The sequence below is a fragment of the Vidua macroura genome, chromosome 2, assembly GCF_024509145.1.
Source record: "Vidua macroura isolate BioBank_ID:100142 chromosome 2, ASM2450914v1, whole genome shotgun sequence".
NCBI lineage: Eukaryota > Metazoa > Chordata > Aves > Passeriformes > Viduidae > Vidua > Vidua macroura.
The window spans coordinates 377,445-499,340 of NC_071572.1; the positions used below are offsets into that span (position 1 = coordinate 377,445).

At 58.4% G+C, this 121,896-nt stretch overlaps 8 protein-coding genes across 14 annotated transcripts in view; 2 read left to right on the forward strand and 6 right to left on the reverse strand.

Annotated features, from left to right (window-relative positions):
* LOC128822441 (olfactory receptor 51E2-like) overlaps positions 1 to 3,590 on the reverse strand; it is a 3,941-nt gene extending 351 nt beyond the window's left edge. The window contains exon 1 of the mRNA XM_054004149.1: positions 1 to 3,590. This exon is cut by the window's left edge and continues 351 nt beyond it. Coding sequence (XP_053860124.1) covers positions 2,300 to 3,250 — 951 coding nt within the window. The 5' untranslated portion in view covers positions 3,251 to 3,590 and the 3' untranslated portion in view covers positions 1 to 2,299.
* A 3,456-nt stretch (positions 3,591 to 7,046) lies between these two features.
* LOC128822424 (olfactory receptor 51G2-like) lies at positions 7,047 to 8,422 on the reverse strand. The gene has a single exon (XM_054004127.1). The coding sequence runs from the start codon at positions 8,188 to 8,190 to the stop codon at positions 7,216 to 7,218; it is 975 nt and encodes a 324-aa protein (XP_053860102.1). The 5' UTR covers positions 8,191 to 8,422; the 3' UTR covers positions 7,047 to 7,215.
* Positions 8,423 to 29,486: 21,064 nt separating this feature from the next.
* Positions 29,487 to 30,513, forward strand: LOC128804355 (olfactory receptor 52I2-like). The gene has a single exon (XM_053972023.1). It carries the CDS (start codon positions 29,575 to 29,577, stop codon positions 30,511 to 30,513), a length of 939 nt encoding a protein of 312 aa, XP_053827998.1. The 5' UTR covers positions 29,487 to 29,574.
* A 15,647-nt stretch (positions 30,514 to 46,160) lies between these two features.
* On the reverse strand, positions 46,161 to 48,973 carry LOC128822445 (uncharacterized). The gene is made up of 2 exons (XM_054004162.1): positions 48,734 to 48,973; positions 46,161 to 48,591 (listed from the first exon to the last, which is right to left on the reverse strand). Exons 1-2 carry the CDS (start codon positions 48,836 to 48,838, stop codon positions 47,860 to 47,862), a joined length of 837 nt encoding a protein of 278 aa, XP_053860137.1. The 5' UTR covers positions 48,839 to 48,973; the 3' UTR covers positions 46,161 to 47,859.
* Positions 48,974 to 49,922: 949 nt separating this feature from the next.
* Positions 49,923 to 52,517, reverse strand: CHRNA10 (cholinergic receptor nicotinic alpha 10 subunit). Its single transcript, XM_054004049.1, has 5 exons — positions 52,446 to 52,517; positions 52,042 to 52,187; positions 51,590 to 51,744; positions 50,809 to 51,341; positions 49,923 to 50,674 (listed from the first exon to the last, which is right to left on the reverse strand). Exons 1-5 carry the CDS (start codon positions 52,504 to 52,506, stop codon positions 50,190 to 50,192), a joined length of 1,380 nt encoding a protein of 459 aa, XP_053860024.1. The 5' UTR covers positions 52,507 to 52,517; the 3' UTR covers positions 49,923 to 50,189.
* A 1,199-nt stretch (positions 52,518 to 53,716) lies between these two features.
* NUP98 (nucleoporin 98 and 96 precursor) lies at positions 53,717 to 92,435 on the reverse strand. 6 transcript variants are annotated; one of them, XM_054003785.1, is made up of 34 exons: positions 92,331 to 92,435; positions 91,038 to 91,184; positions 88,878 to 88,981; positions 88,382 to 88,483; positions 88,029 to 88,208; positions 87,219 to 87,358; positions 85,621 to 85,728; positions 84,854 to 85,037; positions 83,837 to 84,000; positions 82,950 to 83,087; positions 82,299 to 82,386; positions 79,880 to 79,972; positions 79,384 to 79,524; positions 78,354 to 78,487; positions 77,448 to 77,635; positions 76,463 to 76,579; positions 75,137 to 75,441; positions 74,274 to 74,387; positions 73,418 to 73,556; positions 73,003 to 73,180; positions 71,110 to 71,274; positions 67,670 to 67,846; positions 66,531 to 66,681; positions 65,252 to 65,672; positions 64,234 to 64,463; positions 63,682 to 63,951; positions 61,813 to 61,970; positions 60,831 to 60,974; positions 59,466 to 59,608; positions 58,726 to 58,947; positions 55,925 to 56,166; positions 55,264 to 55,418; positions 54,773 to 54,884; positions 53,717 to 54,188 (listed from the first exon to the last, which is right to left on the reverse strand). In XM_054003785.1, the coding sequence occupies exons 3-34, from the start codon at positions 88,948 to 88,950 to the stop codon at positions 53,977 to 53,979; spliced, it is 5,388 nt and encodes a 1,795-aa protein (XP_053859760.1). In that variant the 5' UTR covers positions 88,951 to 88,981; positions 91,038 to 91,184; positions 92,331 to 92,435; the 3' UTR covers positions 53,717 to 53,976. The 6 variants fall into 6 exon arrangements, with proteins under 6 accessions (XP_053859760.1, XP_053859768.1, XP_053859778.1 ...); XM_054003793.1 differs by lacking the exon at positions 92,331 to 92,435 and adding an exon at positions 91,917 to 92,016; XM_054003803.1 differs by lacking the exon at positions 91,038 to 91,184.
* Positions 92,436 to 92,862: 427 nt separating this feature from the next.
* Positions 92,863 to 111,014, forward strand: PGAP2 (post-GPI attachment to proteins 2). Of its 2 annotated transcripts, none has more exons than XM_054004173.1 (6): positions 92,863 to 92,950; positions 96,151 to 96,324; positions 97,425 to 97,677; positions 100,354 to 100,460; positions 109,107 to 109,215; positions 109,694 to 111,014. In XM_054004173.1, exons 2-6 carry the CDS (start codon positions 96,160 to 96,162, stop codon positions 109,822 to 109,824), a joined length of 765 nt encoding a protein of 254 aa, XP_053860148.1. In that variant the 5' UTR covers positions 92,863 to 92,950; positions 96,151 to 96,159; the 3' UTR covers positions 109,825 to 111,014. The 2 variants fall into 2 exon arrangements, with proteins under 2 accessions (XP_053860148.1, XP_053860157.1); XM_054004182.1 differs by having other exon boundaries at positions 100,354 to 100,448.
* Positions 111,015 to 112,907: 1,893 nt separating this feature from the next.
* RHOG (ras homolog family member G) lies at positions 112,908 to 120,617 on the reverse strand. The gene is made up of 2 exons (XM_054004191.1): positions 120,538 to 120,617; positions 112,908 to 114,156 (listed from the first exon to the last, which is right to left on the reverse strand). Exon 2 carries the CDS (start codon positions 114,124 to 114,126, stop codon positions 113,551 to 113,553), a length of 576 nt encoding a protein of 191 aa, XP_053860166.1. The 5' UTR covers positions 114,127 to 114,156; positions 120,538 to 120,617; the 3' UTR covers positions 112,908 to 113,550.
* Positions 120,618 to 121,896: the final 1,279 nt, after the last annotated feature.

Sequence of the window (121,896 nt, forward strand, 5' to 3'; positions counted from 1 at the left end):
CAGGAGAGGTGACCTGGGCCCTCAGCACTGGACATTCCAGGAGGGAAGTGGCAAAGACAAGTGCCATGTTCAGCATGTTCTGTTCCCCAGCAAAGCAACACTCCATGACTAAACTTTGGAGAACAAGATGTGAGTTTTTATCTGCACCCAGGAGAAATCAATCCATCATGCCTTCCTGCTCCGAGCCTCTATTAGCTCTCTGAGAAATAAATGAGTAGGAAATACAATACAGCATTCCAGAGTAGTTCATTCATTTTTCTCTATTATTTTTTTTTTTATCAGCACAAGAGGAAAAAACAGGAGCATATGGGGAATGAGCAGGAGCCATTTCTCGGTGCCATGGCCACCTGAAAAGGGTTTAGACCCATAATGCCTCTGAAAAATTCATTCACATTTCCCAAATCACATTAGACAGGTACAGATTGTTTTCATTTTTACAAAATTTTTTTTTTACCCTTCTAAGCTCTATTAAACCAGAATATGCCAAAAATGACAGGAGACAGAATTGCCTTGAAGTCCCAGATGAGAACCATTTGTAACTCGCCTAAATGAAAGAATTTATTTTGAAATAAATTGAGGTTGAATTTAGCAGAAAAAGGTTATACCAAGACTGAAGCTGTACCAGCACAGACTACAAAAATGAGGCTTGTTTCACTCCCAGCATTCATTGGAACTGGGAAGAAACTGCACCAAACTCCACCAAACACTGCAGCACTGGGGGCCCCCGCCCACAACAGAGCCCTTGGTGACATCTCCCATCTAAAGTCACGGACAAGAGCCCCTGAGCTCTGGGACCTGCTCTGTCCTAGAGAGTCAGTCTGTGAGGAGCGGCTGAGGGAGCTGGGAAGGGGCTGGAGAATCCCTGAGGGAGCTGGGAAGGGGCTGAGCCTGGAGCAAAGGAGGCTCAGGGGGGACCTTGTGGCTCTGCACAGCTCCTGCCAGGAGGGGACAGCCGGGACAGGGCTCAGAAAAAGGGACAGGAGGAGAGGGAACGGCCTCAGGCTGGGCCAGGGCAGGCTCAGCTTGGCCAGCAGCAGGAATTTCCCCATGGAAAGGCTGCTCAGGCCTTGGCAGGGGCTGCCCAGGGAGCTTTGCAGTGCCCATCCCTGCAGGTGTCCCCTGGAGGTGGCACTCAGAGCTCTGGGCTGGGGACAAGGTGGGCACGGGGCACAGCTGGCACTGCCAGGGCTGGGAGGGCTTTTCCAGCCCCAGGGATTTGGGATTCTGGGATCCTAATGGAGACACTGGGGTTTGAGAGCACCTGTGCCTCCTGATGCAGTGCAGATCAGGCCAGTGCTGCTGCTGCTCCCCCAGAAAGGCCTGGGCAGGGCCTTTGTGCCACCCTGGGGCAGCAAAACCCACGGTGACCAAACGGGAGCTCAGCCCCGGCTCCGCTGGCTGAGGGATCTCTGTGTCTGCTGCAGTGGGAACATCCCCGATTCCCCCTCGAGTGTGAAACCACAACTCGTGGTAACGAGAACACTGAGAGGGGTTCCCCTCAATCCTTGCTCGTCTCTCCAAGGCGTGCCAGAGGATGGTGTCAGACTCTGCTCAGTGGTGCTGGTGGCAGGACGTTTTAGGAATTCCCAGTGTGGCTTGGAAATGAGACTTCCTTCAGCTTGGAGTCATCACTGACATTTATAACTTGCTTGTTTTTTTCCCTTGAGATGTTTTCATTTTCTTGAATACAATTACAAATTTAAATGATTTTTACAATTGCTACCAGTAACTCTGAGTCTGAAGTTTTTACACAGCATCTGCTCTGAGGAGGTTGAGGGGTCTTGACAGAGTGCACAGCAGGTCAGAACAAGACCACAGAGGGGGATGTTCTTTCTCTGAAATGCATTTCTGCATCTGTAATGTCACTTTGGACAGGTGTCCTGTAATTATTTTACTTAAAGAATGATGCTACATGCAAATTTTCTGGCAAAACTTCTGGAATGTGTCTGTGAAACCAATGAATTAACTAAATCATCCCAAACCAGCCGGCATTTTCTCTGCTCTGCCACTGTTAGAGGTGAGACGGGAACCAAGACGTGCAATGCTGGGACATCTGTGTAAGTTTGCTGAGTCACTTTTCCCTTCTTGTGGAACCTGCCAGGTTGGGCTTGGATTTAGATCACTGCAGTCATTTCTCTCTGAGTTTGGTGAGGGCAAACACTCTCTGGGGGAGTGTACAATCAGCTTTTGCCTGGTGGCAGCGCCTCAGAGCACACGGAGAGGACAGTCCGGCACCAAAGGCTCTGAGTGTAAAACAAGGTGAGCCAGAGTGAGGACACGGGGCAGCGCCCAGCTCAGGTCACCGGGGAGCTCTGTCGGTGACGTGAATCAAGCTCAGGATCCTCCTCTGGATCTGCTTGGTCCTCACCCCGTAGATGATAGGGTTGAGCACGGCGGGCACCAGGATGTAGATGTTGCCCATGATGATGTGGACCAGCGGAGCCAGGTCCTTCCCAAACCTGTGCACCACAGACAGCCCAATCAGGGGCACGTAGAAGGCCAGCACCACGCAGATGTGGGTGATGCAGGTGCTGAACACCTTGAGCCGCTCCCTCCAGGCCGCGAGGCGCAGGACGGCCTTCAGGATGAGCAGGTAGGAGAGGCAGATGAGCACGGCGTCCAGCCCCATGACCAGCAGGATGGCGGTGAGCCCGTACACCACGCTGGGGGTGGTGTTGGCGCAGGCCAGGTTCATCACGTCCTGGTGCAGGCAGAAGGAGTGGGACAGCACGCGGGAGCCGCAGAAGGGCAGGGGCAGGAGGAGCAGGGGCAGCGGCAGGAAGAAGAGCACTCCTCTGGCCACGGCCAGCAGCCCGATCTTGGCCGTGGCACCGTTGGTGAGGATGGCGGCGTGCCGCAGCGGGTGGCAGATGGCCACGTAGCGGTCCACGGCCATGGCCAGCAGCACGGTGGACTCGACGGCCGAGAGCGTGTGGATGAGGAACATCTGGAGCAGGCAGGCGGCGAAGCTGATCTCCCTGCTGCCGAACCAGTAGAAGCAGAGGATGCGCGGCACGGTGGCCGTGGCCAGCGCCAGGTCGATGGCGGCCAGCATGCAGAGGAAGAAGTACATGGGCGCGTGCAGGCTGGGCTCGGCGCGCACCACCAGCAGCACGGCGCCGTTGCCCAGCACCGCCAGCACGTAGGCCGAGCACAGCGGGATGGCCATCCAGGACTGCGCCGCCTCCAGCCCCGGCAGGCTGGCCAGGATGAAGGACGGGCTGAGCTCAGAGCTGTTGGAGAAGGGCATGGCCCGCGGCGCCAGGGCCACTCATGCTACGCCCGGGCGCTTCCTGCTGCAGGAGAAACACAAACTTTTTACCAGCCCTTTCCCATGGCTTGGGATCCCACAGGGCCATTCCTGGCATTCTCAGAGCTGCCACGCTGATGCAGAGAGCTCCTCTCCCGGTTTTTTACCCCGTTATGGCTCTGTGCAACAACATATGCAGTGACAAAATGCTGACATTTCAGTTCGAACGGGAATTGCCTGAATTCTCTAAAAGGCAGAACACCATAAAATCAACCTTTTGAATAGTAAACCCATCAGCTGAACTTGTTTGCTTTTCTTTCTAAAGGACAAAATTAAAAATTATAACAAAAAACCCGGCAGATTTTTAGTGCTCTCTCAGAATACTTCAGTGCTGCTTGATTTTTTCCATATGTGCTGTGGTGTCCTGTCAGAAATGTGCTCAGTGAGGCTGAAGCTGGCAGCGCTGCCTCCCATGACCCAGCCCTCCCCAGAGCAGCTCACAGGCGCAGGCAGACATGGATCTTTCAAATTTTTTTTCACATACAAATTGTATTTTCATCCTATGACATGTATGGAAAAAAACAGAATATCTGTAGAAAAAAACCAATCAGATTATTCACCTTATTCTGTACCTGTAGATTTTCCAGGAGCGCTGTGATCCAAGGGAAATGGCCTGAAGATAAATAAAAGGCTTTGCTTTAGGTACCTTTCTATTTTCAGGCACCAAGCCAGTACCTGTGCTGAAATAAACCCACCATCCCTCCTGCCCTGGATGGGCAGCACAAGGTCAAGCTCAACCTGAGCTTTCTGGTTATTGCTTTCATGCCCAGTCTGTGCAAATCAACAATGCAAAGTGGCTTTATGGCAAGCTCTGCAGGTTACTAATGGAGTTATTTTATAAGTAATGTTGGGTTGTGAAACATGGGGTTTTTATTGCACATCTGTGCTGAAGGCCTAAAATAGCATCAGGCTTTATTCTCCCGATCTGGGGCTTTTCCATCTCAGATGTATAACAAGTAGGACTCACATTGTAGCTTTTTATACCCGATTTACACACAGTGTGGGAGGACTCTTGCTGTCACTGTGCCCAAAATCTATTCCAGGGATGTCAGCCAAGCGCTTGAATTAAGACACAAAAGGAATGAACAAGGAGCCTCAGTAATCACCAACAGGTACTGAGGCACCTCAGCTGCCAGCCCTGATGGGATTACCTGAGTCTCACGGGAAAGTTCCTGCCCTCCTGATCATTTCCCTGAGGGAATGGGGCTGTGAGACAGCCCTGTGAAACAACCCCCGATGCTTCAGTTCACTCCAATTCTCTGGCACTGGTACATGTAGGCAGGTTTTCATAAGTGGCTCAGGATTTGGGGTTGCCGGTGGGCAGGGCGGGTGCTGAGAGGGCCTGGATTTCTGCACAAGTGGAAACTGGATCCGTGTCTTTGAAACACCAGTAAATGCAGATTTATTTTCCTAGGGGGACCCAAGCAGCACCCCCAGCAGTAAATCACAGAATCACTGAGGTTGGAAATCCAGGATCATTGAGTCCAACCTTTGACCCTGCCTCATCAAAGAACCATGGAATGGTTTGGGTTGGGAGGAACCTTGGAGCTCATCCCATCCCACCCCTGCCATGGCAGGGACACCTCCCACTGTGCCAGGCTGCTCCAGCCCCAGTGTCCAAGCTGGCCTTGGGCACTGCCAGGGATCCAGGGGCAGCCCCAGCTGCTCTGGCAATTCCATCCCAGCCCCTGCCCACCCTGCCAGGGAACAATTCCCAATTCCCAATCTCCCATCCAGCCCTGCCCTCTGGCACTGGGAGCCATTCCCTGGCTCCTGTCCCTCCAGGCCTTGTCCCCAGTCCCTCTGCAGCTCTCCTGGAGCCCCTTCAGGCCCTGCCAGGGGCTCTGAGCTCTCCCTGGAGCTTCTCTTCTCCAGGCTGAACGACCCCATCTCTCCCATATTTCTTCTCCTTCTTTCTCCTTCTCTGCCTTCTCTCTCTTTCCCTTCCCCTTCCTCTCCCCTCCAACCTTTATCTTTCCCTCTTTCATTCCCCCTCCACCCTGCTCTCCAGCTGTGCTGACAGATGTGCTGATAAATCCCCCCACTTTGCCCTCCAAGTCCCCCACAAGCATTTTCTTACTGTGGCAGAGGCTCCTCAGGCTTTTTGTTTCAGAGCCGTTTTGGGGAAGAGCTGCAGCCAGGAAACACGGACATCCAGGGGTGAACTCTGGAAGTTTTCAGAATGGGAACAGACTCAGAATCTTCTCAGAACTCTCAATCATCAATTTCAGAATCCCGTGTGAGGATGCTGCAAGCCAGGCATCTCCACAGCAAAGCTCTTTTCTCCTGGCTGTTCCTCTCTTCTGTAAATTTTTCCTGCAAGCTCCGGTTTAGACCAGAAGTATTTGAGCAGAGCTCTCCCCTTCCCCAGTGGCAGTGGGAGCTGCTCCCCAGGCTGAGCCCCTGGGTGCTGTTGGTGTCTCACCCTGGGCAAGGGACCCTGGGACACAGCGAGATAATGAGCACAACACAGAGCAAGCAGTGGCCTGGGAATCCTCCCCTTAGGAATCCTCCCTGCCCTCTTTCTGCTTTTTTATGGAGCTGTTTCCGCTCCATTATTTTTTTCTCTCAATTTTTTTCTCTCCAGCTACTGCACATGTGGAGCAGAATAGAAAGTCTGATCTGGGCTGATGAAGTGCTCAGTATCAGGCAAGACCAGGACAGTTCAGGGCTGGGATCCTGTCCCGGTGCCTTTGCTGCCTCATCCCTCCAAAGTAAACACTGACTGTTGCTCCTTCTCCACCGTGCTCAAGACTGGCCAAAGTGTGGTTTGAGATCAACAGAACTACAGCTCTGCCATTTGGAGGAGTGAAATATTCACAACTGGACGTGGCTCTCGGTGCTCTGGTGTGAGTGACAAGGTGGGCAATCAGTCACAGGTCTGGGAGGGCTTTTCCAACCCTAGTGGCTCTGTGATTCTGTTCTGTGATTTTGAGACATTTTATTCTGTCTGTGGGAGCCAGGAGAACCATGAAACTTTCTGCCTGCCTGGCTCACACCCAGCCTCCAGCAGAGCAAGGAGGTGCTGGGACATGCTGTCATCTCCCACCTCTGGATGCCCCTGGGGATCTCCTCCCATCCTGCTGAGGGGCACAGCCAGCACCAGCAGCGCTCAGATGGAAGGCAGCAGCACGAGTGTCAGGAAGTTCAGCCATTCCTACAATGTTTTTGATCTCCCCTCTTTTTTTGCAAGAGAGCTTCCAGCCCCACCAGACCCCCAAGCCCACCCAGAGACACACCTGGCTCATCCAGTCCTGCTCATCTGCGGCACACCCTGAAGATTTTAGGCAGCTCCAGCCTAATCTTTCTGCATCATATAGACAGAAAAAAAGGCCTCCTCAAATCTTATGACCTTTCACAGCAAATAGATGGATTTTATTGCAGATGCTGCACATACATGACATTCAAGGCAGAACAATGACTGGGACATTAACTAGACTTGGCAAGCTGGTAAGACTCAAAGATTCCAAAAGCAGTGCACAAGCAGCTGTTTTGTCACTGGGGATGGACACGGCACTCCAGACAATTGGATGATGGCTGAGCATGATTTTCAAGGGCTGAGAGTGCTCTGGGCCCCTCAACAAGGCCTAATGAGAAATGCTCTGTGCAGGAAGGGAGGAAAGCACCAGGCTAGGACATAACATGAAAGCTCACAGCTCTGGGATGAGGGACGGCATCCCATGGATCTGCACTTCTTTCCTCTGGCAATGACCTGCATGGATGGAGCACCAAGAGAGCATCCACCAGCTCTGACTGGGAAACCAGGCCAAGAGCTCTGACCAAGGAACCAGTCCCAGAGGTCTGACAGAGAGCCCAGGCCCAGAGGTCTGACAGAGAGCCCAGGCCCAGAGGTCTGACAGAGAGCCCAGTCCACCAGCACTTTCTGGCAGAACTGGTGGAGGAAACTACCAGTCAGAGCCACGCTTCCTGCACAGGGCCCTGAGCAAAGCCTCCCGGATGTGGGTGGATTTTATGCTGTAGATAACGGGGTTGAGAGCGGGGGGAATGATGAGGTAGGTGTAGGCCACCAAGGTGTTAACGAGGGGAGGAACGTTCTTCCCAAAGCGATGGATCATGGACAGTCCGATCATGGGGATGAAGAACACGAGGACAGCACAGATGTGGGAGACACAGGTGTTGAGAGCCTTCAGACACTCCTCCTTGGTGGTGAGGCTGACCACGGTTCTGATGATGAGGATGTAGGACAGCACGATGAAGATGAAGTCCATCCCCACCGTGGACAAGAGAATGATCATCCCGTAGAAGACATTGACCTTGATATCTGTGCAGGCCAGGTTCATGATGTCAGGATGGAAGCAGAAGGAGTGGGACAGCTCCGTCTTGCCGCAGTAGGTCAGTCTCTTGAGCAGGAAGGGAATGGGGAGCAGCGAGACCATGCCCCTCAGCACAATGGCCAGGCCTATCTTGAGGACGGTGCTCTTGGTCAGGATGGCCGGGTGTCTCAGCGGGTGGGAGATGGCGATGAAGCGGTCAAAGGCCATGGCCAGCAGCACGGAGGACTCGATGAAGGACAGGATGTGGATGAAATACATCTGAGCGAGGCAGGCGTCGAAGCCGATCCTGCGCACGTCGAACCAAAAGAGGCCCAGGGTGGTGGGCAGGGTGCAGAGAGCCAGGCCCAGGTCGGTGACTGCCAGCATGGACAGGAAGTAGTACATGGGCTCGTGAAGGCTGGGGGTCCTCCTGATGATGAACAGGATCACGCAGTTCCCCAAGAGAGCAGTAAGGTAGAGGGCACAGAAAGGGATGGAGATCCAGGGGTGAAGGGCTTCCAGGCCCGGGATGCCCATCATGAGGAAAGCTGAAGGCTGATGGAAGGAGCCATTGAATTCCCACGGGGTGTGTGAGTCATGCTCCATCCCAGCTCAGCTCTCACATGGCCTAGACCTAAAACAAACCAACAACACAAACTCCACGTAGCTGGACTCTGCGCTGAACAGAGGAGCTGCACATCCCTCCACCTCCCCACCAGCCCTGCAGGGATGCCTGTGCTGTTTGGGAACAGTGCCACATACAGCTACACTCCTGCTCACCCATTAAACCCTAAACTGAAGGAAAAGGATGGACAGTTTTTGTTGAAAAAGAGGAGAAAAAAAAAAAACAACTTGAAATGCTTTAGAATGAAAAGAAAAACATTCCACCATTTCACAGTTGTCCCCAAATTCCAGAGTTTGAGATGCTCTGTGGAGTGAGCAAACGCCTTTTCTGTGCTCATCCCAACCATGACCAAGCTGCTAAGCCAAGGCTGCTTTTTTATGCCAGCTGGAGATCAAAAGACGTGAAAATTGTGAAAGTTTAACCCTGACACTTCTTATTTAGGAAATCAACACTGGAAACAAATCCAAAATTTGTTGGCACTGGCACTGGCACAGGCTGCCCAGAGAAGCTGTGGCTACCCCATCCCTGCGAGTGTTTAACACCAGACTGGAGCAGCCTGGACCAGTGGGAGGTGTCCCTGCCCGTGGAGCTGTGGGAACAGGAGGGTCTTTAAGGCCTCTCCCTGCCTGGGATTCCATGATTTCCAACAGAGCAGAGAGTCAGCCACCAGACCCTCTCAGCTCAGAAGATGGGTCCTGGGGCAAGGTGGGTTTTCAGTGGTACTCACACGCAACTTTTCACAACCTTTACTGCCAGGTGGAAGGGAATAACTGAGCAAAACCCCACGTGGACACAGGCGCTGCGTGGTGCCTGGGACACCTGTTGAGAACAGGCAAGCACAAGGCAAAGCACAAGGCAAAGCACAAGATGTTCCAGGCTCAGAGCCCTGGGGAGGGTCCTGGGAAAGGCCCTGGGGATGAACTGGAGGGGAGGGGGCACACGGGATACGGTGGGTGTTTTACACCAGGATCCAGAGGAGAGGGCAGGGAGGCCTTGGCAGAGATCCGGCAGTGTCTGCTCCAGTTCAGCAGGATGTCAGTGGGACAGGTGGGTGGAGAACGCCCTGGAATAAGAGATCCAGGAAAGAGGCTTGCTCAGCCCCGAGAAGAGAAGTTTTGAAGGGATCTTCCTCCAAGGAGGCATCAAGGAGGCTGGAGCGGGATCTTCACAGCTGAGTGTGGAAGAAGGATGGGAGGCAGCAGGTGGAAGATGAAATGAGGGAGGTTTAGACTGAATTAAATGAGAAATGTTTCCCCATCAAGCATTGGAGTAGGTTGCCCAGAGGCTGCACATCTCCACGCACAGAAGTTTTCAGGACCCGACTGGCAAAGCCGTGAGAAGTCCCAGCTGGCCCTGCATGAGGCAGGTGCTGGACCAGAGATCTTCAGAAGTCTCTCCAACATGAATTTTCCAATGAACCTCCGAGCCTTGGCACAATCCAGTTTCCTACATTTCCTGTGACAATGCTGGACAGGCTGACAGGGTCCCTGAGCCCCTCAGTGACAGAGTCACCTGCTCTGGCTGGGGGAAAGCAGCAAATGTGCAAGACGAGCTAATTCATGCAAAAAAATATTTGTGACTTCAGTCTTCCTTCACCTTCCACAGGATACAGAACTCAGGCCACAGTGGGTCTGCATTATCAGCCAGAGGGTTTGCTGTAACACAGCTCATCTTTGAATAACAGACAATTCTTCCATGACGTATTTTTTAGGGTCCTAATACAATTTTCTTCATTAGATTCTCAGCTTGAGAGTCTAATGTGACAATAAATCCTGAAGCTTAGCAAGGACAAACATCTTCCTGCTCTGGGGCAAAAGCAGCACATACCTGATGGGACCTGGGGAAAACCCCAAATCATTTGATTTCCTCCAGGCGGGGCAGAGCCACGTGTGCCAGGTGCTGAAGGGTGCTCAGCCCTTCCTCAGGAGAGCCTGGGCAGCACGGGGGGGGCTTGGCTGTGCCTGGGCAGCTGCTGCATCCCCCGATGGTTCCACAGAGCCCACAGGTACCTCTGGTCCTCGCTGCTGGCTCAGAGCTCCCCAAAGGTAAGAGTTGCCCCTTTCTGCCAATGCAACAACATCTGGAGGGCGGGCAGGGCCTGGCACAGGGTGCCCAGAGCAGCTGGGGCTGCCCCTGGATCCCTGGCAGTGCCCAAGGCCAGGCTGGACACTGGGTGGCACTGAATGAGCTTTAAGGTCCCTTTCTACCCAGGCCTATCTATTTAACTTTCTACCTATCTATTTCTTTAACTTTCTACCTATCTATTAACCCTTTCTACCCAGATCTATCTGTTCCACGATTCTGCTGCCTGAGCAGTGAATTCAATCTGCTGACTCCTGCAACTCAGTCACGTCTGGGGCCTGGGTTAAAAACCTAAAGAATCTGAGTGTGTGCAGGCCTGTGTCCCTGAGTGCAGCTTCTGGCAGGCATCCAGAGCTTGCAGAGACACTGAGCTTCAACAGCTCTCCAGGAATACGGAGGTGGACAAAGAGACTGTTAGAGCACCAAGGAGAGAGGGGACTGGTGAGAACTCCCTGGGTCTGTAGGAGATGCTTCACTTATAAGAAAACCTTCCCTCAAACCTGACTTTGTCCAACACCAGCAACTCCCACCACTGTGTAGAAGTCACTCAGAAACAGGATCTATTCACTCTGCTCCCTCCTGAGCTGCTCTGCTTTGTTATGTGCCCCAACACGTTACAGATGCAGATTCCACCCTCAGACGGTTTTACCCCTCCATGTTCTGTGTGTGTGTCTGTAAGGGATGTGTATAAATATACACACATGTAATGTGTCAAATGTGTAAACAACCAGGCAGGCATGTTTATGTGCATTTCTATGTGTGTAGGTAACACAGCTCAACTTACAGCAGCCACGTGTCTGTCACAGAATCACAGAGCCACAAAACCAGGGCAGAAAAGATCTCCTGGCTGTCTGTCATGGGATGGCAATTGCAACTTTCTTGTGCAGCCAGGCCCTGAGGAGGAAGCAAACCTCCCATTCCTGGAGGATGCCAAGTTAAAGATTGGTGGCAGCCCTGCGAGGTGGCTGCTGAGCCACGGAGAGGGTGTCTCCTGCCCGGTGCCCGAGGTGCTCCTGCTCCCCAGGAGCAGCCCAGCCTGCCTGGCAGAAGAGGCCAGGCACCAGAACCCTCATGCAGGACATGGTGTCGTTCCTTCTCATGCCTTTAAAGCCACTTCCTGATTTTTGCCCGTGTCTGACTTTGATGTTCACCAGTAGCTCCAAATTCTGGTGTTACTGTCAGCGAGGGCGGGAGCAGGGCCTTGGGAGCTGGGGCTGGGCCGGGTGAGGCTCAGACATCTGCTTCTTCCCAAAGAGGAGCCCTTGCTGTTTTCACAGCAGCATTGCTGCCTACCCAACAACCAAGTGAGGGCTCAGCGAAGGGAGCAGGATCAGCAGGGCACTGCTGACATTGGAGACTGGGACAGGGACCATGGCCAGGGCCATTCCCACGGCTGAGACGGGCCCCCAGGAGTGGGAGAGCAGCTGGATCTCACACCAAGCCCATCGACACCACCGATGGCTCCACACGGGATGCCAACAGCCCCCTCCCTCCACACATCCCACCCACGGCCACCACGGAGCCACGGGGACCACCCGAGTGGCACTGGGGCCACGGGGACCACCCGTGTCACTGTGCCACCAAAGGGGCTCAGGGAGCAGCGCTGGGCACAGCTCCCACCCGTGTCACTGTGCCACCAAAGGGGCTCAGGGAGCAGCGCTGGGCACAGCTCCCACCCGTGTCACTGTGCCACCAAAGGGGCTCAGGAGCAGCACTGGGCACAGCTCCCACCCGTGTCACTGTGCCACCAAAGGGGCTCAGGGAGCAGCGCTGGGCACAGCTCCCACCCGTGTCACTGTGCCACCAAAGGGGCTCAGGAGCTGCCTGCACTTACCGAGGGTGCCAGGGGCTCCTGGGCCAGCGCAGGCTCAGCCGTGTCGAGGAGCAGAGGGAGATGCCATGTCCATGTCCATGTCCGTGCCCGTGCCCGTGCCCGTGCCCGTGCCCGTGCCCGTGCCCGTGCCCGTGCCCGCAGGGCAGCCCTTATAACGCTGACCCTGCCCAATCACCCGAGCCGTGAGCCCCGGCTCCCGTGCGCAAACAGCAGGAGGAGTGTGTGCAGTAAATGAGCATTTCCATTTATGCTGCTCTCCCAGCAGGCAGGATTTTCTCCTGATAGTTTATTGGTGACATGTTTATGGCTCCTGGTGATTTATGGCTGGCAGTGCTGCAGCCACAGTGCTGGCAATACACGTAATTTTTATTGGGAGGGTAAATCTGTAGTGGAAGTCATAAATTTTGCAAGAGAAGTGCTTTCAGCATTGCTCCAAGGGAATGACAGAGGGGAAGTTCTGGCTGTCTCCCCTTGACCGGTGAGACACAAAATGTTTAATTAAAATCATAATATGTTGCACAATAAAAACACACTGGATGTCACAAAGGCAAACACAGCCCCAGGTGTCCCCTCGGGCGGCCCAGGAGCTGTCTGTGTCAAGATGTCTTGTGGCAATAAGTTTATCTTTGCCCCCCAGCTGTGGGGTGGAAACTGAATTTAACCACTATTTCTGCGCCTGAACCAGGCCAGGGAGAGCAAATGGGTTTGTCTCACGTGAGGTGTCTGTAGAAAATGCAGCCTCTGGCCCTAAAAGACACTTCTGCAGCTGTAAACCCATCTGTGCTGGGGCACTGCCCTCCATGGACACCAGGAAATTCACAGAATGCCAGGATCACTGAGATTGGAGACGTGTCCAATACCACTGAGTCCAGCCTGTGCCCAAACCCCACCTTGTCCCCAGCCCAGGGCACCGAGTGCCACGTCCAGGCCTCCCCTGGACCCCTCCAGGGATGGGCTCTTGTAAAGGTTTGCACATGGGAGGACAGGAGGAGAGGGAACGGCCTCAGGCTGGGCCAGGGCAGGCTCAGCTTGGCCAGCAGCAGGAATTTCCCCATGGAAAGGCTGCTCAGGCCTTGGCAGGGGCTGCCCAGGGAGCTTTGCAGTGCCCATCCCCGCAGGTGTCCCCTGGAGGTGGCACTCAGAGCTCTGGGCTGGGGACAAGGTGGGCACGGGGCACAGCTGGCACTGCATGGGCTGGGAGGGCTTTTCCAGCCCCGGGGATTTGGGATTCTGGGATTCCATGACCAAGCCTGCAGCCCTTTTCCTTCCCTCCTCGCCCTCCCTTCCCACACTCCTCTCAGCACTGACCCCCTGAACTCTGCCCTGCAGAGTCAGTTTATGGCTCTGGCTCATCCTCAAAGCACAAACACTTCCAGCACAGGCTGCCGGTGCCAAGGGCAGGCTGTGCCCACCCCGGCTGGGCCCCTGGGAAAGCTCCTGCTATTTTCTTAAAGATGGGAAAATAGATGGAAGCTGTTCACACCCTCCCCACTCACAGCAGTGCCCACGTGTCTGGGAAAGGGAGTTAAGCAGAAAACCAGCAAGAGTGGCTCGGTGGGAGCACGGCAGGGAGACATCCCTGTGGGAAGCTTGGTGTGGGCAACTCTTGAGGCACAAAGCAGAGGAATTGTAAGATTTGGAGCATATGGGGTACGATAAACAATCTCACACTGTAAAACAGGGTGATTGAAGGAAGTTGTGGCTGCCCCATCCCTGGAAGGGTTCAAGGCCAGGCTGGAGCATCCTGCTCTAGTGAAAGGTGTTCCTGCCCATGGCAGGGGGTGAAACAGGATGGCCTTTAAGGTTCCTCTCCAACCAAACCACTCTGGAGTTCTCTTCTACTGAGTAAACTGAAGAATCCTCCATCTTGCCATCCTTGCCATGAAGAATGGCTATTAATGGCCATTTAGGAAGGTCATTTTCAGCTTATCATTCCCCTGGCACATGTCCCAGCATCTGGCAATCAATTCAGAGGTTTCCTGAGCAGGAGGCAGCACCTCAGCCACCGTGTTTCATAGAAAACAAAAAATCTCTCACCCATGGACCTGTCTGATCATTTTGCACATCCTTTGGGATCCCACCACATCCAGCAGTGATGAGTTCCATAATTCCACTATAAGCTCATTTTAAAAACTACTTCTTTACTTGATCAAAATCATAGAAAGGTTTGTGCTGGCAGTGACTTCAAATACCAATTTATGAATATTCTTTAATATATCTTTAATATCCTGACATTTTCAGGGCGTGTTCTCCCCTTCCTGGTTTACGTAGTGTGAGTGAAGCTGAATAATTACTCATATGGATCATATCCTCCCCATTTTTTATCTTACAGACATTTCCTGTATTCCTTTATTGTCTCTGCTCAGGGCTGAAAATTCCTTTTCTGACAATCTCAATTTCTACAGGAGCTTCCTTAGAGTGGTCAGGCTGATAGACCGAAATGTTGTAGGCTCCATTCAACCAAATCTTCTCCTTCCCACTCCCTTTCCCCTTTCCCATTTCCCCTTTCCCCTTTCCCCTTTCCCCTTTCCCTTCCCCTTCTCTTGCCTTCCCGTTTCCTCACTCTGCACAGCTCCTGCCAGGAGGGGACAGCCGGGGGGGTCGGGCTCTGCTCCAGGGAACAGGGACAGGAGGAGAGGGAACGGCCTCAGGCTGGGCCAGGGCAGGCTCAGCTTGGCCAGCAGCAGGAATTTCCCCATGGAAAGGCTGCTCAGGCCTTGGCAGGGGCTGCCCAGGGAGCTTTGCAGTGCCCATCCCTGCAGGTGTCCCCTGGAGGTGGCACTCAGAGCTCTGGGCTGGGGACAAGGTGGGCACGGGGCACAGCTGGGACTGCCTGGGCTGGGAGGGCTTTTCCAGCCCCGGGGATTTGGGGATTCTGGGATTCATCATCCGATGAACAACATCTTATGACCTTTGCACTGACCATGGAAGGAATAACAGAGGGAGATGCTCCCACTCCTTTTTCACACCTGCACGGCTGCAGCTCCTGCAGAGGTGAGGGTGTGGGGGCAGCTCCAGGAGAGAAATGGTGACTTTAACTGGAATCAGCACAAGCCCCAGTAAAGCCAAGGGGAATCAGCCAATTTCCTGTGCTGCCATGAGCGACGCACGGGAGCCCCGTGGCCCCCACACCCCTCCTGCCAAGTGAATGAGCTCTGCAGGGGCAAACATTGACACAGCTAATGCCTGGCTTGGTCCATCAGGGAAATAACCCACGGGGGCTCAGAAAACGCCCAGGGCACAGGGAGTGGGGCTGTACAGGCAGCAGACTCCACTTTTAGTGCACGGGATGGAAAATCAAACAGTCCCAGAGACATCTGCAAACAGCGGGTTCTGCTTGCCCGTATTGAAGGGAGAGGGCAGAGAGGTTCAGAGGCACAGCCCGAGTGTCCCTGGCTGGAAACAGGCTCAGAGCAGGCACGGCCCAAACCTCTGCCAGGCTGAGAGGTGCACATGAAAGAGGTCCAGAGCTCTCAGACATGGTCCAGAGGAGGGACACGAGGATGGGGAAGGTCTGGAGGGGCCCCCCGAGGTCCCTGGCTCAGCTCAGCCTGGAGCAGCCTGAGGTCAGAGCTCCCCGGGGCTGCAGCTCCTCCCGAGGGGCAGCGCAGGGACAGCTCCGATCTCTGCTCTGGGACAGGGACAGCAGCCAGGGAGCGCCTGGGGCTGGGCCAGGGCACCTCAGGCTGGAGAGCAGGGAAAGGCTCTTCTTCCCCAGAGCCTGCTGGCACTGCCCAGGCTCCCCAGGGAATGGGCACGGCCCCGAGGCTGCCAGAGCTCCAGGAGCCTTTGGACAGCGCTGCCAGGGGTGCCCAGGCTGGGCTTGGTGGGGGTCTGGGCAGGGCAGGGCTGGCACTGGATGGTCCCTGTGGGTCCTTTCCCTCAGGATATTCTGGGATTCTGAATAACAACTGGGATGCAATAAATGTACCCTGATGGGGAAAGAATGCCAGGCAAAGCTGTGAGACTCCTGCTGCTGGGTGGTCCCCAGGGCAGCAGTGCCCAGCCCCCAGAGCCAGCACCACGCTGGGGACTCTTGGACAAACGAGAGTCATTCCTGAGGGGAACGTTCCTCCCAGTCCTCCTCCAGCTCCCCATCCACAGCACAGCTCACCAGGAATGGCTGGCAGGGAGAGGGCACAGCATTACCTGTGGGGAGACCACTGCTCTGCCAAAGCAACCAGAAAGTGTCACTGAAAAGCCCACTTTGATTTCTGGAGCATTCCCAGCTGCCCAAAGCGGGCCAGATGGATCCAGGTGCTTGCCAGGGGCAGGGACAGCTATGGTCTGCTCTGCAGGAGGATTTCCTTCCTAGAAAGAATTCATTTCAGGGTTTCCAGGTTGCCTGGCCACATCCGGATCAAGGAGGCAGGGTTGAGGTGCATGAGTGGCGTATGAATTTCACATTTTTCTTCACCTTGTTTCACAAAGCTTAAAGATACCAAAATTCCAGAATACAGAATCATAGAATCCCAGGCCAGTTTGGGTTGAGAGGGGCCTTAAAGCTCACCCTGTTCCACCCCTGCCATGGGCAGGGACACCTTCCACCAGACCAGGTTGCTCCAAGGCCTTTCCAGCCTGGCCTGGAACACTTCCAGGGATGTAATTCTGAAAAGGTTTAGAAGAGTCCGTGTTTTGATCTCCTCAACAGATATTATGTTCTGCAGTTTGAAGTAGTTTCATTCTCATAAGGCCAAATGTGTCCATTCTCCTTTATCACTCTGTTTTAATGGGATTTTTGGAAAATATTGCAGCAGGCATCTCACTAACAACACAAGGAAATGAGGGCAGAGCTGTGAGGAGAGGCGGTAACAAAATTATTCTGCAATTCTGCAATGATTTCTTCAAAATAAATCACTAGAATGCCATCAAACTGGTCAAAATTCAATCTAGCAGAACATTATCAGATGATTCTGCTTCCAGAAGGGACGGGAGAAAGATCCAGGGGAATTTAAAACCAGTACACGAGCAGCTGTGATGCTGAGTGATCTCAGAACCTGTGCTGCTCATGGAGAGATGGCTTTGTGCTGTTGTCACAGGCCAGCTGCACCTCTCGGGGGACCTTGTGGCTCTGCACAGCTCCTGCCAGGAGGGGACAGCCGGGGGGGTCGGGCTCTGCTCCAGGGAACAGGGACAGGAGGAGAGGGAATGGCCAGCAGCAGGAATTTCCCCATGGAAAGGGTGCCCAGCCCTGGAACAGCTGCCCAGGGCAAAAGCTGAGGGTTTGTCTCGGCATGACCTAAAAAGCTACAAACACTTCCCACGGTCTCACCCCCCAGGGAAAGTGGAGATGAAGTGTTTGGGATCTGGGATGTGTGGCTGGCGTTGGGATTTGGTTTGAAGCTTCCTTGTTTGCACTGACAGAGCATCTCAGCTCACCTTAGAGCAGGTGAGCTCCACAGCTTCAGGGGCCACGTCAAGCCATCACCTCCTGCCATGGAACCTTGGTCTTCACAGCTAGCCCCAAATCTGGGACACTCAGTACAGATCTGGGGAGACTCAAAGCTGCATTTTGGGAGGTTTCTCTCATCATTTGAGAAGCCCTGTATCCCTTTATAGTGTCCCACGTCGTGTACTTGAAACATCCAGCTCCTGCTGGCCTCACTGACGGCCTGCTGCATTCTCAGGCTGAGATCAGTGTATGGAATCTGTTTACCCGGGGCAAGGGCTGCTGTGTCTGGTGGTGAGGATATGGAGGCGTAAACAGAGGATTCTGTGTGCTCAGACCAGGTCATAACATCAGCCTGTGTCCAATTCCCAGATACAGCAAACTTCCCCAATGAACGTGTGACCTCCCTCAGCATCACACCATGCATGCTGGGTTACAAGGAAGGGCCCTGGACTTTCACAGACACTGAAATCCCAAAATACAGAGGCAGAGGAGTTCAGTGGCTGATCCTAAAACAATAAAGAGAACAAATATCTCAGTGGAATGCATCAGAGGATCCCAGATCAGACTCTGTGTCAGAGTCAGGCTCTTTAACTCCTTTAACTCCTTAGGACCCATTTTTTTGTCTTGCAGAACAGATGAAGTTCTACTGGTAAAAACGTTGTGCTGCTGCAGACACTTCTCCCTTCCTGGGAAGAAAAACTCTTTCAAATCCATCAACACCAGCCCAGCTGAATCTCTGGGGGGGCTGTGTGGGGTCAGCTGATACCAAAGGAATGTCGGACAAGGGACTGAACTGTGAGGTTGGTACAAAACACAAATGATGATCAGAATAAGAATGAAGTGAGGCAGTGTCATTTATTCATCATCACAAAGAGGTTTGGGTTGGGAAGGGACCCTAAAGCCCACCCAGTGCCACCCTGCCACGGCAGGGACACCTCCCACTGTGCCAGGCTGCTCCAGCCCCAGTGTCCAACCTGGCCTTGGGCACTGCCAGGGATCCAGGGGCAGCCCCAGCTGCTCTGGCAATTCCATCCCAGCCCCTGCCCACCCTGCCAGGGAACAATTCCCAATTCCCAATCTCCCATCCCAGCCCTGCCCTCTGGCACTGGGAGCCATTCCCTGGCTCCTGTCCCTCCAGGCCTTGTCCCCAGTCCCTCTGCAGCTCTCCTGGAGCCCCTTCAGGCCCTGCCAGGGGCTCTGAGCTCTCCCTGGAGCTTCTCCTCTCCAGGTGAGCCCCCCCAGCTCTCCCAGCCTGGCTCCAGAGGGGCTCCAGCCCTGGAGCAGCTCCGTGGCCTCCTCTGGACTTGCTCCAGCCCCTCCATGTCCCTGTTTTGGGGCCCCAGAACAGGACATACTCCAGGAGGGCTCTCCTGAGATCAGGGAAGAGGGGCAGATCGCCCTGCTGGCCCTGCTGCCCTCACTGTGGCCCAGGACACGGGCCATGCCCTGTGCTCCCCCGGGGCTCTCCCTCACTCCCACCCTGCCAGCTGCCCCCCAGCCTGCCTGCTCTCCAGCTGGTCCCTGCTCCCAGCCACTCTCTGCCTCCCTTTAATCATTGACAGCCCCACGAGCCTTCCCAGCACTGGCTGTTTGCTCTGCTCTGTTTGACTTTCCACAGCAGCGCCCACAGCAATAATGGACAGAACAATTTTTCTACAAGTGCTTTCCAGCTGTCACTGCCTTTCCCCACCTGCATTTCCTCAGCCCGGGACCTGCACACTGTATTTGCCATCCCCAAATTCCATTTTGCCAGCAAACAGTCTGAGCTGCCAACATCCCCTTCACAGCAGCACCAGCACACGGGGCTCAGCCCAGGAGCTCCAGGATGCTCACAGGGATGTGAAACTTCTGCTCTGCAGCCAGGCTGGGAGAGCTGGGGGGGCTCACCTGGAGAGGAGAAGCTCCAGGGAGAGCTCAGAGCCCCTGGCAGGGCCTGAAGGGGCTCCAGGAGAGCTGTAGAGGGACTGGGGACAAGGCCTGGAGGGACAGGAGCCAGGGAATGGCTTCAAAGTAGGATTTGATGGGATATTGGGAAGCAATTCTTCCCTGGGAAGGTGGGCAGGGACTGGGATGGAATTGCCAGAGCAGCTGGGGCTGCCCCTGGATCCCTGGCAGTGCCCAAGGCCAGGTTGGACACTGGGGCTGGAGCAGCCTGGCACAATGGGAGGTGTCCCTGCCATGGCAGGGTGGCACTGGGTGGCTTTGTGGTCCCTTCCAGCCCAAATTCCAATTCCAAATCCAGAATTCCAGTCTGGGATTCTGTGGTTTCCCTTTGTCTTTCACCTCCTTGTGCACTCAGCAGCTGGGATAAGGAGCAGGCTGAGCTGAGATGTTCCAGAGGAGGAGACCAGCCCTGGGGAAGACTCAAGGAAAGGGCCTGGCAGGACCCTGCAGACAGGACAAAGCCACCAGGAATTTCCTTGCAGGGAGGATAATTTTGCACAATTCCAGGCGTGGTTAACCAGGAGGGGTTGCCCTGGGATGGGGTGGAGCTCCTCAGTGACCACTGGATGCTCTGAGAGGGGCAGCTCAGCAGCCCAGGTATGAAACATGTCACTTATGCATCCTGAGTGCACCTGGGGGAGCGGGGCCATGCACAGCCTGCCCCACTCATCACAGGGTGATTTTGGGTGGCACTGCACACCCAGGGCTCCCTGGAGCTCCGTTCAGAGCAGCCTGTCCTCACTGGGAGCATAACCTGGGCGCTGGGCCAGATTTTCCTGATGTTCCCAAAAGGCTTATGGGCTGAGCAGATGATATCACGAATCAGGAAAAACAACTCGGTCCCCTGCAGACCCTTCAAGGAGGCCGCAGTCACATTTCTGGGTTTGTGTTCCAGGTGACTCAGATTTCTGGGTTTGTGGCCACAGGCCACCAGTTCTTGTCTCCGTAACTGCAAAGACGTGACTCACTCTGGTTGTGCAGTGAAAGCTGAGGAGTCCAGAGGGTCACACAACTCTGGGAACTGACAGTTCCATAGCCTGGACTGAACAGGGACATTGCAAATAAAAACACAAGTCTGGGAACACTGTCTGTACTTCTGCAGAGACCAAATCCCCTGTGGGCAGTGAATCCCGGTGAAAGCCTGCTCCCAGCAGCCTGGTCTCTGCTGTGCCTGCAGGGAGGGCAGCTTTGCCACAGGGCCACACCAGCTCTGCCCTCTCACTGCCCTTCCCAAAATGGGAGAGGGATGATGTGCATTGTCAGGACCCATCCCTCGGTGGAGAGGAGCTGTGCCACGGAGAGGTGACAGGGATGGGAAGGAAGACAAGGAATTTCTTCCAGGAGGGGGTATTGCCCATGAGCAAGCAGTCTGGAGAGGAACAGCAGGAGGCAACTGGCAGTGGGGAATGGCCCTACTGCCCTAGGGAGACCAGGGAATGGGGCTGGCTGCCCCCATGGCAGCAGCCTTGGCCACGCTGGCTCCTGGGGGATGAGGCACCCGGCAGGGGAGGGGAGGGAGGAAGGAGGAAAAGGAAAAGGCAGGGAAGAGTCCACGATGAACTGAGTGCGGTGGGACCACAAGAGATAACATCTCCCTCAGAGAGGAGATGCAGCCCCATTAAGTGTGAGTCTGTGCTGATTCCTTCCCCTTGGTTTCAGTTTGCAGAGTGGTTGATGTTTTAGGGAGCTTTATCGGCAAGACCAGCAGGTCAATTATCCAAAGCAGCCCCAAGGGAAGGAAAATGCCATCTGTACTTCTCAGCTCCAACAAGATTAAATGCAAAGGAAGAAATTCAGAGGCTCAAATAAGAGAAAACCTGAATCCCAGAATCCCAGGATCCCTGAGGCTGGAAACCCAGCCCATGCAGTCCCACCTTATCCCCAGCCCAGAGCTCTGAGTGCCACCTCCAGGGGACACCTGCAGGGATGGGCACTGCAAAGCTCCCTGGGCAGCCCCTGCCAAGGCCTGAGCAGCCTTTCCATGGGGAAATTCCTGCTGCTGGCCAAGCTGAGCCTGCCCTGGCCCAGCCTGAGGCCGTTCCCTCTCCTCCTGTCCCTGTTCCCTGGAGCACAGCCCGACCCCCCCGGCTGTCCCCTCCTGGCAGGAGCTGTGCAGAGCCACAAGGTCCCCCCTGAGCCTCCTTTGCTCCAGGCTCAGCCCCTTCCCAGCTCCCTCAGGAATTCTCCAGCCCCTTCCCAGCTCCCTTCCCTGCCCTGGACACGCTCCAGCCCCGCCAGGTCTCTCATTCTCTGAGGGACACTGCAGATGAAATGATGTTCCACCTGCCCTGGGGCTGTTAGAGAACTCCCCAGCAGATCCCAGTCTCTCTGTAAGGGTGCTGCAGCCTCCCAGCCGGGCAGGAGCTGGGGAAGGTGTGGGGCTCTGATCAGCTGGGAATTGACACTTTTTGCACAACTGAGGAGCACAGATTGATTAAAATTTGTCTCAGACTCCTCATAGAATCCCAGGACGGTTTGGGTGGGAAGGGACCTCAAATCCCACCCAGTGCCACCCCTGCCATGGCAGGTTCACCTTCCACTGTGCCAGGCTGCTCCCAGCCCCAGTGTCCAACCTGGCCTTGGAAATTCCAGATATCCAGGGGCAGCCAACACCTACTCATGAACCACTTGAGAGAAAGAGGGGAATTTGTAATTATTGCCCCAGGTGGACTTTTAGGGTCCCTTTTCATCAGAATCAGCACAGAAAGGTTTGAAGGGACCATAAAGATCGCCCAGCTCCACCCCCTGCCCCACCCCACCTGTGGATATGACATCAAAAGGAATATTTAGCAAAGCAATTTGCTCCCAGCACTTTCCTTACCCGCTGTTTGTTGCTTCTGCCAGAGACTTCTGTAAATTCTGCTTTGGATCAAGCCCTCACGGAAACTGCCCTTTCAGAGGAGCAAGATCCCTGTTTCCTTCGGGCAACCCAGCTGTACTTACCCAGGTGCCAGCAGAGGACAGGAGGGGACCAGGGCCAGCCCTGGCTGCTCACAGGGCTGGGAAGCTGCATTTAAGCAGCCACAAACCCTGCAGGGCTCCCCCAGGGGCTCACAGCTCACGCCTTTGTCCTCCAGGCTGCGAGCACCACAGGAATGCCTACAAGCTTTTCCTTGTCTTCTCTGAATAAACAGCACTGTGCAAAAACGGGAGGAGAGAGAGATTTGGGGCAGTGGAGGGAGAAAAAAAGTAGCAAAAATGATGTAGACAGTAAATTCACAGGTTTTCACCCTGCTCTGTGCAAATTTTGCATTTGGGAGGTGAAGTGATCCAGCCCTGGTGCCTTCATCCCCTGGCTGCCCCGTGCAGCTCCCTGATTTATACCAAGGGAGATTTTATATCTGTGTATTTGCACGTGGGTCTATATCACATTTAGAGAGAGAGAGATACAGAGAGAGAGGGGGGAACTACACACCAGGAAACAAGAGCAAAATCCCCAAAAGGCTTCTAAAGGAAGAGCCCAGACCAAGAAAGCAGTCACAGGACTCATAGAACCATCACGGAATCACAGAATGGTTTGGGTGGGAAGGCACCTCAAAGCTCATTTCCTTCCTCCCCGCCTCCCATGGCTCACACCTCCTGATTCATAATCACAAATGGTATTTTGATTTTTTTTTTTTTTTAATAATGTGATGAGTTTCACACAGAGATGGTGAGTGATGGGGAACAGAGCTGGAGGGTGGTGTGGAGGGTGGGGTGATGTTCCCATTGGCTCTGGGGGAGCCTCCAGCTGCCCGTTCCACACCTTTGAGAGGGCACAGCCCAGGGCTCTGAGTGTTCCAGGGCCTGAAGGGGCTCCAGGAGAGCTGCAGAGGGACTGGGGACAAGGCCTGGAGGGACAGGAGCCAGGGAATGGCTCCCAGTGCCAGAGGGCAGGGCTGGATGGGGTACTGGGAGGTCCTGCCATGGCAGGGGTGGCACTGGGTGAGCTTTGAGGTTCCAAACCATTTTGTGATCCTATGATAAAACCAGGACAAGAGCAAACAGCCTCAGGCTGGGCCAGGGCAGGCTCAGCTTGGCCAGCAGCAGGAATTTCCCCATGGAAAGGCTGCTCAGGCCTTGGCAGGGGCTGCCCAGGCAGCTTTGCAGTGCCCATCCCTGCAGGTGTCCCCTGGAGGTGGCACTCAGAGCTCTGGGCTGGGGACAAGGTGGGCACGGGGCACAGCTGGCACTGCCTGGGCTGGGAGGGCTTTTCCAGCCCCAGGGATTTGGGATTCTGAGGGAGAGCAGCTCCAGCTCATGGGGAAGAACACAAACATGAGAACACTAATTTTTTAATCTGTCTTTTCAGTTGTGCTTGTCCTTCTATGACTTCGGCATAATTTCTGTTGCCCGAATTAGTTATTGATGTGTGGGGCTGCCGCAGAGCTGATTCACAGATCAAACACAAATCAGCAGCTCTGAGACATGCTGAAGATAATGAAATCCATAATATTTCCACTGATTTAATGTACCTACCTCCTTTATTTCCCCCAAGTCTTAGAACAAGAAACCACAGAACTGGAATATTTATCAATCTGTACTGATACAAAAGGTGGTTCCTCACGAGGCACAAGAGCAAGTCTGGCCTATTTTACTGTTGAATGCCTGATCCAGCTCTTGCCAGCCCAGCAGGTAGGAAATCCCCACACCCAGGTGGCCCCTGCCACCCTGAGGGTCACAGGGTTTTGTAGGGTCTGTGTTTGCTTCCCCCAAGGTGTCCTCAGCAGCTCTTTCTCCAGCACAGAGCCCACGGCCAAGGAAGAAAAAATACAAATATAATATTTAAATATATATAAATTATATAAATAGTCATTTTTCACACCTGTGGGAGGTTCCCAATTTAGTTGTGCAGGAACTGAGCTTTGCACATACAGGAAAGGACGGAATTGGGTTGTTTTGAAACCTCCCTATACCCAGAGTACTGGATATGAGGGGTCATGGGGGAATTTGAGATGCTGAGAGATGAAGTGATAAACTGGACAGTCAAATTCAGTGTGGGTTCATTCCTGCGGGGGTGTACCTGCTCGGGTGGGGCCCTTCAGGGGTGCAGACCCTTCGGGGATGTACCTGCTCTGTTTGATATTTTCTGCCCTTTATGATAAATACATTTACACAAAGGCTCCACAGCTCCCCACCCCTGGCAGTGTCCCAGGCCAGGTTGGACACTGGGGCTGGAGCAGCCTGGCACAGTGGGAGGGGTCCCTGCCATGGCAGGGGTGGCACTGGGTGGGCTCTGAGGTCCTTCCCAACCCAAACCAGTGTGGGGTTCCATGATTTTGTGATGGGTCAGTTCCTGATCCGTGCGGAACCACCCGTGCCTGGCACAGGCCAGCCCAGAGCTCCCTCCTGGGCACCCTGCACCCCCCATTGCCAAAACCCACCCCAAAACACCTCCCCACAAACATCTCGAGCTGCTGTTTGCAAATACGATTTTGCTGTGTGAATAATGAGTTAATTTGTTCCTAATTCAGGAAATGAAGATCTTAATTGGGTTTGCGCTAGAACTTTCTGCCTCCACAAAGCGTTATTGACTTTCTTCTTCCAAAAATAAATTTCCAAATTATAGGCAGTGATTAAATGCAAGAGAAAGATGACACAATGGTTAATTGCAGATGAATGCTTTGTGCTGTCTGAGTGTCACTCAGGGATGTGCTGCAAGGGAAGGAGCATGTCCCAGCTCCGTGTTCCTGACAGGCTTTGAGTGCCCCACAACCCCATCAGCTGCTGGGCTGCTGCAGCCCTTCCCTGCACCCTTTCCTGCAGCCCCGGTGCATGGGTTTGCTGCAGGATGAGCAGCCATAAATCACAGTTCTATGTGCTGAGAGCCAGCCTGGGGAGAGCTGAGGAGCCCCTTCCCATCCCCAAACCTTCCCAGTGGGGTCCCAACAGGAACTTCTGCCTTGAACATTTAAATGGGAGTCAGGATTCTTTCTGTATCTGCTTGGTCCTCATGCCACAGGTGATGGGGGTGGGCACAGCAGGCACCAGGATGTGGATGTTGCCCGTGGTGATGTGGAGAGGTGGAGCCAGGACCTTCCCAATCCCGTGCAGAGTGCCAGACTCTGGAATCATAAGGCTGGAAAAGCCCTCCCAGCCCAGGCAGTGCCAGCTGTGCCCCGTGCCCACCTTGTCCCCAGCCCAGAGCTCTGAGTGCCACCTCCAGGAACACCTCCCACTGTGCCAGGCTGCTCCAGCCCCAGTGTCCAACCTGGCCTTGGGCACTGCCAGGAATCCAGGGGCAGCCCCAGCTGCTCTGGCAATTCCATCCCAGCCCCTGCCCACCCTGCCAGGGAACAATTCCCAATTCCCAATCTCCCATCCAGCCCTGCCCTCTGGCACTGGGAGCCATTCCCTGGCTCCTGTCCCTCCAGGCCTTGTCCCCAGTCCCTCTGCAGCTCTCCTGGAGCCCCTTCAGGCCCTGCCAGGGGCTCTGAGCTCTCCCTGGAGCTTCTCCTCTCCAGGTGAGCCCCCCCAGCTCTCCCATCTCGGCTCCAGAGGGGCTCCAGCCCTGGAGCAGCTCTGGGGCCTCCTCTGGACTGGCTCCAGCACTTCCATGTCCAGCCAGGGTTAAAATATTCCCCTGTATGGGCCAGCATCTGTTTGGCATCTTGGTGCTGGGACACATCACCCCCGCAGTGGGAGTAGTGTGTTTGTTTATCATTTCTCTTCCTGGCAATTCCCAGGCAGCAGCTTCTCCCCCGTGATGATTCAGTCCCTCAAGTCCCAGCAGTGATTAGGGACACCAGCTTCCTCAAGACACTTAAATATTTCCATGCAGGTCTTTTGCAGGTGGAGGCGTTGCCTGTGGGACAGAAGCAGCACCTGCAGATGTGGCAGCAGCAGGCAGGATCACGTCACACATCATCCCGGGTATGTATTTTTTACTTTTAACCTGGCGTTGGGGCAGTCTTTTTATGTGCAAAGGCACGCTCTGAGCCGAGCTCGAACTTTAGCCAGATCAAGGTGGAATATGGAAGAATCCACCCAGAAAAGCTGCTGGGCAGCAGTGCCAATACATCTAAGTGGGCTTTGGCTCTGATGGAGGTAATGAGCTGCTTCATCACCTCCAGGCATCCCAGATTTAGTGAATTTTGTGGTCAAGACCTGCCAGTCACACACCTGCAACCACCATTGGCTGCCTCATTTAGGTTAATTACAACAGTGCTGATTACCTGGCTCTTCCTTGGTTAAACCCACCTCAAACAAGCTGCAGGCACGCAGGTGTGACATCTGCCAGTCCTGTCACCTGGGCTGACCTGCAATTCCCAGCTCTGGTCCATCCCTTGTGCTTGCACACACCCAGGAACGGCAAACAGGACTGGGAGGAGAATGGATGGTTGGGAAAAGTCCTGAGCTGTGGTGAGACACAGGCTTGTAGCAAGGAATAAATGCTGGGATGGGCGATTTGGGGTGAGTTCAGAGTTTCAGCACTGGGGAGCCCGAACCCACCTGCCTGCACCTTCCTGCCAGGGAGCTGTGGAGAGCCAGAAGGGCCCCCCGAGCCTGAAGGAGCAGCTGCTCCAGGTAGGATGCTTCACACAGGGCTGGGACCTGGTACTGGACACCTCTGTGTGTGCATGGCCCTGGGGAGAGTCAGTTTAGATGGGATATTGGGCAGGAATTGTTCCCTGGCAGGGTGCTGAGGGGCACAGGCTGCCCCTGGATCCCTGGCAGTGCCCAAGGCCAGGTTGGACACTGGGGCTGGAGCAGCCTGGCACAGTGGGAGGTGTCCCTGCCATGGCAGGGTAGCTCTGGGTGGGATTTGGGGACCCTCCAAGCCCAAACCAGTCTGGGATTCTGTGATAAGGAAATTAGGCTGGAGCAGTACTGTGAACCTGAAGGACCCAGTAAAGCTGAGCCTGGCTGAGCAGCATTATTTAATAACCTGGAGGGCTTTGTTACTGAGGATGAAGTGCAGAAACTGCTGCCAGAGGATCAAGTACCTCAGAGAGGGAGGAGGGAGGGAGGAGCTGTTTTTTCCCAAGCTCAGGATTACAGGATCTCAGACGTGTTTGCCCTTTCCAAACAAACAATTCCGGCACGAGACGTGTTTCCTGCTGGAGTGGCTTGTGCCAGCTGCCAGCGGGGTCACAGCTGCCAGGCTGGAAACAGAGTCCTCTGAGCAATAAACCATCATCAACACCATCGTCCGGGCAGCGTTGTCACAATATTGGCTTTGCAGTGCTCGGCCTCACATGGCCAGTGACGATGGCTGAGCCAGGCAGAAAAACCTCTTGGTTTGTGTCCCTGAGTGGAGCCAGGCAGAAAAACCTCTTGGTTTGTATCCCTGAGTGGAGCCAGGCAGAAAAACCTCTTGGTTCGTGTCCCTGAGTGGAGCCAGGCAGAAAAACCTCTTGGTTTGTGTCATGGTGAGGACTCAAAGTGACTTAGAGGAGAGATTAAACTGTTTTGGGGTCAAGGAAGTCAAATGCCTGGAAAGCCGAGGGGATGAGGTCAGGCCCTTTGGAATTTTGGCTAAACCAGAGGATACAAGTGCCTGAGAAAATTGCATCCCATTCCCAAACTGCCAGCAGCCCGGTTTAACCCTTCCATGCCTGTGTTCCCTGTAAAACAGGACAAGTCACAGCATTTCCTGCTTGTGCCAAGGGCTGGAGGGGAGGCAGGGGACACAACACTGGTTTTCCTCTCACACAGGGACAGGGACCCCGTGGTGGGATGCCCATCCAGAGAGGTTTGGGGCTCCAGCAGGACCAGCCCCGTGGCTGACAGTGCTGTTTCACTCAGGGCTCCAGGCCAGGGAAAGCCTCAGCCCGTGTGCAGGAGCATCAGCTGTCCCAGCAAAAATCCCCTGGGCAGCGCCTGCTGATGGTGCACAGCACATCCCGTTGCCCAAGGTGGGGGTCACACGGGACACCCAGCCCAGAACACGGTGTGGTTTCCACCTGCACAGGTGTGTGGGTGAGCAGAGTCCTGCTGAGCTCGTCCCCCAAGTGCTCTGGGTCTCCTTCTCCCACCTTAGGTTCTTACCCTGATGGAAAATAAACGTGCTCGACCCTGAGTTTGTAACAGCCAGGCTGTGGAGGAGAGGGATGGAGGGAGGCAGCAGCCAGGGGCCAGCCTGGGATGGGATGGGAGATAACTCCCACGTGTTTGGGCCAAGAGCATGTGAGTTTGTGCCTTGCCAGGGACAGCTTGCTGTGTACTGGAACGCTCCTGGTGGATGATCCTCCAGGCAATATCTCCCGGTGAATCTGGTGTGTCAGCACTGCCTGGTCTTTGCTGCTTTCTGGGGAGAAGCAGCAGGAAAATGTCCAGCACAAATGGAGGTGTGGATCCTGCCCACCACACTCAGACTCTTCTTGTCCCTCCAGAACTGTTTGCTGGAGTTTCTATGTTACCTTCAAGCTTCTCCCATCTGAATAAACCCTCGGAAATTGGTGTTTTCTTCTGCCTGCCTGCCTTTGCAGGCTTCTGCCATGGGCAGATGACAGAAGGCAGAGCAGCAAAGGGGAATTTCATGATCACGTTTAATGTCCCAGAGCACTGTTTTGCTCTACAAATTTGGAGGAATTTCCTGTGCTGGCCCCGTTGAGGGAAGCCAGGGCTGGAAGCTGACCTTGCTCTCCTTGTTCTCTCCTCTTGCAGCTCATTTCAGGATGTCAGCTGAGCCCTGGCAAGCAACCAACAAAGGAATAAGCCCTTCACAAGCAACAGACTAAAAGTGCCACCATCCCTGGTGGCACAACCTGAAACATGAACTTCTTCCCCTCATAGGAACTTCCTAGCCACAACAACCCCATTTATTCTGCATTTCTGATCCATTTTCTCTAGCTGGTGATCACAGAATCCACTATTTTCTGGGGCTGGAAAAGCCCTCCCAGCCCAGGCAGTGCCAGCTGTGCCCCGTGCCCACCTTGTCCCCAGCCCAGAGCTCTGAGTGCCACCTCCAGGGGACACCTGCAGGGATGGGCACTGCAAAGCTCCCTGGGCAGCCCCTGCCAAGGCCTGAGCAGCCTTTCCATGAAGAAAGGATGATAAGCTGTTTCACACATCATAATAACGATGTGGATTCCTGATCTGGCTCTTGCACTGATGCAGAGCCCCCATCTTATCCCCCTGGTACCTCAAAATTTGGTGTATATTTTCAAACACAAATGAAGGTTCTCCTGAATGGCTTCTGATTCCTTCAACAGGAGCTCCTCCTCCTTCATCCTGGTGGGTGTCCCTGGCCTGGAAGCTTTCTCCACCTGCCTGGGCATCCTTTTCTGCTCGGCCTACGTCCTTGCCATGGTAGGAAACGGGGCGGTTTTGCTGGTCCTGGGGCTGGACAAGACCCTGCAGGCCCCCACCCATTGCTTCCTGGCCATGCTGGCGGCCACCGACGTGGTCATGGTGACGTCCGTCGTGCCCAAGATGCTGGGCGTGTTCTGGCTGGGCTCTGCTGAGATTGGCTCCACGGCCTGCTTTGTGCAGATGTTCCTGGTTCACTCCGCGACGGCTGAGGAGTCGGGGGTGCTGCTGGCCATGGCCGTCGACCGCTACGTTGCCATCTGCCACCCTCTCAGGTACCACGGGCTCCTGAACGGCCGGCGCGTGTCCCAGATCGGCCTGGCCGTGGTGCTGAGGGCTGTCCTCTGCATGGTGCCCCTGACGGGGCTGCTGACGTCCGTGCCCTACTGCGGCTCCCGCCTGGTGCCCCACTCCTACTGCGAGCACGTGGCCGTGGCCAGCCTGGCCTGCGCCGGCCCCGGGGCCAGCGGCCTCTACAGCGTGGCCGTGTCCTCCCTGCTGGTGGGGATGGACGTGGCTTTCATTGCCGCGTCCTACGGGCTGATCCTGAGAGCCGTCCTGGGGAAGGAGTCCCTCGGGAAGGCCCTGAGCACCTGCGGGTGCCACCTGTGCGTGGTGCTGCTGTTCTACGTGCCCGGGATCGCGTCCATCTACTGCCAGCGGTTCCCTGGCGCCGTGCCCGCGCCCGCGCGGGTCCTGCTGGCCGACCTGTACGTGGCCGTGCCCGCCGCGCTCAACCCGCTGGTGTACGGCGTGAGGAGCGGGCAGATCCGCCGGGCCCTGCTCACAACGCTCTTGCCCAGGAAGGCCTGTGCCTGATGCAGGAGCCCGTGCTCCTCATCCCTGCAAGGGCAGCCCTGGCTGCTGTCCCAGGGAGAGCACCTGGGAGCAGGCAGGAGGGAGGCCTCGTCAGCTCCAGTGAGCCCCTGCTCCGTGACCACAGTTATCTGGGACGGGGAGCAAGAGCACACAGCAGGTCCTCCTTCCCTTCCTCCTCCCCAGGTGATAGGGAGCAGCAAGAACCCAGCTTGAGTTTAGAGATGTTCCCAGGGCCAGGGACAGCCCTGTGATAAGCTCAGGACTGCAGGTGCACCTGTGTCAACACACAGATCCCGATCCAACTGGAGAGATTTCCTCTGTGTTGTCCTCTTTAGTCCCCCTGGACCTTCCCCGAGGTTCTCCTCTCTGAGCCCCTCTTGCATAAGAGGCTGAGAGGATCGTGGCTCGTGGCTGAGCCCTGAGCAGCTTTTCCAGGTTTCTGGGTGTTGATGGAAACTGAGCACGCCCAAACCTGCGCTCTCCAAAGTGCTCTGTCCCTGCAGAGTCACAGTCACCAAGGGTGGGAGACCCCAGCTGGGAGAGAGGTGGAGGAGGAGCAGAGGGTGAGGCTGGGGGCTGAACCCACGGGGTGCTCTGGCACTGGCACAGGCTGCCCAGGGAAGTGGTGGAATTACCATTCCTGGAAGTTCAAACAGTGTGTGGACGTGGCATGTGGGGACGTGTTAGTGGTGGGCTTGGCAGAGCTGGAGGAATGGCTGGATTTGATGGTCTGAGGGGGTTTTTCCAAACCTAATGACTGTGATTAATGCAAGGAATCTGAAGGAAATCATCAGACAAAGAGGAAACTTTGCTGTTTCCTCTGCAGTAAAGCTGTGGGACAAGTCCCATCCTGCCCAGACACATCTGGGGCAGAGCTCCACAGGGTCACCCCCAAAGTCATGGCAATGAAAGAGCTGGGTGCAGCAAAATTCTTTCCTCTGACCTCCTCTGGGTGTCTTGGAGCAACCTGGTGATGTCCAAGAGCTACTACGATGCAACAGCCCTGCCCAGAACAGTTGGGGCTGCCCCTGGATCCCTGGCAGTGCCCAAGGCCAGGTTGGACACTGGGGCTGGAGCAGCCTGGCACAGTGGGAGGTGTCCCTGCCATGGTAGGGTGGCACTGGGTGGGCTCTGAGGTCCCTCCCAACCCAAACCAGGCTGTTCTGTGGTTTTGTGGTGGTTCTGACAGCTTCATTTTGAGGTCTCTGGATCATCTGGTTCTGGTACTTCCCAGGAGCATCCCTGTGGCAGCTCCTCCCTCACCTGAGGGCAGCGGGCAGAGCAGCTCTCCCAGGTACCTGGCGGAGAAACCTTTCACTGGGCAGAAAATGGAATCAGGCTTGTTTGGCAGCAGCTGCTTCCTGCAGCCCGCTGATTGCCCTAATTTAATTTGATTCCTAGCCTTTCATTCTCTATTGACTGAATCACCTGTTAAGTTCCTGGGCTTTCCGCTGGGCTCTGACGTCAGGTGCCAATTGCGGCCCATCCCATCAGTGTCCCTGCTCCCCAGGGATCATCCCGGGAAGTGCCCGCAGCCCCAGCCTGCCGGGGCTCCTGGACGTTGGGCAGGACCCACCAAAGACCTCTGGAGATGCTTTTCCTGTCATGTCAGTGATCCAAGCCAGCGGCTGTTTGTGCTTTATTTTAGCAGAGGGTGTTTAGCATCGTTTAAAGCTGCCAGTCAAATAAATGACATTAAGAAATAAAGTTCTCTGATTGTCTTTCTCTCAGGGAGGCTGGGACCTCCCTGCTCCATGCAGAGGACAGATGCCTTTGTCTGCTTTTATCTGACTTCACTTAACAGCTTCCAACTCTTATCAGGTCACAGAACCCTGACAATGTGCAAAAAAAGACTCAGTAAGAGAGATATGGAACTGGTGAGGGGAGATGAGGAAGTGCAGTGCTCTGGGCCCTCCGTTGGTGCTGATTTTATATCTTGTAGTTTCTCAAGGGCTGTGCCATAAGGGTTCTCTGGCCAGAAGAAGGCAGGAGAAGGATGTCACGGCCAGGAGGAGCAGACAGACAGAGTTAAAGAGGAGGACAAGCAGGAGGTTATAACCCTGAGGGGGATCAGCACCTGTGTGCCAGTCAATGGATGGATATTCTCCCCCACCTCTGCACGCCCTGACTAACCTGGACCCTCCAATTGCTGCCAGACCCACAAACCTGGACAGACCAATTTCTTCCAGGCCCACAAACCTGGACAGACCAATTTCTTCCAGGCCCACAAACCTGGACAGTCCAATTTCTTCCAGGCAAGCATAATTTAGCAAATCCCTTGAGGTCGAGAGGGGAAAAATTTGGTGTAACTGGAGGGGGTTTGACAGGACCCGCTCTGCACGGTTTGGCCTTCAGTCCCACACATGGTGAGGGTGGAGCAGGGGTAGAACCATTTTAACTGGGCTCTCCATGGCTGGCACTTCCAGCCAGAGCTGCCAGTGGTGCCCGTGTGCCCCAGGGTCAGGCCCCAGCAGCGAGCACCACTTCCCTGGCTGCAGTTTCTGTCACCCAGTTTCACCCAGACATGGTGCAGCTCCTGCACGACCCAAAGGAACGTCAGGTGAACCTGTGTGACCTGGACATGGCCAGTCCTCTCTCTGAGCAGGAGGGAGGACTTGCTTGAGCTCTGCCACAGAAATGCTTCTGAAGGTTGGGCAGGGGCCAAAGAGCCCAGGGACCTTGGTGGCCTCAGCAGGTCTGGCTTAAGGTTGGACCTGATGTTTTAAAGAATTAAAATTTAAAGAATTTAACCTAAAATTTAAATTTAAAGAATTTAACCTAAAGAATTCTGTGATTCTGGGATTATGCCCTGTTTCTGCCCACTGAAAGTGGCAATAGTGGCAAGAAGCCACAGCAGGGCAGGACACCGTGGTGCCAGCCTGTGACAGACATGGACATGGCAAGGGCTGCAGAAGAGGAGTCTGAGGGGAGACCTCGCTGGAGTCTTCAACATCGTCCTGAGGGGCAGCCAGCTCCGATCTCTGCTCTGGGACAGGGACAGCAGCCAGGGAGCGCCTGGGGCTGGGCCAGGGCACCTCAGGCTGGAGAGCAGGGAAAGGCTCTTCTTCCCCAGAGCCTGCTGGCACTGCCCAGGCTCCCCAGGGAATGGGCACGGCCCCGAGGCTGCCAGAGCTCCAGGAGCCTTTGGACAGCGCTGCCAGGGGTGCCCAGGCTGGGCTTGGTGGGGGTCTGGCACTGGGGGATCCCTGGGGGTCACTTCAGCTCAGGATATTCTGGGATTCTGAGTCCTCTGGGATGTGCTGATCACAGCACCAGTTCCAAGCCTGACTGCAGATAAGTGGTTCTGAAAAGTTTTCCCCAAAAACCAGAACAAAATTCCCTGATGCCATGGGCACTGTGGTCACAGCGATGGTGGCCCAAATCCCAACCTTCCTGTCACGGTCACAGGGAGCTGCAGCAGGGGACACGGATGTGGCCTGGGCTGTGTGTGCCATGCCAGCCCCCTGCCAATCCAACACCAACCCTCCATCTTTCCTCCTACGGGCATCCCTGACCTGGAACTTTCCAGGTGTGGATTTCCATCCTGTTCTGCATCACTGGCATCGTGGCTGTGCTGGGAGACATCCTGGTGCTCCTGGCCGTGCTCCTGGCCGTGCTCCTGCACGAGCCCACGTTCTGTTTCACTGCTGTGGTGACCATCATCGACCTCATCCTCTCCACTGCCGTCATTCCCAAGATGCTGGGCGTGTTCCTTTGGCCAATGCACTCCTCCCTTCCAAGATACCACTTGGAAATCATGGAATTCCAGGAAGGTTTGTGTTGGGAGGAGCCTTAAATCCCACCCAGTGCCACCCCTGCCATGGGCAGGGACACCTCCCACTGTGCCAGGCTGCTCCAGCCCCAGTGTCCAACCTGGCCTTGGGCACTGCCAGGGATCCAGGGGCAGCCCCAGCTGCTCTGGCAATTCCATCCCAGCCCCTGCCCACCCTGCCAGGGAGGGATCTCTTCCCAGTATCCCATCAAAATCTCTCCTCTCTTAATTGAAGCCATTCCCCCTGTCCATGGAATGCCCACCATGCCCAAGTCTCTCCTGTACTGCAGAGCCCCTTCAGGCCCCAGCAGTGCAGGTATGGCCTCTCAGTGGTGAGCAGGAGGGAAGGTCCCTCTCCTGTCCCTGCTGGCAGTGCTCCTGCTGATGCACTGTTGGACCCTTTGCTCTGGCCAGCCCGCTGTCCCCCAGGTGTCCCCCAGGCCCTTCCCTGCTGCTTGTCCAGCCGGGTGGCCCCAGCCTGTGCTGGTACTGGTTCCTTCCCCAGTCCTGGCAGGGCTTTGCACTCGTCCTGGCTGAACTCAGAGGTTCCTGTTGGCCCATCTCTCCATCCTGTGGAGTCCCTCTGGATGCCAGCACAGCCACCAGGTGAGCCTGCTGCTTCTCCATGTGCTTAGAAAGGCTGGTCCTGGCTGAGGAACCCCAAGGTGTGGTCAGGATGTGTCCCTGGTGCCTGTGGTTTCACTGGGAGAGCTCCACTGCCCGGCCAGGGCAGGACTGGGCTCTGTGAAGTGAGGACTCTGCAGACATAACCCCAGTGCCTGGGGACTGCTGCCTTTTGGGAACTTTGGGGGACAGCATGGGAAGGTGGACAGGAGTCCCACTGCACAGGTGTTTGGGACAGGGGTGACATGGGGCCAGGGTGACACAGGGCTGGGGTGACACGGGACAGCTCCTGGGTCTGGCTTCATCCACGCCCAGGTTCCTCCATGAAGAAGCCCCAAGGAAAGAGGCCCTTTCCCGTGTTTACCTGCAGAGGAGCCCGAGCCCAGCAGGGACAGCAGAGTAACGAGCCTCAGGACAGTTCCAGCTGAGCCTCAGGACGATTCCAGCTGAGCCTCAGGATGATTGCAGCTCTGAGCCTCAGGACGATTCCATCTGAGCCTCAGGACAGTTCCATCTGAGCCTCAGGACAATTCCAGCTCTGAGCCTCAGGACGATTCCAGCTGAGCCTCAGGACAGTTCCAGCTGAGCCTCAGGATGATTGCAGCTCTGAGCCTCAGGACGATTCCAGCTGAGCTTCAGGACAGTTCCAGCTGAGCCTCAGGACGATTCCATCTGAGCCTCAGGATGATTGCAGCTCTGAGCCTCAGGGCAATTCCAGCTCAGCCTCAGGACAGTTCCAGCTCTGAGCCTCAGGACAGTTCCAGCTGAGCCTCAGGACAGTTCCAGCTGAGCCTCAGGATGATTGCAGCTCTGAGCCTCAGGACAGTTCCAGCTGAGCCTCAGGACAGTTCCAGCTGAGCCTCAGGATGATTGCAGCTCTGAGCCTCAGGGCAATTCCAGCTCTGAGCCTCAGGACAGTTCCAGCTCAGCCTCAGGATGGTTCCAGCTCAGAGCCAGGGCTCACTTGCTCGTTTTGAACTCCTTTGGGTGAAGTGCTCAAAGCAAACAGCTGAGCCCTGCAGGTGCTGGGGCGGGTGGGTGCGTGCTCAGAGATGGGCGGGGGACACGGAGTCCCTGCAAGGGGTGGCTTTGGGCAGTGTCCCCAGTCCTGGCCATGCATGGAAGGGTCCCTGCTCACCCCACAGCTGGCTGCAGAATTGCAAAGCCTTTGCAATGCCAGCATCCCTGAACCACCATGGCCCCTCATGGAATCACAGAAGGTTTGGGTTGGAGGGGACCTTAAAGCCCACCCAGTGCCACCCCTGCCACGGCAGGGACACCTTCACTGCCCCAGGTGCTCCAGGCTCCTTGCTTGGGGACACTGGTTTGGCTGCAGCTCCCTGGGCAGAGTTGGGACAAACCCCTCAAGCACAGTAACCATACACAGAGCCAGCTGTGGGACGGCAGAAAAGAGCTGGGTGAGCAGGGACAAATCCCAGCGTTTCAGCAAGTCCAGCATTGGCTGCCTGGGGCCCAGACTGGGCCCAGCTCCCACCCATCCTCCTGCCTGGACCAGCCCAGAACCTGCACCATCCCTCCACCACAGCCACAGCCCAGCCTCAGGGCACTCAGAATTAATGTTTATTTAATTCCAGCTAAATTACCACAGCCCAGCAGCATTTCCTCGCGTGCCTGTAGTGTACAACCTTCTCGGGACCTGCAGCACAAACGGTCCCGTTTGGTACCACCCCAACCCTGCTCTGCTGCTGGGGGCTGGAGCTGCCACTGGCACAGCTTTTCCTATTTTACCATGGCATTTTTAGCCCCTAAAACTGCCCCTCAGCTGGGCTGGCTTTGGCTTCTCCAGGAAAGCTTCTGCTTGACTCGTGCTCCCGGCAGCAGGAGCTGCCCCGCACGGATCCGCTCCGGGATGGAGGGATGGAGGGATGGAAGGATGGAGGGATGGAGGGATGGAGCAACCCCGGCAGCAGGAGGGGCCGGGAGACCGCCAGGAGACCCCCGGACACCCCGCGACGGTCCCTGCCTGACCCCGATGGGCACCGAGGGACAGCGAGGCACAAACATGCCTCCCTCTGGAGAGGGGACGGGCAGAGAAGGGAACAGAGATGCCCCAGGGCCCTCGGGCACAGCTGGGGCTGGGAAGGAGTTAATTACCGGGAGAGCTCGTCCGGGACCAGGGTCCTGCGGCCGCGTCTCCGCGATGACCGCTGGCCGCGGGGACAGTCCCCCAGCGCCACCGGCCCAGACTGATGGAAAGTCCCCCGGGCGCATCCCCGGTGACAATCCCGTCGGTGACAATCCCGTCGGTGACAATCCCGTCGGTGACAATCCCGTCGGTGACAATGCCGTTAATTGGCCCCTGGGCAGCGGCGGGGGGGCCGCAGCCGCCCGGCCAGCAGCGCTCAATGCTCCTGGGGCCGGAGCTGTAATTACCAGCCCGCTCGTTAGCGCTAATTGGACTCTCCCAGGAAAGGAACCTGATGGAAAAAAACCACAATAAACAAAGTTCAATTGCTTTTAAGTTTGACTTGTTGGAAAGCGCGGGGAGGGCAGTGAGTCAGCGGGACGGGGAGGGGACGCTGCTGCCTCCGCCACCGTCACACGTCCCAAACCTCTGGGCAGGGTGAGGGGACAGGCTCCGGGGCCGGTGGCAGTGTCACACGTCCCAAACCTCTGGGCAGGGTGAGGGGACAGGCTCCGGGGCCGGTGGCAGTGTCACACGTCCCAAACCTCTGGGCAGGGTGAGGGGACAGGCTCCGGGGCCGGTGGCAGTGTCACACGTCCCAAACCTCTGGGCAGGGTGAGGGGACAGGCTCCGGGGCCGGTGGCAGTGTCACACGTCCCAAACCTCTGGGCAGGGTGGGGGCTCAGGCTCCGGGGCCGGTGGCAGTGTCCCCCTGGGCAGGAGCAGGTCCTGGGGCCAGGCCAGCACGGCGATGCCGTGTCACACACCCCGCAGTGCCCCCGGCAGGGGTGGCACCGAGGGAGGTCTCAGGTCGCATCCAACCCAAACCATTCCTTAATTCCATGAGCACCTCTCCAGCAGGACTCTGGCCCTTCGGAGCTGCCGGTGCCTCTGCAAGGGGGGCTTCGGGGGGTGTCACTCTCTGCTGACGAGTGACCACAGGACCCAGGAGGTCGCCCTGCCCCGCTGCTGCTGGTGATGATGATGATGATGCTCGCACTGCCAGGCTCTCTGCGAAGGAACACAATAAATGGATGCCACTCCCAACCTCTCCCCTGTGCCGAGGGCGAGCCGCAGCCGGGCCGTGCCACCGCGGGAGCACGGCGGTGACACCGGGCATGGCACTAAGTGCGGATCGCAGGAGGCCCCTCCTGGCCAGAAGCAGCACTGCCACCGCGCTGCAGTGCCACCACTTCGCTGTCACCTCCCTGCCACCCTCTGCCACTTCCTTGCCACCTCCTGTCCCCTCCCTGCACTGTCACCACCGCGCTGTCACCCCCTGCCACCTCCCTGCATTGCCATCCCCTGTCTCCTGTGCCACTCGCTTGCCGCCCCTGTCACCACCCTGAACTGCCACCCTGTGTCCCCTCTCGGGCATGGGCAGCAGCACAGGGGCTTCAGGCTGGGTTTGCATCCCGGACTTGCCTGAGGACAGCTCTGGGAACAGCCCTGAGCATGGGATTGACCCAAGTCAGAACCATGGAATCACACAAGGCTTGGGTTGGAGGGACCCTAAAGCCCACCCAGTGCCACCCCTGCCATGGCAGGGACACCTCCCACTGTGCCAGGCTGCTCCAGCCCCAGTGTCCAACCTGGCCTTGGGCACTGCCAGGGATCCAGGGGCAGCCCCAGCTGCTCTGGCAATTCCATCCCAGCCCCTGCCCACCCTGCCAGGGAACAATTCCCAATTCCCAGTCTCCCATCCAGCCCTGCCCTCTGGCACTGGGAGCCATTCCCTGGCTCCTGTCCCTCCAGGCCTTGTCCCCAGTCCCTCTGCAGCTCTCCTGGAGCCCCTTCAGGCCCTGCCAGGGGCTCTGAGCTCTGCCTGGAGCTTCTCCTCTCCAGGTGAGCCCCCCCAGCTCTCCAGCCTCAGCTGATCCACTGAGCTCTCTTGGCCTTCAGTCTGGGCTGTGGCTCACCTGTGGCTGTGCCCAGCTGGGACTGGCTTAGGGGCACTCATGGCAAGGGAACAGCCAGGACCAGTGTCCAGGAGCCTTCTGGTGCTGTTTGACTCACTTTGCTCCCAGCTGCTCACAGGCCTGGCCAGGATGAGCTCCAGCCCGTGTGACAGCTCCTTCAGTGTCCCACCCTCTGGTGACAATCACAGGGGAGCCCAGGACAAGAGCCAAACGTGGATAAATGCTTCCTGTCGTGCTTTTCCGACCTGCCCGGCTGCTGAGGCTCTCAGGGATCCCTGTGTGCTCCACCCGCGGCAGAGGAAGCTGTGGAGGAAAGCTTCCATGGAAACCCAGGGCGAGCTCACAGGAATCCAGATTCAGTGCCCTGGAGGTGTCACACGGTGGGAGCTGGGGGTGCAGAGCTGCCCAGCCTGCCCGGAGGGGCTGGGGGAGCAAGGACAGAGACACAGACTGTGGGGGAAAACCACGAGGGCTGCGGGGAAAAAACACAATTTGGTGGATCTGATGGGGTGTAAAAAAGCACCCGAGCCTGGCACCCAGACTGGGAGACAGTGTCAAACCCAGCATGAACCACACAGCAGAGGACAAGAGACCTTTGGGCCAGGGAAAACCTCTTCACCTGAACATCCCCGGCTGGTGGCAGAGCTCTCCAGGAGGATCCAGCCAGAGGGCACAACCTCTGCTTGTTTTCCATTCTGATGCCTCCTCTCAGGGGCTGAGACTGCAGCACCTGGAGTGCCAAGCAAAGGGACAAGCTGCCAGAACTGGGGGCTGTGAGCGGGTTTGAGACCCTCCCTGTGCTGCCAGGGGCAGATCCAGCTCACAGGGACCCAGCCCTGTGCTGGACACCTGGCCCTGCACCCCCGGACAGGCACCTTTCCCCACCTGTGGGGCTGCTTTGACTCCACACCGACTGGCACCGATGTCCCTCTGGCCTCGGCAGGGTGCCCGTGGTGGCCAGGGAGGGAACCCCAGTGAGCCAGGGCTGCTGCAACACTGGCACATCCCAGTTTCCAGATTTTGTGTCAGCTCCCCTTCATCCAGTTCAAGCACTGAGAAAAGGGACAGCTGGTCCAAAGGCGAGGCCCACAAGGCTGGTCACACCGTCCCCAAGGGCTCTAAAGGTGATGCTGGGATGTCCAGCCTCCCAAACACAACAACTCCCCCAGACCTCTCCCTTCCTCTGCAGCAGTTTCACCCCTTCCATCCCTTAATCAGAGTATTTGCTTTGGTTTATGTCAATTTTTAAGTATTTCATTATTTCTGCAATATCTTTGGTTGGGTTATCTTACTTGAGCCCTCCCCCTGCAGTCAGGAATTTTCCCTAGGGACTTTGGCTCTTTGTTCTAATTATATTAATGTCATAATTAGCTCTCAGCCTGACTAACCCCAAGCACCCTCTGTGTAATGTGTGTCTGTGCTTATAACCCCCCTGCCAAATCGGGGCTGGATTTCTCCCAGGCCGAGCTCCTCTGTGACTCAGCCAGTCAATCACGGAATGGCAGAAGGTTTGGGCAGGGAGGGGAAGGGCTGCTTGGCGTCTCCAGGTTCCATCCTCTTCTGGTTTCTGCAGGTCCTGGATTCACACCTGGCAGTTCCCCCCATCCCCTCACTGCAGCACAGCCTTGGATGAGCCAGGACCCAGCCAGGGGCTCTGCTCCCCCTCCTCAGACCACTGGAGCCAAACTCTGGGGGGCCCCGGGGCCTGGGGGAGACCTTGGCTGTCTCTCTCAGGTGAGAGATTTACTCGGCAGCCAGGTTTGCAGGGATATCCATAGGAGCAGCCCCCGGGCAGAGCCCTGCCCCCAGCTCACTCCCTCAGCCTCATCAACACCATTCCAAGCCTTCCAGCACTTAATTCCTGCCAGGCTTCTGAGCCTGGGTCCAAATTAATGAGCAGCTCCACGTCTCCACACCTACAAGGTGGTGCTGTGCGTGGGGACGAGGTTTGTAGGGAAGCAGGAGAGAGCGGAGCTGCCAGATGAATATTAAAGGCAAAGAGCTGCTTGGCAATATTTTATGCTTTTACTGAGTTTGACTTCTATGCTTGTGGGGGGAAAAAAAAATCCTGGGCAATGCAAGGACTCCAGGGAATTAGTATCTTCCCCCAGCATAAAAGCCTAATTTTTTATGGAACACAAATGAGTTCTGCGCAGACAGGGAGGTCTGGAAGCACCTTGCTCTATTTGCCAGCTGATATTTCTAAGTGTCTACAGAAAGTTGGGAGGACCGTGAAGTGATGCATTAAAAAATTGTAATTTTTAAAACAGGAAAATAGGAAAGGGCCTGGGAGTGGGGGAGAGCTCCTTGTTTGCCTGCTGCATTGCGGATGCAGAGTTAAGGATCTCCATTAGGCTTTGCTGCCATAAATTAAGAAGCATCAAACACGCAGAGACAAAAAGGCAAGGAAAGAAGTTAGAGGTCTTACAGCTCCAGGTCAGGGCTCTGAGAGGATTCCCAGGCAGAGCCCACAGCTTCAGTGGTGGGGTGAAACCTGGGGCCAAGGGCTGCCCTCACCCCGGAGCACGAGGGGTTTCAGGTGGCCTTGACAATGGGGCAGAGCCCAAAACCCACCATGTGAAACCCGGCCGAAAGCTGGGGAAGTTCCAAACCTCGTGGGGAAAGGCACAGATTCCAAAGGGGGAAGTCCCCCAGAGCATCCCTGCCCAGAGGAAATGAGGAGCAGGTTCCAGGGCAGCTCTTGCAGTATCACCTGGATCCTGGCTCCAGGCACACATTCCCAAGGCCGCGCTGAGCTGGGGCTGCTGCCCGTGCCAGGTGTCCCTGGGACCGCAGGGACAGGCTCCCATCTTCCCTGACACCGCAGCAGCTTTCCCTTGCCTGGGTTCCCCAGCGTGCCCGTCCCCTGTGCCTGCTGAGCGCCCAGAGGATCCCAGGGCTGTGGGCTCAGTGGGATGGACGCCGTGGGAACACCCAGACAGACAGACAGACAGACAGCTTCATGTACCGGGCAGCTTTCAGCTCTGGGATAATTTCCCAGGAATGAGTTGAAGCCACCAGACAGGAGAGCTGCAGTCTTGGGAGCAGCAGGAACACACAAAGCTGCCCAGCGCCGCGGGGCTTGGAGAGGAAAGCCTGGCAAGGCTGTCCGTGCTGGGAAAGGCCGTGGTACACGAGGGCTGCTGCCACCGAGGAGGGACAGGGGGACACTGACAGGAGTTACCCTGGAGGTGGCAGCTCCTGCTGTGACCGCTCACCCAGAGGTGGTGAAGTTCAAGCCTCCCATGGACACGTCCCACACAGCTGGAGATGGAAGAACTCCCCAAATGTCCAGTTCTGGGCCCGCATTGCAATAGACCTGGAGGGGCTGGAGCGTGTCCAGGGCAGGGAAGGGAGCTGGGAAGGGGCTGGAGAATCCCTGAGGGAGCTGGGAAGGGGCTGAGCCTGGAGCAAAGGAGGCTCAGGGGGGACCTTGTGGCTCTGCACAGCTCCTGCCAGGAGGGGACAGCCGGGACAGGGCTCAGAAAAAGGGACAGGAGGAGAGGGAACGGCCTCAGGCTGGGCCAGGGCAGGCTCAGCTTGGCCAGCAGCAGGAATTTCCCCATGGAAAGGCTGCTCAGGCCTTGGCAGGGGCTGCCCAGGGAGCTTTGCAGTGCCCATCCCTGCAGGTGTCCCCTGGAGGTGGCACAGTGAAACCCCCGATGTGCCCGATGCCCACAGCGAGCGCTGCCCCGGGGCCGGGAGGCTCGGGAAGGGCTGGGTCAGGTTTGGGGACGTTTGGGGACGTCAGGGGAGCTTTGGGAGCTTTGGGGACGTTCGGGACCCCCGGGGGGGGGCGCGGTCCCACGGGCCCCGCTCCCGCTGCGCCAGCGCCCCCCGGCGGCGCCGCGCGGAACTGCAGGACCCGCGCCACCCCCGGCACCGGCACCGGGTCAGAACCGGGACCGGCACCGGGTCAGAACCGGGACCGGCGCCGGGTCAGAACCGGGACCGGATCAGAGTGCCGGGTCAGAACCGGGTCAGACTGCTGGGACAGAACCGGGACCGGGACCGGGTCAGAACCGGGACCGGCACCGGGTCAGAACCGGGATCGGCACCGGGTCAGAGCGCTGGGACAGAACCGGGACCGGCACCGGGACAGAACCGGGACCGGCACCGGGTCAGAACCGGGATCGGCACCGGGTCAGAGTGCAGGGACAGAACCGGGACCGGCACCGGGTCAGAACCGGGACCGGCACCGGGTCAGAGTGCTGGGACAGAACCGGGACCGGCACCGGGTCAGAGTGCTGGGACAGAACCGGCACCGGGTCAGAGTGCCGGGTCAGAACCGGGACCGGCACCGGGTCAGAGTGCTGGGACAGAACCGGGACCGGCACCGGGTCAGAGTGCTGGGACAGAACCGGGACCGGGTCAGAACCGGGACCGGCACCGGGTCAGAGTGCCGGGACAGAACCGGGACCGGGCTGTGAGTGCAGGGACCGAACCGGGACAGTTCCGGTGTCCCCCGTTCGGATGTCCTTGCCTGTTTGTTGTCCCCAGCACGGGCTCTGTGGGAGGGAAGTTTTGGCAAAGCACAGCTCGCGACCGCTCCCCACCCCCGGCTCTGCTCTCGCACCTGTTTTGTTTGATAAGAGATAAATCCCTCCCACGGCACCGGGAACCCTCTGCTGATGCCAGTTCCTGGCTGCTCTCCGCAGATCCTCGCCGTGTCCGCAGTGTTTTCCACCTGGGCAGGTCCGAGCTCCCCCTGCCCTCGCCCTCAGGCACCCGAACAAAACCCAGCTGTGGGTGGACACGCGGCAGCTCGCTGTCCTCTGTCCTTCCCCTGCGACCCCGCAGCCCTGCACAGCCCGGCAGGGACACAGGGCCAGCTCTCCTGCTCAGGGGACACAGAGATGCACCTGCAACCCCTGAGCTGCTCCTGCCCTTCCAGCGCTTTTGGATTGACGGGATGAGCTGGCAGTTGGCTTCCCCAGAACTCCAACAGGGTGTTGATTAGAGGGTGGCGTTGGTTATCAGCTGTATTTATTGCCTCAGAGGCTGCCTGAGGGCGTGGTCAGTGTGTTAGAAAAGGACTAAAGAGGAAAAGTTGATGGGATGGGAAATTCAGCCTCCGCCTCAACTGTGCACTGGCTCGGCCTCACGGACCTGCTGCAGGTGGCATTTTGAAGGGGCCTGCAAGAGAGATGGAGAATAAGGGATGGAGAGATGGGACAAGGGGGAATGGCTTTGTCCCAGATTGAAAGGCAAGATGAATCCATTTGCCATCTGTATGGCAGCTGTCTTGTGCTAAGTGGGCAGTTTTCCTTATTTCTTCCACAACCAATCCTCCCTCCGGGGAGACATCTGCTGATAATGGGCTACTGAATGTCACTGCAGGACTGATAAGAGCTAGAACATCCATTGTGAGAGGCTCCACCCATAGGGAGGAGCCAGGCATTCCTAACTGGATATAATCTGGGTTTTGGGACACCAGACTCAGCCTTTCCACTGGATTTCCAGGAGGACTGCAGCCATTCTAATTTGGATGGCTACCAACACCCTGACCAAAAAGGGCGTCAGGTTGTATTCTGACTCTGTCAGTGTTTTTTTCTTTTGCATTATTGTGTGGTTTTTGTTTTCTTTTTCACTTTTCCTGATAAATTGTATTTCTGACTTGGAGTCTCTCACTGGTTTTGTTTTCAAACCAGAAGAGGCTTCCACTGCCAGAGGGCAGGGCTGGATGGGAGATTGGGAATTGGGAATTGTTCCCTGGCAGGGTGGGCAGGGGCTGGGATGGAATTGCCAGAGCAGCTGGGGCTGCCCCTGGATCCCTGGCAGTGCCCAAGGCCAGGTTGGACACTGGGGCTGGAGCAGCCTGGCACAGTGGGAGGTGTCCCTGCCATGGCAGGGGTGGCACTGGGTGGGATTTAAGAGGTCCTTTTCAAGTGAAAGGGTTCTATGATTCTGTGACCAGTCTGGGCCCCAGGCACTCTCCTGTCCAGGGGATCAGCAGCTCCAGCTGGCAGGTGAGAGTTTCTTGTTCTTGTTTCAAAGAACACTGAGGAGCTGCCCCGCTGGCCTGGCATGCACAGAACCCCGGGTTCTCCTGCCTGGCACAGCACAGTCCATCATCAGTCTGGTTTTCTTCACCACCTTTTAGCCCTTGCCTTCAGTGGGAGGTGGGGAGAGCTGGGCTTTGTTGGGAATCTGTTCCTGCTCAGCTGCAGTGACACCCAGCGAGCCACGGTCAGCAGAGACGCCGGGCTGGAGTTTGGCACAGCCCTGAGGTCCTGGACGGTGCCCTGCAGGAACCAGCTGCGGGTTTTAGTCCAGCTCTTAGCACACTGTTCTCTCCACACCAGGAGCTGCAGCCATAAACGATGGCACAGTCCCCTGGGGAGTGCCAGGTGTGACCAACTCCCACCCAACAAGAAAGTCATGCCATGGAGTTCCAGCACAAGCCGTGTGGCATCGCTGTGTAATCATAGAGTGGTTTGGGTTGGGAGGTGTCGGGGTCCAGCACATCCCTCTGGCTGCCCTGGCTGGCTCCAGACCCTGGCAGGGGGCTTGGGGACCTTGGCACCAAGTCAAAACCACCTGTGGCTTTGATTTTAGCCTGTGGAAAAAGCTGCCAACTCTGTGTGAGGAATTACAAACCACAAGGGTTTGAGTGGTGTGATAGGGGAATTGACACAGGGCGAAAAAGCAGAATTTTGGGGATTTTTAGAATGTGATTCAGGGGTACAAGATGGAGGAATTTGGGCGTGTCCCGACCTTCTTCTCCTTCTCCTTGCCCTCCATGTCTTGCTGTGATGGTGACACTTTTTTGTTGGTTTAGGATAGGGACACACTGTCCAACATCAATGTTAGATATTGGCACGTTATTGTAAACAGACTGTACATAACTTTTGGTATAAAATGTGAACACTGCCCTGAGGGCAGACAGAATGCCATGGCTGAGCTGCTGGACAGAGCTCAGCAGGGCAGAGAGAGAATGTTCTAGATAAGGAAAAATAAACAACCTTGAGAACACAATCCTAAGCATTCCAGACTCCTTCTTTGGCTGTGGCAGGCTAGGAAGCAAAGACTTTTACAATCTTGGGGTCAGCCCAGCATCGAGACCCCGAGAGGGAGGGACCTTAAAAATCATCTCATTCCAATCCCCCTGCCACGGCTAGGAACTCCTTTCTGCATCCCTGTAGGGAAGTGGGGGGGCAGAACTGAAATGGTAAAAGTAAGATACTCATGGGTTTGGATAATTTATTAATGAGAAATGAGTTCCAAGGCTCTTGGAGGGCGATGCCCGCAGCCCCTCTAGTCAATGTACCTCACTGTCACCAGGGGGCTGGCGAAGTGGACGTGGCGGCTGCGGCGGCGCTGGATGCGTCGTGTCCACCAGCCCACCACGAAGTCCCTCAGGGAGGAGCAGAGCTCCAGGAGGCCACACCCTGGCCCCCTGCCACTCTCCTCGGGCACCTGCTGCCGGGGCCTGGGCAGTGACGGGGATCCCCTGCCCCGAGGAGCGGCGACGGTCCTGCCCAGCCCCAGCGAGCTGATGTTCCTTGGTGCCTTGGGGCCAAAGGTCTGCCCTTCTGCAGGGCGGGGGAACCAGTCCATGGCCGAGGGGTTGCTGCCTTCTCCCAGCTCCAGGAACATGCTGCTGCCTCGTCTCTTGGCCTTGGCTTTGTCCTTTTTGGCCGCGCTGTCCGTGCCCGCCTTGGGCCGCTTCTCTCTGGGGCCCTGTGGCCACTCTTTGCCCCCCAGCAGCCCCGGCTCCACGGGCACCTCAGGCTGGGCCGCCCTGCAGCCCCTCTGCATCCTCGGCCACTGGGGCACCTGTGCCTCCAGCTCTTTGCCGTGCTTCTTGCTGAGGGCCTGGGAGGTTTGGAGGAACCTTGGCTGAAGGTCTTGGGGCACCCCATGGTGCCATCCCTGGAGCTCCAGGTCACCAGCACAGGCTGGTGAAGAGGTTCCCCCGTGACCTGCAGAGTCCCAGTGATGGAAATCCAACCCTGGTGGGGTGGCAGAAGCTGAGGCTGTTGTCTGCCAAGACACTGCCAGACTGTTGTGCCCAGCACTGTCTGCTCCTGTGGGGCCCCTTTTATAGCCTGGCAGTCTGGCAGAGTCCCCCTGTGTGACATCGTGGGCCAGCCAGAACCCTCTTTGTGACAGCGTGGGGCAGTCAGGAATCCCTTTGAGACACCCAGGAGCCCAGGGGAGAGCCCTGGCAGCCTTGGGCACAGGGCTGTGAGAAACTCGTGAGAGAATAGAAACAAATTACAAAAAACATTGAAAGGCAAAATGCAAACAAGAAGAGAGAAAAGAAGAAGAAGTGATGTGATGGGGGGAGGCTCTCCTGGGCACAGCGAGCACCAAAGGATGAGTTTGGGATTCTCAGGGAAGCAAGGAGGGAGGCAGCAGGAATGGAGAGGGATGGCCTTTGGAAGAAGGGGCAGCAAAGCAGGAGGTGACAAGGATGTCCTGAAGTCCTGCAGGGGGAAAACGAGACAGGCCAAAGCCCTGCTAGAACTTAATGTGGCTGCTGCTGTGAAAGACACTAAAACTTCTACAAATACCACCTTAGGTTTGGTTTGGTTGGGGTATTTTTTTTTGGTTGGTTTTTTTTTTTCATTGCTGCGAGGAAACATTGAGACAAAGGATGAGGAAAAGTCCGAGGTGCCCAGGGACCAGGCCTGGAGAGCGTGGGTTTGGGAGAGTCAGGTCCTGCCTGAGCAAGCCGCTCCCTTCCAGGCCGGGGTGCCCGCCGGGCTGGGCAGGGCTGGGCATGTGGCAGTGGCTGGGCCAGCCGTGGCTGCTCCGGACGGGCACGGGCACGGGCACGGGCACGGACAGGGGCAAGGGCATGGGCACGGACACAGCCACAAACACGGGCACGGCCACGTTCCGTTCCTGCGGCTCCGCGCCGCGGGGGCAGCGGGGGCTCAGCGGCGGCGGCAGCAGCACGGGGGGAGGCGGTGGCTGCACCAGGCTGCCAGGCACCCCCCGAGCCGGGCATGGAGCTTGCCCAGGGCCCGGCCCAGCTCCCGGCCCAGCTCCCGGCCCCAGCCCGCGGGCAGCGGCAGCGGCCGTGGGGCGGGGGGCAGCGCCGGGCCCCACCACGGGTCCGCGCTCTGGATGCTGAACGCCAGCCCCAGCGAGCTGCTGCTGCTGCTGCTGCTGCCCTCCGTGCCCACGGCCTCGGCGATCTGCACGTCCCTGGGGATGAACCAGGCCATGGCCGTGCAGCTGCTGCCGTGCTCTGGCTCCAGGGCGCTGCCGCTGCCTCGTCTCTTGGCCTTGGCTTTGTCCCTTTTGGCCGCACTGTCCGTGCCCGCCTTGGGCCGCTTCTCTCTGGGGCCCTGCGGTGACTCTTTGCCCCCCAGCAGCCTCGGCTCCACGGGCACCTCAGGCTGGGCCGCCCTGCAGCCCCTCTGCATCGTCAGCCACTGGGGCACCTGTGCCTCCAGCTCCTTGCGGTGCTCCTCAAAGAGCACCTGGGAGTCCTGGCAGCTCCGGATGAACCTTGGGAAACGCCTCCTGGAGCTCATGGAACCGCGTGGGGAGCTGCCATGGGGCAGCTCCATCTCTGCTGATCTCTGTGCCCTGTCCACATTGCTCTGCCCTTCCAGCCGGCCTCTCGCTGCGCTTGCATGCGTCGAGTTCTGATGGATCCTCTGCAAGAACCACAGATGGGTGAGACAAGAACAGCTCCCCAGAATGCCCCACACTGTCCTGCCATGCATGCCACACCAACACACCCCAAGCCCACATGGCCCAGCCCAGCCCAGCCCAGCCAGCAGATCAGAGGCCACCTACCCATAGACGCTTGTCCCGTAGCATGACAGTGACCAGGATGAGCTGCAGCACCACCATCGTGACTGCCACCAGCTCACCCAGGGTGAAGATGTTGAGGAGCCCCATGGCACCGTCCCTGTCACCAGCACAGGCTGGTGAAGAGGTTCCCCAGTGACCTGCGGGGCCCCAGTGAAGGGCCCCCAACCCTGGCGGGGTGGCAGAGGCCCTGGTGATGCCAGTCTGCAGTGTCACAGCATCCCATGGTCCCTTTTATACCCCAGCAGGTGGGCAGAGGCCCTTTGTGACAGTGTGGGGCAGCAAGAGCCTCGTGTGTGACATCACAGGACAGGCAGAGACCCCTGTGTGACATCTGAGTGCCACTAGACAAAGGGGACATGCCCATGTGCCAGGCTATCGAAGTGGAGCCGTGGGGCTGCCCAGGAGCACACAGGCGGGTGCTGGGCAGCTGCATCCCCATGGCAGCTCCCCACGCAGTTCCATGAGCTCCAGGAGGTGTTCCCAAGGTTCATCCAGAGCTGCTGGGACTTCTCGTTTTCCCTGCAGGACTTCCAGACATCCTTGTCACCTCCTGCTTTGCTGCCTCTTCTTCCAAAGGCCATCCCTCCCCATTCCTGCTACCTCCCTCCTTGCTTCCCTGAGAATCCCAAACTCCTCCTTTGGTGCTCGCTGTGCCCAGGAGAGCCACCCACCAGTCCTGGAGAGCTTATCACCCCTCCCCTTCCCTTCCCTTCCCTTCCCTTCCCTTCCCTTCCCTTCCCTTCCCTTCCCTTCCCTTCCCTTCCCTTCCCTTCCCTTCCCTTCCCTTCCCTTCCCTTCCCTTCCCTTCCCTTCCCTTCCCTTCCCTTCCCTTCCCTTCCCTTCCCTTCCCTTCCCTTCCCTTCCCTTCCCTTCCCCGGGGCTGGGCAGGGTTCCCCGAGGGGCCAGGCTGCCGTGGCACAGTGGCTGCCCCAGGCTGGGCTGGGTGGGCACTGATGGACCACGGCACCAGCCCGGTCCATCAGGCACCAGCACGGTGCCAGGCTGGGCAGCAGCTCCAGAGCTTCCCCGCACTCCTTCCCGAGGGAAGCCCCACACCCCTCTCCATGGGGAGCCCCATCTGTCAGCCAAGGCTCAGGGCCTGATCCCCCCATCCCTCCCAGGGCCACCCTCAGCCCGGGCAGCACCCTTGTCCCAGGCAGCAGGGGCAGGACACGCGTTCCACGGTTTATTTCCAGTTTGGTGGATTTCCCGGGTGCAGGATGCCGGGGGGGGACGCGGGTGCCCACTCTGGTACAGTCGGACAGGGGCTGGCCCCCCTCAGCCCTGCAGCTGGGGGTCCCACTCTCGGGCACCTCTTCCCCAGTGATGGTGCAGCTCCCGCCCTGCAGCTCTGGGGGGGACCGGGGGCATTTGTGTCTCCCTCAGGAGGCACCCCAACCATCCCCGGGGGGTTCGCAGTGCTGGGTCCGCGGAGCCATCAGGCAGCGTTGCCCAGGACCAGCACGCTCATGAGGAAGACCATGAGGAAGAAGACCCACATGAAGAAGCGGTCCATCACCTTGGCCACCTTCTTCCACTCGCCGGTGCGGCGCTGGTTGGCGCGGTGGCGCCGGAAGCAGCCGGCGATGTACCCCACGTTCCTCAGCAGGGCGTCGTGGTGGCACAGGCAGTGGTCCCAGGGGCAGCCCCGCACCTCCGTGCCCACCTGCCCCTCCCCGGGGCTTTCCCCCGCTCCCCCGGCGTCCCCCGCAGCTGCCCGCCCGCCCGGTGCCCGCTGGGGGCTCTTGCAGCTCTCGCCCACCTCGTAGACGCAGCAGAGCCGGGCCATGTGGTGCAGGATGAGCCGGCGCGCCCAGGGCGGCACGGGCCGGGCCCCCGGCCCGCAGTGGTGCACGTTCATGATGAAGATGGTGAGCGCGGTGGAGGCCGTGATCATGGTCATGGTGGCGATGTAGTACTTCCCTGTGGGGGCAGCGGGCACTGGCGGGGGGCACGGGGGGTCCCGCAGCCCACAGGGGGTGCTCGGCTCCCCCCCCGTGCCAAGCCCTGACCCCAGCCCCGGCACAGAGCCCGGCGCTGGGCGCCGCTGGGCTCACCGATGAGCGGGACGCTCTCCGAGGGGGGCATGCTCTCGGCCACCAGCAGCTGGAACACGGTGAGGGCCAGCAGCACCGTCACCCCCAGCGACACCTTCTCCCCCGAGTCGGCCGGCAGGTAGAAGCCCAGGGGCGCCAGGAAGGAGACCATGATGCAGGGCAGGAGCAGGTTGAAGATGTAGAAGGAGGCGCGGCGGCGCAGGAGCAGGGTGTAGGTGACGTCGGGGTAGGGCTCGGAGCAGCAGCCGTAGGTGATGACGTTCCTCGTGGCCGGCATGCCCAGCACCTCCCACTCCACGTTCTCCACGAAGTCCGTCAGGTCCCCGGTGTCCAGCTGGTTGCGGAGGTCGATCTGGTTCCCGTTGTAGGTCCAGGAGCCGAAGGTCAGGCGGCACTGCTGCCCGTCGAAGGGGAAGTAGGACACGTCCACCTTGCAGGAGCTCTTGGTGATGGCGGGCGAGTCCCACATGATGTGCCCGTCGGAGCGCAGCACCACGTTGGTCTCCATGGAGCCGCCGAAGTGCTCATCGGCGCTGGGCAGGGAGGGGTGCCCGTGGGGCCGCATCCCCTCCCTGTGCAGCCCCTGGCTGTCCCCTCGGTGGTGGGGCCAGTCCCAGGCACGCCTGGCTGCTGCCAGCACCCCCGCCCCTCATCTCCCTGCATGTCGCCCTCCAGGACCCTCCTGTCCCCACCCCGAGGCTGGCAGCACCCCGTGCAGCCCCCCAGCCCCAGCCGGGCCCCCCGGCCCCGGGAGCAGCCGCGGGGGCCAAGCACAACGCACTTGTTGTAGAGGATGATGTCCGGCCGCCAGACGTAGCTGCTGGGGATGCGGATGCTGTCGATGCCGCCGTACTCGTCCTTGTCCCAGGTGAGGTGCGCGTCCAGCCAGGTCTGGCGGACCCACAGGTAGGAGGTGAGCACCTGGTTCCTCTCGTCCTGCCGAGGGGAGAGGGTGGGCGTGGGGGAATGGACCCCGGGGCCACCCCACTCCCCTCGGCCCCCAGGCCAGTGCCCTCTCCGGGTGCCCCGCGGAGCTGAGCTGGATTCGAGGGCGTCGTGCTGGTTTTGGGGGGGGACCGGGCTGTCTGCAAAGGGCTCTGAGCTGACTCGAGGCCACCTGGGCGGCTCTGGGGGCGGACCCGGGCTGGTTTCAAGGGCTGAGCGTCAGCGCGGGGTCGAGCAGGACCCGCTGCGGGAGCAGGGCGCGGGGCCGGTGCCGTGCCCGGCGCTCACCATGTCGATGATCTGGGCCAAGGTGACCTTGAGGGTGACGTTGAGCGCCCGGTCCGTGTCCTCCACGGGGCGCAGGGCGCTGGAGTAGTTGGCGAAGAGGTCGTGGAGCAGTTTGTAGGCGAACCTTCCCGGCGCCCCCCGGCAGCCTGGAGACACCCGGAGCGGGGGCTTGGAGGGGCCGGGGTGCAGCCGGACCCCTCCCCAGGGATCCCCAGGAGCCGGCCGCGGGACCCTGCGGCAGCTGGGAGGGACGGGGGAGCACGACGGGACCCCCGTCCCTCCTCACCGCCAGCCGAGCCCGCAGCCCCGGGATTCCCTGTGTGCGGGGCGATGCTGCCCCGGGGACCGGGGCCGTCCCCCGCACCCGGAGCGGGGGTCCGCGTCCCTCCAGCCCCCCTGCTCACCCGGGGTCGGGAGGACGCCGGCGAGGCAGAGGGCGAGGCAGAGGCGAGCTCCGGGCTCCATCCCGCCGCAGGTCCGGGGACACGGGGGGGGGCCGGGTGACGTCAGGGCGGGGACAGGGCGGGGGGGCACGGCCCCCCAGGCACCCACGGCGAGGGGTCTCGGTGGGTGACCCCCGCCGGTCCCGGCTGGGAGGGGGCAGGGGCCGGGATGGGCTCCGGGTGCAGCCGAGCCCCTTCGGGGATGGGTTTGGGGGCGCAGGGGGCAGCCACGCGGTGCCTGTCACCTGCCCCGGCCCGGGGACACCGCGGCCGCGGGACGGCGACACCGCCGCGGCGGAGGAGCCAGGGCGGCTGGTGCAGCCCCGGAGCGGAGCGACACCCAGCGCAGCCAGGGACATCCCGCTCGCCGGTCCTGGGAAAGAGCGAGGGAAGGGAAGAGGCAGATCGTTCCCGTTGGGTGGGAGGAAAATCCCGGGAGGCTGAGGGAGCCAGGACACAAAGCAGCGAGGGGCAGGGGTGCCGGAGCATCCCCCAGCTCCAGCCCCGGGGAATCCGCCGGCTCCTCTCCCCCGGCGCCTCCTGGCACCTTTCCCACGCCGAGCCCCGGCGGCAGATGCCGAGCGGTTTTGAGGCCGGAGGTTTTGTTTCCAGGCGGTGAATTATTCATCCCAGCCCGTCCCGCCCGGGCCGGGGCTGCTCAGGCCCAATTACAGTAATGGAAGGAGGCGAAGCCGCAGTGACCCGGCCCCTGCACACAGCCAGTGTCACCTGAACGTGCCACCGGCCAGGGACAGAGACACCTCCCACTGTGCCAGGCTGCTCCAGCCCCAGTGTCCAACCTGGCCTTGGGCACTGCCAGGGATCCAGGGGCAGCCCCAGCTGCTCTGGCAATTCCATCCCAGCCCCTGCCCACCCTGCCAGGGAACAATTCCCAATTCCCAATCTCCCATCCAGCCCTGCCCTCTGGCATGGGAGCCATTCCCTGGCTCCTGTCCATCTCCAGCTTCTACACAAGCCCCTTTCAGTACCAAACCACAATCTGGTTTAGCTGGGTTCCCCACACTCCATCCTGGAGACCAGTGATGTTTCCTCCCAAGATTCTGAAGGAGCCTGCCCTGATCACCACCGAAGGCAAGGTGGGATTTATCAGACATTCCAGGGCTGTCCTTTCCCCCTGCTCACCCAGCCCAACCACCCTGGCGTGACACAGCAAAGGACACACACCTACAAACCCGAACCCCTGCCTTAAAAAGCAAAGGAACCCGTGGGAGTACTATAAACATTTTATTTGTGGTTTTCAAAAAGACAGGAAAATAATCTAGAGCATTTATTTATATTTTTTTTTTGATAAAAACCTTTCGATACTCCTCATGCATGAAGACCTTCCGTGCGCGCGGGGCGGTGCCGGGGCGGGAGCCCGCGACGGGCGCGGAGCGTTTCCCGGCGGGCAGCTCTGCCCCGGCTGCTCGTCCCGCAGCGAGTCCTGGGTGAGCGCTGGCCGGGCCGGGCCGGGCAGGGCGGCCGGCAGCGGTCAGTGCGCGGCCAGGGCCAGCTCGCGCAGGTAGGCCTGGGTGAGGCCGCGCAGCTCCTCCAGCGCGTAGTCCTCGGGCATGGGCAGGCGGCCGATGTGCGGGGCCAGCAGGCGCAGGGGCACGCGCGGCTCCGCGGGCTCGGGGCCCGCCTCGGGGCCCTGCTGCAGGCTCAGCACCACCCGCAGCACGTTGGCCACGCGCTTCGCCATGTCTGCAAGAGCAGGGACGGCGGCTCTGCGTGCGCTCCGCCCCGGGAGCGCTCCAGAGCAAACCCAGGGGCCGGGGGCCGTTCGGCAGTGAAGGCACGCGGACCTCCCTCAGCACAGGCAGTGCAGCCGCAGGGGGAGAGGACACAGGCTGTGCCGGGAGAGGTTTAGGTTGGATATTGGGGAAAAATTCTTTCCCCCAAAGGGTTGAGGAGGCTCAGCCTGCAGAAGAGGAGGCCCAGGGTGGGTTGGGCTCTGTTCCCAGGGGACAGGGGCAGGAGGAGAGGGAATGGCCTCAGGCTGGGACAGGGGAGGCTCAGGTCAGATACTGAGAAAATTCCTTCCCAGACAGGGCTGTGCAGCCCTTCCTCAGCTGCCCCGGGAGGTGGTGGAGTCCCCATCCCTGGAGGGATTTCGCAGCTGTGTGGATGTGACACTTGGGGACAGTGGTGGCCTTGGCAGTGCTGGGGAATGGGTTGGATTCAATCTGAAAGGTCTTTTCCAACCTAAATGTCTGGGATACAGGTGCTGCCCGGGTGTCAGCCAGGTGTGGCTGTCCCAGGGAGCTGTGGACAGGGTGTCACCATACCCGACTGAGCCAGGCGGTCCTTGGCCGTGTGGCACTGCAGCTGCTCTATCCTGTTGCACAGGGACGTCACTTTGGTGTGTAACCGCTCCAGCTCGTAGGTGGAAACATCCAGCTGGAAGCAAACACGAGTCAGCTCCAAGGCAGCACAGCCACAGCCAAACTCACCCACCAGGTGACACTACACCAAAACCTGCCTGAATTCACACCAGAGCAGGGAAAGGGGAAGCTTGGACAGGAATGTGGGGAACGGACACGGAGACTGCTGGGTTTGTCCCGTCCCTTTCACTTGTCACTGTCTCACACCCACATCTGCAGGGCACAGCCCACCCCTTGCTGTGACAGCAGATAGCAAAGCCCAGTTTTAGAGATGCCCCATGTTCAATTTGAAGTGCCTGCCACAGAGAAGCACCAACTCCCCCTCAGGAGCCAGGAAGAGCCTCAATGCAGACTGCGTGTGAGCTCCCAAGGCACAGGGCAGGCAGCTGCCATACCTGCTGAATCCTGTCCAGCATCTCGTTGACACGGATGTAGTCGAGGTAGACCAGCCCCGCCAGCTCCCAGTCCTGGATGAGCGCGCTGCGCTCCGGCGGCGCCAGGTCCTCCAGGAATCCTTTCAGGTACTTGTAGTTCTCATTGATAATTGCATCTGGAGACAACAGGAGAGCAACAGAGGCCACCTCGTCTCACACAGCAGGGACACGCACAGATCAGGAACAGCAAGGCCACCGCTGCCCTGGCTCCCAGAGGCCCCTGTGCTCCAGGAAGGTGGGGCTGTGCAGCAGGGAAAGCACTGCCCTGCTTCCCTCTTTGCCCAGGAAAAGCACCACACCAGCTATCCAGGGAGAGCTGGTTTGGAACTGCCAGGCCCTCTGATCCCTTCACTGGCCACCCCTTGCTTGGAATCACTGGTTTGGGTTGGGAGGGACCTTAAATAACATCCAATCCCACCCCCTTCCACTTGTCCCTGGTCCCTCTGCAGCTCTTCAGGCCCTGGAAGGGGCTCTGGGCTCTCCCTGGAGCCTTCTCCTCTCCAGGTGAGCACCCCCAGCTCTCCCAGCCTGGCTCCAGAGCAAAGGGGATCCCACTCCTACTCCTGCCATGCCTTTGAGTGCTGCTCAAAGGACAGGATGCAAGAGGAGCAGCAAGACCCACCTGAGGCCAAGTGCCTGACTACCAGCTTGTGGCACTGGTTCCAGTGGCCAGCCTTGAACAGGAAAAGGGCCTCTTTGTGCTTGTCACCCTCCATCCTGGCCCGAACCGCCTTGGCCTCGTGGATCCAGCGCGGGGGCACGCAGAGGCGCTGTGTCAGGAAGGTCTCCTTGGCCCAGGACTCGGGGCTCTCGGCCAGGGCGCAGTGCCGGCTCAGCAGCTCCCGCACGGCCTTCTCCCGGACACTGGGGACACAGACAGAGAGGGAGCCTGGCACCCACACCAGCTCTGCCTCCTGCCACTCACACAAGGAGCAGACACTGCAGGAGATGGGCTTCAGGGCCCCTCCCACCCCACACCAGTCTGGGATTCGGGGATTTTCCCAAGTGGCACAAAACCCTCCAGGTGCACAGTTCTGTGTGGGAGAAGCCACTACAACCACAGGTCTTTAGAACTCACCCCATGTTGTTTCAAGGCCCAGGACAGTCTCACAGGGTCACTCAGGGCGTGTGCCCAGGGCCAGGACAGTCACTCAGGGCCTGTCACTGTGTGCCCAGCCCAGGACAGTCTCACAGGGTCACTCATGGTGTGTCCAGCCCAGGACAGTCACACAGGGTCACTCACAGTGTGCCCAGGACAGTCACACAGGGTCACTCACAGTGTGCCCAGGACAGTCTCACAGGGTCACTCACTGTGTGCCCAGGGCCAGGACAGTCACACAGGGTCACTCACATTGTGCCCAGGGCCAGGACAGTCACACAGGGTCACTCACATTGTGTCCAGCCCAGGACAGTCACACAGGGTCACTCACAGTGTGCCCAGCCCAGGACAGTCTCACAGGGTCACTCAGGGCGTGTGCCCAGGGCCAGGACAGTCACACAGGGTCTGTCACTGCGTGCCCAGCCCAGGACAGTCACACAGGGTCACTCACAGTGTGCCCAGGACAGTCACACAGGGTCTGTCACTGCGTGCCCAGCCCAGGACAGTCACACAGGGTCACTCATGGTGTGTCCAGGACAGTCACACAGGGTCACTCACAGTGTGCCCAGGACAGTCACACAGGGTCACTCACATTGTGTCCAGCCCAGGACAGTCACACAGGGTCACTCACAGTGTGCCCAGGACAGTCACACAGGGTCACTCACATTGTGCCCAGTCCAGGACAGTCACACAGGGTCACTCACAGTGTGCCCAGGACAGTCAAACAGGGTCACTCACATTGTGCCCAGTCCAGGACAGTCACACAGGGTCACTCACATTGTGTCCAGCCCAGGACAGTCACACAGGGTCACTCACTGCGTGCCCAGCCCAGGACAGTCACACAGGGTCACTCATGGTGTGCCCAGGACAGTCACACAGGGTCACTCACTGTGTGCCCAGGACAGTCACACAGGGTCACTCACATTGTGTCCAGCCCAGGACAGTCACACAGGGTCACTCACATTGTGCCCAGTCCAGGACAGTCACACAGGGTCACTCACATTGTGCCCAGCCCAGGACAGTCACACAGGGTCACTCACATTGTGCCCAGTCCAGGACAGTCACACAGGGTCACTCACATTGTGCCCAGCCCAGGACAGTCACACAGGGTCACTCACATTGTGTCCAGCCCAGGACAGTCACACAGGGTCTGTCACTGCGTGCCCAGCCCAGGACAGTCACACAGGGTCACTCACTGCGTGCCCAGCCCAGGACAGTCACACAGGGTCACTCACTGCGTGCCCAGCCCAGGACAGTCACACAGGGTCACTCACATTGTGTCCAGCCCAGGACAGTCACACAGGGTCACTCACAGTGTGCCCAGGACAGTCACACAGGGTCACTCACATTGTGTCCAGCCCAGGACAGTCACACAGGGTCACTCACTGCGTGGCCAGCCCAGGACAGTCACACAGGGTCACTCACAGTGTGCCCAGGACAGTCACACAGGGTCACTCACTGCGTGGCCAGCCCAGGACAGTCACACAGGGTCACTCACTGTGTGCCCAGGGCCAGGACAGTCACACAGGGTCACTCACAGTGTGCCCAGGACAGTCTCACAGGGTCACTCACTGTGTGCCCAGGGCCAGGACAGTCACACAGGGTCACTCACATTGTGCCCAGGGCCAGGACAGTCACACAGGGTCACTCACATTGTGTCCAGCCCAGGACAGTCACACAGGGTCACTCACAGTGTGCCCAGCCCAGGACAGTCTCACAGGGTCACTCAGGGCGTGTGCCCAGGGCCAGGACAGTCACACAGGGTCTGTCACTGCGTGCCCAGCCCAGGACAGTCACACAGGGTCACTCATGGTGTGTCCAGGACAGTCACACAGGGTCACTCACAGTGTGCCCAGGACAGTCACACAGGGTCACTCACATTGTGTCCAGCCCAGGACAGTCACACAGGGTCACTCACAGTGTGCCCAGGACAGTCACACAGGGTCACTCACATTGTGCCCAGTCCAGGACAGTCACACAGGGTCACTCACAGTGTGCCCAGGACAGTCAAACAGGGTCACTCACATTGTGCCCAGTCCAGGACAGTCACACAGGGTCACTCACAGTGTGCCCAGGACAGTCAAACAGGGTCACTCACATTGTGCCCAGTCCAGGACAGTCACACAGGGTCACTCACATTGTGTCCAGCCCAGGACAGTCACACAGGGTCACTCACTGCGTGGCCAGCCCAGGACAGTCACACAGGGTCACTCACAGTGTGCCCAGGACAGTCTCACAGGGTCACTCAGGGCGTGTGCCCAGCCCAGGACAGTCACACAGGGTCACTCACAGTGTGCCCAGGACAGTCACACAGGGTCACTCACTGCGTGTCTGGCTCGTGCAGCATCACGAACACGGCCCATTCCCACAGCCCCTCGCTCTCCAGCTGGGCAGCATAACTGGTGTTGAGCACCCCCCAGCTCTGCTGGGACAGGTGGCAGTAGTTCAGGGCCCGGAGCACCTCCCACAGGTGCCAGCTGAGGCGGAAATCCAGCGGGTCAGAGGTCACACTCCTTGGATCCAGCAGCTGGTCAAGCTCATAGGACCTGCAGAGGAAAACTGGTAACTGGGAGAGCTGATTGTGCCCACAAAACCAAATCCAATCCCCTCCCTTCACCCACCTCCACGTTTGTGATTTACATCCGTGTAGGGGTTTGGTTTTCTTTTTTAAGAAGAAAATTAACAGTATTTACTGCTAAAATTCTTATGATTTGCACCCAGACTGTCATTCCTTTTCCTCTGTATGTGCTCCCCTGCAGATTTCTCACTGCCTTCTAAAAAAGCAGCTACAGAGAAGCCTTCCTGCACTCTTCAGACACAGAAAGCATCTAAACCCCCACAGATGTGCCCCAAAGCTTAAGGTTCCCCATTGCCCTGGGTTCCAACAGTTCCCCATCTCTACCATCCCCAGGTGACACCACCTTCTGTCAGGGGTGTATGTGGGGCTGATTTCGGACTGCTCTAAGAGGTTCAGGCTGATTTCATACCCCTGGCTGGTGAACTCAGGAAGTCACTGACTGATCATGACTTTTCTAAATACTTACTGTACTCTTTGCCCACTTACCTGTCACTGTAGAGCTTTAACAAATGGAAGCAGACATCTCTCAGGGGCCTTCCACCATTGTCATCTTCCTCAATGACATACCCAGAATCTTCCAGGTAGGGAGGCAGAGGACAGCAGGCGTATTTTTCACACTCTGAGGTGTTCTAGGGAGATAGTTCCAACAGTAAGTTTGAAGATAGTATTCTGAACAAAACTGAATTCCACAGCTCAGCAGGCTCAGGAGACTCCTTCTGCACCTGCAGCTGGAACCTCCCCAGAACTATGGACCAACATGAAAAACCTGAACCCAAAATGCTTGGGCAGGTTCATGTCTCACACCAAGCTCTTAAAAATCACTGCCTGGAGGCACAGCCAGCTCTCACACACAGCCTGTATTCCCAAAGGCTTCTGTAGCTGGAAAACCAGGCCTTGATGGAATGAAGTGGGTGCATCCCAGGGAGCCTTCTCTCTGTAGCTAAGCAGGGTCTGGGCAGCCACGAGCAGCACTGGACACACCGAGTCAGCCAGAACAACCAACCACGAACTTTCACTACTGCTGGGTGTTCAGAAGTGCTCAACACTGTGCACACTAAATACTGAAACAAACATCAGTGACAACTTTCCAGACCTGCTGCTGTGCTTAGGCTGCCCTGAGCATGGAGGGCTGAGCTGGCTTTAGTTAAATGATTGAACACGTTTTTCAGCAGAACCCTTTGTCCTGCTGCACACAGAGCTGGGAGCTCTGCAGCAACACACAGGGCTGTGCATAATGCATGGAGCCACAGGGTGTGGGACACTGTCTGGGGGGGCTGAGGGGGCACACACTGGGTGTGGGGCACCATGGGCTGCTGCACAAGGGCAGCTGAGGATTAATGACCCCAGTGGGAAAACAGGCTGCCTGCCTCAAAAGGGCTTTCCTGCTGTTGGCCACTGTCCCTAGTTTTGTCTAGCTGTTTTTGTCTAGCCTAGAAACACTCCAAAAAGTGTTTTTTTTCCACGGAATTTATTATTCTATACAATCACAGAATGGTTTGGGTTGGAAGGACCTTAAAGATCATCCAGCTCCACGCCCTAGCATCGGGACACCTTCCACTGTCCCAGGCTGCTCCAAGCCCTGTCCACCCTGGCTTGGGATGCTTTCAGGGATCCAGGAGCACCCACAGCTTCTCTGGGCACCCTGTGCCAGGGCCAGCCCACCCTCCCAAGGAGGAATTCCTTCCCAGGATCCCACCTAACCTGCCCTCTGGCAGTGGGAAGCCATTCCCCCCACACCCTATACTCAATCCCACGTTCAGCAATTCCCGGCTGCTCACAGGAGCCTCCATGCAGCACCAGAGAGGCAGGAGCACCCTGAAGGGCTCCTTTTGGCAGGAGGGAGCGACCCACCTGAAAGGCCGACTCGTACATGGCCAGAGCCTTGGAGATGGAGGCCGTGGGGGGCAGCAGGTACCACAGGTGCACGGCCACGCAGCGCTTCCAGTCCAGCAGCGAGCACACGTTGACGCTGATCCTCTCGGAGAGCTGCCACACCTGGTGCCACAAACCCTGCTCAGCCACGCCTGGTGCCTGCGTGTGGCAGCAGGACGTGGCTCTGGGAGAGGAGCCCCTCCCTGCAGTGCCCGTGGCTGCCTGGTAAGGCTCAGAGAGGGGGTGGTTGGGAGGGCAAGAAAGGAAAGTTTCCCTGAAGTAACCATCTTTTTCTTAAAAGTTAATGATTTCTATGTGGAGTTTCCAACAGGCACACCTTGTACAGAACCTATCACAGCCAACAACACTGCCACAGGTGGCAGAGAACCAGCCCCTGCTGAAGAAACCTTCTCCTGACTCAGTTTCCTGCTAAACCATGCTAAAAAACTCTGCCATCCCTCTTGCCAGCTCTAAGACACACCAGAAAATCTGTTTGGACACTGGGGGCCCAGGATTGTTTGCATTTTGAAAATTGTCTTAGGGGCGCTTTTGATTGTTTTTGTCATTTTGTGTTGATTCAGTTGATCCTTCAGAGAAGCTTTCTTAATAATATGGAAACGGGGAGCTGTGGGGACCCTGAGAGGCATTGCCTGGGCTAGGGAGACACAAGAAGCTTCCCTCAAGAGCTGTCAGACCCCATTGGCTCCTTCCCTTCCCCTGTGTCCCTCAGCCACTCCCTCCCTATTCCCCCACTGGCCCTCACCTTTGTGCTGCCCCCATGCCACTGTGCAGCCCCTGCCTCTGGAGGCACAGGGACCCGGACTCTCCCCACGAGTCTGGCTTTTGGGCCCTGAACATGTCACCGGGCCGCTGAACGAAACATCTGTGGCTAGCGTGCAAGGGCCCTTTGTGCTCCCTTGCCCTGGACTTCACCAGCGGCTGCTGGCCGGGCCGTCCTTACCGGCTTGCCCGCGAGCAGGGCGAAGAGGCGCAGCCGCTCCTCCTGGATGAAGCGGTCGCTGTGCAGGCGGTGCCAGTCCACCAGCTGCAGCGTCAGCAGGTCCCGCACGGGCTGGCTCCCGGCCAGCTGCGACAGCAGCAGCGCCAGCCGGTGGTCACCTGCAGGGACACCGGGGAGCTGCACACCTCGGGGAGCTGCACACCTCGGGGAGCTGCACACCTCGGGGGAACTGCACACCTCGGGGGAGCTGCACATCTCGGGGGAACTGCACACCTCGGGGGAACTGCACACCTCGGGGAACTGCACACCTCGGGGGAGCTGCACACCTCGGGGAGCTGCGCATCTCAGGGGAGCTGCACACCTCGGGGGAGTTGCACCCTTGGGGAACTGCACATCTCGGGGAACTGCACAACTAGGGATGCTGCACACCTTGGGGAGCTGCACACCTCGGGGGAGCTGCACACCTCAGGGAGCTGCACACCTCGGGGAGCTGCACACCTCGGGGAGCTGCACACCTCGGGGAACTGCACACCTCGGGGGAACTGCACATCTGGGGGGAACTGCACACCTCGGGGGAGCTGCACACCTCTGGGAGCTGCACGCCTCGGGGGAACTGCACAACTAGGGGAGCTGCACCTAGGGGAACTGCACACCTCGGGGGAGCTGCACACCTCGGGGAGCTGCACACCTATGGGAACTGCACGCCTCGGGGAGCTGCACACCTCGGGGGAGCTGCACACCTCGGGGGAGCTGTACCTAGGGTAACTGCACACCTCGGGGGAACTGCACACCTTGGGGAGCTGCACACCTCGGGGGAACTGCACACCTCGGGGGAGCTGCACACCTCGGGGAGCTGCACCTAGGGTAACTGCACACCTCGGGGGAACTGCACATCTCGGGGGAGCTGCACACCTCGGGGAGCTGCACCTAGGGTAACTGCACACCTCGGGGGAACTGCACACTTGAGGGAGCTGCACACCTCGGGGGAACTGCACACCTCGGAGCCCCAGAAGGCTTTGGGCTGGGAGGGATCCTAAAGCTCATCCCCTTCCAGCCCCTGCCGTGGGCAGGGACACCTTCCACTAGGTCAGTTGCTCCAAGCCCCATCCACTGGAGCATGTAACACTCCCAGGAATGGAGAGGCCACCACTCCAATGTTTCTTACAAAATAAACCAGTCCATAAACACGTGGTATAAAAGACAGGGATAAAACCTGCCATAAGGCTCTGAAAATACACGTTTTTAACTCAAATATAAAATGTCTGCATAGAAGCTCAATTAAAAAGATCAATCATTAAAAATTCAAAGGAGAGACTATGAAAACTCCCAGTTCCAAATGCACTCCAGCAGCACTTCCTAACTGGGGGTAGCTGACAGAGCCAGAGTGAAGGGAACCAGGGGGTCCAGCAGCAGCCCCTACCCAATCTTCAAGGCCAGGCTGGATGGGGCTTGGAGCTACCTGGGATAGTGGAGGGAGCCCGTGCCCATGGCAGGGGGTGGGACTGGATGGGCTTTAAAGTCCCTTCCAACCCAGCCCATTCCACGATTTTGTGGTCACTGACAGGGGAACATTCCACATGCAGAGCAGCCAGTGACTGTGAGCTCTCTTAAGTTTAAACTCTTTGTGCATGTCCTTTCTCCTCTACACAAAAGTTGAGATTTAGGAACCTTGCAGAATCACAGAATACCCTGAGCTGCAGGGACCCCCAGGGATCACCCAGTGCCACCCCTGCCCTGCCCAGAGCCCCACCAAGCCCAGCCTGGGCATCCCTGGCAGCGCTGTCCAAAGGCTCCTGGAGCTCTGGCAGCCTCGGGGCCGTGCCCATTCCCTGGGGAGCCTGGGCAGTGCCAGCAGCCTGGGGTGCTCACCTGCCTGCTGTGCCAGCCTGCAGGCCTCGCCGATCCTCTTGCCCGTGAGGCAGCTGAACACGGCCTCGACGTGGCTGCCGTGCCGGGCCAGGGCCACCTCCTCCTCGATGCGCCCGGCCGCCGTCTCCGACAGCCACCGCGAGAACGCCCTGCGCCGCTCCAGCGCCAGCACGTACTCGCTGGGCTCCTCCAGGCTGGCCTCCAGCTCCTTCAGCTTGCCCCAGATGGCCTCACATAGCGTCCAGGCCAAGCACCAGTGCTTCACAATGGCTGTGGGGACACACACCCAGCGTCACGCGTGGAGGCACAGAACTCAGAGGGGCTCATGTGAGGATAACTCTGGAGGGTTCACTGTCCCCACCCTGGAGGGTTCACTGTCCCCCACTGTGGGGCTGCCCAGGGAGCTTTGCAGTGCCCATCCCTGCAGGTGTCCCCTGGAGGTGGCACTCGGTGCTCTGGGCTGGGGACGAGGTGGGCACAGCTGGGACTGCCTGGGCTGGGAGGGATTTTCCAACCTAAACCATTCTGTGAGAGGGATCATTCTGTACTCACTCTCTGCCACAGTGGGATCCTCGGATGCTTTCCTGGCCCAGTCAGCATAGTCATGGATAGCAGAGACTCCGGGGTTGGGGGCCAGGAGAGGACAGGGCTCATCCATATGGACAGTGCTGTGCTTCAGCTTTATCTCCAGAGGGGTGAGATACAGCTCCTTGTCTCTGTCCATCTTCCATTGTTCCAGGCTCAACTTTTCCACGTGAACTTTGAAAGGGGATTCTGTGAGTCTGGAGGAAAAGAGGAGATAGATCAGGTAGCAAAAGTTCTGCAGCTCATGCTGCAGCTTGTCCTAGTTAACACAACAGTAAAACATGACCCAAGGCATGAAGATTCTGGTGAGTCTGGGATTTGGAGCCAGGCTTTGGGACCCTGAACAGCCTGGGGTAGTGGAAGGTGTCCCTGGCCACAGCAGTGGGTTGGAACAAGATGGTATTTAAGTCTCTGAACCCAAACCTTCTGTGATTTGGTGAATAAACTGTGACTCACTGAACTCTGCAGAGGCAGCCAAGCACACCTTCACCCCAGCTCATTCCTCAGCACTTCACATATGCTGGAGAACATCCAGACAAGCTTTCTGGAGCACTGACATGGTGGGACTGGGCTACATTCCAGTCTAGTTCAGGTATGGAGAGCCTAACGGCCCATGTGCTGCTGGGTGCACGGGCAGTATGAAGGTGTCTGGGAACTGAGAAACTGAACTAGAACTTCCTCAGGTAGGGCAGATATCCTCAGGGAGAACCAAGAGATTGGAAGCTTTCTGGATAATAACACTGAACCTTCTCTTTAACCTTGTGCTGGGTGACAGTGCTATTTGTTTGACGAAAAAGAAAAACCAAATCCTCTTACTATGCTATTCCAGGATTTGACAGAGACATTTTTGTAGAGAAGGGCCATGAGGAGATCTCCATGGCTAACACCACTCCTGCATGTCAGAAGGAACAGCGACCCACAACCAGGATTCTGCCAGCCACCAAGAGCGAGCATGTCGCATCCACTGAAGGAAAGCACTACTCACGATTTGGGAGCCACAGGAGTCGGCAGGAATCCGTATTCCACGGGCTCAAACTGAGCATCTTCCACTTCACTCGAGCCACTCAACTGATCTCCGCAATTGGCCAGCGTCCAGTTGGGTCCCCAGCCAACACGGAAGGAGCGGCCCACGAAGAGCCCCATGTCCATCAGGAGCTTCCCTTTTCCGTAGGTGATGGACCTCTCCAGAGGGACGAGCCCGCGCTGCCTGCGCGCCCCCACCGTCCTCACCTGCACCTCGGGCACCGCCGCGGGCACCGCGAACGCCGAGGCCAGCGGAGACGCCGCCGACCACGGCGCAGCAGAGGGGGGACTGCCCAAAGTCCTCGGGCCCTTGGCATCTGCCACAGCGGCACTCGGTGCTTGGAAAAGGACACTGGCAAACTTGGATTGCAGCAGCCCAGCAGCTGACGGGGAGAAGCAGGAAGAATGTGTCAGTGGAAGGGCACCTGCACTTCAGAGGGCATTTCTGGGCTTTGAAAGGATTTCAGGAATTCCCAGAACAGCCAGTGGCAAATGTCTGGATGGCGTGATGGGAACACGGAGCTAAGTGTGACTGTGGGCAGTGCTGAGTCCCACTGACCCTCCAGCACTGCCCACAGGAACACGTGGGGTGTTCCCAGGAACGGGAAAGGCGCAGCCCCACCCCAAACTGGGCCATTCCCAAAGGAGTCCCTGATTTCATGTCGGAATCAGGACATCAGAACAGCAGTGGGGTGGCACACGGATCAGCAGGGCTCACGCTGGCCCCACACACACCTCAGCGCTGTCCCTGCCAGCCACGTGGGCTTTGAATTGATGAACAGATCTGAATGAATGGGTTTCCTCCATCAGGGAGCACCTTCCCGCTTGTTCCCAGGGGTATTTCTCAATATCCCTATGGATATTGAGCACCACTTATGGGTGCACTGAGTGCAAGGGGCAAGCTTTGGGCAGTGGGGGAATCTGCTAGGGGCTGCCCTGTGCAGCAGACCCACCAAAGGCCATCTCCAAACCAAGCTGCAAAATTGGTGCCTCTGGGAGATCTTAGAAGCAGAAAAAAAAAAACACGAAAAGAAAAAAAATAAGTTAAAAAATCAGTGCAAGCTTCAGAGGAGGTGAGGAGATGCTCCAGGCACTGGAGTATCAGGGCAGGGCTTGTGCTGGAGCAGGGAATGAAGAGAGAAGGAAGGAGTGGCAGGAAGGAACTGCTGCAGATGCCAGGATTTTGCCTGCTCATGTTAAAATTCACCTTTCTTCACACAATCTGTGGATTCTCACCATACCTGAGTGTCTCTTCTGTCCTTGTGATTTTGAAATGGGAAGCCTTGGGGAGCAGATCTCTTGGGAAGTATCCATCTTGACAGGCTGCTTCCCAGGATAATCCAGGATCAAATCCAGGTCGTCGTCATCAGCAAGCAAGGAAGCTTTCATGATCTGAGGATGTGGGAAGCCAAGCCAGAACATCAGCAATCCCTCCCACAGTAGCAGCTCAATAAGCTCATCAAAATAGCTCTTCCCACCCAAAAAAACTCCTACATGCAGCACATGACCAAACAAAACAGCTGTGCTGCAAACATTCCAAGTGGAGGGACAGCTCAGGCTTGTTGCCTGATGGATGAGGTTTTACAAATACTTTAAAATCAGTGTACAGGACTCTTTGGGGATGGGGGTGACATCCACAATGATCCTGATTTTTTAGATCTTAGCTCTGTCTGCTGTTTGTCAGCTTAAGGAATAACTTCTGGTCTATTTGTCATTACAGGTAGAAGCCCAAAAGTGTTCAAGGTTCTGTCCTTCCACAAAAATTACAAAGAGCTGGAGGGACAGGAGCCAGGGAATGGCTCCCAGTGCCAGAGGGCAGGGCTGGATGGGAGATTGGGAATTGGGAATTGTTCCCTGGCAGGGTGGGCAGGGGCTGGGATGGAATTGCCAGAGCAGCTGGGGCTGCCCCTGGATCCCTGGCAGTGCCCAAGGCCAGGTTGGACACTGGGGCTGGAGCAGCCTGGCACAGTGGGAGGTGTCCCTGCCATGGCAGGGTGGGATGAGATGGGCTTTATGTTTTTTCCTAACCCAAATCTTCTGTGCTACTGTGAAATAAAAGCATCAACACCAAGCCCCAAATCAAGACTAGTTACCCCAAAACCTTTTTTTCTACCAAGGCAGAAGGGGCCCAAGGCAGCTGCTCTGGTATCAGTTCAGCTTATCCCAGTGCCCACAGGCCAGAGTTCTACAAACTGAGCTCTGGCTTTAAGGTGTTCCATGTCAGCACTGAGCTCTCCACGTGTGGGGCTTTCCCCTGAACAGAGATGTGGTGTGTGAGCTCAATCCCACTCCATGGGATGTACTGAGCATTACAGGCTGGTGTGTGAACACCCTCGGGGAGGCAAATGCATGCTGGAGAGGAGCAGGGCAGGACACTGACCTGCAGGACGTAGGGGTTGATGCCCTGCGTGGATGCGATGTGCGTGGACGCCGGCACCGCCTCCTGCTCCTCGGCCAGGGCGTCCTCTGCCAAGGGCTCCTGGGCTGGCTCCTGGGTGACGTCTGCCATGTCACTGTCCAGCTCCACCACCCTGCCCAGCTGCTCCAGCTCCGGGGGCTGCGGATACAGAGGCCAGGTCACACCCACAGAGCACAGCTCAGCCAGGACAGCCACGGCTCCCACCAGCACCTGTGGGCGCTGCCGAGCGCTCCTGGCTCTGCCAGGGCTCGCACCAAGGTCAGGGATGGACACACAGAACCTTCAGGGCGTGCCACGCCAGGGAAGGAGCAGTCCCAGAGCAGCGGTGCCCTCCTGGAGTTTTCCCAGTTCTGCCATTCAGTTTAGGAAACTGTTCTTCAGCATTGCAGTTCTCACGTGCCCAGCGAAGGGAGAGCTCTGTGTGTCCTGCCTCCCTCCCCTCCTCCCAGATCCATCCCATGGGGTACAAACTCCAACCACAGAGCCTACATTCCACAAAGATCTGCACTTCACATGGTTACTGGCAGGGTGGGCAGGCCCTGGCACAGGGTGCCCAGAGCAGCTGGGGCTGCCCCTGGATCCCTGGCAGTGCCCAAGGCCAGGTTGGACACTGGGGCTGGAGCAGCCTGGCACAGTGGGAGGTGTCCCTGCCATGGCAGGGTGGCACTGGGTGGGCACTGAGGTACCTCTAACCCAAACCCTTCCATGATTCCATGGCTAACTGCTTACATGGGCTGTACTTTTGCCCAGCTTGCTCTGTGAGACCTGAGCTCCCTTGTACTGGTTTGGTTCCAGTTTAACCATCCCATGAAGCCTCATGCTTCCAGCTTCCCAGAAAAAACACAGTACAGAGCACTGAAGTGATGCAAAACAGGAGTGGGGAAACCTAGGCAGGGAGCATCCTGCTCAGGAATTAAGGAGCACCCTCACAAGGCTGTGCTTAGCTCTGCAGAGCCAGCCAGGATGGGGTGAAGGTTCTCAGCTGAGATAAAATCACCTGGGGCATCTGTAAGGATGGAACTGAGTGGTAGATGCAGAATCTGAGCCTGGCCCCCCGTGTGGAACAGATTTACAAGTCAAAATATGGTTACAAACACACAAGTTTCACTGCTCCCTTCATTGGGCTTTAATGCAGCAAGCTCCCTTGCAATATTAATAAATTCATTAATATTTAACTTCGTGAGTGAAGACAACAAAAACCAAGTCTAGATACTAAATGCTTCTTACAGCCCAAATAATAGTATTACCAGATGTGTTCTACACCAAGGTTTTGGGAAGTTTTAAGCAATGCTATGATGTTTCTTAGGGTTTTGGGAAACTAACTGATGTTCTTCCTAATTTCAGAAATTAAAACCCAAGTTAATGTTATGCAAGTCAGAGAGGTTAATTAACCTGGAGGAGTTTTTGCTAAGTACTCTGGATTGTGCAAGAACATTTGAAAGTATCAGTGACATTCCCAGTACTCCTGAGTGTTTAAAACCTCAGCTTGGTCCCCCCCAGTCTGAACATGAAGCAGGGAGGGGAGCTGAAGTGATGATATTGGGCAGCCACGTGTGCAGCTCAAAATGCAAATAATTAAGGATCTACTCCAGCAGAGGGATGGATGAGTGGGTGTTAATTAGCTGAGGAGCTGTGAGAGCTGGAGCAGCAGCTGGCCACTGCTCTGGGATTCTCCATGCAGAACCCAGGAGAGCTGGCAGCCCCCAGCCTGCCCCAGCAGCAGGGTGTTCTGCCCAGGGAGCAGATGGTGCTTCTGGAATTGCTGTACAGGGATCAGGGTCCTGAGGGCCCCCCTCACCTGCCTGGAGAGCTCTGCTCTCCTGCCACACAAATGGTCAGCAGAGACTCACACTGGATAGCAGGGAGAAGCTCTGTGTTAGAAACACAGAACTACTGAGGTAGGAAAAGCCTCTGAGCCCAGCAAGTCCAACTGTGCCCAGCACTGCCAGGGCCACCACTGACTCTGTGCCAAGTGCCACATCCACAGGCTGTGGTGGAACCCCTCAGGGAGGTGACTTCACCTCCTGTGCCAGGGCTGGACAGCCCTTTTCAGGAAGAAATTTTCCCAATATCCAACCTAAATCTCCCCAGGCACAACTTGAGGCCATTTCCTGCTCCACCTTCCTTTCAGGAGCTGTGCAGAGCCACAAGGTCCCCCTGAGCCTCCTTTTCTCCAGGCTCAGCCCCTTCCCAGCTCCCTCAGGAATTCTCCAGCCCCTTCCCAGCTCTGTTCCCTGCCCTGGACACGCTCCAGCCCCTCTGTAGAGAAATTTCTTGTGGACATGCTATCCTTGATGCTATTCCTTTGCAGGAACTGGACAACCCTGGCCTGCAGATTACAGAGTTACTTTAAAGTATTTAGGACATCCTTGAAAAGACAATAAGCTTTGTACAAACACAACAGTCCATGCTGGACACTGAGTAGTATATGAAAACTGTCACATACCATAACCTGATCAGACACTTGTAGTAGAACAGCCAATCAATAAGTGACTTGTATATGTAATTATATTACATTAACCAATGAATGTTAATTAGCTATTGTATTATGTAAGGTGATAAAGGTATAAAACATGAAAAAATTAGACAATAAAGGGAGGATGACATCTAGCCATATTGGTTTGAGTGTCATCACTCTAGCCAGCTCTCTGTGGGACCCTCTTCACCCCTCCAGGTCTCTCTTGCCTAGAACTGGACACAGCCCTCGAAGTGTCACCCAGTGGCCAGCACAGGGGACAATCCCTGCCCTGGGGCTGTGCCCACACCATGGCTGGGGCAGCCCAGGGGCAGGGGCCATTGGCCTCTTGCCCACCTGGGCTCCTGGTGTTCCCAGTGAGCTGGATCAAACACTGCCTGTGGATCAAACATTCCTGTGTAAGATGGGCCCTGAGGATGTTTTGCAAAGGTTTAAAGCAGTCACATCCAACACAGATATGTTTACGAAGCCAGCATATAGCCAGCCTTACAAAAAGTATTATTTTAATAAAAATAGAGCACATTCTTAAAGTGAACAGCAGACAGTCTTGCACACTAATGGTGGTAAAGGCAACTGAGTGCACAGCATCACTGTCCAGGCAGGCAGCACACGGCGGTGGCATTACGGGCGTGCATTTAATAGTCACAAAAACAAGGGTTCTTCCAGAAGAGGTGCAAATCTGCCAAACTCAGACTAGAATTCAAACAAGAAACAAGGGTTGAAAGCCTTCCCGCCCCATCCTCAGTCTGCAATGTCAAGTGTCTCAAAGGAAAACAACACGCAGCCACTCAGGCAGAGCTCAGAAGAGTTTCTGTAAGGCTTCACTCTCCAGATTGCACGTTACTCCAACCACCCCCTTCCCAGGCACCAGCTACTCTCCAAATTCCATGTCATCAACCCCCTTTAGTCACTGCTCTCCTTCTACCTGAGCCGGGGGTGCTGGTTTGCCATTCAGGGCCATCTGCTGGGGTGGCAGGTGCCCTGGGGGTGGCACAGGTGTGGTCTTTAACTTCTTGGTGTCCACTTTTAAAGGATGATCTTCTTCTTCCTCATCAGAATCTTGCAAGCCATACTTGGAAAAGTGTGCTACCTGTGTTAAGGAGAAGGACAAACATGTCACAGCTTGGAAATGAAATTTCTGGAAGGCCTGAACACTGGGCAGGTGTAACTGTGCCCTATACAGGTGTCCTAACACACAACTCTTGGGACACCTGCAACAAATTCAGCCTCTCTACAGACCAAAGCCACCTGCTCTAGGCAGGTCTGGGGCCACAGTTTTCACCACAGAACCACAGACTGGTTTGGACTGGGAGGGACCTTAAAGCTCATTCATTCCATGGGCAGGGGCACCTTCCATTAGTCCAGGTTGCTCCAAGCCCCATCCTGCCGGAGTCTTCCCCGGATTGGGGTGACTCCGGATGGTGGTAAAATCTCTCCTCCAACCCGTGCCTTCAAAGAAAGACTCAGTAGTCTTCAGTCGTCCGGTCTCAAGGCAGTTTATTGCAATAATCTCAAGGCACACAGACTCCCTGACATTGTCCCTGACTCTGTCTGTCCCCGTCTCTGGCTGTCCCCGTCTCTGGCTGTCCCCCTCTCTCCTCCCCGAAGGGAGGGTGCCATCTTTTATATCACACATTACGTATTAGGTGTTTATAGTTTTTTCCCAATGCCTACTACCTATGTTGAACAGTGACTTTCTACTCTAAACCAATCTGTGAGTGCCAACACCACCAAGAACATGGAGAATAGGAAGAAGAAAGAAGGAGGACAGGGCACGCCCAAATCCCTCCATCTTAAAACCTCTGACCCCCATGTACAAACCTCAGACCCCCCTGTACAAGGCCTAAAACCCCCCTGTACAGCACTCAAAAATCCTACCTTTCACCTTGTGACTACTTCTATTATAATATCTAAACTTTTGTGATTTCTTGTTCTTCCTGCAAGGTTGGTAAATTGTTCCATGGGTCAAGCTCAAGACCACAGAGGTCCCTGGCCGCCTGCCAGGGTCTCAGAGGCTTCTGCCCTGGGCCCAGAACATCCAAGAGTGTCTGAGGGACACCTTGGGTTCCGACACCATCCAACCCAACCCTGAACACTGCCAGGAATGAGGAGCTGCTTTGGTGAGGACAGGTCTCACCAGAGCTGAGGGACTCGAGACAGCTGTCCAAAGTCAGAAATGCCTCGAGCTGGTGTGAGAGACGGTCCGAAGTTTCCTCCATTTGCCTCACGACCATGCAAGGACCCTGCAGACCCCTGACAGGAGTTCTGGCCTGGCCCAGGTGGTTGTTTGCCCAGTGACTGTCAGCAGGTGCACTCGCTGTGCTCCTGCAGAACGCTGCATTCGAGCAGGTTGTGACAAGCAGTGGCTTGTCCCTGCATGCCAGCACCTGCTTCACACACCAAGGGGCTCTTCACAATGACCCACCAATCTCGCCCACCTTCTGGCCAGATGCCACTCGCTTTGGCTAAAGACTGTATAAACTGTAACTTTTTGGGAACACTTGGGTGAACCCCCACGGACAATGGCGAATCCATGTGGCTGGACCGTTGCGGATCTCATCTCGGCAGTGGTAGCTATAACCCCCTTCCCCTCTTTTCTCTCTATCCTTTATTTCCTTTCTGTCCCCTCTATGACATTTGCTGTTGGCACTCTATAATAGAGGTGCATTTGTTGTGATTGAACTGATGGCCCCCCGCCGTTTGCCTTCTGCACCTTTGGGATCGGTTGAGGAACCATCACGACAGCCGCTTGTCCTAGCGGACGGTGACGGCTGGGAATGCTGAGGAGCCTGCAGCCCAGGGCAGCGTGGTGGCTCACCTTGAAGACCCAGGAGCCGGTCTCGGGGCGGTACTCCTTGAAGCGCGCGCCCTGCTTGCGGGACACGGCCTCCAGCCGGCCCTCGTAGTCCATCTCGGCCAGCCGCTCGGGGCTCTTGATCAGGCACCGCGACGTCTTGTCCGTGGGCCACACCCCGTCCAGGGTCACCTCGGCTCGCCTGCAACGGGACAGCAGGCTCACAGAGGAGGGGCTGGGCAGCCCGGGCAGGGCAGCAGAGCACAGCCCCGGCCAGGAAACTCCTACCGGCTTTTAAACCCAACTTGTGCTTCAGAAACCTGGAAGCAACTCACTGACACCGTCAACCGAATGCACCATTTGCATTTGTCTCTTGGTTGCAGCCTGCAAGCACAGCAGACTGTCAGGATCCTAAAAATCATCCTTATCCAACACTTACCTATTTAACCCTTCCCCAATGGGAGGTTTTTTTTCGTCGTCAGGGTAAACAATAACTTCTTTTCTCCGGATATGTACAATCTCATCCAGGTTTAAGTTTGTTAGATTTATCTCTCCTTCGAAGTAAATCGATCCATAACCTGCAAAACCACCCAAAAGGTCACAATTAAATTGTCTGTGAAAAGTCATGTGCCAGAGAGCCCACGTTCCTGCTGTGCTCCTCCCAGTGCTGTCCCCTCCCAGCCCAGTCCTGTCTCTTGAGCAAAGTGACACATCCTTCCCCCTGAAAAAGCTCTGGAGGAGCATTATCAACTTTGACATCAGTATCAAATGGCTGGGAGAGCTGGGAATGTTCAACCTGGAAAAGGGGAAGCTCCAGGGAGAGCTCAGAGCCCCTGGCAGGGCCTGAAGGGGCTCCAGGAGAGCTGCAGAGGGACTGGGGACAAGGCCTGGAGGGACAGGAGCCAGGGAATGGCTCCCACTGCCAGAGGGCAAGGATGGATTGGAGATTGGGAATTAGGAATTGTTCCCTGGCAGGGTGGGGAGGCCCCAGAGCAGCTGTGGCTGCCCCTGGATCCCTGGACATGTCCAAGGCCAGGCTGGATAGGGTTTGGAGCAGCCTGGGACAGCAGAAGGTGTCCCTGCCCATGGAATGGGATGAGCTTTAATGCCCTTCCCAAACCAAATGAGTCTGTGATTCTGGGATTTATTTCATCCTAAAATCCTACAAAACTTTGATGCAAACTGCTCCCAAAGCAAGGGCACTGGTGACAGCCAGACTGAGGGTTTGGAACTCAGGTCCTGGGCTTTAGGATCCCTGGATCAGGGTGAAGGCCCAGGAAGGCCGGGGGTCTCACCCGTGCGGCCGATGGTGAAGTCTGTCACGATACATTCCTTCCTGTCGTTGGTCAGCCGGGCCAGCTCCTCCAGGGTCGGGATGGTGTAGTAGCCAGCTCGTGTCAGGACAATCCCTGCAACACAGCATTCCCTGAGAACAGGGCTGGCAGCAATGTATCAACATTCCCAGACTGTTATCCCATTTCTTTTGCCAGCCTGAACAGCTGGAAGCCTCAGAGGGACTGAGAATCAGGGCACCCAAAGCCAACAGATACCACAACACCTTCATTCCACAGCCTCCAGAGCACATTCAAATCAACTGGCAGGTTCTGCCCAGGCACCCACCAGAGAGCAGCAGGTGTGCAAACAGGAAGGGAAGAAGGTGCGCAGGGAGAAGAAAAATTGCAAATCCATCAACACCTGAAGGAAACACTGTCACAGCTTTAGTAGCCTGGGGCCTCAAGCACTGCTGACCAAACTGCAGCTTCTTCTACATTTAACAGGCTCCAATCCTTCTTCAGCTGTTAATTTGTCTAATGATTTTCCTATTTCCCAAAAGCATTCTCCATCTACAAAATGTCTAGACACGTTTCTTTTGCACATGTCACCTGCCAGTTTCATTACATGCCACAGAAGTATTACCTGGAAGGATTAACAAATCTTTTCCCTTTACCTTCTTAAGTTTAAAAAACTCCAACACACGTGATATAAAACTGGGGGATAAAATTTAAATGCTCATTGACTCAGCAGATAAAATTTCTGCACTAGGTAAGAAAAGCAAGGTTTGGATTGTGGTGGAAGAAAGAGGGGAAAAAAGCAAAATCTGAGGAGGATGTCAAAGAGCAGGAAACTCTGCATGCAATGGTGCCCCCGCCAGCCTCACCTGCAGGATGCAGCTGGGCCCCAGGCTCGATCTCCTTGTCCCACTCCTCCTGCAGGGAATCCTCCTGGAAGGAGGCGTCCTCGCTGCTGCCCTCCAGCCCGTTGCGCAGCGCCGCGCGCATGTTCAGCGCCACGATGGTGTCGTCCACGCTCGAGTGGGGCTTGTGCCCGCTGCCCTCCAGGCTCTGGGGGATGGGCTTGGCAATGGGGTTGGTGTAAAACCTGGTCACCTCGTGGGCCTCCTCCTCCTCCTCCCGCTCCCCGTCCTGCCTGTGGTTCTCCTCGGGAGGCACCGACAGGAAGAACCTGGGCACAGGAAGGACTTTGTGAATTATTTTGTTCCAAGGGGACTTACGGCAACATTCCTGTGCAGAGCCAGGGGCTGGACTCGGGTGATCCCTGCTCAGGAGACTGTGATTCTATGATTAAAATTCTGCTCTTTCCACACAAAGAGCAAACAGGACCACACCAACTGCAGTGTCAGTGATTATTCCCCTTCCCTCTGCTCCTGCCTGATCGCCTCTGCCACTACAGCAAGGACAGTGGTGAGACTGGGACAGTCCCCACATGCTGGGGACTAAGGCACGTGCCCTGTGCAGAGGTGAGTGCAACAGGGAGCTCAGGCTGGAGAGAAGCCTCAAAAGGGGGTGTAACAGCAACCCCACAGCTCCAAACCCTCTGCCCACAGGGCCAGAGTGACCTCACTGCCACAGCAGCTCTTATTTTAGTAGCTTTCAATAAAATCAACGTGGTGAACTGGGCAGGTTTTTTCCAGACTCTGATTAAAAGAAAACCAAGGCAAAAATCAGAGTTCAACTGAAATATGGCCACAGGTTTTTTAGAGGAGGTTGGAATTCTGGCTTTTGTGGGAGGAAAATGTAGCCTTAGAGGGTCCTCACTGTAATCTGTACAAAACAGACACATAGAAAATAGAAATAATGGACATGAGGATCAGTGGAGCTCCCTTGCAATCCCCACATCACTGAGGACTGATCAGCAGAGGTTCTTCTCCCCTCAGAGTCAGCTTTAGCACTTCTCCCAAGGAATATCCTGGTTTCTTGCTACAGGGAAGGAAGAGAGTCTCGTCCAGAACATAAGTGCCTGCTCTCTGACCCAGATTTTGGGTGGGGTGAGCTGGCAGTGCCCACACAGGAAGAACACATGGTTAGTGCAGGAGGAAATGCATCTCCCAAGCAGGTCAACTGCTTTCAATGAACAGTGAAGTGACATCCCTGAGAAGAAGGGGCTGCTGTAGAGCAGTAATTTGGGGACAGGCAGAACCAGTCTGCATTTCTGAGGACAAAGCCCTGCAGGGTGACTCGCTCACCTGTCCCCGTTCTCCGGGTACTCCGACGGCGACGCCAGGTCCTCGTTCTCTCGGCTCACGGGAGAGAACAGGTTGCTGCTGCTGAGGTTCTTCAGAACCAGCTTCTTGATGCTCTTCCTAAAAACACAACACACCAAGGAAGGGAAATTTGGATCTATCCACTGCACACATGTATATTTCATACTTAATTCGGATGCTCCAAGGACCAGGAACCAGCTCTAAGACCTGTTCCCACACCCAGGACATATCAAGTCTCCTGTAAGAGATCCTAAAATTGTTTTGGGAATTCCACTCAAGGCCCCGGTTTATATAGAGGTGTAAAAACAACAAGTCAGTGAAAGGCTTAAAGCCCAAGTTCAGCAAACCACAGTGTTCACTGTTTCCTAAATCAGCTTTTCTAGAAGCACAGAAGGTCTGGCCCACAGGTGCAGGTTCATTTTACAGCAGGGTCACCTTCATCTTTTAGCTCTTTGTTTCTACTCAACTCCAAACCTTTCCAAACCCCTTTTCTATTTGACTGCCACTGATGTACCTAAAAACTGAACCCAAAACTTCACTTAGGCAGATCCATGATTTATTTCTCACAGAAACATCTATGGATCTGAAACAGAACCAGGGCTGGCATAAAACCACCAGAAATCTGCTGCCATACTTAGGGCATGAGCAAACCTAGTGTTGTTGACACTCCCAGTTCAGGAGCAGGAAGTATCACCCTGTGCAAGCTTTCCTTGTAAGAATTCCTCAATGGCTTTATAGGAGCTTTGCTCCCATCACACCATCACAGGCTGACCTCATTTTACAGCTTATTTGGCCTTAAGAGTCTAAGCTGAACCTTTTCCCCTCCTCTACAGAAAACAGTTTCAGTGAAGTCTTATAGACAACTTGTTATTGTTCCAGTCTGAACCAGGGCACAAAGTCATGAGATTTGGGGTAATACACAGGAGTTTCCAAAGGATTCTCACACAGAGACAAAAGAGAAGCTCACTTTGGCATGAAGGCTCCATTGGACAGGGAGGGCTCATCATCATCCAGCCCATCAAAGAGCTGGGATTTGGCCGAGCCCGCTGACTGCAGGGCCTTGGGCCGCACTCTGGTCGCGGGGCGTGGGGTCAGCTTGTAGTGGGTGGGGGTCGTCAGGGCCTTCTGGGCTGCTGGGTTCGTTGGCTTCAGCCTCTGGAACAGAAAGATGGACAGTTGGAAATCTCAGGCACGGGGACAGAGCTTTAGGGTGCTCCAGCCCAGGGCCCTGAAAGGCAAAGGGGGTGATAAGTAAAGGGAAGCAATAATTGCACCCAGGTTAGAGGGCTCCATGCACAGCCCCAGCCATCAGCCTGGATCCATGAGCACCCTGGGCTCCAGCTGCCAGGCAGGACTCACCTCCAGCCCCTGGAATCTGCCCAGGGGCACCAGACACCCAGACCCTCCCCTATCACCTCAAAAGCCTGGGAAGTGTTTCTTTTACCATCTTTTGAACAAAGCAACAGGGAAAGGTTTATCAGAGACTCTCAGGGATGTACTAAGCAAAGGACTACAGTTATTTTCCAAGCATTAACAACAATCCATCTTTATTCCCAATCAGCAGCAGGGAGCACAGGAACTCCATAGCAAAGGTTGTGATGCAGGCAAAATCAGGAAATCATGGAATGGTTTGGGCTGGAAAGTCCCTTACAGATCATGCACTTCCAACCCCCCTGCCATGGGCAGGGAACTTTCCACTGGAATAAAATGAAGCCCTCTGTGTCCTGGAGGGTAAAAAGCCACTGCACCACTGGGAGAGCACAGAGGGCAAGTTACCTGGCTGCTCAGTGTGCACTGAAGTGAGGACTGCACACAGACCAAAGTAATTCCAGCTGTCACCCATAAAATGAGTTCAGTGCTGATGGGCACTTACCTCTTCCTTCTTCTTCGGGTCTGACATGGGGTTTCTGAAGAGAGGGGAGTCCCCAAAGGGTGAGTAGGTCAGGCTGTTGAGGTGCTGCTGGAGGACAGCTTGCTGGGCTGCAGAGGCGTTGGGGTCTGTCAGAGCTACAAAAGGAGCAGCATTTCAGTTTTAGAGCTCTGGGAACAGAACCAGGGCAGGGAGAAACACAGCAGCTCCCAGAGCATCTCCTTCCTCCAACAGAGTGTGCAACCATATTCACTGAGTTCTCACGGGTGAAAAGCTGAGGGCACAGAGAGCTACAGAGCAGTGGCAGGATATTCAGTCCTGGTGGCTTCTGGAAGTGTGTGCAGGGAAAATATTTCATGCAGAATTTTGACATTACTGCTACCACAACCATACAGCTCTAGAGTGCCCTCTACAATGGATTCTAAATCTTATCTCTCTGTCTTAAAGCATTTAATTTTAATTCCTATTAAAATGTCCTAAGACTTCACCCCATGAAACATTCAAGCCACTACAAGCAGCTTAATTATAATTCCAACAAAACCAGGGTGGCACGTGGGCATTCCCAAAGAACAACAAAACCACTCTCAGGACAACAGCTTACTGTCAGGGTCTGCAGGAAGTCAGGACAGCTGGAGACAACTGGGTCTTATTTTTGTCCCAAAGGCACAGCATTTCTGTTAATAAAGGCCCTCTAGGCCTCTCCTATCTGTAAGTACTGAAAAATCCAACGTTGCACTTCCCTTACTTTTCTTTGTGCACATCTATTCTTGCTGCCCCAAATTCAAATTGGGAAATGTTACTAATCTTCAAGACAATGCTCTAAAATAGGTGCAATTATTGGGCACGTTGGAACTCCTTTACCAATACACATGTAACTAGCAAAACAAGGGTCATTTACACAGTCTGCACTGTGACTGAGAACAGAAGTGGCCCGAGGAGATGTCGTGTCCTTCCAAACCCTTTGGCAGGGGTGTGCTCCTGTGTTGAGGCACATGGGAACAAGGCAGGAGGCAGCAGGCTCATGGACACTCACCTACAGCAGGCTGAGGGGCCCCGAAGCCCAGGGTAGCAGTGGATGTGTTGAATCCTGGGGCTCCGAACGCTCCCGTCCCCAGCGTTCCCCCCAGCTTTGGCTGGGTGTTCCCAAACAAGGACGTCTGTCCTGCCCCCAGAGCTGTGACACGAGAGGTGACTGTCAGTTACTACAGGACTCTGACAAGCTTACAGGCACAGCAAAGAGTCAGTTCCTTACTGGACTGCAGGAAACCCTCTCCATGCCCATGGATGCTGCAGGCAGCAGAGGCTCTGAGCACAGAGCACCTCACCAGTCCCACCAGTGCTGCCCAGTTTCTGTCAGGCCACTTGGCACTGCGCTAAGAAGCTCCCCTTGGAGCTGTCCTGAGCCATCCTGGCTTGAAGGTGAAACATGCCCACCCAGCCTTTCCTAACTCAGCTTGCCCAGGCTGGACCAGCACTGCAGCCTGAGTGAGGGCTGGAGCTGTCCAGAAATGAGCTGGGAAACTGCTTACCTGTTCCAAACCCTGTTCCAAGTCCAGTCCCCAGAGTCCCAGTCGCAGGCTTATTTCCAAACAAGCTATTTCCAGCAGTGTTGGCACCAAAACCTTCAACAACAGAATGAGCACCTCATTAGAGATGAAATGAAAGCCATGTATTTAAATAAATAAGCCTCACAGGGTTGAAGAGCCCTGCCAAAGTCAAATTTCTCACTGTTTCCAGCAGCACAGGTTAAACTGACAATCAGCAAGAAGGGACTTCACTGGCAATAAACACATTTTAGTTATAAATATAGCATTAAAGCAGCACAGAAAAACGTTGGTCTGCCTTCTTAAGCTTTTCAGTTTGCTACAAACTTCAGAGTTTCCCAGAAAGACAGAGCTGACATGATGCTGTTCTATCTGGCAACGGAGTAAAACGTGTTGGGGTTTTTTGAGTGCCTGGAGGGAACAAACCTCATTTCATCCTGTTTATACCACACACATTTCTCTGACCCTCACCACAGAGCAGGTGGGAACTCAGATCTGCACAGTTCAAGGGCACAGCTGTAGCTGGAACAAGGCCACCCCAAATCTACCATGAGCTCAGTTCTACTACAGATGCTGACCCCATCCCATGCTTGGTTAGTACGTAAAGCCAGGATTAAACTGAAAAACTGCAGGTGTGCATCAACTCCTTGGAATCCAGCTCCATTCCTCCTATAAACTGCTGCACAGGCAAACCAAAACCACACACTGCAAAGGTTGGTCTTCACCAAACACTGCCAACACACTGTGGGGCCATGGAGATCCTGAGCAGCAGAACAAGAACTCAAAGCACCCTTCACACCCCTGGGAGGTTTGCCCAGGACTGCTCACCACAGTCAAACCCTACCTGCCAAGGTGCTGCCCTGGTTCAGAGCACTGAGAACTGCTCAGAGCTTCATTTGGGAAGTGTTGGAATCCTGCATGCTGAAGTTTAAAATTCTCAGCATCCAGGATTCCAACAGGGAAGGAGCTAAAAGATCAGCCAGTTCCCCCGAGTTCCTCCCTGTCTATATGGGCAGGCCCCACTGCTTTAAATAACCAACACAAAACAGCACTGCAGGACAGGGATGGCAGGGTCCAACCCCCTCCTACTCACTCCCAGAGACTCAGTTTTGTTGCTCTGAAATCCAGACTTAAAAAGGCAGGAGAGATTTCAGAGTCCCATGAAAGAAGCTGCCACTCCCTTCAGCTATCCCTGCACATTCCTCCTGCTCAGTCACACCCACCCAACATCAGTTCTCACATCAGAGGCCTCCAGGAACACAACATCAGCTCCTCAGGACTTTGGTCCTTCACACCACCAAGGACAACAACAGCCACCAGCTAAACTGGAGCTGACTCAATTCACCTTCACTGCAGTGCAGATCTCCTGACACCCGCCCAAGCCCAGGGATCACTGGCTTTACCCCAATTCTCCCAGTGCTGCTGTGCCAACACAGGGTGTTCATAGCCTCCTAACAAACCCCTCTGAATCCTTGATTTCAAGAGTTTTCAACCACAGAATTACAGCATGGTTGGAGTTGGAAGGACCTCTGAGATCAGCCCACCCCCCTGCCCAGGCAGGGCCACCTGCAGCAGTGACACAGGAACGTGGCCAGGGGGTTTGGGATGTCTCCAGAGAGGGAGACTCCAGCCCCTGCCTGGGCAGCTCTTGCAGGGCTCTGCCCCTCCAGGGAAGGAAGTTCTTCCTCAGGCTGGGCTGGAACTGCTGTGGTTCAGTTCCTGGCCATTGCTCCTTGTCCTGCCACTGGCACCACTGAGCAGAGCCTGGCACCATCCTGGCACTCTTGGAGAGATGTGTGTGCACAGAGGGGGCATTTGTGTGCACAGAGGGGGCATTTGTGTGCATGGATGGATCCCCTCTCAGCCTTCCCTTCTCCAAACTCACCAGGCCCAGCTCCCACAGCCTCTCCTCACCAGAGATGCTCCAGACCCCAAATCATCTCTGTGGCCTTCCCTGGGCCCTCTCCAGTAGCTCCTGGTCTTCCTTGAACTGTGGAGCCCAGAGCTGAACAGGACACTCCAGATGAGCCTCCCTGGAGCTGAGCAGAGGGGCAGGATCCCCTCCCTGACCTGCTGGGAATGCCCTTCCCAATGCTCCCCTGGATCCCAGGGGCTCTCCTGGCCATCCCAGGCTGAAAATTCCCTTAACTCACCAAAACAGTGGCACTTGACCATCTACCTCCTGAGTCAGGGAGCCCCACCAAGAGCAAAGGCACAGCCCAGCACGTTCCTCTGTGCCAGGGCCATCGACCTGACAATTCCAACACTGCAGTACTCAGCATGTGCTCTCCACAGTGCGTGCTACACACAGTACAGATTTAAATGCTTGAAATCACACTTCTTTTCCCTGTCCCCAAACTGGAGTGGTTTGTAGGGGTTCCTAAACTCAGAGCAGGTTTGTTACCGAAGAGGCCCCCGCCCGTGGTGGTACCAAACGAGGGAGCGCTGGTCGTGGTGGCTCCAAATCCAGCAGGCTTGTTCCCAAACAGGGTCTGAAAGGAAAACAACAGGAATTTGGAAACCTGGCACACTGATACCACAGGAATTGTATCGGTGTTTGGCTGCAGGCAAGGAAGCAGAACTAAAGCCAAGCAGAGCTGAGCCCCCTCAGCCCACCCTCCCATGAGTGGGGTTATCCCAAGCCACCTGCAAGATCCCCCAAAAGCAGCTGTTAGGGTCAGACTCAAGGGGCTTTAAGGCACTTTTCCATTCTCAGTGATCCTGTGATTTTTGCTCCACCAGAACCAAAATGACTGAATATCAAAAACCAAGTTTGGTTTTGGTCCATCACAACTTATAACCTGTATTTCCAACCCTATGCTGAGGCACCCCAGGCACCTCTCCTCAGTGTCTCCTGCTGCTTTTATCACTCCACACATCACTTGTTAAAAAAATGACTCTACTACACCTGTTTATCCTCCAGTTTACAGCAAACCACCCGACTTTTGTATCTCAGCCATCCTAATTCCTAAGCTGACACAGCTTCTGTGCAGTCAGCACCCTGGAACAGGGCTCTGCTTGGTTTTCTCTCTTTATTACGGAGGCACAGACATACCGAACCACCAACACCAAATCCCGTGTTGGCTTGTCCAAAAAGGCCAGTTCCCGTTCCAAATCCAGTCCCAGCATTTGTATTGGCAGCTGTCCCAAAAAGGCCTCCAGGCTGTGAGGGCTGGGTGACCCCAAAGAGACCCTAAAAAAAGAAACCAGGTTAAGATAATGCTCCCAGGCTTTTCCAAGTCCAGCAGTGACAACAGCAGATCCAGCACACAAAATCAGGCAATAAAACAATGCTGCATTTGCCCTCGTGCTGGGGGAAGAGGAGGGGTGAAGAGCATTCCAGAAGCCTTAATCCTCCTCCAAGAAATTAGTTACTAACAGGAAAAAAAAAAAAAAAAAAAATCACAAACCAAAAATTTATGCTCCAGGACTTAAAGGATATTGGAATTTCCTCATTGCTTTGAGCAAGGAAGATGGAAAAGAAACATTTCACAGGGTTTTCTGGGAGAAGTCACAACAAATTCACAAAGAACATGGGATATCTGGAGCCAAAGCCTCTAGTTAGATAACGAGTTACAACTAGATAGAATCTTTCTATTGCAAAAGCCCCCAAATGTTGTTCATCTGTCACCAGAAAGCCCGGGATTTGAATTCCCATAGAAGGCTGATAACAGAATGACATTATCTGTGTGAAAACCATCGGAAGCACAGGAGTTGCTAGAGAGCAGCTGCCTGAGGAGGTGAGTGGGTACGTGATTTGTGAACAGCTGACTGTTCTCCAATTGTCAGGAACACAGCTGACTGCCAGGAGGTTCCTCGCTCCACCGCAGCCTTCAGAGCTCGGCACCCAGCTTTAGTGGAAGGTGAGTGAGGCACATCCCAACGCTGCAGCCTCCCGTGGCCAGCAGGAGCGGCTGCAGCCCCGCTGGCAGCCCCTCTTACCATGGTGTTGGTGTTGGGCTGGCCCAGGGTGCTGGTGCCCCCGAAGGAGAAGCCGGTGTTCTGCGTGGTGGTGGCCTGGCCGAAGGGTTTGTTGAACAGACTCGTGGTCTGGGACTGCTGCCCAAAGAGCCCCCCGGTGGTGCCCGTGCCAAAGCCGGTCGTACCTGGGACACCAACAGCAGTTAGAGACCCAGCCCAGCAGATCCACACAGGAAAAAGGGGCACAGAATATCCTGAGCTGGGAGGGACCCACAGGGATCCCCCAGTGCCAGACCCCCACCAGCCCCAGCCTGGGCACCCCTGGCATCCCTGTCCAAAGGCTCCTGGAGCTCTGGCAGCCTCGGGGCCGTGCCCATTCCCTGGGGAGCCTGGGCAGTGGCAGCAGCCTCTGGGGAAGAAGAGCCTTTCCCTGTTCTCCAGCCTGAGGTGCCCTGGCCCAGCCCCAGGTGCTCCCTGGGTGCTGTTTCTGCTCATTCAACAACCACTTCCATTCCTACAGCCTGGAGGATTTGGATCTATTCACAGTTGAATTCCACAGACACAAATATCCATTACCTAGGGAAAAATCCTTCCCCGGCAGGGTGGGCAGGGGCTGGGATGGAATTGCCAGAGCAGCTGGGGCTGCCCCTGGATCCCTGGCAGTGCCCAAGGCCAGGTTGGACACTGGGGCTGGAGCAGCCTGGCACAGTGGGAGGTGTCCCTGCCCATGGCAGGGTGACATTGGGTGAGCTTCAAGGTCCCTTCTAACCCAAACCATTCTGGGATTCTATAATCTATTTACTTTTTAGTTTGCAGCAAAACCTAATAAAAATCCAATTGCTGCTTAAATTTTTCCAAGGGAAAGTAAGAAAACAGATTCCTATGACAAGGAGCTCCACCAGTGAATGCTGGCAATACAACCAGCACAACTCTGAGCTCACAGCAGTGTTTCAACATTTTACATCGCAGAATTCTAAATGGTTTAACAGAATACTTGCACATGCACTCACAGGAACACCAGGGCCTGGCAGTACTTACTGGTTCCAAAAGCAGTTTTATTCTGTCCATAGGAGAAGCCTGTATTGGTAGTGGAAGAGCCAAAAAGTCCTGTGGCTGTGCTGGATGTGGCAGTGGAAGAGCCAAACAAGCCAGCAGTTGCTCCTGCTCCTACAGGATTCGTGGGCCCTTTCCTATTTGCCTGGTAGTCTTCCAAACGGAGTTCCTAGAGGAAAACCCAGCTCTTTTTACACAGGACAAGTGCAGGCAAGTCTCCTTACCACACTCACACAGCACCCCATCTTCACCAAGGTGAAGGCTCAAGAAAAGCTGCAACACCCACATTTTTAAAAATAAGGACACCAAAAATGGGACCCGAACTTAGATCCATGTTTAGACTTCAATTTGACATCCCAGAGCCTTTTCAGATATTTGATAATCTATCTGTTTTGAAGGGTCCAAAAGCAGCCCAAATGGGAAGGCCTCAGGATAAATCCTGGGGAACACTAGTTTATAACAAACAACTGAGCTCTGCCTGGGATCCTGGCTGTTATCTCAGCAGAGCAGGGCTGTTCCCGACAGGATCTCATGTCCTTCTGGCAAGATGGAATTTCAGCTCTTCCCGACCTGCATTAAGCACTTAAACCCAACTGCAATTAACGTGGTGTTGCATTAATTGTTTTACTTGACAACATCTCTCGTATGTGATGCAGACGTTGACGGTTCGTTAATATTTTTGCATTAACGAGCACAGACAGTAACTGTGGCCCAGAAAGGCCTGAGGTAAAGCTGTGTCCCCCTGCACTGACCTCGAGGGACTTGCTCTCGTACTCCTTCATGGCAGTGATGCACTGGTGCTTGGTGTTGATGTTGGTGCTGACGCCGGATTTCACCATGGTGTCGGTGCCGGTCGGGGGCTGCCGGGAAGGGAGGAAGGGCCAGGTTAAAATCCAGCCAGACTTGGGGGAATACAGCCAGAACTCCCTGCAGATCCTGGGAAATCCTACACCTAGCACAGACCTGAGGCTCTGTGTGACTGCTCTGCTCGGGCAAGACCCCACCTGCAGAGCCCCCAGCCCTGGGGCCCATGAACAGGAGGATGTGGAGTTCTAGGAGGGAGTGCAGAGGAGGCCCCAGAGCTGCTCCAGGGCTGGAGCCCCTCTGGAGCCAGGCTGGGAGAGCTGGGGGGGCTCACCTGGAGAGGAGAAGCTCCAGGGAGAGCTCAGAGCCCCTGGCAGGGCCTGAAGGGGCTCCAGGAGAGCTGCAGAGGGACTGGGGACAAGGCCTGCAGGGACAGGAGCCAGGGAATGGCTCCCAGTGCCAGAGGGCAGGGCTGGATGGGAGATTGGGAATTGGGAATTGTTCCCTGGCAGGGTGGGCAGGGGCTGGGATGGAATTGCCAGAGCAGCTGGGGCTGCCCCTGGATCCCTGGCAGTGCCCAAGGCCAGGTTGGACACTGGGGCTGGAGCAGCCTGGCACAGTGGGAGGTGTCCCTGCCATGGCAGGGGTGGCACTGGGTGGGCTTTAGGGCCCCTCCCAACCCTAGCCTTGTGTGATTGCATGGTTTTATGATTCCATCATTATTTGTACAGCTGAGGCCTCACCCATTTGTGTTTACTGATGATCAGCACTGGAATTACCCACAGAACACTCAAAACAACTCCCAGCAATTCTGCTTTCAGTTTCACTTTAAAAGCAGTTTACCTCAGCTTCTGACATAAATCCTAGAGCTCTGCATGAATTTCACTATCCCCCCTCTTTTTAACAGTGCTGTGGAAGTACAAATCAGCAGCACTGCAAGAGCCCAGGCAGCAGCACAGCTCTGCCCCCAAAGCCTCAGTCTTACATCAGCTCAGTCCAAAAATGAAGAGGGATGAGATCTGCATGAACAAGTGTTTGGGAACAGAGTCCCTCCTCCAGCAGGCCCCAGCTCCTCAAGGCCTCTCTGCTGGGCCACCCTCCAGGTCCAACTGCCACAGAACTTGGTAGCAGTTACTGAATCCTGTCTTAAAGGGGACTCGTCCAGGGGAGGCAGGACACCACTCCTCTCCTTCCAGGTCCCATTCCCAGAGCCAGGCAGGCTCAGGAGAGCTGTGCTGATTCTGACCCATCCCAAGATGTCTCTAACCCTTACTGCTGCCAGCATTTGCCACGGATCACCTTGAATTCCATGGCACTTGCTGGGAAGGCTCAGCCTTAGGAGCTCCTTTACTCCTTCAGCGTTGGCTCTACACCCAGCAAGCCTGAAATTCTACAGTGTTTGAGAAGGGATGTTTCCAAATCAGTTCAGAACACTTGCACATGAATCATTTTTTCACCTCAGTGACCAAGACACCACTGAACAACTGCAAAACTGAGTACTTCCCACAGTGAACAGGCTGGACTAGGAAGAAAGAGCAGAACTTACATTAAATTTAATAGTCGTGCCAGTTGGAGCAGCAGTAAAGCTGGTTGGGCCAAAGAGAGAGCCAGATGTGCTCCCAAAGGGGTTGGAAGTGGTGTTGGTGGTCCCAAAGAGCCCTCCACTGCTGGTGCTCGTACCAAAGTCTGAATAAAGCATAAAAAAATAACAACATCAGCATTAAAACAAACTCAAGTATTTAAAACTTACACCCTAATACTTCATTCAAATTAGAAACTGATTTGAAAATGGAAAGAACAGTTGGGAAAAATAATCTGAGAGCAAAGCTGGAAGCTGATGGTGCTGCTAATGCAGTTCTCTGCTGCAGAAGTGTCCTTAACTCAGCACCCCAGAAACACCAGACAAATCACAGCAGCCAGTTTCCAACAAGTAGGAAGAAAATAATACAAAAACTTTATAATAAAGAGAATCTGTGAGGCTCCTTTTCTTTGTTCAGAAGGGGCTGCAAGCAGCTGCTTTTGCCTCATGAAATTACAGAAGAGTTTAACAGCATTCCCTGCCACAGACAAACCCAACTGTAACTGCTCTGCCACAGGATTAAAACCTAAAATCAAATAGCACCAAAACAGTATTCAGGATAAAACATTCCTGCCAACCACCTTGGGCAATTTATTTCAAAATGTAGGGCTGAAATCACAGCTACAGATTCAGGAGCATGTGAGCTGCCCCCAGCTGCTGTGGGGACAGGGCTGTCACTGTATCCTGCAGGAGAAACCCCCCCAGCCCCGGCCCCCAGGCACATCCAGCTCCCACTGCTCTCCCACCCAACTGCAGAGGGGAACCAGTTTCACTCACTTCCAAAACCAGCTGGTTTGTTCTGTGCAAAGGCATTATTCTGGGATGAGAAGAGGCTTCCACCAGTGCTGGTGGTTCCAAAGAGGCTGTTTGATGTCCCAGTGGATGTTCCAAAGCCAAAGCCAGTGCTGGTGGAGGAGGTGGCTGGTTGGTTGAACGTGGTGGACCCAAACAACCCTCCTGCAGACAGAAACAGGCTGTTAACCCTTCACAACCTCCTCTGCTTGGGAGCTTTGACAGGTTCGTGCTGTCCTGGGCTTGCGAGGGCATCTTCTGGCTACTTTTTGTTGACGATTCCCCGGTTTGGGGATTTTCCCTTTCTCCCCTGCCCTCTTTACCCACCCGGGCAGTACCTGGCTTTGTCTGCGTGCTCCCGAACAGGCTGCCCGTGTTGTTGCTGGAGCCGAAGGCCGAGGTCCCGAAGGCTCCTCCGCTGGTGGTACCAAAGCCAGCATCTGCAAGCACAGCCCAGTGAGCCCGCTGAGGCTGCAGCCCCACAAACAGCCCCCGGAACACACGCTGCTTCCTTCCGAGCCTTCCCAACAAACCCCCTAGGGATTTGTCCCAGCCCCAGAACGCCCCAGCGGCACCGCCTTCCCTAAGCACTGCATTTTCCACTCTTCCCACAGAAGGAATTTCCACAGCAGACATGGAAGCCTGGTTGTCTGCCCAAACTGAAAGCTTGGTTAGGGGTGAAGCCTCAGGCTCCTGAACCTCTTCCAAGCCAGCTGGAGCATCCAGCAGCTCCCTAATTCCATCCCACGTGGGATCACCACCTCCATGTGATTCTCTGAGCTGCACTCCAGGAAAAGACACCTCATTAAAAACCACCTTGGATATTTCACTTACTTTGCCCAAAAGTTGAAGTTGTCCCAAAGCCGGTGCTGCCTCCAAATGGAGTTCCAAAGGATTTGTTAAACATTTTCAGGCTGTATCAGGTTTTCTTCCTAGATCTGGAAAGCAGAATTCAGGTTTTATGGAAAGCTCACTCTGCAAACTCATTTTCCATCTCCCTCACTGCTGAGGGCAGCAATCCCACCAGAATCCTTCAGCACCAGCCCCATGGCACCGTGTGATCCCAAACCCTGCCACAACCCCAGGAGGGGCAAGGGCACCAACATTCCAGTGACAGCTAAGAAGGTGTCACTAAACATCAGTGTCCCTAAAATTAAGGTGTCACCCTTAATTATGGCTGGAGTTCCTGCCCATCTCGGCCTGTGTCCTGGGCAGCAGCGATCCCACAGCAATCCCGGGGGTTTCCAGGAATGATTTTCCTGTTCCACCCTCTTTGCCAACTGCTCCGAGCACGAGAGGGGAATGCACTGCACAGGGATTACGGGATTCCAGCCTCGCTCTGCTCCCCACTTCTGCCCTTCCCAGCAGTTGCTGTTCCAGGGCAGTTTTGCTGGGCCCAATTCCCTCTCCAGCTCCCACGGTTTATTTACAGCACATTCCCTGCTGCCTCTCCCCAGCCTCCTCCCCCAGCACAAACTGCTACAAGCTCTGCTCCAACTCTCTGAGTTTGTCAACAAACCCAGCACAATCCCCACAGCTCCTCGGGCACACTGTCAGGGAACTGTGGCGTGTTTTCCTGCAGCTTCACCACTGAAAACTCCAGATTAGCCAAAAACGTGCCAGATTAACAAAAAAAGCCAGTACTACCCTGAATAACATTCATATTATCCCCAAAAGAGCAGTACTAGCAACAAAAAAAAGCTAGAGCTAGAAAACCAAAATGTCACGTTAACCCAAAAAAGCCATATTAACAAGAAAAAGCCAAAGTTAAAAAAAGCCAGTATTAACCCCAGAACTGCCATGTTAACCAAAAATAATGGGTGTAATGATCTCTGAAAAGCCATATTAGCCAGAAGAAAATGACAATACGAACCACAAAAATATGCATTACTAAAATAATGTCCCACTAACCAAAAAAAAAAAAAAAAAAAAAAAAAAGCTAATATTACCCCACCCTCCTCCGTATTCAGCAGGAAATGCAGGAATTCCCCCACATTCCCAGGTACTCCCTGGCAGCAGTAGCCACACACAGCACTGCAGAACTAAGAACATCAGCAATTCAAGGATGGCCCACAGCAGGAATATTCCCAAAGCCAGCAACCCCTGTTAAAGCCAAAGCTGCCCTTTCCCTGTGCCCAGGGCAAGCACAGAGGGACTGGGCACTGCCCAGCACAGCCTCCCCCAGGGAAATCTCTACAGCCATCTGCCCATCCTTGAAACTGAAGTGTTTGTTTCCCTAACACCAACAGCCCTTTCTGGGAATGCCCAAATCCGGACTGGGAGCAGCCACAGCCATCCCTGCACAGCTGGAGACTAAATCAGCCCACAACAACCAGCCCAACCCCACACTCCCCTGGCAGAACTGAAAAGGTGATTTTAGTGTCACCTCCAACTACTCCAACAGACACACAGCACAATTTTGGAGTGTTAAAGGTCTCCACACATCCACAGATAAATCCTTACAGGCTTCATTTGTCACAGGAAGAGGAATTTCAGTGAAAAGATCCTGGGAATAGCCAGGAAAAGCTGCTCTGACAAACTCTCAGAGCTCCCCAAGCTGAGAGGAGCTCCTGGGAGAGCTCCTCTGGCACAGGGTAACACTGCACCCTGAGCCCTCCTCACCTTCTCCCATGGGATCCCTGGGGCTGGAAAAGCCCTCCCAGCCCAGGCAGTGCCAGCTGTGCCCACCTTGTCCCCAGCCCAGAGCTCTGAGTGCCACCTCCAGGGGACACCTGCAGGGATGGGCACTGCAAAGCTCCCTGGGCAGCCCCTGCCAAGGCCTGAGCAGCCTTTCCATGGGGAAATTCCTGCTGCTGGCCAAGCTGAGCCTGTCAGGGAGTTATGAGATGAAAAGCCCACCCTGCAAATCCTTTTCTCCAGGCTGATCCCCCCAGCTCTCTGCTCCCAAACCCACCTCTCCATTCCTGTGGAATATTTTCCCCCATCTCCCCTTGTCCCAGTGCAAGTCTCCCGTTCAGGCCAGATGAAAATCACCTGCACTTTCCAGCTGTCCGATGTTGTGACTCTCAGCCTTATCTGCAAGCTCACAAGCCACTCATTTTCTGTGGTTCCTCTTTCCTAAGTCACTGCTCTCACATCGTCCTGAGATCACTAAACGCCAAACTCTACCTAAGAAGAGAACTAAAAAACCATTTTCTAAGAAAAAGTGCATTATGGAAAGATTCCCCCTCCCACAGCGTGCATTTTGTTCTACTTCAAACCCACCCCTCCTTCCCTGCACCTCGAGGGCTGTGTCCAGTTCTGGATCCTGCAGGAGAGACCTGGAGGGGCTGGAGCGTGTCCAGGGCAGGGAAAGGAGCTGGGAAGGGGCTGGAGAATTCCTGAGGGAGCTGGGAAGGGGCTGAGCCTGGAGCAAAGGAGGCTCGGGGGGACCTTGTGGCTCTGCACAGCTCCTGCCAGGAGGGGACAGCCGGGACAGGGCTCAGAAAAAGGGACAGGAGGAGAGGGAACGGCCTCAGGCTGGGCCAGGGCAGGCTCAGCTTGGCCAGCAGCAGGAATTTCCCCATGGAAAGGCTGCTCAGGCCTTGGCAGGGGCTGCCCAGGGAGCTTTGCAGTGCCCATCCCTGCAGGTGTCCCCTGGAGGTGGCACTCAGAGCTCTGGGCTGGGGACAAGGTGGGCACGGGGCACAGCTGGCACTGCCTGGGCTGGGAGGGCTTTTCCAGCCCCGGGGATTTGGGATCTGTGAACTCAAGAGCTGGACCAGAATTAGCAAAGCTCGTGGGTTTTACACAGCATCCGTATCCCGCTCCCTGCAGCCCCAGCTGGGGAGGGACCCCTCGCGCCAGAAGGCTCTGATTGAAGTTTAACAGCAACAGCACAAAATCCCCCTAAAACCACCCAAAGAGACTCACGTCATCGCCACAACTCCCAGTCACATGTACGCAACCTAACTTTAAACTACAGCTTATTAGCACGACAGTGAATAACTCCCGGCCCCGGGGACCGCCGGGCCGTTACCCGCATCCAGAGCCGCGTATCCCGCGTGGAAAACACCCGGAATCTCCAACCGGACCCGCACCGGGACAGCCAAAACGGCCTGAACATCCCAAAAAGCGGGCAGGTACTCCCGGAGATAGGCGGGGCAGGGCCGCCGAGGAATCCCACCCGCTCACGGCCTTCCCGCCTCCCTCCGGCCCTTCCTCCGTCCCGCGGCCTCCCCGCGCCCCCCCACTCCGGGACCACCCGCTCTCCCGGCACAAAAGGCCTGGCGGCGGCGGCGCTACCGCCACGCCGGGAGGGCAGGGCGGCCGGGCGGCGGTGCTCACCGCAGGTGGCGGGCAGGGCGGCCCTGGCAGGCGCCGGTGCTGGCCGCGGGTGCCGGGAAGCGCCGCTGGGAGCGGCCGGGCCGGGTCGGGCCCGCGGTGCCGCCGCCGCCTCACGGGGCCGCAGCTGCGTCACAGCCCGCGCGCGCACTCCCGGCCTGCCCCGCGCGCCGCCTCGGCCCCGCCCCGCCCGCCGCGCTTCCGCCGCCCATTGGCCGCGCCCCGCCCCGCCCTCGCCCTCAGCTCAACGCTGATTGGGCCAAGGGCCGCCGCGCACCCAGCGCCCATTGGCCGAACGGGCGGCGGAGAGGGCGGGGCGTGGCGCCGCGGAAGGGTCCAGAACGGCCCGCGTCGCGGCGCCACCCTGACATCCGGGGCGTTTTGAGGGGGGCGGGGCTTCTGCCGCGAGGACCAATCGTGTGTCGCGGCGCGCGGCAGCTGGGCCCCGCCTCTTAAAGGGGCCGCAGCGGGGTTGGGGGGCGGGCGGGGAAGAGGAAGAGGTGGGAGAAAGGGAGGAAGAGGAGGAGGAGGCGGTGGAAAAAGGAGGAGGAGGAGGAAAAGGAGGAGGAGGCGTGGTGCGGCTGCCGCGCCGGGCCATGGAGCAGCGGCAGGGCGGCTGAGCGGTGAGCGGGGTGCCGGACCCCGCGGGACACGCGGGTTTTGGGGAGGGGGTCCCAGGGAGGGGATGCGGGGGCGCGGAGGGGCCGCTCCCTGCGGGCTGCTGGGGCGGGGTGCCCGGGGAGGGGGTGTGCGGCACCCGGGGCAGGTCCGGGCTGGTGCAGCCGCTCTCCCGCCGCACAGGCCGGCGCCGTTCCACACCGACGGGAAATGTTTGCCTTTCGATCGCGCTCTTCGGGCGGGACCCCCGCGGGCAGCGAGGGCAGGGGCTGCGGGGCTGCTGCTCCGGGCTGTCCCCGCGGCACGGGGAGCTGTGCCCGAGCCCCCCGAGGGAGGAGCAGGGCTGGGGGGCCCCGGGCCGTGGGGAGCCCTCGGGGGGTCCCGGCCCGCGGACCCTCCTCCACACCCACTCCCGGCCCTTTGGAGCTTCCCTTTCTCTTGGCTTTTATCCTCGAATAATTCCCTCTCTCCCCAGCCGCGCGGGTGGGGCTGAGCCCTGCTTCGGTGGCCCCTCGGTGCTTGGGGTCGCTGCCTTCGGTGGGGCTCTGTGCCCGGTTGTGGGGGGCGTTTGGTGCCGGCAGAGTGGCCGTGCTGCCCTGGGGCGCTGCCCAGACGGCTCAGGGATTGTCCATAAATCGGATTTGTCCCGCAGCCGGGCGGTGGTGAGGCGGGATCCATCCCAGCCTGATCCCTTGGGGCTCAGGGGGTCCCTTGGGGCTGGGGGACCCCTGCTCTGGGGTGTGCCCGGCTCCAGAGCTGCCTGTCCCCGCGATCCCGACCTGACAAGCCCCGGCTTCGTTGTTGTGGGGGGCTTGTGCTGCCCTGGTCCTGCAGCCGCGAGTGTGTGGAGGCAAGGAATGTCCTGAGCTGAAGGGACCCACAGGGATCATTGATCCAGACCCTCAGCAACCACACCTGGGCACCCCTGGCAGCGCTGTCCAAAGGCTCCTGGAGCTCTGGCAGCCTCGGGGCCGTGCCCATTCCCTGGGGAGCCTGGGCAGTGCCAGCAGCCTCTGGGGAAGAAGAGCCTTTTCCTGCTCTCCAGCCTGAGGTGCCCTGGCCCAGCCCCAGGCAGAGCTGCCCGTGCAGGGCCGGGCGCGGCGGGGCAAGCACGGGCTGGGAGAGCCGGGCTGGGGGAACCGGGCTGTGGAGAGGGGCCATGGAGCCGGGCTGAAGGAGCGAGGCTGGGAGAGCCGGGCTGAGGGAGCCGGGCCAGGGGAGCCGGGCTGAGGTAGCTGGGCTGTGGAACTGGGCTGTGGGAACTGGGGAACTGGGCCGTGGAGCGGGGCCATGGAGCCGGGCTGGGAGAGCTGGGCTGGGAGAGCCGGGCTGGGGGAACCGGGCTGTGGAGAGGGGCCATGGAGCCGGGCTGTGGAACCGGGCTGGGGGAACCGGGCTGAGGGAGCCAGGCTGTGGAACTGGGCTGGGGGAGCTGGGCTGTGGAACCGGGCTGTGGAACCGGGCTGTGGAACTGGGCTATGGAGAGGGGCCATGGAGCCGGGCTGTGGAGCCGGGCTGGGAGAGTGGGGCTGTGGAGCCGGGCTGTGCTGGAGGAGCCGCGGCTCCCGGCAGGACTGACAGCGGTGGCCCGGCTGTGTCAGCGCTGCCCCGAGCACAGGGAATGGTCTGGATGGATGCCACGGGACAGGGTTCACGTGCCCTTCCTGCCAGATCCCTCTGGAGGGCTGCAGGGAACGGCCCTGCCCTGCCCTGCCCTGCCCTGCCCTGCCCTGCCCTGCTCCCTGTTGTCTGTGAGTCTCGAGGTGCCTGTGTCCCCACAATGGGATTTTCTTTGGCTGCCCATCCTGTGGCTGTAGGGTCACACGGGGTGTGAGGGGCTGAGCTGGGTGTCTGTGGGGTCATTGAGGGTGTGAGGGGCTGAGCTGGGTGTCTGTGGGGTCACACAGGGTGTGAGGGGCTGAGTTTGGTGTCTGTGGGGTCGCTCAGGGTGTGAGGGGCTGAGCTGGGTGTCTGTGGGGTCACACAGGGTGTGAGGGGCTGAGCTGGGTGTCTGTGGGGTCATTGAGGGTGTGAGGGGCTGAGCTGGGTGTCTGTGGGGTCACTCAGGGTGTGAGGGGCTGAGCTGGGTGTCTGTGGGGTCACTCAGGGTGTGAGGGGCTGAGCTGGGTATCTGTGGGGTCACAGCAGATGTGAGGGGCTGAGCTGGGTGTCTGTGGGGTCACAGCAGGTGTGAGGGGCTGAGCTGGGTGTCTGTGGGGTCACAGCAGGTGTGAGGGGCTGAGCTGGGTGTCTGTGGGGTCACTCAGGGTGTGAGGGGCTGAGCTGGGTGTCTGTGGGGTCACACAGGGTGTGAGGGGCTGAGCTGGGTGTCTGTGGGGTCATTGAGGGTGTGAGGGGCTGAGCTGGGTGTCTGTGGGGTCACTCAGGGTGTGAGGGGCTGAGCTGGGTGTCTGTGGGGTCACTCAGGGTGTGAGGGGCTGAGCTGGGTATCTGTGGGGTCACAGCAGATGTGAGGGGCTGAGCTGGGTGTCTGTGGGGTCACAGCAGGTGTGAGGGGCTGAGCTGGGTGTCTGTGGGGTCACAGCAGGTGTGAGGGGCTGAGCTGGGTGTCTGTGGGGTCACACAGGATGTGAGGGGCTGAGCTGGGTGTCTGTGGGGTCACTCAGGGTGTGAGGGGCTGAGCTGGGTGTCTGTGGGGTCACACGGGGTGTGAGGGGCTGAGCTGGGTGTCTGTGGGGTCACACAGGGTGTGAGGGGCTGAGCTGGGTGTCTTTGGGGTCACACGGGGTGTGAGGGGCTGAGCTGGGTGTCTGTGGGGTCACTCAGGGTGTGAGGGGCTGAGCTGGGTGTCTGTGGGGTCGCTCAGGGTGTGAGGGGCTGAGCTGGGTGTCTGTGGGGTCACAGCAGGTGTGAGGGGCTGAGCTGGGTGTCTGTGGGGTCACACGGGGTGTGAGGGGCTGAGCTGGGTGTCTGTGGGGTCACACGGGGTGTGAGGGGCTGAGCTGGATGTCTGTGGGGTCACTCAGGGTGTGAGGGGCTGAGTTTGGTGTCTGTGGGGTCACTCAGGGTGTGAGGGGCTGAGCCGTGTGGGGTCCCTGCCGAGGGCTGTGTGGGGCTGGACAGGATCCCAGACTCAAAAAGCCCCCCAGGGTCATCGAGCCCAGCCTGTGACTGACCCCCCCTTGTCAACCTGCCCAGAGCAGGACAGAGCACCCCAGTCATGCACCTGTTTGTTTATTTCCAGGTTTCCAAGATGTTGCAGGTCCCGCTGCCGCTGGATCGGGACGGGATCCTGTTCCGGCTGCGTTTCACCACGCTGGCCCTCGGGACTGTGTTCTGCCCCCTCTTTGGGTTCCTCTTCTGTGTCATCTGGTCTCTGCTCTTCAACTTCCGTGAGACGACTGCGACCCACTGTGGGGTGAGGGACTGCCTGGGAAAAACCCATATTCCTGGGGGGTGACAGAGCTCCTGTGTCCTCCTGGGCTCCTCTCCCTCCTCCTGGGCTCTTCTCCCTCCTTTCCTGGCCTCCTCTCCCTCCTTCTGGGCTCCCTTCTCCTCTTGGGCTCCTATCCACCTTCTGGATTCCTCTCTCCTCTTCTGTCTCCTTCTGGGCTCCTCTCTTGGGCTTTCCCACCACAAGTGTTACAGAATCCAGAGCAAGCTGCATTGTCTCATTGTCCTTGTGGTGCCTCAGGACTGGCAGCAGCAGGTTTGGCTTTGTGCTGGCACTGAAGGCACTACAGACTGGTCAGGCTGGTGTCTGGACTGAGCACGCTGGGGGTTATTACAGTGGGGAATAAACGTGGGGAAGCTGAAGGGAAATACATTGTCCTGGGGAGGGGTTGGTCCAGAGCTGCTGCCCCCAGGTCTGCTGGAGTTCAGAGGAGCCACAGGTGTCTGGGGAGGGAGGGCCTGGAGCTCCATGTGGGATGGGATTGGGCTCAGGGCTTTCAGGATGAGCAGCTGGACACGAGCTGGGAATGGAGGGCAGGAGTCATCTCACACCCGCAGGGGAGCTATAGCAGGGCCTGGAGGGACAGGAAAGGGACAATGGCTTCCCACTGCCAGAGGGCAGGGCTGGATGGGAGATTGGGAATGAGGAATTGTTCCCTGGCAGGGTGGGCAGGGGCTGGGATGGAATTGCCAGAGCAGCTGGGGCTGCCCCTGGATCCCTGGCAGTGCCCAAGGCCAGGTTGGACACTGGGGCTGGAGCAGCCTGGCACAGTGGAAGGTGTCCCTGGGCCTTAAGGTCCTTCCAGCCAAAACCATTCTGGGATTCTATGGACAATCAGGAGTGTAAAAGTGAGAAACCTGAGCAGGTACCTGGGCAGGGCCCCCCAGCACCCCAGGACTGCCCCAGCAGCGCTGTGGGACCCATGACCCCGTAGGATGGACCAGGGCACTGCCCTGGCTTTGGGACTAGGAATAAACTCGTTCAGAATCTAAAAAAGGACAGTTCCAGTGTCTGGAAGAGGCTGACAGCCTCGCGCCTGTCCCCACGAGCCCGTGTCCCTGCAGGTGCCCAACTACCTGCCGTCCATCAGCGCGGCCATCGGGGGCGAGACGCCGCAGCGCTACGTGTGGCGCCTGTGCATCGGCCTGCACTCGGCCCCGCGCGTCCTCGTGGCCGTGGCCTACTGGAACCACTACCAGAGCTGCCACTGCCCCCACCCCCGCTACCTGCGCCTGTGCCACGTCACCCTGCTGCTCAACCTGCTCGAGAACTTCGCCCTCCTCATCCTCACCTACGTGTCCTCCACCGAAAACTATGGTAGGTGTCACCCCCTGCCCCGCCCGGGCCCTGCCCTGCTGAGCCCTGCCTCGGGCCACTGCTTTGCAATGAGGCAGTTTGGAGAGAAAAAACAGTTAAACCCCCCCAGAGATTCCATTAAAGTTAGTAGTTATAGAGGAATGAAGCGTGCATAACATGCAAACAGCCGTGCTCTCCCCACAGTTCTTGGTTGCTGATGCTTGGTTGAAGGAATGGATTCAGGTTGGGGATGGAGCCTGGACCGGGCCTTGGCACTTTTCCACCCGTGTGCTGAGGCCTGATCCAGGGCTGAGGGCAGGTGAGCAAGGTGGGTCAGAGCTCATCCTACTTCCCCTCCATCCCCACAGCAGGGCTGGGCTCTGAGCTGCCTCTGCTCCAGCTGCCTTGACATGCCCTCCCCAGGAATTTCTGGGGACAATTTCATAGAATCAGAGAATGCCAGACTGGTTTGTCTGTGCCACCCAGTGCCACCCTGCCATAGCAGGGACACCTCCCACTGTGCCAGGCTGCTCCAGCCCCAGTGTCCAACCTGGCCTTGGGCACTGCCAGGGATCCAGGGGCAGCCCCAGCTGCTCTGGCAATTCCATCCCAGCCCCTGCCCACCCTGCCAGGGAACAATTCCCAATTCCCAATCTCCCATCCAGCCCTGCCCTCTGGCACTGGGAGCCATTCCCTGGCTCCTGTCCCTGCAGGCCTTGTCCCCAGTCCCTCTGCAGCTCTCCTGGAGCCCCTTCAGGCCCTGCCAGGGGCTCTGAGCTCTCCCTGGAGCTTCTCCTCTCCAGGTGAGCCCCCCCAGCTCTCCCAGCCTGGCTGCAGAGGGGCTCTAGCCCTCTAATAGTTCCTGGAAACAGAATCAGAGTTTTTCAGGTTAAATCCATGTGTCCAAAAGCTGCCCGTGACAGGCTGGGATATTCTCTTCCCCCACATGGTCTCATCTCAGAAGAACATAAGTGGCAGTGCTGATCTCCAGCTGCTGTTTCATCCTAAGATCTGGAGGAGGCACCAGGGGTTAGCTGGAGAGCACTGACATGCCTGAGCCAGCAAGGTGGTGCTGTTGCAGTGGGAACAGACCCCGTGCTGGGATGTGTCAGCAGGACAGTAGTGTGTTGGCTTTCCCTGCACAGCGGGATGGTGGTGATGGATATTGTCTCCCACTGTGGGCTGGACTTTGAACAAAGAATGGAGTGCCAGGACAAGGGGAATGGCTTCCCAGTGCCAGAGGGCAGGGCTGGATGGGAGATTGGGAATTGGGAATTGTTCCCTGGCAGGGTGGGCAGGGGCTGGGATGGAATTGCCAGAGCAGCTGGGGCTGCCCCTGGATCCCTGGCAGTGTCCAAGGCCAGGTTGGACACTGGGGCTGGAGCAGCCTGGCACAGTGGGAGGTGTCCCTGCCATGGCAGGGGTTGGGATGAAAAGGTTTTTAAGGTCCCTCCCATCCCATAACTGTTCTGGGATTCGGGGCTGTGGTGCTTTGAACAGAATCCCGGGATCTCGCCCAGCCTTTGGGGTGAGGAGTGTCCATGGTGGAGCCCAGTGCCTGGGATGGCAGGACAGGAACCTCCTGCTGATGGAGGTCTGTGGTCTAGGGCCTGTCCCTGCCCAGCTCACCCTCCTTGTCTCCTGCCAGCATTCCCTGTCCCCATGGCAAGGTGTCCCAGTGCCCCCCTCATGGCAGGGTCTGCAGCCTGACCTGCCCCAGAGGCTTCTCCAGCTTGTCCATGCCAGGGCCCTGCCCTTGGGAATCCTGGTGCTGCTTTGAGGTTTGGCTAGCAGCCAGCCTGGCCTGGCCCGGTGCAGAGCCCTGGGAGCTGAGGCTGACCCACTTCCTGGGATCCTCACCCCAGACTAATCCCCAGCTCTGGGGAAAGTGTCAGCCCTGAGCTGCCGTGCTCAGGTTAATCATCCCCGCGGGACACCCCGGTCTGACCTCTCCCACCTGCTGGCACCTCACTCCTCACGTGCTTCCCTTCCCCTGGCACGGACAGGGCAAACGGGGACGGTCATTCCTGCTGTTCAGGTGGTTGGGAATTCAGCCTGAGGTTCAGCTTCTGGAGAAGGGGCTGGGAAGTTCTTTTCAGAGCAGCACTTAGAAAATCTCTCACCTGAAGGTGCAGGGTTGTGTGGGGTTTGAGGCCTCTGGAACAGCTCTGCCTTAGCCTTGCTCCAGCTGCTTTCCCAGCCTGATCCTGTACCTGGGCTAGTCCAGGTATGCACAAGGCAACCTCAGTGCTGCAGATGAAGCTGCTGATGCTCCTCATGGGCAGGTAGGTAATACAGGGGCCAGAAGATGGATTTTGGACTGGCTCACTCTGCACCCCCTCCCCATGCCTCGGTTTCCCCATCCCTAGAACAACAGTGGCGATGCTAAGCTGCTCTCAAGGGTCCCTGAGTTTACAGCCATGTGAAGTGATGGTCCCAGAGCACAGAAACACCTTCCTGGCACTTTGGGATAACTCTTCCAGGCACTTCCTCAGGGGCCCTGAGGCAGCATGAGCAGGTTATGGAGCTGTGCTGTCAGGTTATGGGCCTGTCTCCTGCCAAGACCCCGCTGGAGTCCCGGCATCACCGGGGTGCTGGGGCTCCCAGCAGAGCACAAAGCCCTCCCAAATCCTGCCCCACGTTCCCCTTGTGCTCCTGGCTTGGATTGAACAGGAAACCTGTTGTTTGTCAATCCAGCAATCCACGAAAATGCCTTCATCGTGTTCATCACGTCGGCCCTGGGCCACATGCTGCTCACCTGCATCCTCTGGAGAATGACTAAGAAACACACAGTAAGTCCCGAGGTACAGACACTTTCCTTTCTTCTCTCTGTGCTGGGAGCCGGGAGGGGGCTCTGGGGCCATGCTGGGAGTTGGCAGGGGGCTCTGGGCTGGCACTAAAGGGCTTTGGCTGTCCTTGCTTGTGAAATAGCCCTGAGCAGGTGCTAGAGGAGCCAACAGCAGCAGGTGAAACAGAAGAAGTCAACAAAATCCATTTACCAAAGCAAAATGTGAAGGAAGCATTTCATTTCCTATTTTCTGGTTTGGGTGGGAAGGGACCTTAAAGCCCATCCAGTCCACCCCCTAGCGTGGCAGGGACACCTCCCACTGTGCCAGGCTGCTCCAGCCTCAGTGTCCAACCTGGCCTTGGGCACTGCCAGGGATCCAGGGGCAGCCCCAGCTGCTCTGGGCACCCTGTGCCAGGGCCTGCCCACCCTGCCAGGGAAGAATTTCCTCCCAATGTCTGATTAAGTTTTCATTGAGAGATTATATTGGAAACCATCTAGCATCCCTGTGGATTGGGATTGCTCATCCCTTCTCCATGCCTGTTTCTAAGCTGAAGTTGGCTTCCCTGTGCTGGGAATTGCTGGTCCTGCAAGCTGGGAGCAGCGGGCAGCAGGAGTTGCTCTCCCTTTGCTCCAGAGTGACTGTGAGCAGGCTGGCTCTGGCTCCTTTTCTGGGGAAGGGTCAGGGGGTGCAGGGGCTGGCTGTGGGAGCAGTGGGTCCGGTGGAGAATCCAGCCAGGGGCTCCTGACCCCATTGCCTGGATGCAGCTTCTGTGCTGTGCTGGTTTGTGGTGTGGGTCCTGGGCCTCAGGCAGGGCATCCAGGTTTGTCCTGGACTGTGGGCACTGACAGCCACAGGCAGGGCAGGACATCCAGGTGTGAGGCTGTGTGGGACCTGCTTCTGTGCCCACGTGGCTCCTGCACCCTTGCCTTCACCTGTGCATCTGAACTGCCTGGATCTCTCTGTCCTTTCCCCTGGGGATACTTCTCCCCAGCTGATCCCAGTCATGGTCCCAGTGTTAAATGGGAGGGGTCCCAGGGCTGTGTTGCCCCAGGAAGGTGAGAGTTTGCAGAGCAGAGCCCTTGGGAGGTGTGTGCCTGTGTCCCAGGCTGGGAGGCTGCTGAGGGCTGGACAAGCCTTTCCCAAGGGACTGTGAGCAGGGCTGCAGGGTGGGTGCTGTGCCTGGGGTCCGTGTCCCAGCAGGATGAGTGCTGGGGGGCTCAGCCCCACAGTCCCAGCAGGATGAGTGCTGGCAGTCCCAGCCCCACAGTCCCAGCAGGATGAGTGCTGGCAGTCCCAGCCCCACAGTCCCAGCAGGATGAGTGCTGGGGGTCCCCGCCCCACAGTCCCAGCAGGATGAGTGCTGGGGGTCCCAGCCCCACATTCCCAGCAGGATGAGTGCTGGGGGGCTCAGCCCCACATTCCCAGCAGGATGAGTGCTGGGGGGCCCAGCCCCACAGTCCCAGCAGGATGAGTGCTGGGGGTCCCAGCCCCACAGTCCCAGCAGGATGAGTGCTGGCAGTCCCAGCCCCACATTCCCAGCAGGATGAGTGCTGGGGGGCTCAGCCCCACATTCCCAGCAGGATGAGTGCTGGGGGTCCCAGCCCCACAGTCCCAGCAGGATGAGTGCTGGGGGTCCCAGCCCCACAGTCCCAGCAGGATGAGTGCTGGGGGGCCCAGCCCCACAGTCCCAGCAGGATGAGTGCTGGGGGTCCCAGCCCCACATTCCCAGCAGGATGAGTGCTGGGGGGCCCAGCCCCACAGTCCCAGCAGGATGAGTGCTGGGGGTCCCAGTTCTACAGTTCCAGCAGGATGAGTGCTGGCAGTCCCAGCCCCACAGTCCCAGCAGGATGAGTGCTGGGGGGCTCAGCCCCACATTCCCAGCAGGATGAGTGCTGGGGGGCTCAGCCCCACAGTCCCAGCAGGATGAGTGCTGGGGGGCTCAGCCCCACAGTTCCAGCAGGATGAGTGCTGGGGGGCCCAGCCCCACAGTCCCAGCAGGATGAGTGCTGGGGGTCCCAGTTCTACAGTTCCAGCAGGATGAGTGCTGGCAGTCCCAGCCCCACAGTCCCAGCAGGATGAGTGCTGGGGGTCCCAGCCCCACATTCCCAGCAGGATGAGTGCTGGGGGGCCCAGCCCCACAGTTCCAGCAGGATGAGTGCTGGGGGTCCCCGCCCCACAGTCCCAGCAGGATGAGTGCTGGCAGTCCCAGCCCCACATTCCCAGCAGGATGAGTGCTGGGGGTCCCAGCCCCACATTCCCAGCAGGATGAGTGCTGGGGGGCCCAGCCCCACAGTCCCAGCAGGATGAGTGCTGGGGGGCCCAGCCCCACATTCCCAGCAGGATGAGTGCTGGGGGGCCCAGCTCTTCAGTCCTGGAGCAGCTCCTGCTCCGTCACTGCTGCTTATCCTCTCCTTCCGCCAATTCACCGAGCCTGTCCCTGCTGCCTGACTCCAGAGGCCTGGAAAAGAAGCTTCCAGCAGCTGTTTGGCTGCAAGGCTCCTTAGGAAAGGGACTTGTGGAGATGTTGAGAGTCTCCTCACTCACTAGGAAGTGATCTGTTCTCTCTGCTGATATGGGAATAGCGGGAGCTCGCAGTCATTCCCTGGCAGCTTTCTCACAGCTTCCTTTATTTCTGTCATATTGTTTTGGCTTGTTGTTTTTCTGGGTGAGACCTCCAAGGCCCCAGATCTCCTCCCCTGCCACGTCACCCACTGGGGCTGGTTCATCTCCCCTGCAACAGGCAGGGGTGAGGCATCCCAGATCCTGGGCTCAGCTTTAGGTCTCACAATGCAAGAGAGCCTTTGGGGGCTGGAGCATGTCCAGGGAGGGGAATGGAGCTGAAGGAGCTCATCCTGGAGAACAGGAGGCTCAGGGGTGACCTTGGGGCTCTGCACAACTCCTGCCAGAAGGGGACAGCCGGGGGGGTCAGGCTTTGCTCCCAGGGAACAGGAGGAGGGGAGATCGTGCCAGGGGAGGTTCACATTGGATATTAGGGAAATTCCTTCCTAGACAGGGCTGTCCAGCTGCCCAGGCCAGGGGTGGAGTCCCCATCCCTGGAGGGATTTTACAGCTGTGTGGATGTGACACTTGGGGACATGAGTTAATGGTGGTCTTGGCACTGCTGGGGAGCAGTTGCACTCAGTGGTCTCAGAGGGATTTTCCAGCCTCCTTGCTTTCTGTGACTCTAGCCGAGGACTGGAGGAATCTGCACATCCGTGGGGGGAAGGGCAGGGAACATGGTGACACCTTGGCTGAGCATGCCACCACCTGGCACAGTGCCACCACCCGCTTCCTCCTCCCATCCTGGAACAACCCTGCTGGTGGAGGGGAGCTGCCCTCGGGGGTGCGTGAAAAGCTGGGGCTTTCCCCGAGGAGACAGGAGCCCTCCAGGGCCGGCCCTGACCTGAGGCCACCGGGGGTGCAGTGTCCCTGTGCCAGCTCCGGTGTCCCTGTGCCAGCTCTGGTGTCCCCGCCCGCTTCATGCGAGGCCACAGGATGGAGCTGTCGCCCAGGGCACGAGGGTGGTGGGTAGGGGAGGAGGAGGAAGAGCAGGGCGCTGCGGGGTGACACAGCTCCCAGACCGGCTGTGTCGGGGTGAAGAGGGCACAGTGCTTGTCACACCACCAGGCGTCACCTTTGGCTAAGGGACTCGTGGTCACTCTGCAGCTGTCACATCCCGTGTCCGGTGATGCGCGTTGGGCTCCTGCCGCCAGTCATTCCCACGGATCCTCCGGGCCGAGCAGGGTCTCCTGGGGCTTCTCCCATTCTCTGCCTGGATTCCTCTGCTCACGGCTGGTGGCCCTGGCAGGCTTGGCACAGCTCCTGTGACACCCACGGCTTGCTTGGCTCAGCGGGGTGGACAGTGGGACAGAGGAGGTGCCACTGCCACATCCTTGCTGCGTCCAAGGGCTTGGGCAGTGCCAGTGAGCTGCCCAGCCACGCTCGTGGGGCTGTTTTAGGCCAGGGCACAGCTGATCCCTCCGTGTGCATCACGGCACCTTGGGGACAGGCTCTGGCTCGGTTGATGTCCCTTGTGGGGCCTTTGTTCACATTTGCTGCCCCCAGCGCTGGAGCTGGCGATGGCAGGAGGGGACAGGCGAGGGATGGCTCCAGTCCCGCGGTGTTCTGTCCTTCCCTCCTCCTCAGCAGAGGGTCCCCACAGGGTTCAGATTCTCCAGGGCCAAACCTGGGACCATCTCCAGGACAAGCTCCATGTGGGGAGCTGGAAGGAGGAGGGAGCAGGGGGGCTGTGCCTTCCCCACCCCACAGCTGGCACTGCTTTTAGTGCTGCTGGCAGGGGTGAAGCTCCCCAGGTCTGGTGTCATAGGAGGGACAGGAATTGGCCTTGCAAAAGTTTCTCATCCGGCAGGGCTCCTGTTGCAACTGCTGTTCTGCGAGGGCAGGAAGGTGCAGAGGAACTGGTTTGTAATGGGGAAGTACAGGCGGTTTCCAGTTTCGAGGTGGCAAATGGTGAGAGAAAGGAAAATAAAGCTCTGTGGGAGGGGAGAAAAAAGAAAGCAGGAGAGAGAAAAGGAGGGGAGGGAGCAAAGCAGAGGAGAGAGATTCTGTGGAAAAGGGAAATGGAGCCTGGGAGCCTTCAGCTGTGGCTGATCACTGCACCTCGTGCTTGGTGCTTGGCTGTGGCGTGGCAGTGCCCACCTGGGCTGGCAGCTCTGCTGTTCCTGGCTGGCTGCTCGCCCTTAAAACCCTCCTTCCCCCAGCCCTGAGTTGCCGAGCTGGGCAGTGGGGCAGAGCAGTTTCACTTCTTGTTTGCAAACACACTTTCCCCCCCCACCCAGCTCAGGGCTGCTGGCCCCAGCAGACACCAGTGTGTGCATGTGGTGGCCACCAGGCTGGCTGGTTCAGGCCCATCAGAGAAGGCCACGGAGATACTTGGAGGGCTGGAGCTCTGGAGCCAGGCTGGGAGAGCTGGGGGGGCTCACCTGGAGAGGAGAAGCTCCAGGGAGAGCTCAGAGCCCCTGGCAGGGCCTGAAGGGGCTCCAGGAGAGCTGCAGAGGGACTGGGGACAAGGGATAAAGGGACAGGAGCCAGGGAATGGCTCCCAGTGCCAGAGGGCAGGGCTGGATGGGAGATTGGGAATTGGGAATTGTTCCCTGGCAGGGTGGGCAGGGGCTGGGATGGAATTGCCAGAGCAGCTGGGGCTGCCCCTGGATCCCTGGCAGTGCCCAAGGCCAGGTTGGACACTGGGGCTGGAGCAGCCTGGCACAGTGGGAGGTGTCCCTGCCATGGCAGGGGTGGCACTGGGTGGGCTTTAGGGTCATTTGTAGTCCATGCTGTGGCTACTGGAGCTGGGTCCTGCTGTGCCCCCGGCCCCTGGGCTCTATCCCACAATGTCCCACTCCCCTGGCCGGGCACACGGCTGAGCCCAGCCCAGGCTGCAGCCAGTGCAAAGGCACAGGAGCCTCTGGGGCACAGCCCCCTCTGTCCCCTGGGCCCAGCTGAGCCCCTGGAGCTGGAGCAGGGTGGCTGAGCTGTGTCCCTGCCCAGCAGGGATCTGTGAGCAGCAGGGGCCACAAGCACCTTGGTGACCACACGTGGTTTCACCCCAGCTCCTCGCAGCGCCCCTGGGAGCGCTGCCGGTGGCTCAGACAAGCCCTCTATAAATAGCTGAGCTCTGTGTGGGGCCCTTGGCTCCGGGCTCTCTGCACAGACCCGGAAACCCTCGAGGGGAGCTGGGATGGTGTGTGACACACAGCCCTGCAGGTGCCACTTGTGCCTCAGAAAGGGATGGTGGCTCCCGGGCAGAACCAGTGGAGTGCAGAGTGAGCTGTTGCCGTTTGAGTTAAGATCACTGTCATCCCTGTCCCCATCAGGAACTGGGGGCTAGGCACAGTCCTTCTTCTCTCTGGAGGCAGTGGAAGAAGCAGGAGGCTCCTGTGCCTCCTTGCTGGATCTCACAGCAGCCACCTCAGCCCTCAGAGCTGCATTTGCAGGGCTTGGGGCTCCCCCGGGGTGGGGGAATGAGACCCCCAGTGCCTTCTGTGGGCTGGGAGCAGCATCCCAGAGTGTGCCCCTGGGCTGCCTGGGCTGGGAGAGCATCCCAGGGTGTGTCCAGCCTCCTGCTCCTGGCTCACCTTCACCTGCTGGGGAATGTGCCTCAGATCTGGCCTGCCAGCTGGGCACTAAATATAATTCCCCTGTGCTTTTCTGGGCCAGACACACATGCAGCCACGGAGGGCTGGGGTGGCTGTGTGACACTGGGGGGGCCACGGGTGCCCCGGTCTGTCTTGCCAGGAGGAAGTTGGCAGCCCCAGAGAGGCCACAGGGGAGCCTGGCACCAGCTCAGCTGGGAGCACCCCGTCCTCGGGATTTTCTAATCCCCCTTTTTCCTCATGGGCAGCCAGAGTTTGGTGGCTTCTTGCCAGGGTGCTTGGAGCTGCCAGCTCCTCTCCAGGGTTCTGACCTGGGGGTTCCTGGTCCTGTCCAGGCGGATCAATCCCAATTCTCCCAGTCTTTCCTCACAGCAGGGGTACTCCGTGCCTCTAATCTTGGTGCCCTCCTCTGGCCATCGTGTGGCTCCCTGGGATGTCCCCAGGTGCAGGATCCCCACAAAGCTGGGGCTGTGGGAAGCAGGGACGGTGCCTGGCACTGCCTGAGCCCTGAGCAGGGCAGTGGGTCTAGCCCACACCAGTGAGGGGATGGGCAGTTCCTCCATCCAGCAGCTCCTGGAGCTCCCACCGTGCTGCCCGAAGTGTGGGCTGGCCCTGTCCCTTGCTGCTGCAGCAGGGCAGGGGGGCACTCCAGCTCCCACATCCCTCGGGGGTCCTCATGCACCCCAGTCCCCCTGCTGTGCCTGGGCATCCTGCCCGTGCTCCTGCAGGGACCTTCCCCGAGGTGCCACCTTCCAAGCCAGCTCTGCTCAGCATCGTGGCATGTCACCAGGTGCCACCTCCTGGGACCGTGCCCTGTGATCCCCTGGCACTGGGCTGAGCCAGCTGTGCCCTGGAATTAGGGATTAACACCTAATTATCCGTGTGATAATCCTCGGCCCAGACCGGGAGAGGGGGAGCTCAGAGGGCACCCAGAGGTGCGAGGTCGCTGTGGTCCCGGGGTGGCTCCTACAGGGCCATCTCAGGGTCCTGCAGCAGGACCAGGGCGTTGGAGCTGGATGACCCGAGCTGTTCTCTGCCTCCGTGCTCCCGGGAGGAGCAGCTGCCCGGTGGCCCCGGCGGGTCCCTGGTGGCCCCGGCGGGTCCCTGGTGGCCCCGCGGGTCCCTGGAGGCCCCGGCAGGGCTGTGTGGGTGCGGCGGGGCCGTGCCGAGGCTCAGCGCAGCCGTTTGCCGTGGGAGCGCGGTGGCAGCGCTGTGACAGCGGCTGTTCCGAGCCGCTTTTCCGGTGTGAAACTCGGCACCGCGCCCCGGCCCCGCTCGGGGCTCTGCCGCTCCCGGTGCCACCGCTGCTCCTCACAGCCCGCGCTCGGCTCGGGGACCGGCAGTGGGACCGTCAGTCCCAGCAGGAAGGACCAGCCCAGGCCCCGTGGGCTGGAGGTGGCGTCACCCGCGTGTCCCCACACGGTGAAGTGCCCGTGAATCCGTCCTTCCTCTCTGGGCTTTCCTCCCTGGCCGAGCCCCTGGCACGCGTTCCGGGGGTAATGGAAAGTGTGATGGGGCCATTTGAATTTTCCTTATTGTCAGCACTCCCTCAGAATGGAATCTTTGTCTCACCTGAAGCGTCAGGCGAGGGGGAAATTCCCCTCCCACCTGTAACAGCCTGGGCTGTCTGTGGCATCCCCAGCCCCTTCTGTGGGGCTGTCCCCCCCCCCGGAGCCCTCCTGCTCCAGGGTTCCCCTGCACCCTCACTGGGATCCAGACATGGTTTGGGATTCCTCTGCCCCCCCAGGCTGTAGGATCCTTATCCATGACCCTCATTGTGATGGGAGAAATAGAAGAAGGGAACTGGAACCGGTACCTGCTGTGGCTACGGGGGGTCACTGCACCCACAGCCCCCAACTTTGGGGTGCTGGGTAGTGGGTTGGGGAGCCTATCACAGAGGACAGGCCTGACCCCTGGCTTGTCACCAAGGCTGAGCTCTGGGGGACAGAAGCGGTGAGCTGGGGTGTGGGGCCTCTGGCAGCATCCCCATGCTCTGTTCCTGCCCCATCAGAGGTGGTGCTGAGGGGCAGGATGGGGCCCCTCCGGGGCCAGGGCATGCTGGGCGAGCTCTCCAGCGCAGCACCCGCCCCGGCTGCCACCCTTCATGTGGTTTCCTCCTCCCTGCTGCTGTTGTGAGTGAGGGAGTGCAACACCCGGTGAATTCCCTGTGCCCTGGAGCCACCTGCAGCCACCCGGGCCAGGGGATCTGCCTCTGGTAGAGCCTTGGCTCATCCTCAAGGAGTTCCCTGAGCACCCCAGCACCGTGGGCCCCATATTTGCTGGGACCCCATGGCTCCCTCACACCCTGTATTTCCATGTAGGTGTGAGCCCCGTGTGCCCTGGGGCACAGCCCTGCCCAAGCCACCCCTGGGGCTGGCCTGCAGGGCTCTGCACAAGGAGCCAGGGTGCAGAGACCCCCGGGCTGTGTGGGACCAGGGCAGAGCTTCCCTGGGATGGGATGGGATGGGATGGGATGGGATGGGATGGGATGGGATGGGATGGGATGGGATGGCTGCTCTGGCATCACCCAGCCCTTGGTCTCTTCCAGGAGCGCAAGTCGTACAAGTGGAAGCAGCTGCTCTTCTTCTTCACCTTCATCACATTCGCGTTCGCCGTGTGCGTTTACTTCCACCACAACTGGTACTGCGGCCCTGGAGGTGAGGGGGCTGCCGGGGGAAGGGGCTGGGTGGTCACAGAATCACTGAATCCCAGGATCATTAAGGTTGGAAGAGATCCCTGGGATCAGCAAGTCCCAGCTGTGCCTGATGCGCACCTTGTCCCCAGCCCAGAGCACTGAGTGCCACCTCCAGGCCTTCCTTGGACACCTGCAGGGACGGGCACTCCAAACCTCCCCGGGCAGCCTCTTCCAGTGCCTGACCACCCCTTCTATGAAAAAAAACCTTCTGATGTCCAAGAATTCTTCCTGATGTCTGACATCTTCTTAATGTGACACCTTGCCTTCCAAATCCCAGCCCAGGGAAGCTCCAGGTGCCCAGCCACACTTCTTCCCTGGTGGGGGGTCAAGCCCCCCAGCCCCTGCTCTGCTGTCCCAAACAGGTGGCCCAGAGACCCTCCCCAGCTCCCAGGGCAGATGCAGCTGCGGGTCTCCCTGACCTGCTCCGTTTCCTCCCCCAGTGTACACTGTGTTCGCCTTCCTGGAGTACCTGGTTGTCCTCTCCAACATGGCCTTCCACATGACTGCCTTCTGGGACTTCGGCAACAAGGAGCTGGTGGTGAGCTCGCTGCTGGAGGACAAGCACTTCTAGCCAGCCCCGCTGCTGGGGGCTCCTCTTCCCTGTCCTGCCGGGGCCGGGTGTTTGCTGTGGAGCTGCTGCGAGGATCCTCCCGAGATCCCAGAGTGTCTGTCCCTCGCTGCACCTGCAGCTCTGCTCCAGGGCAGCTGCGGGCTCTTCCCGGGCACCCCCTGTCCTGGCTCCCTGCCAGCTCCAGGAGGGCAGGGCAGAGGAGGAACAGCGACCTGCGGGCTGTTGCTTCGGAGAATGCTCCAGGGGGAGCAGGATGCTGCTCCCGGTATCAGGACACAGGGGTCCAGCCCTGTCCTGAGCTTTCTTGGCCTGGGGGGGTCTCACGGTTCCTCCTCCAGGCTGGGGGTCTTGGGGCAAGTCCTCAAAAAGGGCTGGTGGCCTTTTGGGCTGGCTTCAGGCACTGGTCTCTCACTGGACTGGGGCAGGGCCCATCTGTCCCTGAGTGCCCGGGAGGGGAGTGGGAAGGTGCTGGGCCATGCAGGGACTGCCTGGAGCAGGGTGGGAGCACACAGGGCAGAGCAGGTGCTGGGAACATCCACATCTCACTCCTGCCTTTCCCAGAAGCCCCCCCAGCAGCACAGGCTATTCCAGGGCTGCTGTGCCTGTTCCAACCCAGTTTGTGGAGGAAGGGTGAGCGTGCTGGTGCTGGAGGTCTTTGCCCCAGTTTCCCCATGGCTTCCCCTGTGCCGTGGAGATGGAGCTGGGAACTGCTGGGGTTCAGCAGTGCCCCCAGTGTGCAGCTCTGGCTGCCAGGGCACAGGGGACATGGCTGGATGGCAAATGGGGGCTGACAGTGTCCCCAAGCTCCTCCTGCAATGCTGCTGGAAGGGGCACCTGGAGCTGTCTTGATTTTGGGGAGGTCTGCACTTGCTAGGGCTCGTCCCACCTCATGCTTGGCCAGGAAGGACCAGTGTGGGTCCCTCCCTGCCCTTCACCTGAGCACAGCCACCACCGAGAGTCCCCTGGGATGTCCCAGTGCTCATGCCAGGGCTGGGCAGAGCCTCCTCCAGCGGGAGCTGCGGGGCCCTGGCAGAGCCGGGGCCGAGCTGGCTTCGAGCGGGTCCTGCCGAATGTCTCCATCGTCAGTGTCCCCATCCGTGGGCTCCATCCGTGTCCCTGCATGCGTGTGACACGCTGCTCCGCAGCGCCTTGGCTTTGAGGTGGAAATAAAGCACTAAGTATTTTTGTGAGCTCTCAGCAACCTCCACAGCACTTCCACCTGGCCCAGCCTGGCACGGCCTGGAACAGCCAGCAGGTCCAGACCAGCACCATGGGCAGGGTGGGGCTGGAATGGGCTGCAGGACATGGAGCCTGGGCACCGGGGCTGGAGTGTGGGATGTGGATCCTGGGTGCTGGAGCTGGGGTGCAAGATGTGACCCCTGGATCCACTCCCTGGAGCTGAGGCTCAGGATGCAGATCCCTGCAGGATGTGGATCGCTGGGGTGTGGAATGTAAATCCTGGCTGTTGGGGCCGTGATGTGGGACGTGGCCCCTGGATGCCGGATGAAGCCCGGGAAGGCTCAGCGAGGCTGGGAACCAGCCAGGAGCCGGGCTGGAGGCGTGGGACTGAGCCCACCCCGCAGCTGGCGGCCCTGCTCCCCACCCAGCTCCTGGGGCCGCTGACTTGGCTGCGGATCCTGCAGATCTTACGGATGCTGCGGGGCCAGAGCCGGCACAGCCCCGGGCACAGAGCCTGGAGCCAGGAGGGCTGGGGCTGGCACTGCTGGGGCTGGCACTGCTGGGGCTGGGCAGGGGCAGGGGAACTGCCGGGGGCTTGGTTCCCCCTGTCCCGGGCCATGGTGGGGCCCTGCCCTTGCTGCGGCCGCCCTGGGAGCAGCTGGGAGGGGAAGAGCCATGAGCTCATCCCCCTGTGCCGGGCCAGGGCAGGGCTGTGTCCCGCTCGTGGCATCGTGGGATCCCCTCCTCATCCCAACACCCACTTTTACACCCAACCCCACCGGGGTGGCACCTTGCCAGCCCCACAGTGGGACCAGGACATGGCCCTGGGGATCCCCACAGCAGGACCCAGACACGGCCCTGGGGATCCCCACAGCAGGACCCAGACATGGCCATGGGGATCCCCAAAGCGGGACCAGGACATGGCCATGGGGATCCCCAAAGCGGGACCAGGACATGGCTGCAGGGATCCCCAGAGCAGGAGCAGGACGTGGCCGTGACCAGGACAGGGATGTTGGATGCCCATGGTGGGAGCAGGATTTGGTGCAGCAGGGACCCACGAGCCCGTGGCTGCGCAGCGCCCCTGGGGCCGTGTCCCCTCGCCGTGGGCTCCCAGGGTGGGGTCTGCAGGGGCCCCGGGAGGCTCCAGGAGGCGCGGCCATGGGAGGGCCGGGGCTGGGCCGTGCCCGGAGCCCCCCGGCCCCGCTGCCCACGCCTGCCCCCGCTCTGGCTGCAAACGGGAGCAGGAACAAAGGCGGCTTGTGGCGGGCGCCGGGTCTCTGCCCTTCCTGCAGGAAGGCTCCGGGCCCGGACAAGGGGCCCGTGTCCGGACCTGGCCGCCCGCCAGCACGTGCCGGGGGGGTGGCAAGGGGGTGCCGAGAGCGGCTGGGGATGCCACTGGTCCCTCGCTGCTGCCATCGCCTGCCACGGGACACGGGAACACCAGGGACACCCCTGGGCATGGGAACACAGGGCTCTGCCCTCCACCTGCCACTCCAGAGGCAGTACTGGGGTGGCTGGGGGTGCCCAGGTGGGGACCCCACTTGTGTGCCAATTCCTGCAATGTCTCCATCCTCAGTGTCCCCAGTCCTACACAGTTCAGTGTCCCTATGGACACCTCCTGCACTGTCCCCATTGCTGTCCCTTCAATGTCCCCAAGCCCCCGGGCGGGAGTTCAGCTGGGCAGAGATGGTGGGGTCTGGACTGGCCATGGCAGGGACATCCCAAGCTTCCCCTGGCAGTTACCTGGAAGAGAGCCCTGGCAGGCACCATGAGCACCCTCAGCTTGGCCCTGGCCCAGTGAGGGGTCCCAGCCCAGCTCGGGCCAGTGACACCCATGTCCCTCCAGGGAGTGCCCCCATGCCCAGGAAAGGTGGGTGCGTGGGGGAGAGCACAGGACACAGGGGGCCTGGGCAGGTTTTTATTTAAGGAGAAGCAACTCTGGGGACAGCTGGTTACAGGTGAGTCCTGCTGCCCTGTGGATCTCCAGCACCAGCCAGGGCAGGAACTCTCTACTCTGGCCACGCTGGCTCAGCAGGGCTGGAGGTCCCTGGTGTGGGACTCACCCCAAACACCCCCCAGGAGCCCCTGGTGCCGCCAGGGGGATCCCGGGGCAGTACGGGGCAGTGCCAGCGAGATGCTCCGGGCTAGGCGAGTGCCAGGGCTGGCACAGAGAGGCTGGGGACTCCCTGTGCCCCAGCTGGTGTAGGGGGTGGAGGTGGCAGGTCCCTGTGGAGGACTCGGGGTGGCAGGTCCCTGTGGGGTGCTCAGGGCTGGAGTGGGGTCGGCCCATGCCCTTCTCAGGAAGCGTTGCTGTGCCAGGACCGGAGAGGGGTCACCAAAAGCAACCGCTGACAGCCGGGGCAGGGGAGCCCGGTGCCCCCGGGGCAGGCGGCCAGTTAGTGCAAACAAGGTCTGTATTACTAAAGCTGGGGGCTTCGGGCTGGCGGCCCCGGTCCCACCGAGGCTCAGGGAGGCACGGGGGTGGCTGGGGGCAGGAGGTGTGTGGGGGCACCGGGGCAGGGGCAGGATCGTCTCTCGCCAGCCCCGTCACAAGAGCACGCAGGGCTTCTTGGGCTTGGCCGGGACGGGGTTGAGCACGGCCCTCACGGCCTCGGTGAACACATCCTTGATGCCCTCCTGGTTGAGCGCCGAGCACTCCAGGTACTTGACGGCGCGGATCTGCTTGGAGAGGCTGATGCCCTGCTGGGTGGTGATGGGCGCCTGGTTCTGCTCCTTGAGCCGCTTCATGGTCTCGGGGTTGTTCCTCAGATCCTTCTTGGTGCCGACGAGGAGGATGGGCACGCTGGGGCAGTGGTGGCACACCTCAGGGTACCACTTGTGCTTGACGTTCTCGTAGGAGGGCGGGCTGGCGATGGAGAAGCAGATGATGAAGACGTTGGTCTGGGGGTAGGAAAGCGTCCGCAGGCGGTCGTACTCCTCCTGGCCAGCCGTGTCCCACAGGTTTAAGTTAATAGTCCTGCCGTCCACCGTGTTCTGGGCGCTGTAGTTGTCGAACACGGTGGGGATGTACTCCTTGGGGAAGGCGTTGGTGGTGTAGCAGATGAGCAGGCAGGTCTTGCCCACCGCCCCGTCACCCACCACCACGCACTTGATGCTCTGCATCCCGGCGGTGCTGCTGTCCCCTTCAGCAGCCTGCGGGAAGAGAACAGGCTCAGGGAGGGCACGCTCCAGGGCCGCGTCAGCGTGGTCCCCCTCTGTGACACCCCGAGGCTGGAGGCTGCACAGGGGTCACCCCCTTGGTTCACCATCCAACCCAGTGCCCAGATGAGCTTCCCAGGCAGGCAAATCCCCCTGACAGAAAACCCCCGCAATGGGGATCTGCCTGCCATGACCCAGGGACAACATGTGTGTGCCACCACAGCCAGTGTGCATGGGGACCACATTGTCCCCAGGGTGCTGCATGCATGGCAGCCAGGCTGTGGCAGCACCCTGTGCCATGCCATGCTGTGCCATGCCATGCTGTGCCATGCCATGCTGTGCCTCAGCCCGGAATGGGACAGAGGGCAGCAGGGCAGGGAGCAGGGGCATCCCGGGGCTGTGGTAGCCCGTGGGCTGTCACCGTTTGCCCCGGCCCCATCCTGCCCACACCAAGCAGGGCCGGTGCCGCTCCCGGCGGGCAGAGGCCGGGCTGGCGCTGTGGCTGGCGTGGCCCCGGAGCCAACGTCCGCTCCGGCAGCTGTGTTTATCCCCAATCCCGGCGCGCGTTTTCCTTCCTCAGGTTCCCTCTGCAATTCCCATTAAGGGCTGCATCCTGCTCCCCTTCCTGCTGCTGGCCAGAGCCAGGCGCTGCCAAGCCCTGCCCAGCCGAGGCGGGGGCACCCCACGGTGCTGGGGTGGGGAGGTGCCCACCCTGGGGCCGGCAGCCCCTTTCCCACCGGGATCCGGCCGTGGGCAGCTGGTGCCCACCCATGGGATCACAGCGGGAGGACGGGAGCCCCACTCGTGTGCCGGTGACAGGCAGGGAGCAGAGGTGCCGGGGCAGAGAAGCCGCAGTGTCCCGGAGTCCCGGGCTGGGGGTCCCCGTTCCCCGGAGCCCGCTGAGTCCGCAGGGCTGGGGAAGGGGAAGGGCCCGAGCCCCCCGGCCCGAGCCCCAGCCGGTCCCTGCCCCCTCGGATGGGGAAGTCGCTCTTCCTCTTCCCGCCCTGACACGCGGCTTCCTGCGGCTGTGCCGTGACCCCCGCCCTGCCTGGCTGCGCCCCGACCCCCGGGACAGGCACGGGGGGCTGCCAGGAACGCCCCGCAGCGCTGTGCCTCAGCTTCCCCACCGCAAACCTGCTTCCACGGGCAGGGGATCCCCGCATCCCTGCTGTGTGACCGGGGAGCAGCGGGGCCGGCACCGGCGGCCGCCCCATCCCCACCCCCGCAGGAAGCCGCCTGCAGGGTCCCAGGGGGCCGCAAACACAGTCCTGACCTTTGGCCTCCAGTTTGGGAGCAAACACAGCCCGGAGGTTTCCTCGCAACACTGTGCACCAGTTGCTCAGCCCGGGGCAAGCGCAGGCAGTGCTGGGCTGCAGGACTCACAGGGCCGCGAGCTGGGGCGGTGGGAGGAGGGACAGAGGGGTGGCAGCAGGAGCAGGAGCAGGAGCAGGAGGAGAGTGATGGGGACGGGACCAGAATCAAAACAGTGGGACAGGATCAAGGAGACCAGGACAGTGGGAGAAGGAACTGGATCAGGAGGAGCTGGAGCAGGACAGTGGGGGAAGGAAGTGGATCAGAGCAACGGGAGCAGGAGCAGAGGGAGAAGGAGCAGGGCAGTGGGAGGAACAGGATCAGGGTCATGGGAGACCGAGGTCCCTCTGTGGCTGCACAGGGCCACCCTCAGGGACATTCACCTTCCACAGCTGCCACCCACATCCCCTGTGTCCCTTCTGTCCTGCAGCCACGCCATCCCTTGGCCCAGGGCTCCCAGGGCTGGGGGGTACCCCAGGGCAGCCCCTGGAGTGGGACACAGCTGCCCCTGTCACCCCACGGCCCCATTTGGCCCATCTGACCCAGGCTGGACCCGAAGCAGCCCTGAGCCCCAGCCTGGCCCTGTGCCCATCCCACAGAGGGCCATGACACACACGGCTCCTGCTGAGCCCAAACCAACTGTGGGCACCTCGGGATGAGCTGCACCTGGCAGGAACCATCCCTATCCCCTCCCCATCCCTATCCCCTCCCCATCCCCATCCCCTCCCCATCCTCACCCCTATTCCCATCCCCATCTCCACCCCGGAGCAGAGGTAACACTCGTGCCCATGAAGGGCATCACCACTGGGAAATGGAGAGGAGGAAGGAAAGGAGGAGGAAGAGGAGGAGAAGAAGGGGCTAGAGGCCAGGGGTCACTTCTCCATCGCCCAGCACCCCTGGGGGTGTGGAGCCCCACAGTGTCCCCAGGTTTGTCACCAGCACTCAGCAAACCTGGGCACACACCACAGTGCCCATGGAGGGGCCACGGCAGGACCCAAGGGCTCACACAGGAGCGTTCTGGCTCCTGCCAGCCCTGGCACTGCCAGCACCAGGTACGAGGTGCCCGTGGCACGACAAGGAGACCCGCAGGCACGGCCCACGCTCACAGGGCAAATGCCTCGCTGAGGAGGGGCTTTGTGTAGGGCAGAGCCCCCGCAGCAGCTCCGAGTCTGTCTGGGTGCCAAGGAGGGGATGTGGTGCCAGGGGGGCTCCGGCTCTGTCACAGCCAAGTCTGCAGCCACAGCCAGCACATCACAGTCCCAACCACCCCACAGCCCCAGCCAAGCCCCTGACTCACACTCGTCTTCCCAGGGAGGATGAGGAGGGACCAGTGCCCTGCCTCCTTGAGCCCCTGGGTCCCTGTGTCCCCCAGCACGGGACAGAGGGTAGGCAGGAGCCCTGCCAAAGGAACCCCATTCCAGGACAGGGCCAGGGGCTGCATCCTCGTGGTGCCGGGCAGGGCTGGAGATCACGCGTGTCCCTGCAGCCACGCTGGGGCTCCCGGGGGCCCCGCTGCCCTGGGGGCCAGGATGGGCCGGTCCGGGGACGCTGGGTGGGTGCCTCGGCCCGGGTGTGCCCCCACCGCCTGCTGCCGGCACAAGGCCAGCTCTGTTCTCCCGGGAGATCCGCGGCCGGCAGCACGTTTAACCCCTTCTGGCCCCCCGGGATGCCGGGGTCAAAGTGGCCTCATTGGGCTTGAGGGGACAGCCCGCGGGGGACACAGCCCATGGGGGCACCTGCCCCTTCCCAGCCCCAGCAGAGGGGGCCGGGGAAGGAGGGGTGGGAGCACGGGGGCTGCACCCCGAGCCCCCCCGGCCACGCTCCTCACGGCGGTGGCACTCGGATGGCGTTTGGGGGGCTGGGGAGAGGGGGAGGCGGCAGAGGGGGGCTGTGGGTGGCACACAGAGGTCCCCCCTCCCATCGCCACCCCCTGGCACGGGAAAAGCGACTCATCTCTTCAGCAGAAAAGGGAAGCAAAACCCTCTGCCAGCGCTCCCGGCCGGGGCAGCCCCCGGGGGTTTTCCGCCGGGGAAGTGGAGCAGCCGCCCCCGTGAGCTCCCCGTCCCACGGTCCCCAAACCTGACCCGACCTCCCTGAACCGACCCTGCACGCCCCAGGCACCCCTTCCCCGCCCCACAGCCGCCGGCACACCCCACTTCGGGCACCTCACACCCCACCGTGCCCCCAGCACCCCGCCCTGTGCACCCCACCCTGCCCCGGGCAGCCCTCCCCGGGCAGCCCTCCCCGGCCGCCGGGTGCATCCCGGCCCGAGGGACGTGCCCAGGTCCCCCCAGGGCTGGGGGTCACCAGCCCCATCACTGGGGTCGCTCCTGCTCTGTGGGTGGCAGGCACAGCGTTGCCCCCCCGGCCCTGCAGCCTGCTCAGCAGCAGAAAGAGGAAATGAATAAAACTTCTGAAATCTCTAAATCCCAAGCAGGGACCCCACGGGGGTCCATGGCCATGGTGGGGACGCAGGGACCCCCCAGGGGCCCCCCAGCTCTGCCGCAGGCTCTGCCGTGGCAGCTAAAATAACTTCCATGCTGAGTCGGAGGATTTTGATTTCCCTCATTTTCCAGCTGTCATGACTAATTTCCTCATTTTATTTCCCTGCCAGGCCAGGCTCTGCTCTGCCCCTCGCCATGGCCACGGCCACTCCCGGCCCTTGGCCTCTGCTCCAGGCGCTGCCAAAGCTCTGCAGCTCCAGGGCTGGGGCCGGATCCAGGCCCCTCGAGGGCATGTGGCCACTCCTTGACCGGGCCACTGTTCCCAGCAACCACAGGGCTGGATCACGGGGATCCTGGGGTGGGTGGATGGCTGGATGGATGGAAGGATGGAGGGATGGATGGATGGATGGATGGATGGATGGATGGATGGATGGATGGATGGATGGATGGATGGATGGATGGATGGAAGGGAGGATGGAGGGATGGATGGATGGATGGATGGATGGATGGATGGATGGATGGATGGATGGAGGGATGGATGGATGGCTGGATTGATGGAAGGATGGAGGGATGGATGATGGATGGATGGAGGGATGGACAGGATGGATGGATGGAGGGATGATGGATGGATGGATGATGGATGGATGGATGGATGGATGGATGATGGATGGATGATGGATGGATGGATGGATGATGGATGATGGATGGATGATGGATGGATGATGGATGGATGGATGGATGGATGGATAATGGATGTATGATGGATGGATGGATGATGGATGGATGGATGGATGGATGGATGGATGGATGGATAATGGATGGATGATGGATGGATGGATGGATGATGGATGGATGGATGGATGGATGGATGGATGGATGGATGGATGGATGGATGGATGGAAGGATGGAGGGATGGGCAGGACGGATGGATGGATGGATGATGGATGGATGGATGGATGGATGGATGGATGGATAATGGATGGATGATGGATGGATGGATGATGGATGATGGATGGATGGATGGATGGATGGATGATGGATGGATGGATGGAAGGATGGATGGATGATGGATGGATGGATGGATTGATGGAAGGATGGAGGGATGGGCAGGACGGATGGATGGATGGATGATGGATGGATGGATGGATGGATGGATGGATGGATGGATGGATGGATGGATGGAGGGATGGAGCCAGGCAGGCCAGGCCAGGCTCCTTGGCTCCAGCGGGTCCCAGTGCTGGGTGGCAGCCCCGTGCTGCTCCAGCGCCTCTCTGGGCCACGGCCAAACCAAACTCACTTCCATGCACGAGGGCACAGCCCACACCTGCACCGCGGCCAGCACGGCCCAGCACCTCCACAACTGCCCACAGACACTCCTGGTGCCTGGGCCAGCCCGCTCCCACCACAGCCCCTCCCCGTGGGCCCCCTCCCACCACACTCCCACCACAACCTGACCCCATAGGCCACAAACGGTGCCTCAGTACCTCAGTGGCTTCTCCTTCCCCTGAGCCAAGCGGAGGAAGCCCAGCAGCCTCCACACCCAGCATCCATCCACAGCCCCACAGGCTCTAGGGATGGTGGCCCCACACTGACTGAGTGACCCAGTGACCCGGGGGACACCCTTGGGGGGACCCCATGACAAGCACCCACGGCAGGAGCCCCGGCCACAGGGACAGCCCTGGCACGTCCTGACTGCTGCACACGTGTGGCAGCGCCTGCAAGGATGTGTGGGGTCACACAGAGGGGGGCAGTGGGTCACTGCAGTGGGTGCAGGGGGCAGTGGGGTCCGTGGGTCACTGCAGTGGGTGCAGGGGATCAGTGGGGTCCGTGGGTCACTGCAGTGGGTGCAGGGGGCAGTGGGGGCAGTGCTGGAGGCGTCACTGGGGTCAGTGCAGGGGGCTCGGTGGGTCCGTGCGGGGGGTCAGGCCAGGGGGATCCGAGGGACTGGGGGTCAGTGCAGTGGAGCAGTGCTGGGGGAGGTCAGCGGGGTCAGCGCAGTGCTGGTCAGTGCGGGGGCTCAGTGGTCATTGCACGGGGGCCGGTGAGTCAGTGCAGGGGGGTCAGTGCAGGGGGCCGGTGGGTCAGGACGGGGGCCGGGGGTCCCGCGGGCCGTGCAGCGCCCCCCGGTGCCAGCGCAGCCCCTGCAGCGCCGGGCCGGGAGCGGGGCAGGGGTGCGGCTGCAGATTCGGCGGGCGCGGGGCCAGGGGCGGGGGTCCCGCCGAGGGGGTCGGGCCGGGCCAGTTTCTGTCCCCGCTCTGTCCCGGCTGCTGCCGGGCCCGCTCCCGCCCAAAACGCCGCTCCTCCGGCACCCCGGTCCCCCGTTACCCCCGGCTGTCCCGTTATCCCCGGTTCCCCGTTATCCCTGGCGGTTCCCTTATCCCCGGCGGTCCCCTTATCCCCGGAGCTCCGCTGTGCCACCCCCGTTCTCCCCGGTCCCCCGTTATCCCAGGCAGTCCCGTTATCCCCCGTGGTCCCGCTCCGGGCGGGTCCCGCTGCCGCCGCCCCCGCCCTGGCCCCGACGGGCGGCTCCTCCCGCCCCCCGCTCGGAGCCCGGCCCAGCGGGGACCCCCCGGCCGCGGGACCCCCCGGCCCTGCCCGGTGCCCCCGGCCCCGCACTCACCCCGGGGCATGGCGCGGCGGCGGGCGCGGGGCCGGGGCGGCAGCGGCAGGAGGACGAAGAGCAGGACGAGGAGGAGGAGGAGGAGGAGGAAGTCTGCGGCCGCCTCCTCCGCCGCTCCGGGCGGTCCCGCGGAGAAACTTCCCCCACCGCGCCCGGCCCCCCGCGCCCGCCGCTTCCTTCCTCGGTCCCGGGCCGGGCAGCGCAGCCCCTGCGCCCTCCGCCGCCGCCCCGGGCTGCGGACGCCGGGACGGGGCTGCGGGCAGAGCCGGCGGCCGCTTTGGGGCACGACCCCCCGAGACCGCCCCGAGCAGGGACCTGCAGCCCCCGGGGCCGGGTGGGGAGCAGGGACCCTCCTCCCTCGCCAGCTGCCTGCGCCCCCCGAGCCCCCCATCCCTGAGCCCCCATCCTTGAGCCCCTCATCCCTGAGCCCCCATCCTTGAGCCCCTCATCCCTGAGCCCCTCATCCTTGAGCCCCTCATCCCTGAGCCCCCATCCCTGAGCCCCCCATCCTTGAGCCCCTCATCCCTGAGCCCCTCATCCTTGAGCCCCTCATCCCTGAGCCCCCATCCTTGAGCCCCTCATCCCTGAGCCCCTCATCCTTGAGCCCCTCATCCCTGAGCCCCCATCCCTGAGCCCCCCATCCTTGAGCCCCCCATCCCTGAGCCCCCCATCCTTGAGCCCCCCATCCCTGAGCCCCTCATCCCTGAGCCCCTCATCCTTGAGCCCCCATCCCTGAGCCCCCCATCCCTGAGCCCCCCACCCTTGAGCCCCCCATCCCTGAGCCCCTCATCCCTGAGCCCCTCATCCTTGAGCCCCTCATCCCTGAGCCCCCATCCCTGAGCCCCCCATCCTTGAGCCCCCCATCCCTGAGCCCCCCATCCTTGAGCCCCCCATCCCTGAGCCCCTCATCCCTGAGCCCCCATCCTTGAGCCCCCCATCCCTGAGCCCCTCATCCCTGAGCCCCCATCCTTGAGCCCCTCATCCCTGAGCCCCTCATCCCTGAGCCCCCATCCCTGAGCCCCCATCCTTGAGCCCCCCATCCCTGAGCCCCCCACCCTTGGCCCCACCTCTGACCCCCCCAACCCCACTCCTGCCCTCCCCACCCCTGGCACTCGTCCCTGATCCCGCCTCTCAACCCCTGAGACCCCCTTGGCCCCCCGCCCCTCACCCCGACCCCGCCGCTGGGGACAGGGCTGGGGACGGGGACACACCGGGGCGGCCACTGCCAGCCCAGGGGGACCAGAGCTCGGGGGTGCAGGGGGTGAGAAGGGAGGGGAGCCCACCCCACCCGGGGCTGCCTGGGGACTCCCCCTGCCCTCGGGCTGCCTCGGGGTGTGGGTGGGGAGGGGGTGACAGCAC

Bases quoted from the DNA above. Each gene is read 5' to 3' on its own strand.
- LOC128822424 (XM_054004127.1), bottom strand. From the start codon at position 8,190: ATGGAGCATGACTCACACACCCCGTGGGAATTCAATGGCTCCTTCCAT.
- LOC128804355 (XM_053972023.1), top strand. From the start codon at position 29,575: ATGGCTTCTGATTCCTTCAACAGGAGCTCCTCCTCCTTCATCCTGGTG.
- LOC128822445 (XM_054004162.1), bottom strand. From the start codon at position 48,838: ATGGGGCTCCTCAACATCTTCACCCTGGGTGAGCTGGTGGCAGTCACG. The intron at 48,592-48,733 runs GTAGGTGGCCTC...TGGTTCTTGCAG, and splicing joins TACGGGACAAGCGTCTATGG to AGGATCCATCAGAACTCGAC.
- CHRNA10 (XM_054004049.1), bottom strand. From the start codon at position 52,506: ATGGAGCCCGGAGCTCGCCTCTGCCTCGCCCTCTGCCTCGCCGGCGTC. The intron at 52,188-52,445 runs GTGAGCAGGGGG...GGGTGTCTCCAG, and splicing joins CGGCGTCCTCCCGACCCCGG to GCTGCCGGGGGGCGCCGGGA. The intron at 51,342-51,589 runs GTGCGTTGTGCT...CTCCCTGCCCAG, and splicing joins GACATCATCCTCTACAACAA to CGCCGATGAGCACTTCGGCG.
- NUP98 (XM_054003803.1), bottom strand. From the start codon at position 88,950: ATGTTTAACAAATCCTTTGGAACTCCATTTGGAGGCAGCACCGGCTTT. The intron at 71,275-73,002 runs GTGAGCCACCAC...TCCTTAACACAG, and splicing joins CCGGCTCCTGGGTCTTCAAG to GTAGCACACTTTTCCAAGTA. The intron at 66,682-67,669 runs GTCAGTGTCCTG...CCACATCCTCAG, and splicing joins TCAACCCCTACGTCCTGCAG to ATCATGAAAGCTTCCTTGCT.
- PGAP2 (XM_054004173.1), top strand. From the start codon at position 96,160: ATGTTGCAGGTCCCGCTGCCGCTGGATCGGGACGGGATCCTGTTCCGG. The intron at 97,678-100,353 runs GTAGGTGTCACC...TTGTCAATCCAG, and splicing joins GTCCTCCACCGAAAACTATG to CAATCCACGAAAATGCCTTC. The intron at 109,216-109,693 runs GTGAGGGGGCTG...TTCCTCCCCCAG, and splicing joins CTGGTACTGCGGCCCTGGAG to TGTACACTGTGTTCGCCTTC.
- RHOG (XM_054004191.1), bottom strand. From the start codon at position 114,126: ATGCAGAGCATCAAGTGCGTGGTGGTGGGTGACGGGGCGGTGGGCAAG.